The sequence below is a fragment of the Tursiops truncatus genome, chromosome 7, assembly GCF_011762595.2.
Source record: "Tursiops truncatus isolate mTurTru1 chromosome 7, mTurTru1.mat.Y, whole genome shotgun sequence".
In the NCBI taxonomy this organism is placed as follows: domain Eukaryota; kingdom Metazoa; phylum Chordata; class Mammalia; order Artiodactyla; family Delphinidae; genus Tursiops; species Tursiops truncatus.
This window is the reverse complement of record NC_047040.1, coordinates 90555280-90699458: the sequence shown is the minus strand read 5'-3', so window position 1 is coordinate 90699458 and position 144179 is coordinate 90555280. Positions and strand designations below refer to the sequence as shown.

General features: G+C 38.0%; 1 protein-coding gene across 6 annotated transcripts; it reads left to right on the top strand.

Annotated features, from left to right (window-relative positions):
- Positions 1 to 51297: 51297 nt before the first annotated feature.
- Positions 51298 to 113826, top strand: SPOPL (speckle type BTB/POZ protein like). Of its 6 annotated transcripts, none has more exons than XM_073807742.1 (13): positions 51298 to 51499; positions 88093 to 88312; positions 92228 to 92364; positions 92550 to 92671; positions 93059 to 93210; positions 95116 to 95243; positions 96931 to 97026; positions 100400 to 100577; positions 100658 to 100713; positions 102086 to 102208; positions 105453 to 105595; positions 105685 to 105738; positions 109488 to 113826. In XM_073807742.1, the coding sequence occupies exons 3-13, from the start codon at positions 92287 to 92289 to the stop codon at positions 109630 to 109632; spliced, it is 1275 nt and encodes a 424-aa protein (XP_073663843.1). In that variant the 5' UTR covers positions 51298 to 51499; positions 88093 to 88312; positions 92228 to 92286; the 3' UTR covers positions 109633 to 113826. The 6 variants fall into 6 exon arrangements, with proteins under 6 accessions (XP_073663843.1, XP_073663844.1, XP_019781072.1 ...); XM_073807743.1 differs by lacking the exon at positions 88093 to 88312 and adding an exon at positions 78884 to 78975; XM_019925513.3 differs by lacking the exon at positions 88093 to 88312.
- Positions 113827 to 144179: the final 30353 nt, after the last annotated feature.

Genomic DNA, 144179 nt, shown 5'->3' with positions numbered 1-144179 from the left:
CATAGTCAAGGAATTGTTTCATCCTTTTAAAGCACTAACAATGTGCTAAGTGCTAAAAATGACAGAGAATTAAGTGGGATCTTTGCTCATAAGGCTATGAGATGCATTCCTATAGGCTCAAAATCTACCTAACAGGATATGACATGCACACTGGGAGATACTCCAGGGAACAGGCTGTTGACAGAGTGGAAAAGTCAGGCATATGCAATCACAATGTTGAATCCAATCATCGTCATGAGTTCAGGGTAGATATTTATGGATCATCATGGGGATCGGGAGGAACTTGACATTCTGGATGGGTAGTAGGAGACGATTTTCTTGAGGAAGGAGAAGTTATCAAAGACAAAGTCACTTCCAAGTCAAGAATTGGATACTTTACAAGTTGTACAGCTCATCTATTTAACAGGCCCTCACATTTGCTGCATGCAGAAGCTGAGTTTGGTTGCCATGAGACCACAGTAGACATTCTGAGTGCCACACTTGGTAGCAGCACAGCTGTAATCAGGACAGACTGCAATCAGGACCCTTTTCTCTGGCTCCATAGATAGTGACAAAATCCATGTTTTCTTTTTCCAGGGCCCAGTTCAGAAATCAGTGCTGATCAAACAAAGCACACATTCTCTCTGGCACTGAATTTGACTCGGCAGAGTCTGTACAGAGATCCTGGCAAGCAAGAGATTCATTTTTCGAAGCCATGGACAGTCCCTGGAAGCAAATCTAATCCTAGTGCAGTGTTCCAAGAAGAAAAGTGAGAAATTTTTAGAGATGGGCAGAAGGGAAGATATAAGAATAACCATAACAAGATCCTTAGAGGGGAGAGCCGTATTGGATTAAACTTTATATGCCCTATAACAGCTATACAGTGCCTAAGTAAGTGCCTATAAAAAACTACATATGTTAATTAATGGAAGGAAGGAAACCTAGTCAGGACAGGCTAAGCATCTATGATAGTATTCATTTGGTTGGAGAATCAAAACCTTCAGCCTTTAAAATCACCAGGACCGGCTCATTACTCTACGGACATACAACTCTTATTTCTGAATGCCACCCATGTGGCACAGCCACCGAACTGAGGCAGCAATCAGAAGAAGCAGATGGGTGCTCTGTGCTTTACCCAGTCTGATTTGGCCAAGGCCACACAGATAGGTTCTACAAAGGAAGCATTATTGCCATTGTCACTGAAACACAAATCTACTTCTGGAAGACAAATGCCTTATAAATATACCAGTTGAAAAACAAAGTGAATTTAAGCCTATATGAGCAAGAGAAGATTCTTCCTTTTTTAATTTAATTTTTACTTTTTTCAGCTTTATTGAGATATAATTGACAAATAACTTTGTGTAAATTCAAGGTGTGCAATGTGATGATTTGATCTACATATATATTGTGAGAAGATTACCACAGTAAGTTAGATACATCCTTCACATCATATAGTTACCATTCTGTGTGTGTATGTGGTGAGAACATTTAAGACACATTCTTTTAGCAAATGTTAAGTATACAATACAGTATTGTTAACTGCAGTCACCATGCTGTACATTAGATCCCCAGAACTTATTCATCTTGTAATTAATGCCCGCTTCTACTTTTCTCTGACAAACCTTTCAACCTTTAAGGTCCTCAAAACATTCCTGTTTCATATCTTTGTTTCTGGTCCCCTCAATGACTTTAGCTGTTTTCAGCACTTGTACATAGGAACTCCTCTTACATGACATAGTCAACTAACGCAATATCCAGGCCTTACAGATAGGCTGGTTGCTGGAAAGTTAGCTTCTGACATGCCATATAAGTTTTCCAACAGATATCCAGCAGTAATACATAATTACATTATATATTTATTATTATAATACATTATACTATATCATTATCATATAATTATACCTCTGCTGGATGTAGTGTAATCTTATCTCAGTGACTCATAAAGCACTTTAGGATCCTGGTGTGTCTCAGTTATACCTGGGCTCTCAGCAAGCAAAACAACTGTGCCAAAGTGCTGGTGAGCAGAACATTATGTTTAGTAGATTCCTGGTAAGCGCAACTACATCTTTACTCCAGAACTATTTGGTATGTAGATAGTTCTTAGGAACCTAAGCATTTTCTATCTACTTACTTACCAAGATTAGTTCTATTTAGTTTCCTGGATCAAACAAGATCAGGTGTGCTCTATTTAGCATGTTTTAAAATATTTGCTTATGATTATACTCATTTGTGCTCCAAGTGTTTTTCCTTCTTATGTTTTTATCTCAGATTCTCTCCAGGCTCAAATATTTTATTTTCCATGGCAATTTCTTCCCCTGGATGTTTATTTTAAGGCTATGTACAATGAGTCCTTCAAAAAGTTGGCTCACAGACTGGTGCTTACTGGCTACATCCTACACAGCAAAAATAAGCAATATATTTTTCAGCAAATAACCAAAATATTCTTGGAAATAATATAGATTTAAGGTTCTCCTAGCACGATCTGCAGAGTTCTGGGTTTTTACAGATGTGCTTTGCTGGTCACTGTGATATGAAGAGAAAGCTAAACTCACTTCTCTCTGTGCATCTCATATTCCTCACCTTGAGCTGTTCTTTCCTTAACTGTTTTATATATTGGAATTCCGAATAAGGTTGTTTGTAAAATGGATTTCATAGCATAAAAATAGTTTGACAATAAGCAATATTGCCTCACCCACTGACTGACTGTGAATATTTCATTTTGATTGATCTAATTGCCTGTTGACAAAACTACTATTGGGAAGTAGCAGTGATGCTGAGAAGCCCTTTTCTGGTGTAGAAATATTTTTAAATCCTTACCAAGGGTTCACTGCTTAATAAAGCCCATATACTCCCAATGCTTACTGTCCAAAGTATCATTATGCCCACCACTCAACTGAACTTCCACCCTACAATTCTAAAATCTAAGCAAGGATGTGTGTTGTTGCTTTGAATATTTGGATTAGAAATTATTGGAGAAGCACGTTCTCATGCAGTTTGACTCTTCTCCACATAGGAGTAATTACCCCACATTGCAGCTGGACTCAAGGGATTTTGAATGTAGTAACGAATTCCTGTAAACCTTCCAAGAAATACAAAACCATATGTCTCAGGGACTTGGTTGGAGGCTGAAGCTATAGATAAGGATGTGGAAAGGGAATGGTAGTACTTCTAAAGCCAACTGGTTATGAATTAAAATTCATTGCTAATGTAAATGAAGCTAGAATGCATATTTCCCATGCTGTTTAGGGTGGAATTTGTCATAGTAGTAGGAAACTGGATGCTAAACTTTAAAATTTTCTTTCTAATGATTAAAGAACAGAATGTCCATATTCTTAGAATTTTCATACTAGAAGTTCAAATTTATATATGGCTTATATTAACGGGATAGCTATAAAGAGAAACCCTCAGAAGCTTAGGCAAGATCAGAAAAAGGTCAAAATATGAGACTGAAAGTAATGAGAATTAAAACACAATAGATGAAAATAGTCTTCTGGAAAAGTTCCATATTCAAGAGATCTTTTCTTCTTACTGAGGAGATCCAAATCCAGGAAAGAAATAAAACATAAATAAGAAAAGCAGTAACAATCAATTATATCCATTTATTATCTCTAGAAAGGGTGGGACGTGTTTATGGAAGCACAGTATTTCAAACTGAGGCTGGGAAAAGAGGAACCAAAAATAAAAATTCATAACATTCTCTAAGAAGAGATACCATATCTAAGTGACCTGAGGTAAACCCTCATTGAATAAGGATGGTTTAGCAAGCTTTTCTTATAGCCTTTTTTAAAAAAATTTATTTACTTATTTATTTTTATTTTTGGCTGCATTGGGTCTTCATTGCTGCACGCGGGCTTTCTCTAGTTGCGGTGAGCGGGGCCTACTCTTCGTTGCGGTGCAAGGGCTTCTCATTGCAGTGGCTACTCTTGCTGCGGAGCACGGGCTCTAGGGGCACGGGCTTCAGTAGTTGCAGCACATGGGCTCAGTAGTTGTGGCTGGCAGGATCCAGAGCACAGGCTCAGTAGTTGTGGCGCACAGGCTTAGTTGCTCCACAGTATGTGGTATCTTCCTGGACCAGGGCTCGAACCTGTGGTCCCCTGCATTGGCAGGTGGATTCTTAACCACTGTGCCACCAGGGAAGTCCTCTTATAGCCTTTAAGCAACTTTTAGGATCTCAAGAAAGAATAGGGAAAATAGATGTCTATAATCAGCCAACCATAAGTAAAAGAGATTAGTCTAGATATACTGGATGGGCCTGATTCAATCAGTTGAAATGCTTTAATTGCAGATCTGAGGTTTTCTGGAAGAAGAAAAGAATTTCTCCTATGGACTGCAGTTACAGCCTGTGTCTGAGACTTCAGGCCTGCCTTTCCTCACAGCCTGACCTATGGATTTTAGACTTGCCAAACCAGCTCCCACAATCACTTAAGCCAGTTCCTCGAAATAAATCCCTTACTGTATCTTTCCTATTGGTTCTGTTTTTTCTGGTTGAACCCTGACTGACATCCTCCTGCACAACCTTTCTCAGGCAACTAACAGAGAACGTACGTCATCAAAAAGAAAGAATCAATAAAGAAAGAGGAAGACAAGGATCAAGCAAACAGGGAATTCAATTTACAAGAGAGATAAAGGGAATCCCAGGATGATGGTGACTAAACATTCCCAGGGAAACAGCTGTGGACCATGTTGGATAGGATGTCTAACATCCCTAAGGAAAATAGAAAGGGATACACTAGCTGTCTCTTATCTAGAGTTTCACTTCCCTGGTTTCAGTAACCAATGGTCAACTGTGGCCTGAAAATATTAAATGGAAAAATTCCAGAAATAAACAAAGTTTTAAATCACACAGCTTTCTGAGTAGTGTGATGAAATCTCACAACTTCCCTTCCAGGACTCGAATCATCCCACTGTCCAGAGCATCCTGCCCATTAGTCACTTAGTAGCCATTTCAGTTATCACAATGACTGTTATAGTATCACAGTGCTTGTGTTCCAGTCACCCTTATTTTACTTAACGATGGCCCCAAAGCACAAGGGTGGTGATTTGTATATACCAAAAGAGTGCTTCCTTTAAGGGAAAAGGTGAAAGTTCTCAATAAGGAAAGGGGAAAACAATGTATGCTGAGGTTGCTAAGATCTATGGTAAGAACGAATCTTCCATCCATGAAATTGTGAAGAAGGAAAAAGAAATTTCTGTTTGTTTTGCAAACTCCAAAAGTTACAGCCAGTGTGTGACATGTGCTTAGTTAAGACGCAAAAGGCATTAAAGAGAGATACTAAATTCACAAACCTTTTACTACTGTATATTGTTACAATTGTTTTATTTTATTATTAGTTATTGTTGTTAATCTCATTGTGCTTAATTTATAAATTGAGTTTTATCTTAGGTATGTATGTATAGGAAAAAACATAGCATATAGCTGACCCCTTAACAGGAGTTTGAACTGCATGGTCCACTTATATATGAATTTTTTTTCAGTAGTAGATCATACAGTAGTACTACACAATCTGAGGTTGTTTCAATCCACAGGTTCAGAACCTCTGATATAGAGAAACCATGGATACAGAGGAAGTAAAAATATGGAGAAACTTCAGATACGGAGAAACTGTGGATATGGAGGGTAGACTCTAATACTTGGATTTTTTACTGCTTGAGAGTCAGCAGCCCTAACCCCTGTTGTTCAAGGATCAACTGTATATAGGGTTCAGAACTATCCAAAGTTTCAGGCATCCACTGAGGGTCTTGGAATGTATCCCTCTCAGATAAGAGGGGACTACTATACTCATAAATTGAAAATTAGTAATACATATCAGATTAACAGGTTAGTAGCTGAGAAGACAAAAGCCAGATGTATTTTAAAACAATATTGACAGGAGTTCTTAGTGACTAAGACAAAGATGTACATGTTGCCTTGCCTGCCCATTTATTGGTGGAACCACAGAAGTTTGCAATTCACTGAACATAGGAAGCAGGGACACCAGCGAAACTCTCCCAGTGCAGATATGCCATAATTACGTTTTTTGGTTTTCTTTTGCCGTACGCGAGCCTCTCACTGTTGTGGCCTCTCCCGTTGCGGAGCACAGGCTCTGGACGCGCAGGCTCAGCGGCCATGGCTCATGGGCCCAGCCGCTCCGTGGCATGTGGGATTTTCCAGGACTGGGGCACGAACCTGTGTCCCCTGCATCAGCAGGCGGACTCTCAACCACTGTGCCAACAAGGAAGCCCCATAATTATGTTTTGACTGAGATTATTATCAATTTTGTGTTCTGAAGAAAAATGTCTCAGCAATGAATGCTTAAAATGAAATTTTCTGGGGACTTCCCGGGCGATCCAGTGGTTAAGACTCTGTACTCCCAATGCAGGGGGCCCAGGTTTGATCCCTGGTCAGGGAACTAGATCCCACATGCCTCAACTAAAAGATCCCTCATGCTGCAACTAAGACCCAGAGCAGCCAAATAAATAAATAAATATTTTTTAAAATAAATAAAATAAAATGAAGTTTTCTGAATAGGGTTGCAGAAATGATCTGGGAAAGATGCCAGGAAGGAAAAGATTTCTAGGAGGAAAAGGAGAACTAAAAAGTTGTGTTGATAGAAAAATGTTTTTAGTAGACGGGAAGAAACTCAGTACTACTAAGGTCGTGGTGTGGGGAATAAAACTCCAGTGTCAGAGTAACAGCTTTGAAATCTTTCAGCTGCCAGAGACTATAAAATAAAATCACATTATTTAGATATCAGCATCATGTTTTATGCTAAACTGTGTCAAAAGCTAAATTTAAAGCAAATTTAGGCATAAATTGGATTGTTAGGTGAAGGAATGCCTTCTGAAGTTCTGGAGAGTCCAATAACTAACAAGTAATGGGATTATGAGCATTGATTTCTATTAGGCTCAGGTAGATAAGTGAAGTGTCATTCAGGTATGTCATAGATCTGAAGTGGATGGACAGGTTACAAATAGTAAGTACAATGCTCTAGGGTCAATTGAGTAGTGGCTTCAAGGGCATCAAAGGGCTTTAAAAGTTCTTTCTTCTACATCAGCATCTAAGAATTCTAGGGAAAGTTGGAGATACAATGCCTTAATCTTTAGTGAGTTTAGCTTAAAATAATGAAAACAAATGCATTCATATGTACATATAGGGATAAATACCATAGTATAATAAATTAGGCAGACTGACTTCAGCAAGTGGTATTGGGAAAGTTGGACTGGCGTATGTAAATCAATGAAGTTAGAACACACCCTCACACCATACACAAAAATAAACTCAAGATTGCTTAAAGTCTTAAATATAAGACATGAAACCATAAAACTCCTAGAAGAAAACATAGGCAAAACATACTCTGACATAAATTGTATCAATGTTTTCTTAGGTCAGTCTACCAAGGCAATAGAAATAAAAGCAAAAATAAACAAATGGGGCCTAATCAAACTTATAAGGTTTTGCACAGCAAAGGAAACCATAAACAAAACAAAAAGACAACATACAGACTGGGAGAAAATATTTGTAAATAATGTTAACAACAAGGGCTTAATTTCCAAAATATACAAACAGCTCATACAGCTCAGTATCAAGAAAATAAAAAACCCAGTCAAAAAAAGGGCAGAAGACATAAATAGACATTTCTCCAAAGAAGACATACAGATGGCCAATAGGCATATGAAAAGATGCTCAATATTGCTAATTATTAGAGAAATGCAAATCAAAACACTAATGAGGTACCACCTCACCCTGGTCAGAATGGCCAGCATTAAAAATCTGCAGATAATAAATGCTGGAGAGGGTGTGGAGAAAAGGGAACCCTCCTACACTTTTGGTGAGAATGTAAATTGGTGCAGCCACTATGGAAAACACTATGGAGGTTCCTCAAAAAACTAAAAATAGAGTTGCCATATGATCCAGCAATCCCACTCCTGGGCACATATCTGGACAAACCATAATTTGAAAAGATACATGCACCCCTATGTTCATAACAGCACTATTTACCATAGCCAAGACATGGAAATAACCTAAATGTCCATCAACAGATGAATGGATAAAGGAGATGTAGTATATATATTCAATGGAATATTACTCAGCCATAAAAAAGAAAGAAATAATGCCATTTGCAGCAACATGGATGGATCTAGAGATTATCATACTAAGTGAAATAAGTTAGAAAGAGACAGACAAACACCATAAGATATCACCTACATGTGGAATCTGAAGTATGACAGGAATGAACTTATCTACGAAACAGAAACAGACTCACAGACATAGAGGACAGACTTGCGGTTGCCAAGGGGGAGGGGGTTGGGGGAAGGTTAGATTGAGAGTTTGGGAAGAGCAGATGCAAACTATTATATATAGAATGGATAAACAACAAGGTCCTCTTGCATAGCACAGGAAACTATATTCGATATCCTGTAATAAACCATAATGAAAAAGAATGTATGTATATATATACATATATATATATATATATGTATAACTGAATTATTTTGCTGTATACCAGAACCTACACAACACTGTAAATCAACTATACTTCAATCAAAAAAAAATTAGGCAGACTGAGACATGACGCATGCTAGTACCTTAGCAACATGTATAACCAGGAAAGGCAGAGAAGGTGAGACTGTTAAAAACTGGGCATGAGGATACCAATGAGTCTTGAGCACCTAGCTTCTGGAGTAGCCAGGAAATCAAAAGTCCATAAACCAAAGGACATGGCAGCCTCAAGACTGAGTAACTAAGGGCCCCTCTCAGTTGGGCAGAGAACAGCATCAGGAATCCATCTGATGTTGATTATAACTCTCTTCACAGCAAGGCTCTTCCCAGGAGCTAGAGTCCACAGGAAAGAGGCTTGGTGCAAGCCAAATAGGGAGTTGGAGTCATAACCAAGTGAGCTCCAGCTCAGGGAGTATATCCAGTCCAGCAAGGAAAGCAGAGCAAATTCACAATCCGAATTAATATGGTGAGTAAAAGGGGGAAAAAATCCTGCAACAAAATGGGCTCCAATTCAAGAGCTTCCTGCAGTCAATTATAAACCAGGAAGAATAGTTCTAGGTTCTATCTACAGGTGGTGCTAACAAAACTGCTTTAACTTCCTGACCTGGTCATGATCTGCTAGGGAACTGGGGTCAGACTGGTCCAGCATGAGAAGGACAATATTGTCTCCAGCTGGGCAGAACTGGAGACAACAAAAGTAGAAAAAATGAGATTATTAAGGATAACAGGTACATATCTGTAGCTACATAAGATGAAATGACACTTGAGTCTCATTTCAAAGCTGTTATATCTGCTGAGAGTCCAAGGAAACCTTGTCAGTGACGAATCAGTTTTTAATGAATAGAGTTATAGTTCTATGCTGTATATTTCTAAGAACTCTGCTCTGAGCAGGCCAATGAAAAGGAACTTCTGCACATTTACTCAGACAGACACCCGTTCAGAGTGATAATAGGAATTATTGTTTTGATCTCAGTAACAGTTTATGAAGCCAACTAGAGAGTCATGGAAAGAATGATCAAAGCAAAGACAAAAATAACCTATACTTTCTTTTTCCCATAGAGCCTGAAAAATCCTTTTACCCACCTTTCATTATCTTTTGAAATAACTTGTAGGGAAATAAAAGCGGATGTCTGGAGAAGTCATCAAGAAAAGACACAAAGCAAAGAGATTTCAAACAGGTATGTTTTAATGATCTGGCTGAAGGTTTGGGGGTTTTTTGGCCCCTGTTCCATCCCAACTGATCCCAGAGTGTTGGTGGCTGAGTGTTCTAGCAATGAACACTTTTTCAAATCCAAATGTGCTGTCATTTTACTTCTCTTTGGTAAGAGAAGACTTAAGAAAGTGGATGAGGGGCTTCCCTGGTGGCGCAGTGCTTGAGAATCCGTCTGCCGGTGTAGGGGACATGGGTTCGAGCCCTGGTCCGGGAGGATCCCACATGCCACAGAGCAACAAGGCCCGTGTGCCACAACTACTGAGCCTGTGTTCTAGAGCCCGCGAGCCACAACTACTGAAGCCCACATGACTAGAGCCTGTGCTCCGCAACAAGAGAAGCCACCACAGTGAGAAGCCCGTGCACCACAATGAAGAGTAGCCCCTGCTCGCCGCAACTAGAGAAAGCCCATGTGCAGCAACAAAGACCTAACTCAGCCATAAATAAATAAATATATTAAATAAATAAATAAATTACATTAAGGCAAATTAAAAAAAAAGTGGATAAAAGTATGCCTTAGAGTATCAAAAGAGCTTTCTTCTGCAATCCATTCCTTTTAATCCACAGGTAAAGCCAACTGGACCTGGAAAACTTCGAGTAATTCCTTGTCTGTCCTTCTGTTATACTTGCAAGGGAAGCATATGATGTCACTTCTTATGAGAGCTGTCTTGATTCACAGAACATTCATTCATTCATTCATTGGCATTTGTTTTTTTCCTTTCTTTCCCAGAGTCATAGTATTTAACAACAAAATTTAAAAATCTTTTGGTAGTTTGGGTACTTCTTTATTTTTTCTTTTTAAAAGGACAGATAGGGGAACCTTTAAGATGGTGGAGGAGTAAGAGGTGGGGATCACCTTCCTTCCCACAAATACATCAAAAATACATCTACATGTGGAACAACTCCTACAGAACACCTACTGAACGCTGGCAGAAGACCTCAGACTTCCCAAAAGGAATGGAAGCCTGAGAGCAACCTACACACAGAGGTGTGGCCATAACCAAAGCTGAACCCCAGGAGCTGTGTGAACAAAGAAAAGGGAAATTTCTCCACGCAGCCTTAGGAGCAGTGGATTAAATCCCACAATCAACTTGAGGTACCCTGCATCTGAGGAATACCTGAATAGAAAAAGAATCAACTCAAAATTGAGGCAGAGGATTCTGGGAGCAACTGTGGACTGTGGGTTTGCTGTCTGCGACTGACTAGTTTCTGAAATTTATGTTTATCTTAGTATAGTTTTTAGTACTTGTTATCATTGCTGGATTTGTTTATTGGTTTGGTTGCTCTCTTCTTTTTTTATTTTATTATTTGTTTTTACTTTAATAATTACAAAAATTTTAATTTTACTTATTTCATCTTTTTTGGGTTTTATGTTTTTTTAAATTTTATTTTATTTGTTTTTTTATACAGCAGATTCTTATTAGTCATCAATTTTATACACATCACTGTATACATGTCAATCCCAATCGCCCAATTCATCACACCACCACCACCACCACCCCACTGCGGCTTTCCCCCCTTGGTGTCCATACGTTTGTTCTCTACATCTGTGTCTCAATTTCTACCCTGCAAACCAGTTCATCTGCACCATTTTTCTAGGTTCCACATATATGAGTTAATATACGATATTTCTTTTTCTCTTTCTAACTTACTTCAGTCTGTATTACAGTATCTAGATCCATCCACGTCTCAACAATTGACCCAATATCATTCCTTTTTATGGCTGAGTAATATTCTAGGTTCCACATATATGTGTTAATATATGATATTTCTTTTTCTCTTTCGAACTTACTTCACTCTGTATGACAGTCTCTAGATCGATCCACATCTCAACAATTGACCCAATATCATTCCTTTTTATGGCTGAGTAATATTCCATTGTATATATGTACCACATCTTCTTTATCCATTCCTCGGTCGATGGGCATTTAGGTTGCTTCCATAACCGGGCTATTCTAAAGAGTGCTGTAATGAACACTGGGGTGCATGTGTCTCTTTGAATTATGGGTTTCTCTGGGTATAAGCCGAGTAGTGGGATTGCTGGATCATACGGTAATTCTATTTTTTATTTTTTAAGGAACCTCCATACTGTTCTCCATAGTGGCTGTATCAATTTACATTCCCACGAACAGTGCAAGAGGGTTCCCTTTTCTTCACACCCTCTCTAGCATTGGTTGTATGTACATTTTCTAATGATGCCCATTCTAACTGGTGTCAGGTGATACGTCACTGTAGTTTTGATTTGCATTTCTCTAATAATTAGTGATGTTGAGCAGCTTTTCACATGCTTTTTGGCCATTTGTATGTGTTCTCTGGAGAAATATCTATTTAGGCCTTCTGCTCATTTTTTGATTGGGTTGTTTGTTTTTTTAATATTGAGTTGCATGAGCTGTTTCCATATTTTGGAGATTAATCCTTTGTCCATTGATTCGTTTGCAAATATTTTCTCCCATTCTGAGGGTTGTCTTTTCGTCTTGTTTATGGTTTCCTTTGCCGCACAAAAGCTTTGAAGTTTCATTAGGTCTCATTTGCTTTTTTTTTTTTTTGCGGTACGTGGGCCTCTCACTGTTGTGGCCTCTCCCGTTGCGGAGCACAGGATCCGGACGCGCAGGCTCAGCGGCCATGGCTCACGGGCCTAGCCGCTCCGTGGCATGTGGGATTTTCCTGGACCGGGGCACGAACCCGTGTCCCCTGCATCAGCAGGCAGACTCTCAACCACTACACCACCAGGGAAGCCCTCATTTATTTTTGTTTTTATTTCCATTACTCTAGGAGGTGGATCAAAAAAGATCTTGCTGTGACTTATGTCAAAGAGTGTTCTTCCATGTTTTCCTCTAAGAATTTTATAGTGTCCAGTCTTACATTTAGGTCTCTAATCCATCTTGAGTTTATTTTTGTGTATGGTGTTAGGGAGTGTGCTAATTTCATTCCTTTATATGTTGCTGTCCAGTTTTCCCAGCACCACTTATTGAAGAGGCTGCCTTTTCTCCATTGTATATTCTTGCCTCCTTTGTCATAGATTAGTTGACCATAGGTGTGTGCATTTATCTCTGGACTTTCTACCTTGTTCCATTGATCTATGTTTCTGTTTTAGTGCCAGTACAATATCGTCTTGATTACTGTAGCTTTGTAGTATAGTCTGAAGTCAGGGAGTCTGATTCCTCCAGCTCCATTTTTATCCCTCAAGACTGCTTTGGCTATTTGGGGTCTTTTGTATCTTCATAAAACTTTTAAGATTTTTTGTTCTAGTTCCATAAAAAATGCCATTGGTAATTTGACAGTGATTGCATTGAATCTGTAGATTGCTTTGGGTAGTATAGTGATTGGCACAATATTGATTCTTCCAATCCAAGAACATGGTATACTTCTCCATTTGCTGGTATCATCTTTAATTTCATTCATCAGTGTCTTATAGTTTTCTGCATACAGGTCTTATGTCTCCCTAGGTAGGTTTATTCCTAGGTATTTTATTCTCTTTGTTGCAATGGTAAATGGGACTGTTTCCTTAATTTCTCTTTCAGATTTTTCATCATTAGTGTATAGGAATGCCAGAGATTTCTGTGCATTAATTTTGTATCCTGCAACTTTACCAAATTCATTGATGAGCTCCAGTAGTTTTCTGGTGGCATCTTTACAGTTCTCTATATATAGTATCATGTCATCTTCAAACAGTGACAGTTTTACTTCTTCTTTTCCAATTTGTATTCCTTTTATTTCTTTTTCTTCTCCGATTGCTGTGGGTACGACTTCCAAAACTATGTTGAATAATAGCGGTGATGGTGGACATCCTTGTCGTATTCCTGATCTTAGAGAAAATGCTGTCAGTTTTTCACCATTGAGAATGATGTTTGCTGTGGGTTTGGCGTACATGGCCTTTATTATGTTGAGGTAGGTTCCCTCTATGCCCACTTTCTGGAGAGTTTTTATCATAAACGGGTGTTGAATTTTGTCAAAAGCTTTTTCTGCATCTATTGAGATGATCATATGGTTTTTATTTTTCAATTTGTTAATATGGTGTATCATATTGATTGATTTGCATATATTGAAGAATCCTCGCATCGCTAGGTTAAATCCCACTTGATCATGGTGTCTGATCCTTTTAATGTGTTGTTAGATTCTGTTTGCTAGTATTTTGTTGAGGATCTTTGCATCTATATTCATCAGTGATATTGGTCTGTAATTTTCTTTTTTTGTAGTATCTTTGTCTGGTTTTGGTATCAGGGTGGTGGTGGCCACATAGAATGAGTTTGGGAGTGTTCCTTCCTCTGCAATTTTTTGGAAGAGTTTCAGCAGGATGGGTGTTAGCCCTTCTCTAAATGTTTGATAGAATTCACCTGTGAAGCCATCTGGTCCTTGACTTTTACTTGTTGGAAGACTTTTAATCACACTTTCAATTTCATTACTTGTGATTAGTCTGTTCATATATTCTGTTTCTTCCTGGTTCAATCTTTGAAGATTAAACCTTTCTAAGAATTTGCCCATTTCTTCCAGGTTCTCCATTTTATTGGCATAGAGTTGCTTGTTGTAGTCTCTTAGGATGCTTTGTATTTCTGCGGTGTCTGTTGTAACTTCTTTTCCATTTCTAATTTTATTGATTTGAGTCCTCTCCCTCTTTTTCTTGATGAGTCTGCTAATGGTTTACTAATTTTGTTTACCTTCTCAAAGAACCAGCTTTTAGTTTTATTTATCTTTGCTATTGTTTTCTTTGTTTTTATTTCATTTATTTCAGCTCTGATATTGATGATATCTTTCCTTCTGCTAACATTGGGTTTTCTTTGTTCTTCTTTCTCTAGTCCCTTTACGTGTAAGGTTAGATTGTTTATTTGAGATTTTTTTTGTTTCTTGAGGTAGGCTTGTATAGCTATAAACTTCCCTCTTAGAACTGCTTTTGCTGCATCCCATAGGTTTTGGACCATCATGTTTTCATTGTCATTTGTCTCTAGGTAATTTTTATTTCCTCTTTGATTTCTTCAGTGATCTGTTGGTTATTTAGTAATGTAGTGTTTAGCCTCCATGTGTTTGTGTTTTTAATGTTTTTTCCCCTATAATTCATTTTTAATCTCATAGTGTGTGGTCAGAAAACATGCTTTATATGATTTCAATTTTCTAAAATTTACTGAGGCTTGATTTGTGACCCAGGATGTGATCTATCCTAGAGAATGTTGCGTGCACACTTGAGAAGAAATTGTAATCTGCTGTTTTTGGATGGAATATCCTAAATATCAGTAAAAATATCTGGTCTATTGTGTCATTTAAAGCTTGTGTTTCCTTATTTATTTTCATTTTGGATGATCTGTCCATTGGTGTAACTGAGGTGTTAAAGTCCCCCACTATTATTGCGTTTCTGTCGATTTCCTGTTTTATAGCTGTTAGCATTTGCCTTATGTATTGAGGTGCTCCTATGTTGGGTGCATATACATTTATAATTGTTATATCTTCTTCTTGGATTGATCCTTTGATCATTATGTAGTGTCCTTCCTTGTCTCTTGTAACATTCTTTATTGTAAAGTCTATTTTATCTGGTATAAGTATTGCTACTCCAGCTTTCTTTTGGTTTCCATTTGCACGGAATATCTTTTTCCATCCCCTTACTTTCAGTCTGTATGTGTCCCTAGGTCTGAAGTGTGTCTCTTGTTGAAAGCATATATATGGGTCTTGTTTTTCTATCTATTCAGCAAGCCCGGTTCTTTTGGCTGGAGCATTTAATCCATTCACGTTTAAGGTAATTATTGATATGTATGTTCCTATGACCATTTTCTTAATTGTTTTGGGTTTGTTTTTGTAGGTCCTTTTCTTCTCTTGTGTTTCCCACTTACAGAAGTTCCTTTAGCATTTGTTGTACAGCTGGTTTTGTGGTGCTGAATTCTCTTAGCTTTTGCTTGTTTCTAAAGCTTTTGATTTCTCCATCGAATCTGAATGAGATCCTTGCTGGGTAGAGTAATCTTAGTTTTAGTTCTTCCCTTTCATCACTTTAAGTATTTCATGCCACTCCCTTCTGGCTTGTAGAGTTTCTGCTGAGAAGTCAGCTGTTAACCTTATGGGAGTTCCCTTGTATGTTACCTGTCATTTTTTCCTTGCTGCTTTCAATATTTTTTCTTTGTCTTTAATTTTTGCCAGTTTCATTACTATGTGTCTCAGCGTGTTTCTCCTTGGGTTTTTCCTGTATGGGACTCTGTGCTTCCTGGACTTGCGTGGCTATTTCCTTTCCCATGTTAGGGAAGTTTTCGATATAATCTCTTCAAATATTTTCTCTGGTCCTTTCTCTCTCTCTTCTCCTTCTGGGACCCCTATAATGCGAATGTTGTTGCATTTAATGTTGTCACAGCGGTCTGTTAAGCTGTCTTCATTTCTTTTCATTCTTTTGTCTTTATTTGGCTCTGCAGCAGTGAATTCCACCATTCTGTCTTCCAGGTCACCTCTCCATTCTTCTGCCTCAGTTATTCTGCTATTGATTCTTTCAAGTGTAGTTTTCATTTCAGTTATTGTATTGTTCATCTCTGTCTGTTTGTTCTTTAATTCTTCTAAGTCTTTTTTAAACATTTCTTGCATCTTCTCTATCTTTGCCTCCATTCTTTTTCAGAGGTCCTGGATCATCTTCACTATCATTATTCTAATTCTTTTTCTGTAAGATTGCCTACCTCCACTTCATTTAGTTTTTTTTCTGGGGTTTTATCTTGTTCCTTCATCTGGTACATAGCCCTCTGCCTTTTCATCTTGTGTCTCTTTCTGTGAATGTGGTTTTTGTTCCACAGGCAGCAGGGTTGTAGTTCTTCTTGCTTCTGCTGCCTGCCCTCTGGTGGATGAGGCTATCTAAGAGGCTTGTGCAAGTTTCCTGATGCGAGGCACTGGTGCTGGGTAGAGCTGACTGTTGCTGTGGTGGGCAGAGCTCAGCAAAACTTTAATACCTTTGACTGCTGCTGGGTGGGGCTGAGTACCCTCCCTCACTGTTGGTTGTTTGGACTGAGGCAACCCAACACTGGAGCCTACCTGGGCTCTTTGGTGGGACTAATGGCAAACTCTGGGAGAGCTCACGCCAAGGAGTACTTCCCAGAACTTCTGCTTCCAGTGTCCTTGTCCCCACAGTGAGCTGCAGCCACCCCCACCTCTGCAGGAGACCCTCCAACACTAGCAGGTAGGTCTGGTTCAGTCTGCTCTGGGTTCACAGCGCCTTCACCTGGGTCCCGATGCACACACTACTTTGTGTGTGCTCTCCAAGAGTGGAGTCTCTGTTTTTCCCAGTTCTGTCGAAGTCCTGCAATCAAATCCCACTAGCCTTCAAAGTCTGATTCTCTAGGAATTCCTCCTCCCATTGCCGGACCCCCAGGTTGGAAGCCTGATGTAGGGCTCAGAACCTTCACTCCAGTGGGTGGACTTCTGTGACATAAGTGTTCTCCAGTCTGTGAGTCACCAACGCAGCAGTTATGGGATTTGATTTTACTCTGATTGCACTCCTCCTACCGTCTTATTGTGGCTTCTCCTTTGTCTTTGGATGTGGGGTATCTTTTTTGGTGAGTTCCAGTGTCTTCCTGTTGATGACTGTCCAGCAGCTAGTTGTGATTCTGGTGTTCTCGCAAGAGGGAGTGAGCACATGTCCTTCTAATCTGCCATCTTGGTTCTGATCTAGTTATTTTATTTTATTAAATTTTTTTTTCTTTCTATTTTTCTGCCTTTTTTTCTGAGCCGTATGGCTGACAGGGTCTTGGTGCTCCGGCCTGGTGTCAAGCCTGAGCCTCAGAGGTGGGAGAGCCAAGTTCAGGACATTGGACCACCAGTGACCTCCCGGCCCCACATAATATCAATCAGTGAGAGCTGTCCCAGAGACCTCGGTCTCAACAGTAAAACCAGCTCCACCCAACAGTCAGCAAGACCCAGTGTTGGACGTACAATGCCAAACAACTAGCAAGACAGGAACACAACCCCACCCATAAGCAGAGAGGCTACCTAAAATCATACTAAGTTCACAGACACCCCAAAACACACCACTGGACGTAGTGCTGGCCACCAAAAACACAAGATACAGCCACACCCACCAGAACACAGGCACCAGTTCCCTCCACCACAACCCACTGAACCAACCTTACCCACTGGGGCAGACACCAAAAACTATGGGAACTACAAACTGGCAGCCTGGGAAAAGGAGACCCCAAACACAGTAATTTAAGCAAAATGGGAAGACAGAGAAATATGCAGCAGATGAAGGAGCAAGGAAAAAACCCACCAGACCAAACAAATTAAAAGGAAATAGGCAGCCTACCTGAAAAAGAATTCAAAGTAATGAGAGTAAAGATGATCCAAAATCTTGGAAATAGAATGGAGAAAATATAAGAAACGTTAAACAAGGACCTAGAAGAACTAAAGAGGAAACAAATAATGATGAACAACATAGTCAATGAAATTAAAAATTCTCTAGAAGGAATCAACAGCACAACAACTGAGGCAGAAGACCAGCTAGGTGACCTGGAAGACAAATTAGTGGAAATAACTATCACAGAGGAGAATAAAGTAAAAAGAATGAAAACAATTGAGGACAGTCTCAGAGATTTCTGGGACAACATTAACAACACCAACATTCGAATTATAGGGGTTCCAGAAGAAGAGGAGAAAAAGAAAGGGACTTAGAAAATATTTGAAGATATTATAGTTGAAAACTTCCCTAACATAGGAAAGGAAATAGTCAAGTCCAAGAATCACAGAGAGGCCCACACAGGATAAATCCCAGGAGACACACGGCAAGACACATATTAATCAAACTATCAAAAATTAAATACAGAGCCTCCCTGGTGGCTCAGTGGTTGAGAGTCCGCCTGCCGATGCAGGGGACACAGGTTTGTGCCCTGGTCCAGGAAGATCCCACATGCCGCAGAGCGGCTGGGCCAGTGAGGCATGGCTGCTGAGCCTGCGCATACAGAGCCTGTTCTCCGCAACGGGAGAGGCCACAACAGTGAGAGGCCCGCATACCGCAAAAATAAATAAATAAATACATAAATACAAAGAAAAAATATTAAAAGCAGCAAGGGAAAAGCAACAAATATCATACAAGGGAATCCCCATAAGGTTATTAACAGCTGCTCTTTCAGCAGAAACTCTGACAGAAGGGAATGGCACGATGAAAGGGAAAACCCTACAACCAAGATTACTCTACCCAGTGAGGACGACATTCAGATTCGACAGAGAAATTAAAATCTTTACAGACAAGCAAAAGTTAAGAGAATTCAGCACCACCAAACCAGCTTTACAACAAATGCTACAGGAACTTCTCTAGGCAGGAAACACAAGAGAAGGAAAAGACCTACAATAACAAACCCAAAACAATTAAGAAAATGGTAATAGGAACATACATATCAATAATTACCTTAAATGTAAATGGATTAAATGCTCCAAGCAAAAGACATAGACTGGCTGAATGGATAAAAAAACAAGAACCGAATATATGCTGTCTACAAGAGACCCATTTCAGACCTCGGGACACATACAGACTGAAAGTGAGGGGATGGAAAAAGATATTCCATGCAAATGGAAATCAAAAGAAAGCTGGAGTAGCAATTCTCATATCACACAAAATAGACTTTAAAAGAAAGACTATTATAAGACACAAAGATGGACATTACATAATGATTAAGGGATCAATCCAAGAAGAAGATATAACAATTGTAAATATTTATGCACCAACATAGGAGCATCTGAATACATAAGGCAAATGCTAACAGCCATAAAAGGGGAGACTGACAGTAACACAATATTAGTAGGGGACTTTAACACCCCACTTTTACCAATGGACAGATTGTCGAAAATGAAAATAAATAGGCAAACACAAACTTTAAATGATACATTAAACAGGATGCGCTTAATTGATATTTACAGGACATTCCATCCAAAAGCAACAGGATACACTTTCTTCTCAAGTACTCATGGAACATCTCCAGGATAGATCTTATCGTGGGTCACAAATCAAGCCTTGGTAAATTTAAGAAAATTGAAATCATATCAAGTATCTTTTCTGACCACAATGCTATGAGACTAGATATCAGTTACAGGGAAAAAACTAAAAAATGCAAACACCTGGAGGCTAAACACTACTCTACTAAATAACCAAGAGATCACTGAAGAAATCAAATAGGAATTAAAACATACTTAGAAACGAATGACAAAGAAAGCACGATAGCCCAAAATCTATGGGATGTAGCAAAAGCAGTTCTAAGAGGGAAGTTTACAGCAATACAATTGTACCTCAAGACACAAGAAAAATCTCTAATAAACAACATAACTACACCTAAAGCAATTAGAGAAAGAAGAACAAAACAACCCCAAAGTTAGCACAAGGAAAGAAATCATATAGATCAGAACAGAAATAAATGAAAAAGAAATGAAGGAAACAATAGCAAAGATCAATAAAACTAAAAGCTGTTTTTTTGAGAAGATAAACAAAATTGATAAACCACTAGACAGCCTCATCAAGAAAAAAGGGGAGAAGACACAAATCCACAGAATTAGAAATGAATAAGCACAAGTAACAACTGAACCTGCAGAAATACAAAGGATCCTGAAAGATTACTACAAGCAACTATATGCTAACAAAATGAACAACATGGAAGAAATGGACAAATTCTTAGAAAAGCACAACATTCTGACACTGAACCAGGAAGAAATAAAAAATATAAACAGACCAATCACAAGCACTGAAATTGAAACTGTGATTAAAAATCTTCCAACAAACAAAAGCCCAGGACCAGATGGCTTCGCAGGCGAATTCTGTCAAACATTTAGAGAAGAGCTAACACCTATCCTTCTCAAATTCTTCCAAAATATAGCAGAGGGAGGAACACGCCCAAACTCATTCTACGAGGCCATCATCACCCTGATACCAAAACCAGAGGAAGATGTCACAGAAAAAGAAAACTACAGACTAATATCACTGATGAACACAGATGCAAAAATCCTCAACAAAATACTAGCAAACAGCATCCAACCACACATAAAAAGGATCATACACCATGATCAAGTGGGGTTTATCCTAGGAATACAAGGATTCTACAATACATGCAAATCAATCAATGTGATACACCATATTAACAAACTGAAGGATAAAAACCATATGATCATCTCAATAGATGCAGAAAAAGTTTTCGACAAAATTCAACACCAATTTATGATAAAAACTCTCCAAAAAGTAGGCATAGAGGGAACTTACTTCAACATAATAAAGGCCATATATGACAAACCCACAGCCAACATTGTTCTTAGTGGTGCAAATCTGAAACCATTTCCACTAAGATCAGGAACAAGACAAGGTGGCCCACTCTCACCACCATCGTTCAACATAGTTTTGGAAGTTTTATCCACAGCAATCAGAGACGAAGAAGAATAAAAGGAATCCAAATTGGAAAAGAAGAAGTTAAATTGTTACTGTTTGCAGATGACATGACACTATACATAGAGAAACCCAAAGATATTACCAGAAAACTACTGGAGCTCATCAATGATTTGGTAAAGTAGCAGGATACAAAATTAACGCACAGAAATCTCTTGCCTTCCTATATACTAATGATGAAAAATCTGAAGGAGAAATTAAGGAAACACTCCCATTTACCACTGCAACAAAAAGAATAAAATACCTAGGAATAAACCTAACTAACTAGACAAAAGACCTGCCTGTATGCAGAAAACCATGAGACACTGATAAAAGAAATTAAAGACGAAACAAAGAGATGGATATACCATGTTCTTGGATTGGAAGAACCAACATTGTGCAAATGACTATACTACCCAAAGCAATCTACAGATTCAATGCAATCCCTATGAAACATCCAATGGCATTTTTCACGGAACTAGAACAAAAAATGTCACAGTTTGTATGGAAACACAGAAGACCCTGAATAGCCAAAGCAATCTTGAGAAAGAAAAACGGAGCTGGAGGAATCAGGCTCCCGGACTTCAGACTATACTACAAAGCTACAGTAATCAAGATAGTATGGTACTGGCACAAAGACAGAAATATAGATCAATGGAACAGGATAGAAAGCCCAGAGATAAACCCACACACCTATAGTCACCTTATCTTTGATAAAGGAGGCTAGAATATACAGCGGAGAAAAGACAGCCTCTTCAATAAGTGGTGTAGGAAAACTGGACAGCTACATGTAAAAGAATGAAATTAGAACACTCCCTAACACCATATACAAAAATAAACTCAAAATGGATTAAAGACCTAAATGTAAGTCCAGACACTATCAAACTCTTAGAGGAAAACATAGGCAGAACACTCTATGACATAAATCACAGCAAGATCCTTTTTGCCCCACCTCTTAGAGAAATGGAAATAAAAACAAAAATAAACAAATGGGACCTAATGAAACTTCAAAGCTTTTGCACAACAAAGCAAACCATAAACAAGACAACCCTCAGAATGGGAGAAAATATTTGCAAATGAAGCAACTGACAAAGGATTAATCTCCAAAATTTACAAGCAGCTCATGCAGCTCAATATCAAAAAAACAAACAACCCAATCCAAAAATGGGCAGAAGACCTAAATAGACATTTCTCCAAAGAAGATATACAGATTGCCAACAAACACATGAAAGGATGCTCAACATCACTAATCGTTAGAGAAATGCAAATCAAAACTACAGTCAGGTATCACCTCACACCAGTCAGAATGGCCATTATCAAAATATCTACGAACAATAAATGCTGGAGAGGGTGTGGAGAAAAGGGAACCCTCTTGCAGTGTTGGTGGGAATGCAAACTGATTCAGCCACTATGGAGAAGAGTATGGAGGTTCCTTAAAAAACTAAAAATATAACTACCATAAGACCCAGCAATCCCACTACTGGGCATATACCCTGAGAAAACCATAATTCAAAGAGTCATGTACTACAATGTTCATTGCAGCACTATTTACAATAGCCAGGACATGGAAGCAATCTAAGTGTCCATCGACAGATGAATGGATAAAGAAGACGTGGCACATATATACAATGGAATATTACTCAGCCATAAAAAGAAATGAAACCGAGTTATTTGTAGTGAGGTGAATGGACCTAGAGACTGTCATACAGAGTGAAGTAAGTCAGAAAGAGAAAAACAAATACCGTATGCTAACACATATATGTGGTACTTAAAAAAAAAGTTTCTGAAGAACCTGGGGCAGGCAGGAATAAGGACATAGATGTAGAGAATGCACTTGAGGACACGGGGAGGGGGAAGGGTAAGCTGGGACGAAGTGAGAGAGTAGCATTGACATATATACACTACCAAATGTAAAATAGATAGCTAGTGGGAAGCAGCTGCATAGCACAGGGAGATCAGCTCGGTACTTTGTGACCACCTAGAGAGGTGTTATAGGGAGGGAGGGAGGGAGATACAAGAGGGAGGGGATATGGGGATATATGTATACATATAGCTGATTCTCTTTGTTATACAGCAGAATCTAACACAACACTGTAAAGCAATTATACTCCAATAAAGATGTCAAAAAATTTTAAAAAGGACACATAATCGTTTTCTACATAGCTAGGGGTTTTAGATAGGCAGACAGTATTTCGGGATAAATGGAATTCCACCCAAAAGAGTTACATAATTTCTACAAGTTTCAATTCTTAATATGGTGCTAATTCTAAGTTAGCCGATCGTTTTAGGTTCAGAAGAGGGCTGAAGAGATCACCTTGCCTCACCCCCTATGTTCTGACCACCAAGATTTAATTATGTCCTTGTCCTCATTTTATGGAGTGAAGTTCAATGTTATGCTGGGGTTTCACTGCAACTCAGAGAGCATGAGAATCCAGGACAACTGCCTCTTGTGGAGGGCCTTGATCTACCACTACACCATGCTGTTTCTCTCCTAGACCACTGGCTGATTTAAGCTATATTATTATAAACCAGGCCATAGACATTAACTTAGTAACTGAGTCCTGTGAAATTTCCGAGCTAAATTACAACGACTCAAGAGTGTCTTCACAATAAAAATTTCATAATTAAAAGAAATGGTTTTGTAGAATATTGTGGGCAATAAAATATATTTCTTTTTAATAAAGTGGTAAATAATAGGAGGCATTATTGTTAATTATTTTGATTCCCATATGAATGCATATAATTATAGAATTCCTACATATCATAGTGAATGTATTCCTGTCTGAGATATGATTCTAGAGTCAAGAATTGCAATCAGAGAAAGAAACCAAAAAATCGCTATACAGAAAGATGTGGTAGCACATGCTGGTAAAATATGGTAAGAAATTTGCTGTGATCTCATGTGTCCTTTAGTAGATGGATCTAGAAGGGGTTAATAAAAAAGGATACGGGGGGCTTCCCTGGTGGCGCAGTGGTTGAGAGTCCGCCTGCCGATGCAAGGGATGCAGGTACGTGCCCCGGTCCGGGAAGATCCCACATGCCGCGGAGCGGCTGGGCCCATGAGCCATGGCCGCTGAGCCTGCGCGGCCGGAGCCTGTGCTCCACAACGGGAGAGGCCACAACAGTGAGAGGCCCGCGTACCGCAAAAAAATAAATGAATAAAAATAAGGTTACAGGAAACCTAGGATTAGACATTTCCAAATGGGAATGATGAGCTTTACACTCTTCCTCCCTTGCTCCAGAGAATGCCCTCACTCCCCACCAAGCATAGCTCACTCAAAACCCTGGTTTTCCAAGGAAGCAGATTACCATGCAACATGCACGAAAAAGAGGGAAGTGGTATTTCCACAGATAGTCTCAAGAAGCTTGGGTGGTGTCTCAAGCCAGTCTTTGGGAAATCCTCATGTCCAATGAAAAACAGGGATATGGAAAATACAGTTTACTATTAAAAATACATCTTGTTATAAAATGTTATTAAAGTAATTAAAACAGGTATTTCTATGACATGGTTTCAACATATTTTATGAAACTGGACATTTGATTCTTGACATTAACAGTGAGAACGAAGACTTCTATCTGGTAAATTAACACTCCTAACCGCAAGTGCATGTGACCACGTGTATTCTTATTTTTGCTTTAGATAAAATTTTTCGGTTTTTATATTTACCACAAAAATACAGACATTTTAAAAACAAGATCCACAGGGACTTCCCTGGTGGCACAGTGGTTAAGAATCTGCCTGCCAATGCAGGGGACATGGGTTCAATCCCTGGTCTGGGAGGCTCCCATATACCACAGAGCAAGTAAGCCCAAGCGCCACAACTACTGAGCCCACGTGCTGCAACTACTGAAGCCCATGTGCCTAGAGCCCGTGCTCCACAACAAGAGAAGCCACAGCAATAAGAAGCCCTTGCACCACAACGAAGAGTAGCCCTCACTCGCGGCAACTGGAGAAAGCCCACGTGCAGCAGCGAAGACTCAACACAGCAAAAAAGAAAAAAACCAAGATCCACAAATTTCTTTTTCAAGCATTGTGGCTATATTTTTTAACAATCTCGTGTAAATTCTATATGATTGATGAAATTATTATTTTTAAAAGCAATATTCTTATGTATTTTTTATTTATGGGTGAGAGTATTTCTAGGCAGGATGTCTAGATTTACTTGTTTATATATCACTTTATACATTGTTATGTCCCTGAAAGAATGTAGGGGAGAATAAAAACATATAACCCATATGAATCTAACTTTAGATGATTAGATTAATTCAAGGTTATATTGTAGAGTAAACAGTTGATTTGTTAGTATAGGCTAGAGTGTGCTTTGGTTAAAAAACAACACCACCCCAAATCTTAGCAGCTTAATAAAATAAAAAATTTGTTTTCTTGTTTACTATATGTCTGTTGTGAGTCAAGGTAGCTCTTCAGGCAAATATCCTTCATTAGAAGACTCAAGAGATTGAGGCTGCTTTTACCATCTTCTAATGGTGATATCATTTTTACTTTTATCAAAATTATTTGAGTGAGGGCATTCTTTAAGTGCTGTATGATGCTATCAACTGTAATTTTTATTCTAAGCTATAGTATCTTCTATAAATATAATGCTAGCATAGGTTTTTTTTTTTTTATCTATCGTCACAATATTTATACTTGCTATATTGCTTGAAAGGCGTGCTTACGTGATTATCTTTGTAAGGTCACACATACCGTCATCACCTCCCACCCCTGCCAGAAAAACTAAAGCAGTTTACATTATTGTGCCTCCTTTTTTTCTCCCCCTTTAAAACAGTTCAGTCAAGTGACTTATATAAGCATTTAAAACTAGCATTGATTTTGGCCATATCAGTTTAATTGTTTTCCCCAAACAGTATTTGTTTAAAATAAATTTAGAAAATGCCCTAAAATATGAAAGACTTACAAGACTCCGAATGTAAGACAGTATCCTTTTATTCTGAGGCATACTTTTGGGTAAAATATTAAAAGTCTATTAAATTCTTAGCATTATGCTAAGTCCTAAAACAAAGATAATGCACAGAGGCAGGGACGGACCTGAGAACTGGGGGTGTGGGCACGGGTGCATGTGCCATTTTGACTCTGATATGGAGGGTAGGCTCCTCTCAGGGGTGATAAGCATGCTGAAGGCCAAGTGAGGTAGACAGTGAACCATGTGAAGTCTGGGGGAAGATCATTCCTGCCAGAAGGAGTATTAAGCACAAAACACAATAGCCGTAAGGTATGAACAAGCTCCGTTTGTTCCAGAGTCTGAAAGCGAAAGAAGGTCATTCTCTGGACAGAGAGCTGTAGAAGATTAGTTGAGAGAAGTAGGTAAGGTGTGACTCATGCAGAGTCATACTGGCCCTGGAGTGGAGTTTTGATTTAAGTGTGCTAAGAAGTAGCCCTTGGGGTATTTTTAGGATGTAGTATGATCTCGTTCCTATTTGACAAAGGCCACTCTGTCTTGCACAGAGAATTGGATCCAGGAGAGAGAAGTGGAAGCAGAGACTTGGTAGGAGGCCGAGTCTCTAGTCCAGGTGGGAGGTGATGGAGGTTTGGACCAGCAGTGGAGAAGGAGAGAAACAGAATTCCATAGGAAATTCCAAAGACACACAATGAACTGGAGAAATATTTGCACTTCATATCACAAAATGTTGTTTTTCTACAGATCAATAAGAAGACAGATAACCTGAAAGAAAAATGAACAAAGAATATTAACACGCAGTTTGCATGTTAAAAAAAGGAAATTAAAAAAGGCTTCTAAATATATGTTAAGTTGCTCAACCTCACTCCTAATAAGATAAATGAAAATTAAAATTACACTGAAATATTTGTTTAACTAGAAGACTAGCAAAAAGCAGAGTTTAAAAGAACACAGGAGAGACAGAAGATGGCGGAAGAGTAGGACACGGAGATCACCTTCCTCCCCACAGATACATCAGAAATACATCTACACGTGGAACTGCTCCTATAGAACACCCACTGAATGCTGGCATTAAGACCTCAGACCTCCCAAAGGCAAGAAACTCCCCACGTACCCGGGTAGGGCAAAAGAAAAAGCAAAAACAGAGACAAAAGAATAGGGACGGGACCTGCACCAGTGGGAGGGAGCTGTGAAGGAGGAAAGGTGTCCACACACTAGAAGCCCCTTCGCGGGCTGAGACTGCGGGTGGCGGAGGGGGGGAGCTTCGGTGCCACGGAGGAGAGCGCAGCAACAGGGGTGCGGAGGGCAAAACGGAGAGACTCCTGCACAGAGGACCAGTCCCGACCAGCACTCACCAGCCTGAGCGGCTTGTCTGCTCACCTGCCGGGGCGGGTGGGGCTGGGAGCTGAGGCTCCGGCTTCGGAGCTTAGATCCCAGGGAGAGGACTAGGGTTGGCGGAGTGAACACAGCCTGAAGGGGTTAGTGCGCCACGGCTAGCCGGGAGGGAGTCCGGGAAAAGTCTGGAGCTGCCAAAGAGGCAAGAGACGTTTTCTTGCCTCTTTGTTTCCTGATGCTGAGGAGAGGGGATTCAGCGCGCTGCTTAAAGGGGCTCCAGAGACGGGCGCGAGCCGCGGCTATCAGTGCGGATCCCAGAGACGGGCATGAGACGCTAAGGCTGCTGCTGCCGCCACCAAGAAGCCTGTGTGCGAGCACAGGTCACTATCCACACCCACCTCCCGGGAGCCTGTGCAGCCCACCATGGCCAGGGTCCCGGGATACAGGGACAACTTCCCCAGGAGAATGTACGGCGCCCCTCAGGGTGGTTCAACGTCACGCCGGCCTCTGCTGTCGCAGACTCGCCCCGCATCCGTACCCCTCCCTCCCCCCGGCCTGAGTGAGCCAGAGTCCCCAAAGCAGCTGCTCCGTTAACCCCGTCCTGTCTGAGCGGAAAAACAGACGCCCTCAGGCGACCTACATGCAGAGGCGGGGCCCAATCCACAGCTGAGCCCCTGGGAAATGTGAGAATAAAGAAGAGAAAGGGAAATCTCTCCCAGCAGCCTCAGAAGCAGCGGATTAAATCTCCACAATCAACTTGATGTACCCTGCATCTGTGGAATACATGAACAGACAACGAATCATCCCAAATTGAGGAGGTGGACTTTTAGAGAAAGATTTATGATTTTTCCCCCTTTCCGCTTTTTATGAGTGTGTATGTGTACGCTTTTGTGTGAGATTTTGTCTGTATAGCTTTGCTTTCACCATTTGTCCTGGGTTCTGTCTGTCCGCTTTTTTGTGTTTTTTTCTTACTTTTAAAAATTTTTTTCTTAATTATTTTTTATTTTAATAAGTGTTTTATCTTATCTTACTTTATTTTATCCTCTTTCTTTCTTTCTTCCTATTTTTTCTCCCTTTTATTCTGAGCCGTGGGGAGGACAGTCTCTTGGTGCGCCAGCCAGGAGTCAGGAGTCAGGGCTGTGCCACTGAGGTGGGAGAGCCAACCTCAGGACACTGGTCCACAAGAGACCTCCCAGCTCCATGTAATATCAAACGGCGAAAATCTCCCAGAGATCTCCATCTCAACACCAGCACCCAGCTTCACTCAACGACCAGCAAGCTACAGTGCTGGACATCTTATGCCAATCAACTAACAGGACAGGAACACAGCCTCATGCATTAGCAGAGAGGCTGCCTAAAATCATAATAGGGCCACAGACACCCCAAAACACACCAACAGACGTAGAACTGCCCACCAGAAAGACAAGATCCAGCCTCATCCACCAGAACACAGGCACTAGTCCCCTCCACTAGGAAAGCTACACAACCCACTGAACAAAACATAGCCACTGGGGACAGACACCAAAAACAACGGGAACTACAAACCTGCAGCCTACAAAAAGGAGACCCCAAACACAGTAAGATAAGCAAAATGAGAAGACAGAAAAACACACAGCAGGTGGAGGAGCAAGATAAAAACCCACCAGACCTAACAAATGAAGAGGAAATAGGCAGTCTAGCTGAAAAAGAATTCAGAATAATGATAGTGAAGATGATCCAAAATCTTGGAAATAGAATAGACAAAATGGAAGAAACATTTAACAAGGACCTAGAAGAACTAAGATGAAACAAGCAACGATGAACAACACAATAAATGAAATTAAAAATCCTCTAGATGGGATCAATAGCAGAATAACTGAGGCAGAAGAACGGATAAGTGACCTGGAAGATAAAATAGTGGAAATAACTACTGCAGAGCAGAATAAAGAAAAAAGAATGAAAAGAACTGAGGACAGTCTCAGAGACCTCTGGAACAACATTAAATGCACCAACATTCGAATTATAGGGGTTCCAGAAGAAGAAGAGAAAAAGAAAGGGACTGAGAAAATATTTGAAGAGATTATAGTTGAAAACTTCCCTAATATGGGAAAGGAAATAGTTAATCAAGTCCAGGAAGCACAGAAAGTCCCAAACAGGATAAATCCAAGGAGAAACACACCAAGACACATATTAATCAAACTGTCAAAAATTAAATACAAAGAAAACATATTAAGAGCAGCAAGGAAAAAAACAAAAAATAACACACAAGGGAATCCCCATAAGCTTAACAGCTGATCTTTCAGCAGAAACTCTGCAAGCCAGAAGGGACTAGCAGGACATATTTAAAGTGATGAAGGAGAAAAACCTACAACCAAGATTACTCTACCCAGCAAGGATCTCATTCAGATTTGATGGAGACATTAAAACCTTTACAGAAAAGCAAAAGATGAGAGAGTTCAGCACCACCAAACCAGCTTTACAACAAATGCTAAAGGAACTTCTCTAGACAAGAAACACAAGAGAAGGAAAAGACCTACAATAACAAACCCAAAACAATTAAGAATATGGGAGTAGGAACATACATATCGATAATTACCTTAAATGTAAATGGATTAAATGCCCCCACCAAAAGACACAGACTGGCTGAATGGATAAAAAAACAAGACCCGTTTTTCTGCTGTCTACGAGAGACCCACTTCAGACCTAGGGACATATACAGACTGAAAGTGAGGGGGATGGAAAAAGATATTCCATGCAAATGGAAATCAGTAGAAAGCTGGAGTAGCAATTCTCATATCAGACAAAATAGACTTTAAAATAAAGACTATTAGAAGAGACAAAGAAGGAAACTACATAATGATCAAAGGATCAATCCAAGAAGATATAACAATTATAAGTGTTTATGGACCCATAATAGGAGCACCTCACTACATAAGGCAAATACTAACAGCCATAAAAGGGGAAATCAACAGTAACACATTCATAGTAGGGGACTTTAACACCCCACTTTCACCAATGGACAGATCATCCAAAATGAAAATAAATAAGGAAACACAAGCTTTAAATGATACATTAAACAAGATGGACTTAATTGATATTTATCGGACATTCCATCCAAAAACAACAGAATACACATTTTTCTCAAGTGCTCATGGAACATTCTCCAGGATGCATCATATCTTGGGTCACAAATCTAGCCTTGGTACATTTAAGAAAATTGAAATCATATCAAGTATCTTTTCCAACCACAAGGCTATGAGACTAGATATCAATTACAGGAAAAGGTCTGTAAAAAATACAAACACATGGAGGCTAAACAATACACTACTTAATGATGAAGTGATCATTTAAGAAATCAAAGTGGAAATTAAAAAATACCTAGAAAGAAATGACAATGGAGACACAACAACCCAAAACCTATGGGATGCAGCAAAAGCAGTTCTAAGAGGGAAGTTTAGAGCAATACAGTCCTACCTTAAGAAACAGGAAACATCTCAAATAAACAACCTAAACTTGCACCTAAAGCAATTAGAGAAAGAAGAACAAAAAAACCCCAAAGTTAGCAAAAGGAAAGAAATCATAAAGATCAGAACAGAAACAAATGAAAAAGAAATGAAGGAAACGACAGCAAAGATCAGTAAAACTAAAAGCTGGTTCTCTGAGAAGATAAACAAGATTGATAAACCATTAGCTGGACTCATCAAGAAAAAAAGGGAGAAGACTGAAATCAATAGAATTAGAAATGAAAAAGGAGAAGTAACAAATGACACTGCAGAAATATAAAGGATCATGAGAGATTACTACAAGCAACTCTATGCCAATAAAATGGACAACCTGGAAGAAATGGACAAATTCTTAGAAATGCACAACCTGCCGAGACTGAACCAGGAAGAAATAGAAAATATGAACAGACCAATCACAAACACTGAAATTGAAACTGTGATTAAAAATCTTCCAAAAACAAAAAGCCCAGGACCAGATGGCTTCACAGGCGAATTCTATCAAACATTTAGAGAAGAGCTAACACCTATCATTCTCAAACTCTTCCAAAATACAGCAGAGGGAGGAACACTCCCAAACTCATTCTACGAGGCCACCATCACCCTGATACCAAAACTAGACAAAGATGTCACAAAGAAAGACAACTACAGGCCAATATCACTGATGAACATAGATGCAAAAATCCTCAACAAAATACTAGCAAACAGAATCCAACAGCACATTAAAAGGATCATACACAATGACCAAGTGGGGTTTATTCCGGGAATGCAAAGATTCTTTAATATATGCAAATCAATCAACGTGATACACCATATTAACAAATTGAAGGAGAAAAACCATATGATCATCTCAATAGATGCAGAGAAAGCTATTGACAAAATTCAACACCCATTTATGATAAAAACCCTGCAGAAAGTAGGCATAGAGGGAACTTTTCTCAACATAGTAAAGGCCGTATATGACAAACCCACAGCCAACATTGTCCTCAATGGTGAAAAACTGAAACCATTCCCACTAAGATCAGGAACAAGACAAAGTTGCCCACTCTCACCACTGTCGTTCAACATAGTTCTGGAAGTTTTAGCCACAGCAATCAGAGAAGAAAAGAAATAAAAGGAATCCAAATCAGAAAAGAAGAAGTAAAGCTGTCACTGTTTGCAGATGACATGATACTATACGTAGAGAATCCTAAAGATGCTACCAGAAAACTACTAGAGCTAATAAATGAATTTGGTAAAGTAGCAGGATACAAAATTAATGCACAGAAATCTCTGGCATTCCGATACACTAGTGATGAAAAATCTGAAAGTGAAATTAAGAAAACAGTCCCATTTACCATTGCAACAAAAAGAATAAAAATATCTAGGAATAAACCTACCTAAGGAGACAAAAGACCTGTATGTAGAAAATTATAAGACACTGATGAAAGAACTTAAAGATGATACAAATAGATGGAGAGATATACCATGTTCTTGGATTGGAAGAATCAATATTGTGAAAATGACTCTACTACCCAAAGCAATCTACAGATTCAATGCAATCCCTGTCAAACTACCACTGGCATTTTTCACAAAACTAGAACAAAAAATTTCACAATTTGTACGGAAACACAAAAGACCCCGAGTGGCCAAAGCAATCTTGAGAACGAAAAATGGAGCTGGAAGAATCAGGCTCCCTGACTTCAGACTATAGTACAAAGCTACAGTAATCAAGATAGTATGGTACTGGCACAAAAACAGAAATATAGATCAATGGAACAGGATAGAAAGCCCAGAGATAAACCCACACACATATGGTCACCTTATCTTTGATAAAGGAGGCAAGAATATACAGTGGAGAAAAGACAGCCTCTTCAATAAGTGGTGCTGGGAAAAGTGGACAGCTACATATAAAAGTATGAAATTAGAACACTCCCTAATACCATACACAAAAATAAACTCAACATGGATTACAGACCTAAATGTAAGGCCAGACACTATCAAACTCTGATAGGAAAACATAGGCAGAATACTCTATGACATAAATCACAGCAAGATTCTTTTTGACCCATCTCCTAGAGAAATGGAAATAAAAACAAAAATAAACAAATGGGACCTAATGAAACTTCAAAGCTTTTGCACAGCAAAGGAAACCATAAACAAGACCAAAAGACAACCCTCAGAATGGGAGAAAATATTTGCAAATGAAGCAACTGACAAAGGATTAATCTCCAAAGTTTACAAGCAGCTCATGCAGCTCAATAACAAGAAAACAATCAACCCAATCCAAAAATGGGCAGAAGACCTAAATAGATATTTCTCCAAAGAAGATATACAGATTGCCAACAAACACATGAAAGAATGCTCAACATCATTAATCATTAGAGAAATGCAAATAGAAACTACAATGAGGGTTTCCCTGGTGGCTCAGTGGTTGAGAGTCCGCCTGCTGATGCAGGGGACATGGGTTCATGCCCCAGTCTGGGAAGATCCCACATGCCGCGGAGTGGCTAGGCCCGTGAGCCATGGCCACTGAGCCTGCACGTCCGGAGCCTGTGCTCTGCAATGGGAGAGGCCACAACAATGAGAGGCCCGCGTACCGCAAAAAAAAAAAAAAAAAAAAAAAAAAAACTACAATGAGATATCATCTCACACAGGTCAGAATGGCCATCATCAAAAAATCTAGAAACAATAAATGCTGGAGAGGGTGTGGAGAAAAGGGAACACTCTTGCAATGTTGGTGGGAATGTAAATTCATACAGCCACTATGGAGAACAGTACGGAGGTTCCTTAAAAAGTTTTTTAAGGTTCCTTAAAAAACTACAAATAGAAGTACCATACGACCCAGCAATCCCACTACTGGGCATATACCCTGAGAAAACCATAATTCAAAGAGTCATGTACCACAATGTTCATTGCAACTCTATTTACAATAGCCAGGACATGGAAGCAACCTAAGTGTCCATCAACAGATGAATGGATAAAGAAGATGTGGCACATATATACCATGGAATATTACTCAGCCATAAAAAGAAATGAAATTGAGTTATGTGTAGTGAGGTGGATGGACCTAGAGTCTGTCATACAGAGTGAAGTACGTCAGAAAGAGAAAACCAAATACCGTATGCTAACACATATATATGGAATCTAAGAAAAAAAAATGTCATGAAGAACCTACCTAGGGGTAAGACGGGAATAAAGACACAGACCTACTAGAGCATGGACTTGAGGATATGGGGAGGGGGAAGGGTAAGCTGTGACAAAGTGAGAGAGTGGCATGGACATATATATACTACGAAACATAAAACAGATAGCTAGTGGGAAGTAGCCGCATAGGACAGGGAGATCAGCTAGGTGGTTTGTGACCACCTAGAGTGGTGGGATAGGGAGGGTGGGAGGGAGGGATACTCAAGAGGGAAGAGATATGGGAACATATGTATATGTATAACTGATTCACTTTGTTATAAAGCGGAAACTAACACACCATTGTAAAGCAATTATACTCCAATAAAGATGGTAAAAAAAAGAACACAGATTTAGGGACGGTATGAAGAAATAGACACTCTCATACATTTCTGGTACGAATGTAAATTAGCATACTCTGTGTAATAGACAATTTGGAGAGGTGTATTGAAATTACAAACATACTTGTCCTTTGACCCTACAATTCTGCTTATTGTAATTTATCCTCAGATGAACCTTTATTCTACATCCGTGTAACAGATGTTGTCAGTGCTTTGCCCATATCCCTCAGATTTGCGACCTCAGTCAATGACTCTCAGATGCTGGCGTGTATTTACCTCCTCTCTCTCACTCTCGAGACTGAGTAATCGGAAGGGATGTGTTTTGCTCCTTTCTCGGATTTCCCCATTTTTAACTTCCTGTGAGGTTAAGCTCCAGTTACCCACTGAGGTACCTGGCTTAACCGTGCACCACTGGTTGCCTCCTTTTCCCTGGATCACTTTCCCTTCCTTTACTAGTCTTCCTAGTGCCTCTAAACAAACTACTTATAACCAATGTTGCTTTCTGGAGGAACCCAAATAAGAGAATTCTCAACCTCTTCTCTGGTGAGATTCCCAATGCGGGTGCTCCTGGCATTTGGGCAGAGTAAGTCTATGTTGTACAGGCCTGGCCCTACCTTTGAGGACTTTTAGTATCCCTCTTCCCCGGACACTAAACTTCGATAGCACTCCAGCTACTTAATGAAAAACTTAATCCATGAATTTCTACGTTTCCACATGTCCCTGTCTCTTCCCTGGGAACAAAGCTTCTCCACAGCCCTCACAAGGAGTACCAATGTCTTCCCTCATGTTCCTCTTACCACTGGGCCTGGTGGTGGGCTAGGCATCCTCCTTACTGTTTTTTACTGCTTCCAGATCATTTTCTCTTACTCTTCCCCTCCAACTCCAGCTTTGAATCCCATTCCTTCCCACCATAATATGTACTGTTATCCCTCATCACAGGGGTACCCCCTGAAGACTCCTCCTTACTCCTTGAAGATTTTAGCCCCTAGCTCATTGTCATTTTATCCAACACTACTCCTACAATAATTTTTGGTGACTGTAATATTTACCATGGCCTCTCAGTTCCTTGACCTTCTCTCTTCTCTTTTGCAGTGACTGTACCTGCCCTTCAAAAGAGAACCTCCAGAAGTTCCCACTACGACATCTATCTACTTCTCTGCATCTATGCCACATACAGCCTTCCTTTCTGTTACTACAGATGACCTGTCCCTTCCCCTATCTGGACCAACACGTTCTCTAGTATCCGAACTGCATACTTTCTTGCCTACTCAAGGACATGACTCCAGGAAATCACATCTCTCCATCTGCATCACCAATTTTTCCCTTTCCATTGGGTTACTACTTTCAGCATTCAAGTACACTGTAATTCTGCCCATCTTAAAATATTAATACACTCACCTGGGTTTTGTCCTACTTTACTGGCTGCTTCATCATAGCCTTCCTTGCTGGTTCTGCCTTATTCTCCTGACTTCTAACGATGGAAGGGCCCCAAGGTTCAGTTCATGGTCTCTTCTCTATCCATGCTGCCTACATTAGAGATTTCATCCAGTTTCATGGCTTTAAATTCCATATACACATGAACAACTCCAGGATTTACTTCTCCAGCCCTCTCCTCTGAATTCCAAACTCATATATCCAACTCTACTTGATATCTCTATCTAGATACCTGATAAATGGTTTTAAATGGAAATGTTCAAGTCAAATGTCTTATCTCTTCCTACCCAAACATGCTCCTTCCATGGTCTTCTCCAACTTGGGGAATGGCATACCCATCCTTCCAGTTGCTCAGACCATACTGCTGGTATCATTTGATTCTTCTTTTTCTCTCATGATCTACCTCTACTTTAGTAGAATAGAATTCAACCACCACTTACACCTCCATTACCAATGCACTAGTCCAAACTATCACTTTTTAAAAATTGTAATAGTTTTCTGAGTTTCCTATGTTCAGTTTTGCCACCTTCCCCAGGCCAATTTCAAAACAAAAATCAGTGTGACCTTTAAAGACTTGTTAGATCACGTGAGTACTTTGCTCAAACTCCTGCATTTCATTTGGAGTAAAGGTGAAAGTCCTTACAATGGCCCACAACTGCAGAGTGGGGCAGATTCAGCATATATTTGGGGGTTAGAACTATTAAGACCTGCCAATGGGTTAGATGTGGTAAGATTAGGGAAAGAGAGCAATCAAACATGGCAAATGACTCCTTAGTTTTGGGCCTGAGCATTTGGGTAAAATGATTGTGTGTTAACTCTCATAAGAAAGACAAGGGAAGAGTAGTAGAATGGGTCTGATATGTGCATATGGGATGGGGTTACAATGAATAGATAAGAATTGTCATGTACATTTTGGGTTTTAGGGACCTATTAGACATCTAAGTGAAGATTATGCATATGCAGCTGGTTATATAAATTTGATAAAAGAAAACTAGGTGTGATTTCATGGAACAATACAAAGTAAAATGGTATTTTGAAAAGGATGCAGTGGTAAACTATTTTTGATGTTGCTAAGAGTGAATACAATTAGGACACAGGTTGACAATGAATTAGACAAATGCAGGTAATTGATGACCTTGAGAAGATTGTGTCAGTGGAGTTGTGGGATGGATTAAGGAGAGAATGAGAGGAGTTAAATGGAGGAGAGTTTATATAACTGATTTGAGAGTGGGAAGGTAAGTTGGCTCCCTTCTGATTATAATCATTCTTGAAACATATTTATTGTGATATAATTAACCATAAACTTTAAATTGAATTATTCATCTTATTTTTGAGTTGTAAAACTTCTTTATATATTCTGTATACAAGTTCCTTACATGATATATAATTTGCAAATATTTTCTCCCATTATTTTGGTTGTCTTTTCATTTTCTTGATAGTGTCCTTTAATACATGAGTTTTTAATTTTATTTATTTACTTTTTGTGGTACGCGGGCCTCTCACTGTTGTGGCCTCTTCCGTCGCAGAGCACAGGCTCTGGATGCGCAGGCTCAGCGGCCATGGCTCAGGGGCCCAGCCGCTCCGCGGCATGTGGGATCTTCCCGGACCAGGGCACGAACCCATGTCCCCTGCATCGGCAGGCGGACTCTCAACCACTGTGCCACCAGGGAAGTCCATGAGTTTTTAATTTTGAAGTCAAATGTATCTAGATTTTCTTTGGCTGTTTGTGCTTTTGGTGTCATATCTAAAAAATTGTTGCCTAATCCGTGGTCATGAAGATTTACAATCATGTTTTCTTTCAACTGTTTTATAGTTATAGCTCTTACATTTTGTCTTTGATCTATTTTGAGCTAATTTTTGTATATGTTATGTGACTATTATTTTGATACTGCTATGCACACAATTCTTTTATTAATTTCATTCTTAATTTCCTTCTGCCTGAGGAATGGCTTGTAACTTGTCTTATAGGATCTGCTGCTAATGAATTCTTTCAGGTTTTGTATGTCTGAAAATATCTTTACTTCACCATTGTTTTTGAAAGATGTTTTAGTGCGACATACAATTCTAGGCTGACAAGTTTTTTCCTTTCATTACTTTAAAGATGTTGCTCCACTGTGTTTTCACTTGGATTGTTTCCAATAAAAAAAAATCTCATGTCACTCTTACTTTTATTGCTCTGTATGTAACATGTCTTTTATCCTGGATACTTTTAGTTCTTCTTCCTTATCGCCATTTTTTTGACAATTTTGTGATAATAGACCTAGGTGTAATTTTCTTCATGTTTCTTGTGATGGAGTTTCATTGAGCCTCTTGGATTTATGGGCTTATAGTTTTTATCATTTGGAAAATTTGGGGACATATTTTCCCAAACATTTTTTTTTTCCCTACCTTCTTTTCTCCTGTGGAGACTCTAACTGCTCACACCTTAGGCTGCTTAAAGTTGCCCCACAACTCACTGATGCTCTTTAATTTTTTTGGATTCTTTTTTTCTCTCTGTGTTTCATTTTGGATGGTTTCCATTGCTATGCCTTCGAATTCACTAATCTTTATCTCCTGCTGTATGTAATCTGCTGTTAATCCCATCCAGTGTATTTCTCATCTTGGACACTGTACTTTTCATCTCTAGATATATGATTGGGATCTGCTTGTAAAATCTCTGCTTAACTTTCTGAGTATGTATAGTATAGTTACACTAATTGTTTTAATGTTCTTTGCTGCTAATGACATCAACTGTGTCAATTTGGGTCAACTTTGACTTATTGGTTATTCTCTTCATTATGGTTGCATTTTCCTATCTCTTTGCATGCCTGGTAGTCTTTGGTTGCATGCATACTTTGTGGATTTTATTTTGTTGGGTGCTGGATACTTTTGAATTCTCATACATTTTTCTTGTGCTTCGCTCAGGAATGATGGTAAGTTACTTGGAAATAGTTTGATCCCTTCAGTTTTTGCTTTTATGGTTTGACAGCTTGGGAGCAGTTCTCAGTCTAAGGCTAATTATTCCCCACTAATGAAGCAGGACCTTCTTGAATAATCTACCCAGTACCTTATGAATTATGAGTTTTTCCAGCCTGGCTGGTGAGAACTGGCAATGGCATGGGTTCTCTCTATTGCTTCCAGATGATTCTTTCCTGGGCTTCATGTAGTTTCCTCATTGGTACATGTTGATCAGGACTCTGCTGACTATTGGACAGGGGTCCCTCTGCAGACTGCCGATGTTCTCTCTGTGCAGTTCTGTCCTCTTTGTCACTCATCCTATCAACTCTGTCTTGATTTCCCTGGACTCTCACCTCTGTCTCTTCAATTCATGGTCCTAACTGGGCTTCACCTCGGTTCCTGTTCCATATGTCATGGCCTGAAAACTCTCTTAAGTGAATACACCTGGGCAATAGCTGGTCTCATCTCTCATGTTTCCTTTCTTTCAAGAATAACTGTCATTCACTGCCTAATAGCCAGTATCTTGAAAACCACTGTTTCATGTATTGTTTTTGTTTTGTTTTCTTTTTGTTTTGTTTTGGTTGGTACAAGTGGGAAGGTAAATCTAATCCCTGTAATTTAATTCTTGGTCATATACCTTTTCTTAATCAAAGATAGCAGGGAGGAATCTGAAATGGCGCATCATTAACATCTTTCATTCCCCGTTTATGATGAGAATGGGAAATTTGGCTCAGATCATTTCTATACATATTTACAGTTTTTCGTTTCTCAGATCTCAAAAAACATATGAGGCAAACACTGATACTTCAAATGGATTCCTTCTCTAGAAACAAGAGACTTCCACTGGGGAATACTGATTTATAGTGTGGGATGCTAGCCAAAGCTTTGTTCTGGCAGAATTTACAGATCCAAACATGTCCACAGGGGTCTGATAGATGCGAAGTTGCAGGCCAGAAGTCATATGTGATAAACTGGGGAAATGGCAGTGAATGTAGAGGTAGGCCTGGTCCAAAGTCATCTAAATTCAATAGTAGGATAGCAAATAAGAGGACTCTAACTTTCCGAACCAACTTAATGGCACTGTCTACATCCTAAACTCCTACCACCTACCTCAATCATAAGGTTGTTTTTTTCAAAGTACTTTATGAAAAAAACCTTTAAGAGCAATATATAATACTGAAAGCAAACGCAAGTCTGTGTGCCCGAGGCACAGTGAGGCCAAACAATACCAAAACGTAGTAGTATGGAGCAGAGAAAGGTTTATTGCAGGGTCATACAAGGAGACAGGTGGCTCATGCCTTAAAAACCTCAGACTCCCCAAAAGCTTTTAGCAAAGCTCTCTTATAGGAAAGGTGAGGGAGGGACGTAGTTAGTTGCCACAAACTTCTTGGTGTCAGATCCTTTGTTCTTGAGGTTAGGTCACAGTCAGGTCACAATGTTCCTGTAAACCTCCACCAAAACAAATGTTATTCTTTGTTCTGACAAGAAAGGGCAAGGTCCCAAGGCTCAACTTTCGCCCAGGCCCGGCTGAAGTTAGATCTCAGCTGGCGGCGCCCTGAGGGCCAGGTCTGCAGACCCTGCTCAGCCGTCATGGCTGAGCAAGCAAGGCGCCCAGGACCCAACCAGCCCTTAGGCTTTTCATTTAAACTGGAGAGAATCATTTATATAGGATCAAATACATGTTGTAGCAAACACCAATCAGGTGAATTCCCAGCTCAGAACAGCTGCCCTTCTCTGAGAACAGCCCCAATCACACAGGTAGACCTGAAGTAATGCTGCGCCGTGTCCTTGCAACTTAACCCTGACCTCTGGCCACCACCTAGCGGTAGACAACAGATCTAAGGGGGACCAATTTTTAAAACTTGGAGAGACTGAAGGCTGGTTGAAACTGTTACCTTAACGGCAGTGTCCATATACTCCAGTTGCTGAGGTCTCCATGGACCGCGACCCACAGAGACTGCCGCCGCCATTAGGTGGAGGAAGTGGGGACTGGGGAGAGGCTCACTGCTGCCTCAAGGCCTGGGCGCCGCCAGTGGGCCGCCATGGTGAGGGCTCTGGAGTTCTGCGGAACACAGCTCTCAGCTTGTCCCCAGGCCCCCCGGCTCACCCGCCAGCCCGAGGCCACAGGACCTGGAGGGCCTCCAGGGAGAAAGCCACAATCCGCCCCTCACTGCACTCGCTGCCGCGAGCACCACCGCGAGGCTCACTGTCGCCTGAGCGGGACCACTAACCACGGAGCTCCGTGTCTCGCGATAACAGTCTGGCGCTGACGGCCGCGTGCTAACAGCTGCGTGCCCGCTCCACCCCTATTACAGTATTAACCATTTTACTGATATTATTGTTGATGCTGATAAGTCCTTCAAAGAGGGTCCATATGAGCCTGCGCGTCTGGAGCCTGTGCTCCGCAACAGGAGAGGCCACAATAGTGAGGCCCGTGTACCGCAAAAAAAAAAAAAAAAAAAAGAGGGTCCATAGTCCCCCAAAGAAGATTAACCAGGAGAATGCAAAAAATATCATAGATGAGGAAATGAATTTAATTCTCCTGATGCAGTATCCTTTTTTACCAATCTTGGAAACTTTGTGTGTCCACAAAGCTTAGCGGTATATTCGTGTTAAGGATAATACAGCTTTTCTGTCTTCCCAGCAAAAGTAGCCCTATTGCTACAACCCGTTTCTCCTGTTTTACTATCTGCTTTGGTCAATATTTTCTTAAGCTAGTAAGAAAGCTAACTGACACAGTTGAGACGGGAAACTGGTTTTAGAAATCTGTTGACAATATAAGCTAGAAGAGACAGTTTTAGAGACCTGGCATCAATATTTTTAAAATAATAATTTCTGGATTTTTTTTTTTTTTTGGCCACACTGTACAGCTTGTGGGAGGCTCATGGGATCTTAGTTCCCCAACCAGGGATTGAACTCGGGGCCATAGCACTGGAAGTACCAGGTCCTAACCGCTGGACCACCAGGAAACTCCCAATAATTTCTTGATTTTAAATAGCTACAGTTGGGTTTCCAGTGTCCTAGAAATCCAATGACAAAAACAGTATCTCATTAGGAATCAAGAATATGAAAAGTTCTACTGATTATGACCTAGCAGTGATTCTCATAAAATTCTAACTCCTGCTGCTACTCAAGGTAGCCTGTATAAGTATAGATCCAGAATATGAGTCATATTATGACTGAAATATACGGTCCTACTAATATTCGAGTTCCCTTGCCTTAAAGGACATCAAAAGATATCAACATATGATAGTCAGATATAAAGTATTAGTGTGTTTTTTTAATACCTAGTAAAAATAACAAAAGGTATTAATTGTATGAAGAAACCCACTTAATTAGGCAGTCCAATCACATATTCAGCAGGAAGATGAGTCTCTCCAACATAAATACTTTAGTAAGACACATGACTGCTATGATAGTGATCACTGACTTTCACTGCAGGGTTTATGCATCTCTAAGGGTATGTTTCATGACCGAACTGCATTTTAATTTTTATTTTATTTATTTATTTTTGGCCGTGTTGGGTCTTCGTTGCTGTGCATGGGTTTTTCTCTAGTTGCGGGGAGCGGGCTTCTCATTGCGGTGGCTTCTCTTGTTGCAGAGCACGGGCTCCAGGCGTGTGGGCTTCAGTAGTTGTGGCACACGGGCTCTAGAGGGCAGGCTCAGTAGTTGTGGTGCACGGACTTAGTTGCTCCTCGGCATGGGGCATCTTCCCAGGGCTCGAACCCATGTCCCCTGCACTGGCAGGTGGATTCCTAACCACTGCGCCTCCAAGGAAGTCCCTGAACTGTATTTTTAAAAGTCCTTTTCCGATATCTTCTTTGAAAGTCAAACTCTTTTTTTTTTTAACAGCTTAAATTGAAAAGAGGTGACACGTTTCCCAAGTAGGTTTGGTTAGATCAGGGGTTCTCAACCTGGGCTTTTGTTTGTTTGTTTGCTTTTTTGCTCCACCCTTCCTCCTAGGGAAGTTTGGCGATGTTTAGAAATGTTTTGATTATCAAAAATGAGGAGGAAGGTGTTACTGGCATCTAGCAGCTAGAGGCAGGGATTCCACTAAACATTTTACAATGTACAGAGCAGGCTCCTACAACAAAGAATTATCCAGTCCCAAATGTCAATAGAACCATGACTAAGAAATCCCATGTTAGATGAAGGCTGTGTGATGCTATTAAACTTCACTATAAATTCGAATTGAGAACCACCTTTGTGCTAACTTTTAAAATTACGTTTGTTTCATGGACTTCCTTCGTGGTCCAGTGGCTAAGACTCCGCGCTCCCAATGCAAGGGGCATGTGTTTGATCCCTGGCCAGGGGACTAGATCCCACATGCCGCAACTAAGAGTCCACATGATGCAACTAAAGATTCTGCATGGATCAACTAAAGGTCCCACATGCCACAGTGAAGATCTCGCACACGGCAACGAAGATCTCTCGTGCCTCAAAGACCCAACACAGCCAAATAAATAAATACTAAAAAATAAAATAAAATTACACCTGTTTCAAGAAAAGATAGTCTTATTCACTGTTTTTAAATAATAACTTCTTACATTTTATCATTTACAAAATCCTTTCATTAATCTCATTTGCTCTTCATAGCTCTGATGAAGAAGTCATCTTTTCCCCTGTTTTACTACCAAGGGCACTGTTGTGCAGGAAGAGGCTGAGGGATTCAAGCAAGATCACAAAGACTCAAATTCTGGGTGGATAATCTAGCGCCCTTTTTGCTATTCTATAGCTGTGACACTCTTGTTAAGAACACTATATAAAACAGGATTTTAAAAATTTAAAAGCCGGTCTTCCCTGGTGGCGCAGTGGTTGAGAGTCCGCCTGCCGATGTGGGGGACACAGCTTCGTGTCCCGGTCCGGGAAGATCCCACATGCCGCGGAGCGGCTGGGCCCGTGAGCCATGGCCGCTGAGCCTGAGCATCCGGAGCCTGTGCTCTGCAACGTAAGAGGCCACAACAGTGAGAGGCCTGCGTACCGCAAAAAAAAAAAAAATTTAAAAGCAAATTGTTGTGTATCTATGTGCACAGAAGACAGAAGACATATGTCATATGCTTTAAGGATGGAGAATGGGAGAAGGACTGGGCCTGGGTTGGGTATTATCAGAGGTGGGAAGCAAGTATGGAAGGTAAGGAGCTAAAAGAACGATGACATTAGCCAAGCCACATGGAGGAGAACAGATAGATCCCTAAGTTTAAAAAGGCGACTTCTTGGGACTTCCCTGGAGGTAAGACTCTGTGCTTCCACTTCAGGGTTTGATCCCTGGCCAGGGAACAAAGATCTCACAAGGCACACAGCATTGCAGAAAAGAAAAGAAAATGACTACTTCTCTGTGAAAATCATTCCTTCCCCTATAAATAGGATAAGACCCTTATGAAAACATAAAATGGACAAATGTGCTGAGTCCAACCAGAAAAAAAGAAACCACACTCATTACTTCCAACAGAGGATTTGATACATCCATTGTACAGCTGACGGAAAAACTGAGAAGAATTCAGGGATTAACAACCACAGGAAGCCATTACACTTTTAAACAGGCCGGAGGGAGGAGGCAGTATTGTCAGGGCTGCTTTGGTGGTAGGCTTGTGCAGCAGGAGCTGGAGCCTGGGAGAAAACACAGTTGCTGCCGGGGAGGGTGCCTAAGGCATAAAAAGAGGGGGAATACACTGGCTTCTCCGTTCCTCCCTCCCTCCAGGATCCCGACAGTGCCTCCTATGGGCCGAAGCCGGCAGGAAGCCCGCTGACACAGGAGGCTGGGAAACAGCCTGCAGGAGCTGGCTGAGATGTGGAGCAGAGAAGGGAAAGGGCAAGGGATGGCTGGGATGGCAAACGGGTTCAGAACCATAGCATGTCCTGCAGGCTTTGTGCCAAAATAAGGACACCACGACTAATTAACGTAAGGCATCAGGTGAATATTCCAGGAGCTAAATCATGTTTTCCTTCAAGTCAAGGAAAACGTATCTTGAATCTATCCTGGACCAAACAAATAAACAAGTAAAATAAAAATCAAACTCAGAAAAGGAACGTGACAAATGAAGCACAACAGTCTGTATAAATATCCAGACTTTTTATGGTTAAGTGATTACAACTGAGAAAAATAAAAAACAGAACAAAAGAAAGAAAACAGCTCTAACGGGTGTTCAGAAAGGAAGCTGGGCTTTTGTCACACCTGTTTTGCACACAGTAGGCTCCACATTCAAAATAGAAGCAAATTCTTGCTGAGCTCTTGACATGAAAATAAAAACATTCATCACTTTTCCTCTCAAAATTGTAGACTATAGCAGAACACAATTTTTAAAAGGCTAGCCTAATTTTCTTTCTGGGGAAAAAAATATTAAGAAAAGACAACTGAAGAGGCAATAGTATATTGCTGCAGGCTCTCTCTCTTAACTGGTTCACTCTATGCACTGAATATGCATAATTCAATTTTAAGAAGTATATTGAAATTATAGAATCATTAGTATAAAATCCAGAAATCCTAGAAAGTAAAAGCCAAACTACTAATGGCTATTTCAGCTTATTAACAGTTAATACTTAGAAGAGATGTAATCTGGGGTCATTGCTGGGGACATTTTGGTTTCTTTTTTTTTCTTCTTTTTTTAAATATTTATTTATTTATTTGGTTGCACCGGGTCTTAGCCGCGGCAGGCAGGCTCCTTAGTTGTGGCACACGGGCTCCTTAGTTGGGGCATGCATGTGGGATCTAGTTCCCTGACCAGGGATCGAACCCGTGCCCCCTGCACTGGGAGCACAGAGTCCTATCCACTGCGCCACTAGGGAAGTCCCTTGGTTTCTTATATATAAGCTCAATCTGCAAGAATGAGTAACCAGGAAAACTTCCAGAGAAGTGTAGCAGTGATGCCATATGTAACAGAGGCGTACATAGTGCTTCCTTCAGGGAAGGAGACACTCAAAACAGAGAGAAATGTGAGCAGGCACTTAAGGAGAAAAATGTAACGTGTGGTTTCTGATAGCTATTCTGCTTCAGACACAAGTGGGCTTTGCTGGTCAGTCCTAGCAGACAGGGTAAGACTGAAGCATCCAAAATGCAGTACGTGTGGGCGGTAACTGTCTCATACAGCAGGGGGTGGCGGGTGGAGCTCCAGAGAGCTGGATCGAGCTGTAGATTTACAGAGGTCCAGTCTGAGAACATCGTCATATCTACAGGGTCAAGCGAACAAACGCCATATTTGAAAGCTGCAGCCTCAGAGGGCGAAGGGGCTTCAAGACAATACCCAGGGCCCTCAGTGGTGAAAGGAGCGCTGTGAAAGGGAATCTAGGGGCTGGTGATGCTGTGAAATCCAGACTGGCCAGCCGGCATTGGGAATAAGGGGAATGTCACATGTGAGCAGCATGGGTAAAAGGTGAGTGACCAAGGCAGGGATCAAACAGAGAAGCCCAGTTATTAAAAACTGGAGAAGAGAAAGATTTCAGTGATGATGAGGTTGAGTAGAGAAGCCTTGAGAAGGAGCCAGGTGTGGAAGGGCTTACCTCCCTCCTTCCCAGAGCCATTTTTTTAATCCTTTTAAGGCTCAGGTTCTCACTATAGGCAAGTGCCCAGGGCCCATAAGCTTTTCCAGGTTTTATCAAATGGTTTGAGAGCTGGAAAAGAAACGGTTTGGGGCTCTAAAATACAAAGAAAACTGCAAAATGAAATTATTAAATATTTCAAAAGGAAAATTAGATGAATCTCTTTCATTTTGCATAACAAAACATTGTATATTTCATGTGAGACACGGCTGCATTTTTTTCCGTGTTTGACAGAATGTGGGATGAGGCCTCTAAGAGGCCTATATAATCCAGGGGTTATATAGCCCTTGAGTTGGCCCGTCTCCAGCCTGGCATAGTTCAGGCAGAGAAGGTCAAGGGTGCTAAAACTTCGGGAAGGTTAGACAGGCAGGGAGGGGAAGGCAAAAAAACCAAACCACCTAGGCTAGAAATGCAGGGGTGGGGAGGGGGGGAGGAAGGCTTGGGGGGAGGATGTTTGGCACCATTGCAGAGGTTGGGCTTGACAGGCTGCTGGGAGGTGAAGGCGCAGTGTCCCCGGAGATGGCATGGTCTGGTTTCTAATTTTGGAAATGGCCATACCAGGATTTCCAATTTGGCAGCCAGGCTGGCAGCGAAGGGCTCTGAATAGCAGAGAGAACCATCTGGAGGCAGGTGGCCATTCAGTGTTGTGTAGGGGTATGGATGCAGATTTGGCAACAGCTAGACAGCAGGGCTTAGTTTCTAAAGCAGGGAGATGGCAGAAGGGGAGGGAAGAGAGTGGGAGAAATCAGTCCTTCTGAGGCTGCAGAGCAGGGGAAAAGCAGCAAGTCAGGGAACACTGAGGCACGGAGGTTCCAAGGCTCCCGGGTTCACCTAGCGTCTGATTGGCCGCAGGACAGTCCCAGGAACACCGCTGCAGCTCACCCAGTGGGCCCTATAGGGCTTCTAGATTGCTGGTCTGGGAGCAGGGCCCAATTCTACATGCTTCCCCTTGGAGGAGGAGTGCCTAGTCTGAGGGAAACAGAAGCCCTTCCGAGATTCTGCTGGAGGCAAGGCCCCTTAATATTTCCAGAGAAAACGCCATGCAGCTGCCATTTCTTGAGTCAGGGTCAGAAGGAAGTGGAGTGAAGTGACCCCAATTTTCGGGGAGAAGAAGGCCAGAGAGGCAGGGATGCGTGGGCGTTGCAGGGACAGATGTTTAAACAAACTCCTCTAGCCAGAAATTGCCCTGATAGGCATTAGGGTGTGTCTCTCTGGGAGGGGACTGAAGACCCTGACCCGGAGGCATTGTGATGACTGAGCAGAGGTAAAAGAGGAGGAAACAGAGCTGCTACACCTCTAGAGCCATTTGGGGCTGCTGCAGAGGCTGCTGACCCTGGCTGGAGAGCACAGTGGAGAGTTCCAGCCTTTCCTTGGGACTGTCTCCAGGGTCCAGAATCAACCGCAACTTCTTGGGTTACCTGAGAAGCAGAGAAGGGGCAAGGCCAGTGCACCAGCAGAGGAGAGAGAACTTAGCTGGCCAAGCTGAAGAAGGGAGAGGTCATCAGGGACTGCTAGATCATGGCAGCAGCGACCACCTGGATCCTGGCACAGTAAAAATATTTCCAGTAACCGTAAGTGACCTTGGATGAGAGTTCTCAGGGCACATCTGGAGCGATGCTGTAGGGGCTTTGGGTAATCTTGTAGAAGAGAACATTTTGGATGTTTTTCTCCTATTACACTGTGAATAGAGGACTTGCAAGTTGGGTGACCAAGCTTTTTCCAAGACGATATATTGTGTAGGTAGAGGTATCACTATTTCTCATTAACTGGGCATTACTGATCCAGAATCTAGGATTGCTGATGGTTTAAGGGCCTCAAAGTGTTTCAGACTTGGTTAAATTTAGTATTTAATTAAATGTCTAGAAAATGTAACAGTATGCCAACTAGTGAACTGCTGCAACTCAACCCTTACTCTTCACGTGGTGATAGAAGAACAACAAAAGTCCTCCCTCCTACAGCAGACCCGACAGATTATGCAAAGGACCAAAGCATTAAATATATGAATGTGTTTGAAACAAGGGAGCAACTTGAAATATTTGACATAATGTGGCTGAGGACATGAAAATAAGGGTTAAGACTTAAAAGACTTAAAAGACATAAGATCCTGTTCTCAGAGTTCTGGGCAGGTCCTGTTCTCAGTTTTCTGAGAATGGTTTTTGACAGATAAGTACATGAAGTTTACTGGCCCTTTTTTTTTTTTTGCTACAGGCATCACTACACAAGAGTTGTAGGTATAATGCTAGTGTTCTGAAGTTTTTAGATCCTTAAAAAGTGAATAATAATATAATGCAAAAGTACTACAAAAGTAGGAATTCATATGCAAGATGAAAAGCCAGAGATAGAAGAAATGGAGACAAGGGAACAGAAAATGAAATTACATGTAATTTATATGTAATTTACAGGTTATTCAACAAGGGTTTTAGTGTTTTCCTCCAAATAAAAGGCCTAATATTTATAATGAAAAATTAACAAATGAGTTGTTCTTTTCTTTCCACCTAAATTCCAAAAACTAAATGTTAAGTGTCTGATTACAAGTGTTAGCTTGTGGGAAGTAAGACCTGAGTTTGGTTCCCTTGAAGAAAATTTAAGACAGGAAGGGATAATGGTTAGAAAAACATGGGGAAGCCAGCTCACTGAGAGAAGAGCTTGGTGGACCACATTAACAAAGGTAGGGGTATGAGCAAAATGTTCAGGGAAGCTCAGAGAGCACACCACTTAGGATTCATGAAGAATACAGTGTTTGCTAACAAGCACATTATTACCTTTTTTTGCTCTCTAAACTGAAGATAATAATGGATTTGTTCATTGTTTGCCACTGTATGTTTTAGGTTTTGACAGAATTGGAAAATGATAATACAAAACAGGGTAGTGGCATGCAAGGCAGTGGCAAGTCCATTGTGCCATGAAATGGAAGGAGCTGTGATGTTTAATTTAGAAAAGAGGAATAAGATGCTGCAGTCACTAAAATATCAAAGTGGAGTGCTTGGATAGCTCCTCAGACAGAGCCTCATAGGGCTGAGTCAAGAAGATTCAAAATCTGGTCCTCATCTGCATGCATTAAGGTCAGAGAATAAATGGCTCTTCTGATCTTTACTAGCTGCTGACCTATTATCTACAATAAGTAGAACTTCCAAGTCAGCCACATTCATTGAGAAATCTGAATGGTTTCCTACAGAAAACTGAAAATGAGCACCAAAATGAGTATCATAAAGTTTCTTGGCATCTAAGGAGTTGGATGGTCATAATGGCTAATGCCTTAGCAATGCAAATATGAGTGGAAGCACACTATGCTCTACATCAGTGATAGAGCTGTTACTTATTTCTCTATCTACAAAAGTCACTTATGGCTGCAATAAACTAAAATCTATTTTTTCTTTTTCTTTTTCTTTTTTTTTTTGGCCACATGGCAACGGGATCTTAGTTCCCCGACCAGGGATCAAACACGCGTCCCCTGCAGTGTCCTAATCACTGGACTGCCAGGGAATTCCCAACTAAACCTATTTTAATAATCTAGTTTTCCAACAGGTATCCAGCTAGTAGGAAATCAGATCAAGAAAGGGAGTTCTTTAGGGGATTGATAATATAGCACCAAGCTTTAATCCAGGTTTATTGACCATAGAGCCATCTTTTACTTTGCCAAACGATCACATTTTTGTTAGCATTATTTACAAGCCATATTTCCTCTTACTATTTACTATTATCAGTGGATAAAGTCACCAAATACTTCAAGGAAAGAATGATATATCCTAATACTGCAAAGAGATCAAGCCTAGGGGAAAGACTCTGATAATACCTTGACGAGCAGTCTGACATCCTTGTGGTGGAAGTTTATTGAACCACTCCCCAACTAGAACTCAGTCAAGTATCAAGAGTCCCCAAGTACCACTCATTTCTTAACTCCCAATTGGAAATCTACTTGAAGGATTTATTGCAGTTTGATTCCTTGAGCCTATTACATTCATTAGTGCCTAATAATGGTTGATTAGCAAAAGAAAGGGCATGAGTGCTAAGGGGTTGACAGAGCTAAAAGGCCTGGGCAAAAATTACATGTAATTTTCACCCTTTCTGTCACATATCATAAAGTTAACACAGACCCACAATGAGTACAGCAACTAATATTAACTGGTTTTTGTTCATGTTTGGAGAACGAGAAATTCTGCACTAATAATTTCCTCTCCCCACAGGCCCCAACACATCAATGCTCACTTCCACTTATGTTTTTTTAATTCTTGGCCTAAGGCAACTTCGATTATGCGGATCCTATCTCCTTCTTGAAAATCTAGGGGGAGCTGCTTGTATTCCACGCACGTTTTTCTGTGTTAAAACACGTGAATAAGATTGCCAATGTAGTATCGTGGTCACCTTTCTCTGAACTCCGTGAGGCAGTCCCCTCATCTCTTAAGACATCTGCTTAGACATAGCCCTATTTACCACCAACGTCCAGTCTCGGGAGCCTGCTCTTCCGTGCTTCACAAGCATCCTCAGCAGCCGCTCGGCAGACCCCTCCCCTCCTAAGCCTGAGATTTCAGGTTCATCTCCAACCGAAAACCGCTCCACCGTGGCACTTCATCTTGTCTACCACACTGCTGTCTTTATCTTTATCCCTCTTTGGAGACTGTATACTGCTGTTTTGTTTGGGCAGTTCATACGGCTCTTGGCTCGCAACAAGAGCTTGGTACAAGTTGTACCTTGGCTTTCTAGCCTGGTACAGCTCTAAAGAAACCGTGCACAGAAACGGCAGTCGCCTCTCACCCGACGTGGTCAATCAGACCAGCTACGAGGAGCTATTCAGTGGGGTTTTTAGTTAAGGAAAGTTTGACGCTGGGCCGAGGAGGCGAGGGGCGGGGGGAAGGAGGCGTCCTCACCAGGCGAGACTCGCCCCGGGATGCGGAGCCCGCCGGGCTAGTAGCCCAGGGCCCCGCGCAAACAGCGGCGGCTACATTCAACCCCTAGTCTGATCCGATCCGGCCCGGCCCGGAAGTGCCCGGCGCCGGAGGGAGGAAGGGAGGGAGGAAGGGCCTTGCGAGCAGACGCTGCCGCGCGCACGCGCCGTCGCGGGCTGGGGGCTGGAGTCGCAACTCGGAAGCCGGAGCCCAGACGGGCCCGGGGCGGGGGGGCGGGAGCCTGCGCGGGGGCGGGAGCGCCGGAGACGGCCGCCCCTGGCGGCGGGTTTGTTTATCCCGGGGAAGAAGTTTAGGAGCGAGAGATAGGGAAGGAGGGCGGGCCGGGGAGGAGGGATGCGGTTCGGCGGAGGCGGCCGCCACAGGGACTCGCCGCCATCACCTCAGCCGCCTCAGCCGGAGAGGAGCCGCCGCCGGGGCTGCCCGCCGCAGCCCCGCACGTCCGGGTAGGTGCCCCTCCCCCTCCGGGGTCCCGACCGCAGCCTTGGTCGCTGGCTGCCCCCTCTTTCCTGGGACTCACCTGCACTGAAACCCAGCGACCTCCTCCTCTCCCATTTCGGCGCCCCCATCCCTCTCGGTCTGGGACCCCCGCTCCTGAGGCGTGCCTTCCGCCCCCGCCCTTCAGCCCCACCTCCGCCCCCCGGACCTCCCTAACCTCGCGCGTCTCTACTTCCCCTGGGAATTACCCCTCCCCCATTGATCTCCCAGCTTCCGTCTACCAGGATCCCCCCGACTTTCCTCCACAAGCCTTGCGCCTTTTTTCTTTTCCATTCTCCCCCCTTTGTACCTGTAGACCTCCTCGCCCGCACCTTGATACCTTGTCCCTTGGCAGTACTGCCCAAAGCGAGAAACTGCAGGCCACCCCCGCGTTCACGTCCATCCCTCCTTATCCCAAACGTATACGCCTGAAACAGTCCCCACTAGCCCATTTTAGGGTGAATTCTCAGCTCTCCAGCCAGGCCACTCGGTGCCTTCACCCCAGTGGTCATGCCCTCAACCTGCCTACCTCCAGGCACACATTGCCCTCTCATCCGTTCTCTCTCCCCAGGTACATCAAGCTCACTCTGCAGTTCAGGGTCCAAGTCCTGACTTACCCCTTTCTGCTCCCTTCTGCTGCCCTTTCCCCTTACAGTTCTTCTTGCATTGATGCATTTGTGTACTGAATCACAGAAATGGGAGGAGATGGGTGGGATTTCCTCTCTCAAAGCAGTAGATCCAGTAGAAATAGGATTCACCTTCTGCTTAGCCCAACTTTTGGCATCTTTCTCTGTGAATAGTGCCATTCAGCCATACTTTTGAGGCTTCTGATGATTTGTCTGTATTTGAATACTCCTGGGCCTAGGTTGTTTTATTGTAGTACTCATCTTCCCAGTTTTTCCATATAGCTGAACCTCCTGTTTCTTAGACTGGAAACTTAAGTAATAAAAGGTTCATACCTTGGAAAATTACATTTCTCCTGCCATAATGGGAAAGGTGGAATATTTCAAATTATCCTTCTATTATTCTTGAGAGAAATGGTGCCTAGTGGTTAAGAGCTCAGACTCTGTAGCTGAACTGCCAGGATCTAAATCCCTGCCTTTCTGTCTACCAAGGTCTGGCCTTGGGCAAGTTATTTAATCTCAGTATTCTTACAGCTGTAGAATAGGGTTAGTGATGTACTTCATAAGATGGTGGTGACAATTGCATAACTTAATGCAGGTAAAATACAACAGTGCCTGGTAAGAGTTCAATAAATGTTCTTTATCATCATCTCTTAGCTTGACTTGGTTTGGCTATTGGTAGGATAATTTTGAGAGAGGAAGGGGGAATGGAAAACTGTCCTTTTGCTCTTTTTTATTTAACACCTCTTTTGAGGTAGCTATGATTCATATTTTGTTACTCTATAAATTAGTTCCTTCTGGTGTGAAAAGTACAGTTTTAGCTCCCTATTTTCAGGTGAGTTACCAGGCTACATGCAGTCCCATTTTCAGGTACCTGTTTGGAAACTTTTATCTTTGTTTTGGGAATAACTGAAGTTGAATTATGTAGCAGATTTATCATAGGGAAAAATGAGGATTTTTGCCAATGAGAATTTTAGTACTACAATTAAATACTCAAACCTGGTTGGATACTTCACACCTACCTGTCCTTTATGTTGAATTGCTACTCAGGATAGAGCTTTGGCTTCATTCCAAAGACTGGTGGCTTTTCTCTTACTAACATGTTATGTTTTATTCACATGACCATGCCTTGATGTGTCCAAAAGTTTACTCTTTAAAACCCTGACAATTTCTGTCATATTTGCTTACCTCCTGTGCGTTATTATTCTTTTGATACATTTTTTAAACACCTCACAAAAAAAATATCTGAATAGGTACTGTTAACTCAATGTTGTTGTAAGTAGTAAAAGTTTGAAATCACAATTTGCTGTCCCAATTACACATAAAAATGTGTGCATATGGAACTATCAAAGTAAAGTTGTTTGCCTGTGTATAGCTTAAAATATTTTTTGTGTGTCACCAATGGAATGTTCATTAAACTTTGGGTAACACTGCCTTTGCTTATGCTATTCCCTGGCCTAGAATAACCTTTGCTCTTTCCCCTGCATATTCGAGTTCTACTTATCTTTCACCTCTTACTATTTTCATAGTTCTTGCCAACATTGGTTTCTATTCCTTGGCTTTCCTACTGTCTGTATTCTGCATTTGGCTTTGGATAATGCAGACTGCCCCAGTTCAATAAAAATGACTCCCATAGAATCATACTTTTAAAGTTTGTAGAAACTTTGAAGGGGTGGAATAGAATTGATAATTAGTATCTGCTCTGTGCTGAGCACTATTCCTTTGGTTTTGTAAATATTCATTCTTTCCAAAAATATTTAATGAGCACCTACTTCATGCCAGGCATTGGGCATACACAAGAGCAGCCCTTCCCAACTGGGGTTCCAGTAAATATTAAGCCCTAATGTTCTAAAGTATCCAAGGTATGTAATAACTACTCTCCTGTGCACCTAAAATGGTCGTATGTCCCATTCTTGAGAGAGAGAACTGAGGAAATAGTTACTTAACTCAGTTTCTGTAGGGTTTAAGTCTTTGAGAAAAGCTCCACCAGAGAATAATAGCACAGACTGTGCTTTTTTTGTAATTTATATCAGTGTGGCACTGGCAGACAATAAGCAAGTAAGAAGATAAAATTATCTTATAAGAGCACTGATAATGTTAAAAACACTTACAACCACTAATACTTATAAAGCACTATGCCAGCCACTCTTTCAAATGATTTATATATATTACCTTGTTTAACCTCTCAACAATCCATTGAAGAAGGCTTTATTATATCTCCATTTCACAAATGAGGAACCTGAGAATCAGATTACTTCCACAAAATCACACAGCTAAGTAAGCAATGGAGCCAGACAATATGGTTGTAGAGACTGCTACCCTTCGTTGCCTCTCAGACCTTCCAACCTTCCAATTTTTTGTTGGTTACTTTAGACAAGATTCTTCACCTTTCTGAAAAATCGTTTTTTTTTTAAAATCTCAACAATGAGATTCCCCTGTCTTTTAGGTTGTTTAGGGGAGTAAAGAAGATTTAACTTTGTAAAGCACCTTGGTATACAGATGTATCCCAAGTCTTATATATGACTAGATATCGCAGGCATTTGCATTTCGGTGGTCCTGGTCACCATTTTGTTTCCTGACTTAGGTTTATTCACTTAGCAAAAGTTTATTGAACATCTGATCTGTGCCAGGCACTCGCTAAGCTGTGGTGACACACGTTATGGAAAGAGTGTACCTGTATTCATGATGGCAAAACTCTGTTGGGGAATAGAGAAACTAAGCAAATTATTACAAAAATAATAATTACAGTTACGATAACTTCCACAAAAGAAAATTATTGTAAACAACAAAAGCTCACTAATGTATCAGAGAACGTTTGTCTGAAGAAATGACTTTCAGGCCGAAGTCTGAAGGATGAACTGGAGTTACCCAAGCAATGCTGGCGATTTCAGCTTTCTAGGACTGAAAAGTCCTGTGGAGACTGGACCTTAGCACATAAGGCTGGGTGATATGAAATGAGACAGGAGCAGATCACAGTGGTCAATTATTGCTAAGCTCTTTGTACTTAATCCTAAGAGCAGTGGGAAGCCACTGGACAATGTTAAACAGCTGAGTAAGTTACTTAAATTTTTGCTTTAAAAACATCACTTGGCTGCTCTGTGGAGGACAGATTGGAGAGGCAAGTGTAAAAGCAGGGAGACGAGTTAGGCCAGGGCTCCTCAAACTTATCTGTGGTGAAGGACATGTTTTGTTTTGTTTTACGTTCTAGTTTGTGCTGGTACTTTAGTAATAGACAGTAAAATGGATGTTGTGGCAGTGTCTGTCAAATTGCTATAAAAATTTCTAAATGCTGCCTCTCAGTTTCTGTATTTACCTTGTCTCACGCCAATAACAGTAGTTCATGGGTCAGTATTGGTCCACAGCTCACACTTTGAGCAGAATTGAATTCACCTATTATAGTCATTTAGGCAAGAGATGATAGAATCTCGGTCCAGACTGGTGGTGATAGAGATAAAGCAGCTGGATTTGACAAATATTTGGGAAGTAAAGTTTAGGATTTGGTGATGGATTTGATTTGAGGGTCTACGGAGAGGAGAAGGCCGATTTCCAGGGTTAGTGGTTCTTGTGCTTAACCTGGGGGAATATTGGGGGAGGAGCAGTTTTTTGTTAGTTTATGGAAACGGGGGAGTATTGATCATAATTCAGTTGGGAATAATCAGTACATAGCTGATAATGGATGTTTCAGTATGGAAGGTGGGGGATGAGATTGCCTAAGGAGAGAGTATAGAGAGAGAAGATAAAGGGACGTGGTCCCCTATGATTCTTCAACATTTAACGTTGAGGAAAAGAAATGGAGCAAAGGAGACTGAGAAGATATAGCCAGAGGTTGGAGGAAAATTTCCTTAGCGTCACTGAAGTCAAGGCAATAGACCAAAAAAGGAGGGTGTGGCTAATCTGCTATGTTGATTGAAGCTGAGAAATCAATTAAGTTGGGAACTAAAGAGTACACATTGCATTTAGTGACAGGGAGAAAATTTTATGTCTCAGTCGTCAGTCCATCCATAAACTATTAGATGATTTTTGTTTTAATCTGCCAAAGCCACAATTCTAAATTTAGGGTAGAATTTTATCTGTAACATGAACCATGTCTTCCTTCCTGAGCTCAGACCCATGTTTCTATTTATCACCATCTGGGTGTTCTATAAGCATCTCAGACTCTACAACTTGTTCATTCAGAACCTACTCAAATAGAATATGTTTTTTAAGTACTGTATATTAGGCAGTAACTATTAGACTTTTAGGAATGCAATTAGACCTCAGAGTCTAGGGGCAATGGACAATTAAATATTGTTCAGTGTGATTAGTGCTGTCATAGCAGTTTATTCAGGTTGCCTTGTAAGCACAGAAAAGGAACCTTAAGGAAGGCTTTCTCAGGAAAGTAGAGTGTTGGGCAGAGTGTTTCTGAAGGACAAGTGGAGAGATGGAAAGGGCAATGCAATGGTAGAGGAGTTTAATTTGAAAGCATGCAAGTTTGCTGTTTTGCTTAATGTCATCACTACCCATTTAGTCACCAAACATGGAGTTATCTTCAGAGTGTCTTCAAGATTTAAAGATTTTCCAATAGAATTAGAAATGAAAAAGGAGAAGTAACAACTGACACTGCAGAAATACAAAAGATCATGAGAGATTACTACAAGCAACTTAATGCCAATAAAATGGACAACCTGGAAGAAATGGACAAATTCTTAGAAATGCACAACTTGCCAAGACTGAATCAGGAAGAAATAGAAAATATGAACAGACCAATCACAAGCACTGAAATTGAAACTGTGATTAAAAATCTTCCAACAAACAAAAGCCCAGGACCAGATGGCCTTCACAGGCGAATTCTATCAAACATTTAGAGAAGAGCTAACACCTGTCCTTCTCAAACTCTTCCAAAATATAGCAGAGGGAGGAACACTCCCAAACTCATTCTACGAGGCCACCATCACCCTGATACCAAAACCAGACAAGGATGTCACAAAGAAAGAAAACTACAAGCCAATATCACTGATGAACATAGATGCAAAAATCCTCAACAACATACTAGCAAACAGAATACAACAGCACATAAACAGATCATACACCATGATCAAGTGGGGTTTATTCCAGGAACGCAAAGATTCTTCAATATATACAAATCAATCAACGTGATACACCATATTAACAAATTGAAAGAGAAAAACCATATGATCATCTCAATAGATGCAGAGAAAGCTATTGACAAAATTCAACACCCATTTATGATAAAAACCCTGCAGAAAGTAGGCATAGAGGGAACTTTTCTCAACATAATAAAGGCCATATATGACAAACCCACGGCCAACATCGTTCTCAGTGGTGAAAAAGTGAAAGCATTTCCACTAAGATCAGGAACAAGACAAGGTTTCCCACTCTCACCACTCTTAATCAGCATAGTTTTGGAAGTTTTAGCCACAGCAATCAGAGAAAAAAAGGAAATAAAAGGGATCCAAATCAGAAAAGAAGAAGTAAAGCTGTCACTGTTTGCAGATGACATGATACTATACATAGAGAATCCTAAAGATGCTACCAGAAAACTACTAGAGCTAATCAATGAATTTGGTAAAGTAGCAGGATACAAAATTAATGCACAGAAATGTTTGGCATTCCTATACACTAATGATAAAAAATCTGAAAGTGAAATCAAGAAAACACTCCCATTTACCACTGCAACAAAAAGAATAAAATATCTAGGAATAAACCTACCTAAGGAGACAATAGACCTGTATGCAGAAAATTATAAGACACTGATGAAAGAAATTAAAGATGATACAAATAGATGGAGAGATATACCATGTTCTTGGATTGGAAGAATCAACATTGTGAAAATGACTCTACTACCCAAAGCAATCTACAGATTCAATGCAATCTCTATCAAACTACCACTGGCATTTTTCACTGAACTAGAACAAAAAATTTCACAATTTGTATGGAAACACAAAAGACCCCGAATAGCCAAAGCAATCTTGAGAACGAAAAATGGAGCTGGAGGAATCAGGCTCCCTGACTTCAGACTGTACTACAAAGCTACACTAATCAAGACAGTATGGTACTGGCACAAAAACAGAAATATAGATCAATGGAACAGGATAGAAAGCCCAGAGATAAACCCATGCACATATGGTCACCTTATCTTTGATAAAGGAGGCAGGAATGTACAGTGGAGAAAGGACAGCCTCTTCAATAAATGGTGCTAGGAAAACTGGACAGGTACATGTATAAGTATGAGATTAGATCACTCCCTAACACCGTACACAAAAATAAGATCAAAATGGATTAGAGACCTAAATGTAAGGCCAGAAACTATCAAACTCTTAGAGGAAAACGTAGGCAGAACCCTCTATGACATAAATCACAGCAAAACTCTTTTTGACCCACCTCCTAGAGAAATGGAAATAAAAACAAAAATAAACAAATGGGACCTAATGAAACTTCAAAGCTTTTGCACAGCAAAGCAAACCATAAACAAGACCAAAAGACAACCCTCAGAATGGGAGAAAATATTTGCAAATGAAGGAACTGACAAAGGATTAATCTCCAAAATTTATAAGCAGCTCATGCAGCTCAATAACAAAAAAACAAACAACCCAATCCAATAATGGGCCGAAGACCTAAACAGACATTTCTCCAAAGGAGATCTACAGATTGCCAACAAACACATGAAAGAATGCTCAACATCATTAATCATTAGAGAAATGCAAATCAAAACTACAATGAGATATCATCTCACACCAGTCAGAATGGCCATCATCAAAAAATCTAGGAACAATAAATGCTGGAGAGGGTGTGGAGAAAAGGGAACACTCTTGCACTGCTGGTGGGAATGTGAGTTGGTACAGCCACTATGGAGATCAGTATGGAGTTTCCTTAAAAAACTACAAATAGAACTACCATATGACCCAGCAATCCCACTACTGGGCATATACCCTGAGAAAACCATAATTCAAAAAGAGTCATGTACCAAAATGTTCATTGCAGCTCTATTTACAATAGCCCGGAGATGCAAACAACCTAAGTGTCCATCATCGGATGAATGGATAAAGAAGATGTGGCACATATATACAATTGAATATTACTCAGCCATAAAAAGAAACGAAATTGAGCTATTTGTAATGAGGTGGATGGACCTAGAGTCTGTCATACAGAGTGAAGTAAGTCAGAAAGAGAAAGACAAATACTGTATGCTAACACATATATGGAATTTAAGAAAAAAAAATGTCATGAAGAACCTAGGGGTAAGACAGGAATAAAGACACAGACCTACTAGAGAATGGGCTTGAGTATATGCGGAGGGGGAAGTGTAAGCTGTGACAAAGCGAGAGAGTGGCATGGACATATATACACTACCAAACATAAAATAGATAACTAGTGGGAAGCAGCCGCATAGCACAGGGAGATCAGCTCAGTGCTTTGCGATCATCTAGAGGGGTGGGATACAGAGGGTGGGAGGGAGGAAGATGCAAGAGGGAAGAGATATGGGAACATATGTATATGTATAACTGATTCACTTTGTTATAAAGCAGAAACTAACACACCATTGTAAAGCAATTATACTCCAATAAAGATGTAAAAAAAAAAAACAAAAAAGATTTAAAGATTTTGTTTGTTATTGTCAAAGGTGGTGTTTTGTTTTTGTTGGTTAGCTTTATAATTTATTATATCTATACTTATGGAATAATTAAGTAATAGTAGAATGTAAATATTTTGGTTATGCTTTAATGATTTTTTTTTCTGAATGGGAGAAATTTTATACATACAACTTTTTCTCAGATTTAGCAAATTAAAATTAAAGCCTTGGTAAGGATTGCTAAGAATTTACTGCTAAACATCAGTTATATGGTCAATGATGGTGTTTTGGGCTCAGTGGTATAATAACACTCCCCTGATACCTTAAATGCTATTTTAGGTAGTTGTCTAAATGTCCCTAGACTTAAGTCTTACATCATAGTAGAACACAATTCATCTTCAGGAATTACTTTATGAAGAATACTGTAGTTGGCAAAACCTTAATTGACAAGAAAATAGTGTATTAGAAGGGTAAATGATGTTAAAATGGATTTTAAAAACACAGTAAATAAAGGTTCTATAAGACATCTGTTTTAAAAATAACAGGAAGATAGGGTCAATCAAAATTTTTGCTTCTGAAATACCTTCTTGAGTTTTTGTAGAAACATCGTTGTGTTATTCTGATCTGCTAAGGCAGTCTTCCTTATATTTTATATTAAGAAAGTTGTAACTTAAAAATTTTATTTTTATTAGTTCCTACTGGCTTTTACTCTTGTCTTCTCCCTGGTTTTTTTAAAAATCTTAATAAATTCTTGTACGACAACTATATATTTTTCATATATTATGGTTCTTATAGGTATACTTTCCCAGGCCTTTTGTTTATATGCATAAGTAGAATTCTTCTGATATTCTTCAGACTTGCCTACATGTTCTAAAGGACAGAATAATTATTAGCATTAAATTCTGAATTATATAACTCTGTGAAACAGCACTTTACATACATAAAAAATAGCAGTTTTTAAGAAATTTGACCTACAAATATAAAATTGCATTACCTCAGACTTTGGTTGGGGTATGTTGTTTATACACTTTGAAGGGAAAGTAATATAGTAATAAAAATACTTAGGAGTAACAAATACAAAAGAAAGAGGTTTCACTCTGATATTAGGTAATGCAAAGTCTCAAAGGTTGTAGTGTAACTGAAATGTAGTATGAGGCTTTTAAAATCTTATTTGAGATATGTTAAAAGAAGATACTGTGTTTCCTGTTTGGGTATGTTTTCTAAGCAAATTTCAGTTTTTCCTTGTGAAAATGCATTTTAATCCCCTCCCTTTTGCCCCATCAAAATTAAGTGATTTTTAAGGTAAAGCGTGCTCAGGGTGGTTTTTTGTTGTTGTAATTTGGATGCAATTTTTGGTGTTTTAGTGGGAAATTACCCTGAAAGGTAGTTTTCATCCAATAAGACAAAGGCAACCCCCCCCCAAAATATTGAATATTAATTAAGTCATCCTGAAATTACCAAGGCAAGTATTGACACAGGAATATTTAAATGAATTGAATTTTATTTAATTAAAATTTTTTGGTGGTCACTCTTAGTATCAGTTTAAACCTTTGTTAACCAGTTATTTAACATTGTGGTTAAGTTCAATATGTCCAGTTTTGTTAGAAAAGCTCAAGTAGGGCATGGGCACACACCAAGCATATTTAGTTATTTGCATTCAAAGTGTATTTTTTAAAAAGTGAAGATACTTTTTCATGTCAGCATTTTATCAGTGGCATTTGAGAACTGGCTTGAATCAAGTGGTACTTGGGAGGTATCTTGAGTTATGCTTTACTGTTGATAATTTTTATTTTCTCAGGTGTCTCATTTTCACTGTTGTTTTGTCTGCCTGCCTTCTCCCCAGCCAAAGTCCTTTATTTGTTCATCAAATTGTATAATGAAACCAGTTATTTTTCCCTAGTAGAATATAACCAGGTTTAGTTGAACATGGGCCTGAGAAACTGACAACTTACTACAGTGTAAATGGAATATCCTCATAGATCATTTTGGTTTAAAGGGGAAAAATGCCCTTTTTTAAAGCATTTGTACCAGAGTTGTCAAGTACTTTAGATATTTTATCTCATTTACTTCTTATCACTAACCCATTTCGGGTCATACCATAAGTTTTTGAATCGTACTTGCCTGCAATTACCAGATGCACCACTGCTTTATGTACGCCACAGAGAGACAGCACTGTCAGTTAAAATTGTAAAATGCCATCAATTTTAGATATGTTAAAATATGAAAAAAATATGGGTATCCTAGAATTTATTAACCGTGCCATTAGTGCTGCTTCATTTTATGGTTATCACGCAAGGTCTTCAAAATAGCTAACCTCCCAGCGTCAGGTGAAGTCAGGATAAATTTAGTTTTGCTTAACTTCAGAGATCTCTGGGCAGTATAGCACAGAGGTTAATAGAGTGCATCCAGTCTGCTTTTTAGTAGCTTTGTGACTTTAGGTAAGTTACTTAGCATCTCTGCCTCAGTGTTCTCATCTGTAAAATGGAAAGGATAACTACTTCCCTTGTAAGAGTTGTTACAAGAACCAAATGAGTTATATTTACATTTAGAATAGTGCTTTCCACATAAGTTGCTTTGTGTAAATGTCGGTTAATTAAAACAGTGATGCTATTTCTGATCTAAGATAAATAAGTAGACAGTGTTCTTAAAAGGAAGGGAAAAAGGGAACCATTAGAACCTTATCTAATGGTTCATTGGTGTTTTGTGCACACGATGGAGATTAAAGTATCTTATTAATTTGTCTTTTAAGTCTAATGTAAGATTGCAGTCTTGATGATTTCGATATCTAAATTCATAAAAATAATACCACTGTATAAAGGTTCAACTGAAATTCGCTTTCCTTTCATTTCTGTTATGACATATTTAGTCAGAATATTGATGTGCTATGATAGATGACTTAAAAATAACCTGTTATATACTTATGATTCCTGTCAAACTCATAGGAAATTCATTAAGAAATATTTTTAAAGGATTTCAGTATTAAAGAACCATGTTTAAATTTTAGTTAAGACATCTGACTTCTTCATTTTGAAGTATATGGAGGAAAAGTAATACTGAGGCAGTTTTTATTTATTTTAATGGTTTTAATATGTACCTGATTCTGTTGCTTCATTTGAGATTTAAAATCTTGTCATTTACCCTGATATAAAAATAAGGTCTTCCTTTGAACTTCTTGATATTTCCCTTTTTCCCACTTTTGCCTTGTTTTTATTTTATTCTTTTTGTTTTGAGCTCATATCATTTATTTACTCCATTAATTGACCAACTGTTAAATGCTGGGTTCTGTGTTTACAGTGATGAATTGGAAATAGCCCTTGACCTGTTAGAGTCACTATTTGGGATTTTTTAATACTGTTTAGTCATTGAGTGCTTAGGCACAGTGCTGAAGACTTCATATATCTGCTCTTTTTGTTTCACTCCTCATAACTACCTTTCTAGGGTGTTCATTACTTTAAAAATATTTCCACTAAATAAATGGCAGAGAAGAGTGAACTCTTGGTAGATGGAAGGGTGGTGAAGATAATGTGGAGAGGGAGAGCTTTGGTGTTAAAATTCTTTTCAGATTAGTGTTTTCTCTCCTAAAAAGGATATGACTCTTGCATTCTGTTACCCTAATATAGCCGCCTTTGTTTTAATATAAAAATGTATTAGATTAGCATGAGGGAAGATTTTTAAAAGTGTTCTGTCCCAATTTTAGGGTGGAGGGAACATGACACTGGGAATAGGATTGTATTATAAACATTTAGGTTGCTCATTTATTGAATATTTATTTGCTTTTTTATTTTACATAAACTTTTATGGAGTATAACATACATTCAGAGACAAGCATGTAACATCGTACAGCATCAACACCCTTGTTTATGGCTTCTTACATCAGTTTTTATGTGATCCATCCATGTAGTGTGTAGTGGTAGCTTCTTCATTCTCATTCTATTGTATTCCATCCCATTGTGTGACTATGTATATGTACCGTAATTTATCCATTTTATTGTTGATGAACATATAGGTTGTTTCCAGTTTTGAGTCACAATGAATAGTGCCCCTTATAGAATATTCTTTTATCAATACATATCTTTTGCTGCACATCTGCACATCTTGCTGTAGTAGAACTTTTTGGACCGTGTGTGCTTTTGTTCAGTTTTAGTATACATTACCCAGTGTTTTCCAAAGTGTCTTTTCAGTAGTGAATGAGAGTTTTATTTGTCCCACATACTCTGCAACGTTTGCTTGATATTGTTTCATTTATTTAGCTATTCTGGTGGGTGTAAAGTGGTATGGCTAGTTTTTCAAAATATACACGATTCCTTTCTTCACTCATACCCACGTACCCCTCCCATGTGCACACCAAGGGAAAGTGGAATAGAGACGTGTATATTTTCATAAAACCCATCAAATGATTCTGGTTGCCTTGTCAGTTGATAAGATGCAGAATATAAAACAAATGTAAGTATAATTTAAGGAAAATGAGACTGTCATGAAAATTACAACTTCACTGTATAGTTTACTGACTTTCTTACAAATGGTGCATTTCTGCCTAACTATTGCTAAACATGGGACAGGTTTTAAGATTTTGCAAGCTGGTGAAAAGTTTTGTAGGCCCTTTTATTGAGTGAGTCTGCAACATTTCCCCAAAGCTCTAATTATGCAATACTGGAATGCTCTTGCTCTTATTTGATTATCTACCCAGATTGTAGGTTATGTTCATTCATTATTTTGTGAGGTTTTGCTACCCCTTAAATAAGGGAAGTGCTGTCTACCCAGCAGAGTTGACTCAGTTTTCAGAACTTGAAAGTTGAGCAAATTTTACCAAATGCTCACAGCATGCTACGTATTGTTGTAGACTTAATTTCTTGTTATTTATGGAGTTTTTCTTGTGTCACAGAAGGCAGTGTTGCTACTAATTTTTTTTTTAAATTATCCAATTGTGTAGTGAATACCAAGGATGTGAAAAATACTTTTGCCTGTGTATCTTTTTCAGGGTTAGGATTGTGGTTAGTCTCTTCTCATTCCCCAGTCAAGTAGATCATGTTAGAATCATATGTAGGGATGCACCATTCCTGTACCTTTTGTGAATCATAATTAGTTGTTGATTTCTTCTGTTAAGTCACACATACAGACTCATAACTGCAGATAAGCTCATAGTTTTCCCTTTTTAACGTTGTCTTATGCCTTTTTAGAGCTAATATTTTAATATCTGACTTTATTTCTTACTGCTGCAAAGTACTGTTCGTGGGTAGCACAGCTGTTTGATAAATACTTGTGCTCTACATATTCATAAGTAGTTACTGATTATTGCTAGTCATAAGAATCTTGGAATTATTAGCTCATCATCGGAAGAACTGAGATGGCATTCATGTACTTAAAGTGTTCTCTTGAGGTATAAGAACAACTCAGTTTATTTTTTTGCAAAGCATTTCCTTGAGAGGCAGGACTGGTAGGTGGATGGCAATAGCCTCCTTTGATTTAGTCTAGCTTGACCATTTGTTACATTATTTCAGAAAAGACTGGATTAAAATCCAGGGTGTCCTAACACAATGCTTTTCATGGATCATTTTGCTTCATTTCTTTCTCTTTCAACTTCTCTCTTTCTTTCCTTTTTTTTCCTCTTTTCTTCCCCTGTAAACTAAGTAACTATATGAAATGTTTTTCTTTAAGAAAGTGTGATTCCTTAAGGAGGAGTAAGCCATTTTAATGGTTGTAGACATGCAGGGTGTAATGATAGAGACATATAGATCCCTACAACCCTGTATCCTAAGGCATGCTGTTTTGCCCATTTCTTTCCCCTAGATTTTATGATTTAGAGTTCCCCAAAGTGGTAGTTCCTCTTACCTTTTTCAAGGATGGTGGTTTTTCCTGCTTTTGTCTAGGATAGTACTAGTTTATGTCTTTTGTCCCAGCATCTTGTCCAATTTAACATTTGTAATGATTGTTTAATTTTTACTGAAATACTATTATTAATAGTTGCATTAAAATAAGCCTTAGTGGGTTTGGTAGAATTTTTATTTCCAGCTGCTGCCATGGTCTAGTCTAGTGATAGGTGAGAGACATGTGTAATAATGAGTTCTGCCTTTAACAGGTGGTAAAATCTGAAAGGAATCTTAAGTACACCTCTCTTTCCCTAACCCATCTCCGATACAGTGTAACCAGTGACAGTATCAAGGTGAGGATCTCCATGATTAGAAGTGGGCTGGGACATAAGTGATTAGGGGGTAACTAACTCCTCTTGGTCTCAGGTGACGGTAAGAGATTTGATGCCTCCGCCTTCATTGACTGCTTTGGGTACCAGCCTGTTCCACGTTCATGCAGCTTGCAAGATTCATGAAGTCACAAGGATAGCAATAAGTGGTGTCAGTGAGAAATTGTAGGTTATGTAAGCTGAAATAGTGGTTGAGCAGTTCTGCCATAGAATGAGTGAGCAGCACTGTTTAGTAAAGCTTTGTGTAATGATAGAAATGTTCTATGATTCCCACTTTCCATTATGGTAGCCATTCACCACTGTGTATGTTGAGCACTGAAAATGAGTCTAGTACAACTAAGGAGCTGAATTTCTAGTTTAATTATTTCATCATTTGGTAAGACTTTTATTTTGCAACAAATCCTCTTGAAATCAATTAGTTAAAAACAGAAGTACATATTTAATGAAAGTCTACACTTCAGAAGCTGTTCTGCTCTTTTTAAAGATTTTCTACACCATTGCTCAGCAACCCAAATAACAGCGTACAGTGGGTGGTTAGACTGATACAGAATGGAGGGTTTACAGAATTGTTGTGATAAAAGAACAAAGGAGTGAAATGTTAAGCGTGCTTACTAGAGCGTTTTTGAAGTGATCCACTGTGGGTTTTGAGTTTGATAAGGAAGGAAGGGAAGCCATAAGGGGGTAATGACTTAAGAAGAGTGGTATGGACTCAGTGAAGTGTTGGTAATAAGAGCTGTTGGGGGATTAAATTGATGACAGAATAGGAATAAGTTCTGTTATTAAAATGATATATTCAAGTTTATTTCCATGGTTGATCAAGCTATCCTAGGTAGTAAGTTCCAAGTCAGAATCTCTGAAAAAGATTGCTAAAATTTTAAGTGGGTGAGATCATTCAGGAAGGTAAAAGAACTTTGATGCTGGTAGGGAAGAAGTCCACTGAAGTGCAGTCATCCAGGGTGGTGGCAGGAATAGTAAAGAAGACAATGGAGACAGTGGTTGAAGTCCTCCATAAAGGAGTCTAACTCAGAGAGGTGAGTAGGTGATTGCAAGAGAGAAGAATGTAAGAGAATTTTGTAAGAATGGACTCATGCAGTTGCCATACAGTTTTGTTAGGTTGCAAAAGTAGTCTGGAAGCAACAGTGGTGAGTCAGCAGAACTCTTTAACTACCTCCAACTCCTTTTACTATGGGGTTCGCCAAAAAGTTCATTTGGTTTTTTCCATAAGATGACTCTAGTGATGCTTAGGTGTCTTTAACTTCATTCGAAACAAATTTTGTAGATTGTATTGTGACAGCTGTCATATCAGCGTGCATTAAAAAAAACTTATCAAATTGGTGAATTTTTGTGTAGCCATTTTAATATTGAAGGTGGAAGAAAAACAACATTTTCAGCATAGTATGCTTTATTATTTCAAGAAAGGTAAAAACACAACTGAAACGGAAAAAAAAGATTTGTGCAGTGTATGGAAAAGGTGCCATGACTGATCAAACGTGTCAGAAGTGGTTTGCGAAGTTCCATGCTGGAGATTTCTTGCAGACGATACTCCGTGGTTGGGTAGACCAGTTGAAGTTGATAACGATCAAATTGAGACATTAATTGAGAACAATCAACATTATACCATGGGAGGTAGCTGACATACTCAAAATGTCCAAATCAAGCATTGAAAATTATTGGCACCAACTTGGATATGTGAATTGCTTTAATGTTTGGGTTCCACATAAGTGAAAAAAAACCTTCTTGGCCATATTTCCGCATTCAGTTCTTTATTTAAACGTAACAAAAATGTTCCGTTTTTAAAACAAATTGTGACAGGCAATGAAAAGTGGATACTGTACAATAATGTGGAACGGTGGTGGGGCAAGTGAAATGAACCACCACCAACCACACCAAAGGCCGGTCTTTATCCAAAGAAGATGATGTTGTGTATATGGGGGGATTGGAAGGGAGTCCTCTATTATGAGCTCCTTCCAGAAAACTAAATGATTAATTCCAACAAGTTCTGTTATTAACATAATATATTCAAGTTTATTTTCGTAGTTGGTCAAGCTATCCTAGGTAGTAAGTTCCACTGAATCCCAATTAGACCAACTGAAAGCATCACTCAACGAAAAGTGTCCGGAATTAGTCAACAGAAAACACATAATCTTCCATCAGGGTAACACAAGACCGCACGTTTCTTTGATGACCAGGCAAAAACTGGTTCAACTTCACTGGGAAGTTCTGATCATCCACCGTATTCACCAGACATTGCACCTTCGGATTTCCATTTATTTCGGTCTTTACAAAATTCTCTTAATGGAAAAAATCTCAATTCCCTGGAAGACTGCAAAAGGCACCTGGAACAGTTCTTTGCTCAAAAAGATAAAAAGTTTTGCGAATATGGAATTATGAAGTTGCCTGAAAAATGGCAGAAAGTAGTGGAACAAAATGGTGAATACGTTAAGTTCAGTAAAGTTCTTAGTGAAAATGAAAAATGTGTCTTTTATTTTTACTTAAAAACCAAAGGAATTTTTTGGCCAACCCAATAGATCCTTCACAGGTGTAAGAAAAGGATATGATTTTAGCAGTTCTATTTGATCTGCTTTAGTTAGGTATTTGCCTCTCTGACCTTATCTTTGTTTCTCCAGTGCCTGACCGATTTAGGTTCTTAATAAATGTTTGCTCAGTAAATGCTAGATGAATGTGAAGTTGTTCCAGTGTCCTGGAATTCTAGAACAAAGAACATTGCTTAGACACTTTTAAATTGAAAACTAGTAACAGGAATTGTTACTTTGTTTTGTTTTGTTTTTGGCAGCACCGGGTGGTTTGCGGGATCTTAGTTCCCTGATCAGGGATCCGAACCCAGGCCCTTGGCAGTGAAAGCGCGGAGTCTTAATCACTAGACCCCCAGGGAATTCTCACTTGTTTGACTATAATTAAATGAGAAGGAAGAGAAATATGAAGGCAAAAGACTGTATTATGACTTGTTAAAAAAAAAAAAAAACTAAGGAGGCAAAAGCTTTAATCAAATGTTTACTCATATTTTTCTAAAATAAAAGAGATGAGGGGAAGAGTAGGAGAAGGGAGAGGGAGAGAATGTAGGTTTTATTTTGGAGGAATGTTTTAGGACTCAAATAAATCTGAAAAATGCCTAGGGTTAATGTTAAGTGGATCCAGAACTGGCAACTAACTGTGCAGAAACTAAGTACTTTATAGACCTTATCTCCTGTAACACTCACTATATTCTTTCTGTATGAGAAATTATTCCCTTTCTGAAGTTGAGAAATCTAAGGGCCAAAAAGGGAAAGTAACTTGTTCAAGGGTTATAAAACCTAAAAAAACTTTTTTTTTAAACTTGCATTGTTTCATATACACATCTTTTCTTACGTGTACATTTCAGTGAGTTTTGACAGATACGTTCACCTGTGTAACAACAGCCCAGTCAAGAGACAGATCAATTCCATTACTCCAGGAAGTTCTCTAGAAGGTTACACAATTCCTGAGAGACACTTTGGATGTCAGTCTATCTTTTTACAACTATACCTCCACATTACTTGCATTAAAAGGGAGACGGAAGTTGTTAGAGATAAGCAGTATGAGAGCAGCAGCGTGAGAGCAGTGTTCATAGCTCATGTAAATAGCTCATGGAGAGCCAAGTGATAAAGGTTGAAAAAGTAAAAACAAAACCTCAACAACATACTTAGGCAAATTTAACTCTGTTCTTCTTCATAGTTCATGAGATTATTACTGTTTTGTAAACTAGTTCTACTTTTTAGTTTCATATTAATACTCATACACATTAAACTAATTTATTGAGTGCTTTCTGTGTACCAGACACTATACTAGGTGTCTTCTATACATTCCCATTCAGTACACCAGTGATTTGAGATAATTACCATTTATTATTCCCATTTTACAAATGAAATTGAGGCCCAGAGAGCTTACACAGCTTCAGGATCTGCACCTAACTCTAAATTCAGAAACCAAATTCTCAACCCTGATGGTGTTCCATGGATAATTCTGTAATACTAAATTATATCTGGTACTTTGTTTTTCAGGAGGCAATAAATTATGTACTGTCTAGTAAATATGTAATACCTTTCTAGTAGTTGACTTCAAATCTAGTCAATATGTCTTTGCTTAGTATCTGCCATCGTATACACTAGGCAGTGGTTACGTAAAGGTGAAAATATAATCTCAAGGAGTTCAGCATATTTGATGGATTGAAAAAAACGATAGTATTTTCAGTTAAAAATCCTGGATTCAGGGACTTCCCTGGTGGTCCCATGGTTAAGACTCCGTGCTTCCAATGTAGGGGGCGCAGGTTCAATCCCTGGTCAAGGCACTTAAGATGCCACGCGCTGTGGGGCATGGCCAAAAAGTGGAAAAAAAAAAAAATCCTGGATTCAATTTCTGAATTTTTTTGTCTTTTTTTTTTTTTTAAACTCTATGACCTTAGATCATATTGCTTCTGTTTCAGTTTCCCTTTCTGTAAAATAGAAGTAACTACTTCACAGGGTTGTTTAGAGGATCAAATGAGATAATATGTATAGGAGTAAAATTCTAAAGTGTGAAGTAAGATCTTACAGATTATTGTACTAATAATTACAATAAATTTGATTAATTCTATATAAGAGGCATTGGTTATGAAAGTGCTTGGGTAGCTAAGGAGTAATCCATTTTACTGAAGAAAATGGTATGGGAGTAAACAAACGGTTGGTTAGTAAACATTTTACAGAAGAAGTGGCAATCAAGATCAACAGATTAAAACACTGTTGGTGCTTAAAGAAGGAATAAGGTTAAGTTATCTATTGTTTGTTGATTGAGACAACTTACTCCTCTTGTGTTTGATAAAGAGTGTGTTGTTATAATTTATAAATTAGATCTTGAATAAAGATTCTACCTGAAGGGACCCCTGAGATCAGTTCAAATAATGCCATCCTTCCTTGTCTCCACAGGGCTTAGCTCAGCGTAGAACCTCCCAAGATACTCAAACAGGTCAGTGAATAAGAGAGAGAGAGAGACTATAAAGGAAGAAATGAATGAGTAAAAAAACCCCAAAGGAATGGGGAGTGGGGTGGGGTCTTGCAGCTTGGCCATAGTGAGTAGTCTCCTGACTGCTAGTCTTGCCCTGTTTTGGTTCACCACAGTTTATATATCACTATAATTTAAAATCTTACCTCATGAAGTTTAATGACCATAGTCATAAACTGCCATGCTGAGTATTTAAATAAGGCTGATTTTTTTTTAACTCCCAATACTGTCTTTATAAGATTTCTGGAAATAGCCTCCTTTTACTTATATTTTTTCCTTCACCCTCCTCTGGAAATAGCCTCCTTTTAAAAAGTGAAATATTTGCTTCATACATTTTAAGGGGATATGACTATTAATATAGATGCAGATAGGCTTATAATTTTCTTATTGTGCCTTGTATATGTTATTACACAAGTAATATGAAAACAATTGAACTTGTAGCAACTAGCATGACATATAAATCTAGTTTTGTTTTTTGTTTTTTTTTTGGCGGTACGCGGGCCTCTCACTGTTGTGTCCTCTCCCGTTGCGGAGCACAGGCTCCGGACGTGCAGGCTCAGCGGCCATGGCTCACGGGCCCAGCTGCTCCGCGGCATGTGGGATCTTCCCGGACCCGGGCACAAACCCATGTCCCCTCCATCGGCAGGCGGACTCTCAACCACTGCGTCACCAGGGAAGCCCCTAGTTGTTTTTAAATGACAATTTTTTTTTTAAAATGGTTGCCAAAGAGCCAGACTGTCCTTAATATGTAATGCTACAGGAAACGCAGTCAGGTTCTGAAGTGATCTGTAGTCGATTTTTTTTTCCCCAAGTTCATTGCACTGTGAGGAAATCATGTAGTGATATTGAGTACATTTTAGTCTACAGTGTATGAGTCTTACTGTATAAGCTTATGTTAGAACTGGATAGGATTTAGTGATTCTCGCCCTGAATGCTTTGTTTAGCCAACAGCTCAGTGATGTGCAAAAGGGCATGTGTTCTGAAACCAAAAACGGCCAGGGTTAGAATCCAGGTCTCCCAACACATGGACCCCAGGGCTTTTTTCCATTTTTACCTTTGTTAAGGAAAATGACATTGCATCTATGTCAAGAAATGTTAAATAACTTTTAGTTTTAATCTTTTTTTAAAAAAAATACATTAAAGCGACAGAAACGGAGTGATTTTTGGGGGTTACAGTGTGTGTACACGGGAGTTGACTTTTAGTTTTTTGGTTTTTTTTAAGGGAGAACCTTGGCATTGAATGACAAGGCAGCAGTAAGCAGAGGCTTTAAATCCCTGCTTCTGTACAAACCTTCACCAACATGTATTAATGGCTTTTAGGATTTATCAAATAGAGAAAGAGTTCGTCTTAAAATGTCTGTATTTTCCTTTACTAATAAAGTTTCCATATATATGTTATTAGAACTACCTCCTTACTATCGGTGTTAGAGGGTGTTGTAGATTTCAAAACAGATTCCATAACACTGGAATAAGACCCTGAAACAAAGAAGTTGAAAACTAGCCCAAGAGATCTACCTCTCAGGATAATACTCAGGTAAAATGGAAGACTTAGTCATAAGTAGAGGACAGATGGATAGCTGCAGCAGGGATGGTGAGATTTTTGTATTATTGGTAATAATAGCTTTCTGGTCTAATCCTCACACTAGAAATGTGATTCTCAGTGTGAGATCCCTAGAAGAGCAGCATCAGCACCCTCTGAGACTTGTTAGAAATGCAAATTCTGGGGCCTAACCCAGACCCCCTGAATCATTAATCCTAGGGTTGGGGCTCAGTATTCTGGTTTCACAAGGCTTCCAGGTGATTCTAATGCACAGTTAAATTTGAGAATCACTGCCCTAGAAAAATATAAACCTGTGAGTCTACCATTTGTAATCACTTAGAGGCTGGCAGTACTTGGTTGGACCATATCAAATTACCCATAGTCTCCTGCTTTTGATTTACCAAAATTTCAAATTACCAAGTTTTAAAGAAAAGTCACCTTTTATTTTGGGCAGAGAGTTCAAACTGTAAAACTGCTATTTCACTTAGGCCTCTCAATAACCAAAGTAGGAAAAATTAAGGGCCCCAGTAAGAGACTATAAGGTAAATGGAAGTACTTGCGCAACGTGTGTGTGTGTGTGTGTGTGTGCGCGCGCTGACGCGCACGCCCTGGGTGATTTCATCATAAGCCGTGACTCCTGTGTGCCCGTCCACTCCCCTGCAGCTCTTTTAGCTTTCCTCTTCTATAGGAGTATATATAGTCAGGAAGCAGGAATGGTCTTCCCACCCCCAGCCATTTTTTTTCTTGAGGGTTCAGAATATTTCCGTTGCTATATCCTTCATCAGCTCCTGTTCCTGCCCCCTAAGATTTTTACTAGAACCTGTGTCTAGATGTGCTGCCACTGAGTTGAATCACTCTCCTGAGAGTCACAGCTGTTTCTGTTTCAAAGAGGAGCCTTTCTCTCCGTGTTATATGCATTTTAGTGAACTTTAGTAAACTTGAGATAAACTGGTTTTAAGTGATTGGAACTACAAGATGGCTTTTCTCCATTATTTTCCTCAGACCATTTAATTAGTCCCTTCCCTCTTTTTAAAAAATAAACACTGAGCATTGTGCTAGGCTTTGCATTGCAGAAATGAATAAAACAGAAAAACCTTCAAGAAGATCATAGTTTAGGTAAAAACACAGCTGTTCTGTGCACGTAAAACTCAGTAGTAAAAGGCAGTAAATGAACGGAGGGTGATGGAGGTGGTAGGTGTATTTAATGGGAGCTGACTATGGCAATCAGTAACCAATTTCAGTTTTCTAAATGGGCATACTGTGTTATGTACTGCTTTCCCTCCTGCTTATAATGCTTCTTAAAAATAGAATTCGTAATTATATTGCGATTCATATTACATAAGAGTCAAAAGAATAGGAGGTCACCTTCCCACCCCCAGTTCCACTTCCCACTGTAAATTGTGCCTGCTTTTAGTTCTAGACAGTATTGCCTACCTCTGTGAATGATAGTCTTGTTTCTCTCCTCACTCCGTCAATCTCCCAATTATTATTCGTTGTTAAGGCTACATCATCAATGTGTTTGCATTTTAATTTCTTTTTTGCTTTATTTGCAGACCAATTCTAAAAATTTTAAACCTGGAAATATTTATAATGTGATTATATAAATACTTACTATAGAACAAAGTAGGGTGGCCTCACAGAAAATGAAATGTAATCCTATGTACATAAAAACTTTACCAGTGGAAAATTTTCTAAGTGTCAAATTATAGTGAATTCTCCTAGTTCTTTTTTAGTTTCCTTCTCTACTGAGACCTGTTCAATTCTGTTGTTTTTTCAAGCCCATGGTTTCTTTCTTTAGGGTTCGTTTTCATTTGGTTAGAGCTGTGGTCTTCAAAACGAAGCATCCACATAAACGGGTTACACAAGATAATTTTGGGGGGTGTCAGAATATATTAAAAATTAAATTATTTAATTTTTATCTGATTATTTTAAATTTTAATTTTGATATGCTTTATAATATATATAAATATATTACTATAATAATACATTAATTTATAAATAGACATGCATGCTTAGAGCAGATGATTTTTAATCATAAAGGCACGTTATACAAAAAAGTTTGGAGTTCATTGGGTTCATTGAGTAATTTTCAATATAGAATGACAGACTTTTCAAGTATTTGCTGTCTGAAAATGTCCTTTCTTCAGCTTGCATTCCTGAAGAATTTTGAGTATGAAATTCTAAATTCAAAATTTTTCTTAAAAACCTTAAAAGCATTTCTCCTTGTATCTTAACAGCATTTAGATTTCAGTGTGACTGGTTCCTTTGTAGATAACATGAGAAGTTTTAAGATTTTCTCTTATTTGGTGGAACTTTGAAATTTTTGCCAGGATGTGTCTAGGTATAGATCTTTTTTCAGTAGGCATTCTTGGTACTTGGTGAGGCCTGACTGGGAACTTGTGTCTTCCTTCAGATCGTGGAAATAGTCTTCTGGTTTTTTCTCTTGATGTATCTCTGTTATTTCTGTCTTAATCCCCTTCAGGAGCATTTAATGGCTCTCCTGTTGGAATACTGGATCTCTTCTGTCTGACCTCCATGTCCCTAACTTCTCTTATTTCCTATATTCTTTGTGTATTTAGTTTGTGTCTTCAAAAGTAGTCTTTATCTTTTATTCTCCATTAATTATAAACATTTTATTGTTTATCTTACCCATTGGAATTATCATTTAAATATATATATATTTTTTAATATTTATTATTTTGGGCTGCGTCAGGTCTTAGTTGCGGCACACGGGCTCTTTGTTGCAGTGTGCAGGCTTTTCTCTAGTTGTGGAGTGCAGGCTTCTCTCTGGTTGTGGCACGCGGCTCCACAGTGTGTGGGCTCAGTAGTTGCGATGCTTGGGCTCTCTAGTTGTGACACGTCGGCTTAGTTGCCCCCCAGCATGTGGGATCTTAGTTCCCTGACCAGGGATTGAACCAGCGTCCCCTGCGTTGGAAGGCGGATTCTTAACCACTGGACCACCAGGGAAGTCCCCCATTTATATTTTTACTTAACAAGAATTCTTGTTTTCTAACCACTTGTTCAAAGCAGCTTATTCCTGTTTTATTTAAGTGTACCATTCTGTCCCCTAAATTGTCTCCATTTCTACCAGGGTTATTTTGTTTTATTTTGTTTTATTTTACAGTTTTGGACCTTTTTCCAATTGTCTGTTGTGATTTTCTCCTTTAAGTTTCTCTGCTGATTTGTTCCTATCTAATTGATTTCTCTGCTAATTTGTTCCCATTTATCTGCCTTAAATTTCTCAAAATTTCTGATCCACCAATATCAACCTTTTGTATTTTCCAGCCCAGTTATGACTACATTCTTTTGCAAAAATTTGTTTTCATCTCATTGGTATGTTGAGAAATAAAAAAGACAGATAAATGTGCTCACTTGACTGCCTTGAACTGTTTACTGCTTTCAAAGTTCCATCTTGGGTACAATATCTGATCCAGACATCTAGAAATTAGAAAGTTGATGGAAGGCCATATAATCTGTCACATGAGTTTGGAAGAGAGTATGAAACCTCTTTGTTTGTTTGTTTTGTTTTTTGTTGTTTTTTTCTGTTACTAACATGCTAGAAAGGTTGTCTTTAAGAATTATAAGCTTAGGCTGAATCCAGGCAGGCAGGCAGACATTGCCAAATTTTAGCATTATAATTCTGGGTAGATTATGTAGCCTTTTTGCACTCTAGTTTACTCCCCTATAACATTGGCAGAAGCAGTGATTACTCTCCTCGTAGAGTTATTTTGGGAATCAAATTAGACAAATACTTAGGCCTGGCATATAGAAAGCCTTTACAAAATATTTATTCTTGATATTGTTAGATTGCTTCTATTCAGGAAAAAGTTACACATTTTAGATAACTCTTTCCTTATAGAACAGATAAGTTTCTCTCAAGTTGGCTATGAAGTTGATTATTATAAAATAAATTTTCACAATGATTCTTTGTGTAGTACTGAAGATGCATTTGCAGAGAAAACTTCCTCAATTCCATGAGTTGAAAACCTTGGATGAAGTCTGTTGGTGACTTGCTGGAATCAGTAGCAAATATACTTTGCAGTAACTGCTAGAGATTTTTGTTCCCTCTTAGTAAGCACCTACTGGAATAGTAATAGGGTTCTTTGCATGATTGGACTCATAGGAAGCTAATAAATAACACTCATCTCATTGTATCATTTTTCTGTGTGTGTACTTCTGTAAAGTTATAATAAATATGTATATTTTTATGGTCTTCTTGAATGTGATGATAATTCCACTTCCTCTCCTACCCCCAAACTGTTAAATTGTCCAGAAACGCAGCTTCTTATTGTCTCTTACATGAATCACCTTTATCATTGACTTAAGTCTGTTTTCTAAACTACAAACCTTGATATCCATAATTCCTCAAAACCTTGTCACTTATACCTCTGCTCTTCTGACTTCATTCTCATTGCTGTATAATATTTCACTATATGAATGTACCATAGTTTACCCATTCTATTACTTAGGAATAATTGGGTAGTTTTCAGTTTTTGACAATCACAAGAGCTTTACTGCTTTGTTTTTATATTTATATGTAGAGCCCATCAATGAGCAATCTTGTACACATATTTTGAAGAACATATGAATGTATGCTTCTGGCTGTATACCCAGGAGTGGAATTGATGGGTTTCAAGGTATTCAATTGTTTGGCTTTAATAGATATTGCAAACAGTTTTCCAAAGTGGCTAGAGTAATTTATACTTTTACCATCAGTGTAATTTTAGAGATTCATTTCTCCCTCTCTGGCAACATGTATTATCTTTTTTAATTTTAATTTTAGCCATCCTGTTGTGTGAGTAGTGGTTATCACACTGTTGTCTTAATATATTTGTCTGATGACTAATGAAATTGAACACCTTTTCATATGTTGACTGACCTTTTGGATATCTTTTTTTTTTCTCACTTTCTATGAAGTATTTAAGTCTTTGGCCAATTTTTCTGTTCAATTCCCTGCACTTTTTATAATAATTTGTAGGAATTCTCTGTATACTCTGGATATAAGCCCTGTATCAGATCCCTGTATTGCAAATATCTTTTTCTACCCTGTGTCCTGCTTAAGAAATATTTGCCTACCCCAGAGTTGTAAAGATATTCTCCCATTCCCCACTCCCTCCAAGTTTTATTGCTTTACTTTCATATTTATATCTGAACTAAATCTGGAATTGATCATTGTATATGACATGAGGTAAGAGTCAAGATTTTATTTTTCTCTATGACCGTCCATTTGACCCAGGACCATAAAGACCATCATTTCTGTACTGCATTTCGTTATTTGTCATAAATATGCTAAATATGTGTACATCTGTTTCCGGATTCTGTTTTCTTCCATTGATCAGTTTCTCCAATTTTTTCACCAGTACCACTCTGTCTTAATTTCAGTAGCTATATTTTAAGTCTTGAAATTTTATACTTATTTTTTATACTTAAGTCTTGATGTCATACACTTGACGTACTTATAGTCCTTTAGCTTTGTTGTTCTTCAAGAATGCTTTTGCATATCCATATAAATTTTAGAATTCATCTGACAATTTCCACAAAAAGCAAAATTGGGATTTTGATAGTGATTGTACTGAATTTTTGTCAATCTGGGGAGAATTCTTTATAAGATTTATTTTACATTTCATGAACCGTGGCATATTTCTTTTTACTTTACTTTTCTCTCAGTACCATTTTGTAGTTTTCAGTATAGAGTTTGTGAGCATCTTTCATTAGATTTACTTCTAGGAAAAGTGGATTTTTTAATTATATTATAAATGGTATCTTTAAATTTTTCTATTTTCTAATTGTTGCTAACATATAGAAATACAATAGATTTTTATATGTTATACAGCAACTTGTACAAAATTCCTTGTTAATTCTGTTACTTTGTACACAATCATGTGCGTTATCTGGGAATGATGATGATTTTCTTTTTTCTTTTCCAATTCTTATGCCTTTATTCTTTTCCTGCTTTAAGGTACTGCCTGGGACTTCAAGTGCAGTGTTGTGTGAAAGTGCTGATAGTGGTCTTTCTTGTCTCATCTCACCTGGAACTCTTACTGTAGGGGTGTGGGTATGTGTTTTAAGACACTTTTTGTAAAATTAAAGAAGTTCTTTTTTTTTTAGAAGTTCTCTTTTATTCACAGTTTTTTAAAGAGTTTTTATCCCAAATGGGTATTAAATTTTATCAGATGCTTTTTCTGCATCTGTCAGGGTGATCTGTTTTCCCCCTTTTTTGGTTAATAGAAAAAACTAATAGATTCTGATGTTAATCACCCTTGCATTACTCAAATAAAACTTCATTGGTCATGAAATATACTTTTCATGCAGTCCTAGGTTTGACTTGCTATTAGTTTGCTTAGGATTTTTATATGTATGTTCACGAGACAGACTTTCCTATATTTTTCCTTCTTGTAATGTGCTTGACAGGTTTTGGTATAAAAGTTACACTGGTTTCATCAGACAAGCTGTGAAGTTTGTTTTCCATTTTGTGGAAGAGCTTGTGCAGTGAAGCCATTCCTGTAAGTTTTCCTTGTGAGAGGGTTTTTAATAATTAACGTTTAATAAAAATAGGACTTTATAATTTTCTCTTTCATATTGTATGTCAGTTTTGGAAAGTGATTTTTTCAGGTAATTTTCTCATTTTACTTAAATTATCAATTAAGTTGGTGTAACGTTTTCATGATAGCCTCATTATCCTTCAGAGCATCATTTTAGGTGTTGTAAATTTGTGTCCTCTCTCATTTCCCTTGATTAGTCTAAAGCTATCGATTTTATTATTTTTTTCAAAAATAATACAAAGCATTTGGCTTTGCATTTTTTTCTGTTGTCTGTCGTACACTTTTTTTCCTAGTCATTGCTTTCTGCTCATACTTTTATTACTCTCCTTTCTTTGGGTTTGACATACTCTTTTCTAGCTTCCTTAGATAGAAGCTTGTCATTGATTTTCAGCCTTCTTTATCTGATATATGCATGAAAGGTATAAATTTCCTAAGCATTGATATAACTACATCTTACAAGTTTGGAAATTTCTTATCTTTAATATTCAGTTCAAAATGTTTTCTAATTCTCATTGTGATTTCTTTTTTCACCCATAGATTTAGAAAGCTATTATTTAATTTTTGGAGATTAGGTATTTTCTAGTTATCTTTTTGCTTATTGATTTTTAACTTAATCCCACTGTGATTAAGGTTTATACTTTGATTGATTTCATTGACCAGTATTTGTTTGTAAGGCTTTCTTTATCTTGCAGTAATATGGTCAGTTTTGGCCAATGATTCCTGTGCCATTGAAAATAATTTGCATTCTTTTGCTGTTGGGTGCCATATCTCTCCCCTCAACTCCTGCCTCTCTCCCTCCCTCTGGCCCCTCATATATATATATGAATATGTGTATGTATATTTACCTATATATGTCATTACAATTGTTCTTTCACTTACTGAGAGAAGTGAATTAAAGTCTCCCAGTGTGATTTTTGGAATCATCCTATTGCATACAGACACATTTAGTATTATGTTTTTATGATTGACCTTTTTTCTCCTTTTATTCTTTTCCTTTTTATGTCTCTGAATACTTCTTGCTTTAAAATTTCTTTTAAATTTTAAATTTAGCTAATGTAGCTGTACCTGCTTTGTTTTGGATAGGATTTGTCAGTTATATATTTATTCTCATTATTTTTAACCTAAACCTTTCTTTACCCTTATACAGTCACAACGTTTATTGCATTTTGCTTTATTGTGCTTCACAGATAATGTGTCTTTACAAATTGAAGGTTGTGGCAACCCTGTGTTGTCAGATGATGGTCAGCATTTTTAGCGAGAAAATATTTTTCAATTAATGTATGTACATTTTTTTAGACATAATACTACTGCACACTTAGTAAACTATAGTATAGTGTAAACATAACTTGTATATGCACTGGCTTAGTAGTTGTAGCTCATGGGCTTAGTTGCTCTGCGGCATGTGGGATCTTCCCGGACCAGGGCTCGAACCCATGTCCCCTGCATTGACAGGTGGATTCTTTACCACTGTGCAACCAGGGAAGTCCCCATATGCTTAATTTAAAGAGATTTAAGAAGCTTATGATACATGTATTGTTATTATTTTATCTTTATTCTTCCTGATAAGTCTTAACAAAACTGTTGAACGTTATATATTATTATATATTAAGTTACATACTAACTTATTTCATTATGTAATTATAGTTGATATATATAAAATTGCCTTGACCTCAGACAGTATTTTCAGTTATAACTTCATGAAGCAGTTCTATAACTTTTAGGATAAATATGGTAGTATTTCACAGTTGCAGCATGATTTACATTTTGTTAGTTGAAGAATTAATACACAAAAATGTTATGATCAACATCACATTTGGTTAAGAAAGCTCCTAGAAGACTTGTGCTGATTACAGATGATGGTACAAAAGAGGTACCTCGTAAATACACGAGTCACATTTTATAACTGGATAGAATTTCGATAATATTCTTCAGACAGTATGGCTTTAAAAAAAAAAAAACCTGAACTTTGCTGGATAATTCATATATGCCATTAGTCTGGAAGCTTGATAGCTAACACACTAGGAATACTACACAGCTATTGAAAATGTCTCTCTTGGGAGTTATTAAAAATAATCTCGTTAGTACTTTATTCTCTAATAGTAGCTAATTTAGTCTCAACAGTTACAGAAGAGACTTTATAATTCCATTATTTTTAATGACAAAAGAAATATGTGTATATATGTAGATATGGACATGTATGTGCATATATTTTTTAAATGAGGTAAAATTCATATAACATAAAACTCACCATTTTAACAGTTGTTTTTTTTTTAATATTTATTTATTTGGTTGCACCAGGTCTTAGCTGTGGCTCGCGGGGTCCTTAGTTGCAGCAAGTGGGCTCCTTAGGTGTGGCTTGCCAACTCCTTAGTTGCAGCACACAGGCTCTTTAGTTGCAGCATGTGAACTCTTAGTTGTAGCCTGCATGTGGGATCTAGTTCCCTGACCAGAGATCGAACCCGGGTCCCCTGCATTGGGAGTGCGGAGTCTTATCCACTGTGCCACCAGGGAAGTCCTAAAATATTTATTTATTTATTTATGGCTGTGCTGGGTCTTATTTGTGGCACGCAGGATCTTCATTGCAGCATGTGGGCTCTTAGTTGCAGCATGCAGACTTCTTAGTTGTGGCATGCACGTGGGATCTAGTTCCCCGACTAGGGATTGAACTCAGGTCCCCTGCTTTGGGAATGCGGATTCTTACCCACTGGACCACCAGGGAATTCCCTTAACAGTTTTGAAGTATACAGTTCATTGGTGTTTATAGTACATTCACAGTATTGTGTAACCAGCACCACTATCTAGTTCCAGAACATTTTTATTACTCCAGAAGGAAACCCCATACCCACTGAGCAGTCACTCCCCATGTCTCACCCTCCCTCTAGCACCTGGCAACCACTAATCTGCTTTCTGTCCATATGTCATATCATATTCTGGATATTTCATGTGGCCTTTTGTGTTTGGCTTTTTTCATTTAGCATGATATTTTGAGGTTCATCCATGTTATAGCACATACTTCATTACTTTGTCTGGCTATGTGATATTCCATTGCATGGATATACATTTTTTTTTTTTGCGCTACGTGGGCCTCTCACTGTTGTGGCCTCTCCCGCTGCGGAGCGCAGGCTCAGCGGCCATGGCCCACGGGCCCAGCCGCTCCGCGGCATGTGGGATCCTCCCAGACCGGGGCATGAACCCATGTCCCCTGCATCGGCAGGCAGACTCCCAACCACTGCGCCACCAGGGAAGCCCCACGTGGTTATACATTTTGTTTATCAGTTCATCAGTTGATGATTTGGATTATTAGCCAATAAACTTTTGGCTATTGTGAATAGTGCTGCTGTGAACATCGATGTACAAGTTTTTGTTCGAACACCTGTCTTCAGTTATTTTGGATGTATAATTAGGAATGGAATTACTTTTTGAGGAACTGCCAAATATACCACAGCAGCTGAAATGAACCATTTTGTTTCCACCAGCAATATGCAAGGTTTCTAATTCCTCCACATTCTCACCAATGCTGGTAACTTTCCATTTTTTAATTGTAGCATAACCATACTAGTGACTATTTTTTCCTTGTCTTTGGCTTTCATCATTTTTACTGTGATGTGTGTATGGATCTCTTTGCGTGTATCCTACATGGAGTTAGTTGAGCTCCCTAAATGTGTATATATTGTTGTTTTTCAATAAATTTGGGAAGTTTTCAACGTTTCTTAGAATATTTTTTTCTTCTGCTCCATTTTGTCTTTTTTTTCCCATTATATGTATGTCAGTGTACTTAATAGGGTCCCACACTTCTCTTAGGCTCTGTTTATTTTTCTTCATTCTTTCATCTGTGGATTGCATAATCTCTTGATCTCTCAGCGGGTTCAGTAATTCTTCTACCTTCATATCTGCTGTATATGAACATGGCCCCTTATGTCATTCTTCCATTTCAATTATTGTACTTTTCAAGTCCAGAGTTTCCTTTAAAAAATTAATAATAATTTTTACCTCTACATTGATATGCTCTATTTTTTGTGACATTGTCAACATACTTTACTTATTTAATCACGGTTTCCTTTAGTTCTTCACATGTGTATACAACATCTCCTACATAGACAGTTTCTATTACCTACTTTTTCCCCATTATATGGGTCATGCTTTCTTGTTTCTTTGCATGTTTTTTGCAAAGAAAATCTGCATAATTTTATGTTTGAAACTGGACATTTTATATAATGTTATAAATTCTTGGAGTTGGTTTCTCCCTTCCAGTGCATATTATTGTTACCTGCTTGTTTATTTGTTCAGTGACTTGCAGGATTATTTTAGTGGAGTTTGTTTTCCTCTCCTTACATCCACCCCACTCCCCCACCACACCCCCCAACACGTACACACACACACACACACACACACACACACACGTGCGCGAACACACACAGCCTCTGATGTTACTTCTCTAGGGTTATAGCCCTACGTTTTCCAATGGTTAACACTGGGGTGACAATGATATTGGCAGAGTTCTTGACTGTCTCTTTCCCTGACAACTTAGAACTGTTATGGTCCACTAATCTAAGGCTAATTGCACTATAATTTTAGCAATGGCCTGAGGCATTAATTGCTTCACGTACTAATCAAATTTGAGTTCACTAATCAAATTTGAGTTCCTTTGGAGGAAAGGTTTCCTAAATCAGTGCTTGAGATATGTTCTGACCCCAGGAAGGCTCCTCCTAGTTGTTTCCATTGCTCCCTAGCAAACAAACCAGCCTACAGTTTAGCTTTTATGTCCCAAGATTCCTCTAATCTCCTCTCAATTGCCTTTCACCAGGACCGCTCCTGTTTTTCAGAGCACCCTTGCTCATTCCCTTGCAAATGAATTACTATTTCTCTAGGAAAAGATTTGAAGCTCTCAGTTTTATGGCCTCGTTGCCCCACAGGCAGTATCTCCAGGTCAGGTCTTTGGAGTCTGGAGTGAGTACAGTGATGTATTTCTCTCCCAGTGATATCTCTGCTCTAGGAGCTAAGCACTTGGTGGAATGGGGGTAGAGGAGGGGAATGGCACCCTCGGGTCTTCCTGGCTTGGTCCTCCCAGTATGGGACTCCCACCTTACAGGCTGCAACAGTAGCAGTCAGTGCTACAACAGCACCACACCCAAGGTAGATCCTACATTCCCCCCCCCCCGCCCCCCAACCCCCGCCATCTCTTGGCCACATTCACTTGGGAACTTAGCTTCAGCAATAGAATGGGAAGTGTTGACATCCTGCTCTTCCCAGTAAGATGGATACCTGAGCCCCAGGGGGTAAGAGGGAGCGCAATCAGAGAAGATACTTTTTCAGTATTTTAAAATTTGTCAGAGACTTGTTTTGTGGCATAGCATACAGTCTAAGTGGAGAATATTCCATGTGCACTTGAAAAGAATGTGTATTTGTATTCTGTTGTCGACATGTGAATGTCTGTTAGGTTTAGTTGTTTTATGATGTTGTTCAAGTCCTCAGGTTCTTTATTGATCATCTTCCTGGGTGTTCTATGTATTATTGAAAGTTGCGTATTGATATTTCCAACTATTATTGAGCAATTGACTGTTTCCAATTTCAATAGTTCTTTCTTGATATAGTTTGGAGCTCTGTTTGCATATATGTTTATAGTTGTTATGTCTTCGTCATGGTCACCTTTTTATCAATATGTACTGTACTGCTTTGTCTCCTGTGATAACTTTTGACTAAAGTCCATTTGTCTTATTACGATAGCTACCCAGCTCTCTTTTGGTTCTTCACATGGAATATCTTTTTTCATCTTTTTACTTTCAACTTATTTTTGATTTCCATAAATACACGGAGCCAAAAACATACTTTTCTAGTTCTGTAGAAATTGGCTTTTTCTTTTGAGCACTCCTTCAAAGCTTCACCATTTACAGCTCTGCCTTAGTCTTCACTTTCTGCTTGTGTGACACCTAAAGGTCAGCCAGAGTTGATAGCTTAGGGTTGTCTCACATTTTTTCCAAGGATATGTTTGGACTCAGTTATGCACATGACCTTCTAACTTCCCCTGTGTGTGAGAGCTTTTAAAAGCCCTTTTCTCCCAAGTATCTTTCTCAGTTTCTTTCTCCTCAGGCTTTCCTATCTGGCTGATGATTGCCCCAACACTTACCCCTGTTCCAGACAGGTACAGTAATACATTTGCTTTTAAATGGTTTTGACAAACGCTGTCACCCAGAATGCTGCTTCTACCCTGCAGAAGCTCCAAGACAGGTGAGACAAAGGCAAGCCCTTAAGCTGATCCTTCAGGAAGGTTACCAGCCTGCACAAAGCACACCCCACTTTGCCATTTTCAGTGAGGTCTATATGCATATACTTTACTACATCTGTAAATTTCTATCTATATAGTTTAGGGATTCACAGATACACAAGAATGTGAAGAAATTCTTTGCTATGCTAGAACTTTAAGATACAGATAACTTCTGATAGGAAGAAGAGGTTTGGTGGTAGGAAGATGGTTGTTTGACATACGGTTCTTTATATATATTCTGGATATTTGACATTCTTTATGGTGAATTTATGTAGCTGAGTGTGTGTCTGTTACATATACCTAATAGAACAGGGGTCCTCGACCCCCGGGCCGTGGACCAGTACCGGTCCATGGCCTGTTAGGAACTGGGCCACACAGCAGGAGGTGAGCAGCAGGCAAGCGAGCAAAGCTTCATCTGCCGCTCCCCATCGCTCACATTAACGCCTGGGCCATGTCACCACCCCCCACCCCCGTCCGTGGGAAAATTGTCTTCCATGAAAGCAGTCTCTGGTGCCAAAAAGCTTGGGGACTGCTATAATAGAACATTAAGTCTGGCACTCAAACATTTTTTTTTTTAAGTAGAAAATTACATATGTGTTTATTCTAATAAGTCTTGCTTTTTAAAATAAAGCTATAAAACATCACACTTAAAATTTTTAAAAGAAACAGATTTAGAATATGGATGAAACCTTTATTTGTTAATTTGTGTAGATTGTCTACAGTTATTCTCTAGATTTTATATTAGTTGGGCTCTTTCTGCAAGAACAAGAATAGGAAGTCCTGAAGGTCTTGAATGTAGCTGATGGTCTACTATCTTTTTTTTTTTTTTTTTAACGTTTGAAGAGAAGAAAAAGAAAATAGAATACTGGCAATAACACTGAAATGGACATTAGGAGATCTTTGTCTTTGTCCTTCTTCTGATATTTATCCAGCAATGTAAACGTGGGCAGTTTATTTTTCTAGTCTAGTCCATTTCTCTCATCTTGGTCCTCAACTGTAAAGTAAGAGTTGGACCAGACAGGTTAAGGGCTGTTTCAGCTCTATTATATCAGGAGCAGCAGCATTATTCTATGGAAAGAGTGTAGACTTTGGAGCCAGGCAAATTTGTGTTCAGCCACTTTCTGGTTAATAAAGTCTAAAGTAAGCTTTCTAACTTGTCTAGTCATTTTCTCATGGTTAAGGTGGGGTTATTAACATCCATCTCATAGAGTTGTGGAGGAATAAACAAGGTACATAATGTCTTGTAAGTATGCACAAATGCAGTCTGCTCACCAGTATTCTTCATACCCCCATTACATAACTACATCATTTGAAATAGTTGGAAAAAAGACAAAAATCTTTGTAACCTTTTACTTGGTTCATATATATATATATATGGGGATTATGTTGTGAGTTACACTTGAGCAAGGTAAAAACTCTTGTAGAGGCATTAAAGAACTTTTGTTTTTTACTCTAGATTCTTTAAACTTACATTTTATTTATTTTATTAGTATTAAATTAGCATCTTCTTATAGAAAGTTAAGTATTAAAGATTATGATTAAAGTTTTCTTTGACTTACCATCTTCTTTGACCTAATGTCTCTCAATGTCTACTACTTGAAAAGTCTCCCTCTCTCTCTCTCTCTCTCTCTCTCTCTCTCTCTCTCTCTCTCTCACACACACACACACACAAACACACTTTCTGTGGGCTAATGTAAGCATGCAAATAACTGATTTTCTACTTCTTTTAAAACTAATGACTTGTATCTCTGTTAATTAAAATATAACATACTTAGAAAATATAAACAAATAAAAATAAGCAAAAATCTCACCACCCAGAGGTAGCCTCTGTTAATACTTAGATATATATCTTAGCAGCATTATCAGTGCCAAAGTTCAACTCAGTGTGTCTATGTGCCAGTCTGTTTTTCTTTATGCACCCATACTTGTAATAACTCTACAAGCATACTTCGTTTTATTGTGCTTTACTTTTTTGCGCTTCACAGATGCTGCACTTTTTACAAATTGAGGGTTTATGGCAACCCTGCATCAAACAAGTCTATTAGTGCCATTTTTTCAACAGCATTTACTAATGTCATGTCTCTGTGTCACATTTTGGTAATTCTTAAAATATTTCCAACCTTTTCATTTGTTATGGTGATCTGATCAGTGATATTTGATGTTACTATTGCAAAAAGATTATGATTCTCTGTAAGCTCAGGTGATGGTTACATTTTTAAGCAATAAAGTATCTTTTAATTAAGGTCTGTACATTTTTTAGGCGTAATGCTATTGAACATTTAATAGACTACAGCATGGTGTCAACATAACTTTTATATGCATTGGGAAACCAAAAATTTCATGTGACTCACTTTGTGATAGTCGCTTTACTGTGGTGGTCTGGAACCGAACCCTCAGTATCTTGAGCTATGCCTGTATGTGCTATTTAAAGTGAGGTCCTTTAAGGCATACTCTGTTTAATGTTTTACTTTAAACATATGTTGAATACTTTACCTGTCATTAAGAAAATTAAGTACATTCTTAATGGTTGCATAGTTCTGTGTATATAAATATATCACAAAAACATACTACACTTATACTTAGTTATCTTTTCCCACAGTTGTGATATTTGTCCCAAGATGAATTTCTAGGATGAATCTGAGAAAAAAATTTCTTTTGATACTAATTGTAAGATTGTCCTACAGAAAAGATTTGCCAGTAGAGTAATATCTGCTTCTCTGCAGTTTTCCTGGCTATAGGAATTGACAGTTTAAAATAATCTTTGAAAATAAATACTATAGGTGAAAAATGGTATGGATTCTTTTTTTTTTTTCCAGGACGCGCGCCTCTCACTGCTGTGGCCTCTCCCGTTGCAGAGCACAGGCTCCAGACATGCAGGCTCAGCGGCCATGGCTCACGGGCCCAGCCGCTCCGTGGCATGTGGGATCTTCCCGGACCGGGACACGAACCCACGTCCCCTGCATCGGCAGGCAGACTTTCAACCACGGCGCCACCACGGAAGCCCCATGGATTCTTTTATAACAGATTATAAACGAGGTTAAACTCCACTCTCCCCTTTTTAGCTATTCTCCTGCAAATTGCTTCTTCATCTCACTAACTTTTTCTGAATCTTTTTGAAATCATTCTTAGTTGACAGAAACCATATAATTAGTGTTATTTGATGTCCATGAGAAGCATCAGCATTTTTATACTTGTAAAATAGTAGTTTATTTATTAGCATCATTTCCTTTCCCTTTTGCCAGAAATTTCACCATTAAAAAAATGAGGAAGGGGCTTCCCTGGTGGCGCAGTGGTTGAGAGTCCGCCTGCCGATGCAGGGGACGCGGGTTCGTGCCCTGGTCCGGGAAGATCCCACATGCCGCGGAGCAGCTGGGCCCGTGAGCCATGGCCGCTGAGCCTGCGCGTCCGGAGCCTGTGCTCCGCAATGGGAGAGGCCACAACAGTGAGAGGCCCGCGTACCGCAAAAAAAAATGAGGGAGGTTATTAAAACAACTTTACAATTTATATACATTCCCACAAGAAATGTATGAGAATGCCTATCCTTAAACTCTCACCACTTTTTTTGGATTATCACTAGTGTCCTGGGTTAAAAAACTGCTTCTTAACTTAGTTTCAATTTATACTACTCTAATTATGAGTAAAGTTCTTTTTCTATGAATTATTTGTATTCTTTACTTTTTCTTTCTGATTTTTAGGAATTCTTTATATATTAGGGAAATTATCCTTTTGTGTGCTATATGCATTGCAAATACTTTTCTTGGTTTGTTGTTTTCAAGGTTGGTTATTGTGGTTTATTTTATTAGCTTGCTTCAGAATCAGTGGCAAAAGTATTGACTAGGACAGGCTCTTTCACATATTCCTAATGGGTAAGTTGATAATCGTTGCCCTTTCGGTACATTTATTAATTGTGAATTTGCTTAAGAGAAATATCCAACTCGTGTTTCTGCTCCTATTTCCACCTTCAACCCAGTAGAAAACAGTGGTAATTTTACTAGTCTGGGGCTAGCCAGGAAGACCAGCAGCTTTGCTGCCAGATCAGGTGGACTTGATTCGGGGCTTGATTTGGGGCCAAGGAGGGAGTGGGAGGAACTTGGCTTTGTCAGCTAAAAGTAGCAAACTTGGTTTGAAAGAAAGGGGACAGCCTGCAGCTTTGCTAACCAGGCAAAAAAAGTTAAGAATAAAAAGCCAGGGGCTTCCCTGGTGGCGCAGTGGTTGAGAGTCCGCCTGCTAATGCAGGGGGACACGGGTTCGTGCCCCGATCCGGGAGGATCCCACATGCCGCGGAGCGGCTGGGCCCGTGAGCCATGGCCGCTGAGCCTGCGCGCCCGGAGCCTGTGCTCCACAACGGGAGAGGCCACAACAGTGAGAGGCCGGCGTACCGCAAAAAAAATAAAAATAAAAAAATAAAAAGCCAAACAGATATCAGCAGCTATACAATATGGTGGAGATGGATACTGCAGTTAAGTCCTAGCAGGTTACTAAAAAGAAAACAACCACCCATAGAAAAACAAATGAGAATCCAGAGTTGCTACAGTGTATTGACTAACAAGTCTAGCTTTCAGCCAAATATTATGAGATATGCAAAGAAACAGGAAACTGTAATACATATTCAGGGGAAAGAGCAGAAGCCACACATAAAACTACATGTTGTACAATTCTGTTTACATGGAATTTCTAGATAAGGTGAAACTATGGAAAGCATGAGTGGTTCCCTAAATTTGGGGGTGGGAAGGACCTTTTGGGATGCTGGAAGTACTCTAATACTGTATTGATGAGTGGACAACTGTATAAATTCACTAAAAATCATTGATCTGTACATTTAAAATGAGTGAATTTCATGATATGTAAATTATACCTCAGTAAAGCTGTTAAATATGGAGGGGGAACCAACATCTTTGATGGTGCTCTGGATCTCCCTGTTGTGACTACCTGTTTGCTGTTCTGTTTTCAAACGTAAATAACCATTTGTGGTTATAAAAGTAACTGAAGATGACAGCTGGAGGTACTTACAAGCAGTACCTCATTTTTATGTAGAAGTGAATAATTCTTGTTAAAGTGACAGTGTACAATGCTCTTAAATTGTGTATTCACTTTTCTTTGAGGCACTCTTCCTTCCTTCAACCATTTATCTCCTCTAGCTTACTTAAGTAAGGGACATCCACTTTTCTTCACCTCTCCTTTAATGCTGATTGTGACTTTTAAGTGCTCCTCATAGAGTGTTCCCAATGTTATCATCCTGACTTTCTTGCCTGGCTACTTTGCTGATTGCCTAGTTGTGTCATGCTGCAAGTACATGATGTGACAGGAACTCTTGTATGTGAGGAACCTACATAAATACATTTGGGTGAGTATATTAGTATAGATGCCATTATTGAAAGGGAGAATTACTCAAACAATCCAATCATAAAGGAGTAGAAACATGATATAGTGCAGAATCTTTGTGCTACAGCCCTTTCCCCCTTAGACCTCTGTAGTAATTAATCCTGTTTTCTATATATATTTAACAATGAGGAGAAAAATGGGGCCATCTTGATTTTTGTTCCTTTAATCAAACATGATACTTGTGATTTTTTTTTAACCTTGGTGGTGGTTTCTTATTTTTATTGTTTATTTCTAGTACAGATTTTGAATGTGCGTCTTCATTTGTAGTTTGGCATTTTTTTATACCTTTTATATCTTTTTTGATTTTTGGTTTTGGTTTTTTTGGGGGGTTTTTTTGCGGTACGTGGGCCTCTCACTGTTGTGGCCTCTCCCGCTGCAGAGCACAGGCTCTGGACGCGCAGGCTCAGCGGCCATGGCTCACAGGCCTAGACACTCCGCGGCATGTGAGATCTTCCCGGACCGGGGCACGAACCCGTGTCCCCTGCATCAGCAGGCAGACTCTCAACCAGTGCGCCACCAGGGAAGCCCTCTTTTTGTTTTTATGTATCTTTCAGGTAGCTTTCTTCAGTCTTTGTTTTCTTATTTCATACTATTGTTTCATTGGTTGTAGACACAGAGCAGATATTTTCTTCTACATTTTGAATGAAGTCCTTCCTTTTTTTTCCCTTAGTAGTTTCTTTTTATAGGACTCATGTGCTTTTCTTCACTCATTAATTATTCTTAAATGAAAACAGTGTTCTCCAGACTTGATTCCTTGTACTGGAATGTAATCTCAACACCGCCGCCTATACCCCTGCAAAGTGCAATACTTACATAGCTCTTCTGGATTTTGCCTCTTTTCTTTTATAGACTTTGCCAAGTTGCAAAGCACCATCTAGTCACTAATGTCCTGGCCAGGTTATGATGATTAATTATGTGTCCAAATAGATGTAGTTCAAGAACAGCCAATTGGGAGGAAATTTTATGAGACGGTACATATTATCTGGTAGGGAACACTCTGATAGGGACAAAGTCTTATCTGAGAACCTGTGTGTCTGAGATAGAGGTAGATTTCTGTGGAATATAATTCTTCAGCATTGCCTGTTGTGTCTCATTCTGTGTTTTTAGTTGGTCAGAACTTGGGGGTCTGAGAGACGAGTAATATTTGTAGTTTCCAGGGCTGTTCTAACTTCGTAGCCCTTTTGATTTTCATAAATATGTCAACGGAAAGGTGAAGGAAGGTGAATCAAATATTGTTACAAGTTTCCACGTTATTTTTTGATTTTATGTTTTTGATCTTACTATTAAGCTATATGTTATTTTTTGATTTGTGAGAGTTTTAGAAAGCATGCCTTTGTATAATAAAATCTGTAAGTATTAACTTCATTCAGATTTCAAGTATTATATGGCATAAAGTTCTATGGTTTTATTTCTAAAAAATTAATTTTCATCAATTTAAATGAAATCCTCATGTTTCCTCATAATGTAATTTGAGAAAGTAATTGTTTTATGACTGTTTAAATACTTCTTTCCTCTTGATTCAATTAGTTAAACTTTTTGATTAGTAAATTAAACTTCTTTTCTTTGTAGTAAAGCACTCAACTGTGTGGGATATTGCATAAATCTTAGAAGACTACAATAAAGTGGCAATGTCTCGGGAACCCACCCCACCTCTCTCTGGAGATATGTCTACTGGTCCTATAGCAGAAAGCTGGTGTTACACACAGGTACATGCTATTAAAAATGCCTTCCTTTATGTCACTTACAAGTTGTGTAGTATTTTGAGAATATTGTGAAGCACTTTGGCATTGTTACCAGAAGTGTTAGAAGAGTGGGTCAAAGAATGTTTAACATGTGACGGGTCAAGAGTGTAAAAGTCATCATTGTAAAAGTGCTTTTCTGAATGTTTTAGGTTAAAGTTGTAAAATTTTCCTACATGTGGACCATTAATAACTTCAGTTTTTGTCGAGAGGAAATGGGTGAAGTGTTAAAAAGTTCAACATTTTCATCGAGCCCCAGTGACAAAATGAAATGGTAAGATGTTTGTTTGTTTTGGGTATTTGTTTTTGATATGATCATCGGCTACTTTAAAATTTTGTTGTTACTGTTTCTGAATGGATATTTGTCTAATTTTATATTAGATTTATAATAAGTTCCTAATAGTATAGAGAATTGTAAAGAACTGTGAGGATATTGACAGGAGTGCTGTTCTATTATTAAGATTTAACATAAAAAAAAAGAAATAAGATAAACTTACTTTGTAAAAAAATATATATATATTAGTGGATAATTGAAGACACTTCTAAATTAAAACCAGTTCTCTTAAAAAAAAAAAAAGATTTAACAAATGATTTCAGTATCCTCTCTCTTGAATGTTTAAAGTATTATTTTCCTCCTTGTGAGCCTATTGTTTTATTTTAGGTGCCTGAGGGTAAATCCAAAGGGATTAGATGATGAAAGTAAAGACTACTTGTCCTTATATTTGCTTTTAGTCAGCTGTCCAAAAAGTGAAGTTCGAGCAAAATTCAAATTTTCCCTTCTGAACGCTAAAAGGGAAGAAACAAAAGCAATGGGTAAGTGATTTCCAAACTGACTTGAAGAAGTCTCTGTGTAACTATGTACTGTGACTTCCACACTTTTACTTAGAAAAACTTAGGATTTTTTTTCCCTAAAACCTAAAATCTGCTTAACCCAAAACATTCATTTTGGCTGTTAATTTTAAATACCAGTGTACAGTTACAGTTGTTTTACTAAGTCTTAGACTTCCTAAGACATGTAAAATTAGTTTTAAATCATATTAAAATTTAAATTTTTTATGCCCTAAAATGACATTCACTTTTCACTTGTAAAAACAGCTACTGTCAGGGCAAGATGCCTGGTTCAATGCCTGGCATATGTAATAGGTGTTCAGGAAACATTTCTTTTTCTTCCTTGCCATTTTTGCCAGATAATAAAATCTGAAGAACAATGTGAAAGGAGTTTGAATGTCCTGATATTTTGTCACTAGAATTTTTTTGAGCAGTGGGCTGAACACTGACTGAAAGGAAATCAGTTTTTCTTAGTCTCAGGACCTGTTAAATTCAATTCAAGCTTCTGAATTATAGCCAGCTGAAACCATGTAGCCTGGCACTTCATAACAGAAGATCATTGTAGGAAATGTACAGTGTGCATAGTAGGAAAATATGAACTGCTGCATTAAATTTGAAGTGATTTCTGGAAGTGAATAACAAAAATCAAGTACTAACCTCACTACAAAAAACCCTCCAAATACACACTTTAATAATATATTTTGTTGCTAAGGTAATACATAGTTTCACATGTGTTTTCACATTGTCTGACATTTAAGACAGGCGAGTGTCTTAGTTCAGGCTGCTATAACAAAGTAACATAGACTGGGTGGCGTATAAACAACAGACGTTTATTTCTCACAAATCTGGAGACTTTGAATCCAAGATCAGGGTGCCAGCATAGTCAGATTCTAGTCCGACTGTTTTACTTATAGACTGCCAGTGTTTCACTGTGTCTTCACATGATGGAAAGGGCTAGGAAGCACTAATCCTTACATTCATGAGGGTATCTACGCTCATGACCTCATCTAATCCCACTCACTGACCTCTTAATACCATCACTTTGGGGATAGGGTTTCAACATGAAACTTTTGAGGGGATACAAACATTCAGTCCTTAACATGGAGTATCTCAGTTAAATTTATTACTGGTTTTCTACCTTCAGCTTGTATAACAGATAATGAATACTTTCTGTAAAGGACCTTGTTTATTTCATAGTATACAGCTGTTAATCAGTATGTTAGGCATTTGAAACATTTACTTCAGACATTTATTAAATCTTTTACTAATCATACTAAGACCGTCTTCTGGACTTTTATGAAAATTGTTTTTAGAGGTAATGGGACTATGTCTGAAGACCTAGAAATGATAGGGGACTTTATTTAGCTTTTTTACCAGTTAATGGATTTTTCTCTAGTTAATGCAACTTAAATCAGTGGGATGCTTATCCCAGGAAAGCTTACAGGATGCCCTGGTGATATAGAGCATCCATTTTTAAAGGGAGAAACAAGAAATGAGAGGTATGTTTCTAAGTTGGTTCTGATATTAGATGATGAATAGTATGCCTATGCCAATGTATTTTAATCCTACTTCATTGTTAAAGGGCTTAGATTGTTTGAAAGATCTCTTCCTTCTCCTTGACATTTGATCTGGCTTTTCTTCTACTTAGATATCTAGGAATCTGAAAGTGAGCTCATTGATAATGGCCAGAAATTTTGGTAGGCTGTGAAATGATCTGGTTCTACCTAATGTAACTCTTTTGACATTTTACCTATGAACACACATATCTGTAATTTTTATGATGGATGTATTGGCCCAGTCCTATTTTTCACATTCATTTAACTGTGTTATCATTAACAGAATGTTTCTTGGATACTTGTTTATTTAAACTTTTATTCTGTTTTCCACCAGAAAGCCAAAGAGCATATCGATTTGTACAAGGGAAAGACTGGGGTTTTAAAAAATTCATTCGAAGGGATTTTTTGCTTGATGAAGCTAATGGTCTTTTACCAGATGACAAGCTTACATTATTTTGTGAGGTGGGTACATTTTTTATTCAAGGAACTCACTGTTTGGCTATATTTAGTGATGAAGCAAAAATATACACTAAGTAACTGGTGTAATTGGTAATATTTTATATGCAAATATTTAACCATGTAAAAGCTGACTGGATTTTCTTAGAAATCAATGTAGTAGCCCAGTCTGAAAAAATTCTGTCATGTCTTTAAGCTATAAATTGTATATACAGTTATACTACCACATACTAAATACTTCTTCCTCATAGGAAGACTATGGATGTATATAGCTTCATATCAAGATTTCTGAATATCTTCTTCATTCTGAATAATTCTAAATAGATGGTCAGTATTTTCTGTCATATTCAGATTGATGATATTAAACATTATTACTAGTGTATCAGTTTGAATCCATACTTGAACGGAAGTGAAAGTGCCTGAAAAAAGGCTGGGAAGCTTTTTGTTCATTCAAGCAGTTAGATTCATTTATTCAAATAGATGTTAGCATTATAAGCAAAAGCATCTCAAAATTTTTAAGATATACCTATGTCTGTTGACAGACTTATAAGATATAATTATATGCATGAAATGTCATCTTTTGAAACTTACCAGCATTGCCCCTTCTAATAATTTACACTTATGATTTGTCGTAATTTGAGGTTTGAACTTGGTTCTGTCATTGTTATTACGTAGCTTTATCTATATGAATTGTTGAGATGATCAGGTAACCTCAGCATTAAATATATTTCAGTAGGTTATTGTAGACAGATGAGTGTCTTGGAAGCACAATAACTTCCTTAACTGCTACTAAGGTAGCTTTACTCTTTTTATAGAAAATGTGTAAAATTTCTTGGCAAGATTTACAAACTAATTGAAATATGGCCCCAGAGACTACATAGTGCAAATATAGTGCATCTTATTTTCACTTAGACAAGTTAAATGAACTGTATGATGAATTTGTTATGAATACAATTATTTGGTTGATAAAGCACATACCGCAAGTGTCTTGAGCAGAGCTTATCATTAAATAATTTGATAAAAATACATACTAAAGCATTTGTTGCCAATAGATAAGATGCTCTAAGTAGTATTTTAAATAATTGTAGGTTATGTTATTTAAGCATTCTTTTTTTATTTATTTATTTAAGCATTCTTAACGTAGAATCTTTTCCTAATTTTAGCAGTTATCTTAAATTTCAGCATGTTAATTTTTTTTAATCACATGATCTTAGAATTTAAAGGATCTTAAAGGTTGTGTAATCCAGTTAAGAAAAAAAACTACTGCAGCTAAAAGTCTTTTTGTGAATAAACATTTTAAGAAAATATTTCTTTTTTTAGAATTGAAATATTGTTTACTAAGTATATTTCCCTAAGTATATTTTATTGGAACCTAGACAACCAAAAAGTTCAGAATGAAGGCTGAAATTAAGATCTTTTTCTGATACAAGTTTTTGAAGTATACTTTTTATTCACATGCTAAATTATACAAGCTAGTGACCTCCTAAAAATCGAACCCACCATGACATGTATTTTAAGTTGACATTGATCAAATTCAGTTTTGGATGCTGTAATACATACCTTTACTGATGTAGACTTTTATACCCTGGGCACTGTATTTAACATAGGTGGGCAAAAAGTGCTTTGAACAAACATTCCTTGTGCCCTTTCCCTCTTTATTCCGTACCTCTCACTGATGCCCTTCCTTCTACAGCATCTCCAGCACTGCTTGCAGAAGAGGAGGAAGCATTGCACTGGCCTACCTAAAGAACTGCCTCCTCCCCTCCCCTGCAAGTGGTGCTGTAGACAGGTAAGGCAGTCTGGTGCTACTCTTTGGTGCAAGATGTAAATAATCTTGCAAGTTCCATACTATGAATCAAATAGCCAGAGGTAGAAATTTCTGGCAGTGTAAACAGTTCTGCCCCTTCTCTCCCAAAGTGATGCAGAAAACAGGAATTGAGGAATAAGTAGGAAAAATAGAAAATTGGTTAAATTGCTTTACCTTTTGGAATCCAGCAGATTTTAAATAATCTTATGGTTCAAAGACCCATGCTATTCTATGGTATACAGAAGACTATATATACAGGTAGAATATATGTAATGAATTGTTCATAAAATTAAATTAATTCATTTAGAAGGACTTTTTTTCCCCTCCTATTTTTCTGTTGCTAAGTTAACCTTTCTGTTTTAAAATACTTTTGATAGTGGATGGAAGTTGGGTTTTATTCTCTAAAAATGACAAAATGGAAAACTGACAACCTGATTTCTATCATCTGCATTCTAAAAAAGGATACCTGTCTATGAAAGCCAGAAAGTCTAAGACCCAGTATTCTAGAAGATGATATGAAATTGGACTACTAAAAGTTTATCACTTTGGAGCCAGTGTAGGGGATGGTTAGGTAGTTGATTAGAGTGGCAGAATTTGTAGTACTATGCACCTTTGGATATTCCTAGCTAGCCTTCAGAATTAGTTTAGAGAATTGAGAGTTTTAAAAATAGGAACCAGTAGTCCCAGATTTCCAGGGAAGTCACAGCTGATTAGAGCCTGCACATGTTCATCTTTAGTCTAAATTATATTCTCAGAGTTGATCCAAAAGCAAATTTGAAAAGGAGCTGTCAAATGAGTTTGAGGTTTTACGTTGTCAGTTTTGAGTATTGTGCATTTGCTGTTTTATTTTGAAAGAACAACAGTTTAACCTCAGGAAAGAATCTCAGCCTTTCTTCTGAATTTTTTACTCTAGCTTCCATTCAGTAAGAATGTTCATTACCTATATTTGAATATGTACTAGAAAAAATGAAAATTTTACCAATTTCTTAATTATAGGTATCAAAGAAAATAATCATCAGAATTCATTGCATATCAGTTTTAATTAGATCATTAATTTCTGCTCTATAAGTAGTCCCTTGAATACTCTTCAGAATATGAAATTTTAATTATGTCTTACTTAAAATTTGTGGTTGCTGTGATAATAGTATGTAGATGTGTATGCCAATAATATAAATTCTTCTGAATTGTGATTATATATACAAAGTACAAATATATCATCATCAGTATCTGTGCCCGATAATAATGGCTTTATTTTTTGATCCTTTTTTCCTTCTATCACCTGATTTTTGTAAAATTTTTACATTAAATATATTGTTTTGAATTAAGATAATTAGATAATAAGTAGAATTTAAGAAATCTTTTCCTAAATTTAAATAATATGGTCACATTTTCATGACTCCACTGCATACTTTATGCAAGTAATTGAACTGTTCAGTTTAATCCAGTTTCTGCTCTCTAGAAATTTCAAGAGCAGTGCTGATGTGAACAAGCAAACACTGTCTTTGTGATCCTAACTAAACCCTGAATATTAATACCAACATTTTTGATTTATGTATTGTTAAGTTATAATGTATGGTGTAACAGAGCAATAAGGTAAGGATTAGTGAAGCTTTTTTTTTTCTGTTTTGTAGTTTGTAAAATTTTAGAAACAATTTGAATAATTAAAAACTTAATAGAAGAATCTTTATTCATGAACTTATTTATGTGCACAATGTCTTGGCTCCTATATTTAGAAGAACATCTCAGAAGATTGTTGTGATAAATCCCTTCAGAACCATAATTGCATTAACGTACTACTAATTTCTTTAAAAATCCAAAGAAATACTGTCTAGTACAAAGAATGCTATAAAAAGGGATGTAGGTCTAGTCTTCCTCTGATACTGACTAGCAGTGGATTTAGGACACTTTAGTTACCTTCTCTGGATCTCACTTTTTCAAATTTTTTTTTAAAAATGAGGTGATTGGATTAGATGATTTCTATAATGTGCGATTCCAAAAGGTTAATAAAAGCGGACAAACAAAATGGTTAATAAAAATATCCTCAGAAAATGAAGTTTTCTTTAGAAGCCATCTATTCATTCATATGAGATAGATGTTATTACATCTGGATGAGTGAGGACTAATGAGATTTAATATTCTTCAAACATTTTATATTGGACCATTACACTTTCTTAGCATGTTAGTAGTTTGGTCCAATTTATCCATTTCCAATTTACAATTTCTACATAGTTTACTGTATTTGTCCTTACTTATACTTACTTTTAATTAACAAAAGCCTTATGAAATATGTTTTTAAATGAAAAGTCATCTATCGCTGCATAACAAACAACCATAAAACTTAGTAACTTGAAATAGTAGATAACTAATATAGCACTTTTTGTGAAAGATGGTTCATTTACTCTTGACACATTTGATTTACTAGTTGAGGTAGTATTTTCTTCAATTTATTAAATGTAATATGAAATTCCTAGTAATAGTATATTCCTTTTCCTAAAAAATTAGTGTGCCAAACTTAGTCAGTAGTGTTTTAAGACTTCATTCAGTATGTAGTCATCTGAGAGATAATTTAATCCATATATATTGGACTCCATATAAAAGCAATGTTGCAGTCATACCAAGTTTTATTTATTGATTATTTTACAGGTAAATAAAAGGTCTGCAAATCGAATTAAATTATATTTATATTGTTCTTACTGTTGATTTTTTTAAATAAAAGATTTCATTGAACATTAATAACTACATTGGTTTTGTGAGAATTCTCATACTTTAAAATTTAAATCAATATTACTAGATATTTAAATCAATTTGTTTAGAGTTGAAACATATAGGGACAACACTTAAAATACTTCCCAAATTGCATATTGTAGTCTGTAGTTTTAAAAAACATTTTAAAATACTCTAAAAAGTCATAAGAGTGATGCTGTGTTTATTGAATGTATAATAAACTTTAAATGTTGATAGGTCTGTAGTGTGAGGAAATAAAAATTAAAGAAATTTCTTACTCCTCACAAAAATACCTTCTCCTTGTTTGAATTTGGAATCATATTATGACCTTTTTCTTGTTGAGAAATACTTTTTGTGATTAATAGCCGAGCATTCCAAGGAATCATTAAGCCATTTATTTACATAAAATGTCACTTTAAAATGATCTAGTTTGTTTCAATTGTTTTCTACATTATTTCTCTCCTTTAAGTTGTGTCCTTAAATTCAGTTCCCAAGTATTACTATTTTTGATCAGGAGTACATTGAATTTTCTACGTGATTTTAATGATAAGAAGTTTAAGTTTAGACTTAGTAGCTTATTATTGATATTAATTTATAAAAGTGTTTTTTCTTGCTGTCCCTTTTTTATTAGGTGAGTGTGGTCCAAGATTCAGTAAATATATCAGGACATACTAATACAAATACTTTAAAGGTGCCTGAATGTCGACTAGCAGATGATTTAGGTACTCTCTGGGAAAACACAAGATTTACAGATTGCAGTTTTTTCGTGAGAGGACAAGAATTTAAAGCTCATAAATCTGTACTTGCAGGTACTTTCTACTTTTGGGTAATATAGTACCTTTCTTTCATAAATTTGTACATTAAATAATGATGTTTAATCTTGTTACAGCTCGATCCCCAGTTTTTAATGCAATGTTTGAACATGAAATGGAAGAAAGCAAAAAGGTAAACATGGTTTAAAGGGCTAATATTTGTACAAATGTAGAATAGTGGAATGTATATTTTAAAAGTAAAGGTGCATTTTCTTATTATGATTTTAGAAAGAAATAGAAGGATGGGGGGAAATATGTTCTATCATAGAAAAATAGATGTAGCTTACTGTGGGTGAATATTCCACATAACAGCTATTTCAGCACCCTTCTGGTAGCAAAATAAGTGGGTAGTTGTTATCCAAAAGGATAGCTGTCCAAAAGGACTGTACTGGTCCATAACTATTTGAGAGTTCTCCAGTTAAGATGTATATTCCTTCTTTCTAGACTTTGAGTTGATTTTGGAACTTGTTTTCTAGAACAAAGACAATTCCTACATTCTTTTTGCCACTATAATAAGAGGATATTTATTAGATTTAATAAAGGACATAAATTATGTCATTATTAGTATGCATGAATTGTAATCAAGATACAACCTATTTGGTTTTCTCAGATATTTCTCTTTCACCTGTCATCTTGAAATGTAGTCAGATTAAAGACCAGAGGTTGATTTTTGCGGGTTGCATTACACGTGAGCCTTATTGCTCCAACTAGGCAACTCCTGAGTTTATTTATATGTCTCAGCTTTATTCTCCCTGCAGAACTAGAAGCTGCAACGAAGTAGCTTCTTTCTTTCCTTTGATTATTGGTCTGGGCAGGTAGTATGATCAGTCTTCTGATCAATGATGTCAAATGTTATTGTCATCAAAGGGTCAGAAAAGTTTGGTATTGTTTAGTGTTAACTATTTAGCTTCATTGATCTCAGGAGAGAGACCAAATACAAAGATACAGGAGCAAAAAAGCAACTGGTCCTCTTTGGACTTGAGTATGTCTCAAGTAAAGAGGTGAGGTGCCCGTAGATAATATTACATGCCGTTTTTGTAGGAGACTTCTGAGGTAGTGGGCTCTGGTATGTTCTCAAATACCTGACCTTACCTTTGCTTAAAGCTGGGACTAGAACCAGTGGTTATTGAGTCTTAGGCATTGTATTACCACCTAATTCTTTTCAGCAACAAAAAAAGTTAATAACCATCTTCTTCTAAGATAGAGGTCAGAAACTGAATTCAGATGTATTTAGTTTGGCCTTACAGGTTTTTTTGTTTCTGTTTGAACTCTTTTTAACTGAGAAGTTGGGGTTTATGTTCCTCCATGGTAGTGCTTGACTTGGTGTACTTCTCTTAGACCTGCCTGCCTCACTTTGCCTACTTACTTAGCCTACTGAAGATTTACTTACCTCAATTTTAAAATACACTTTGGGGCTTTTAAGTTGCTGTCAGTTTTGCTTTGGTTCATTTGTGTATGTGTGTGTTCTTGAAATATAACTTTTTTGTTGTTGTTTTCAATACCAGAATCGAGTGGAAATAAATGATGTAGACCCTGAGGTTTTTAAAGAAATGATGAGATTCATTTACACAGGGAAAGCGCCAAATCTTGACAAAATGGCTGACAACTTGTTGGCAGCTGCAGACAAAGTAAGTAATTCGGTCTTAAAGAGCTGAAAAATGTCCTCAAGCTTGATGTATCTAGAAAACTATCATCAAATGAGAACCCCCAATAACTTGAAATATTGAACCAATTTATACCGTTTGTGGATGGCTCTTGAGAGTATTATGAAATAACACACAGTGGGATAATATAGAAATGAAATTTTTTTAAATCAATAAGACATAAAAGTATCTTGAGCCAATTTACAGAAATGGCAGATTAACTGTAGACTCAATAGTTTTGAGTGTATCATTACCCTGTTTTATGAGAACACACACACAATAGCATATATAGTCTATTGCAATTTTGAGATATTCTTAGTGTTAAGATACAGTGCATGACCTTTGTCTAAAAAAAGGAAAAAAATATTGGGTATTTTTTTCTAACTCAATCTTGTATTCATAGATTTCTTTTCTAATATAAGAGTATAGAGAAAAAAACAATGTTAATTTTATAATGTTCTTTTATAATGGTGATTTCCTGAAGGTAGGGAAACTACAAAAATTTCAGGAAATCTCAAAGCCAGTAGTTCTCAATCCTCAAAGCACTAAAGCACTTTGGGAGCTTTCTCCAAAAGTATTAATGTCCATGCCACTTCTGTCTGTGTGTGTATGTAAGTGTGTGTGTGTATGTGTGTATGTATATGTATATATAGTGATAATTATACTCATTTTGAAAAATGGTACCATTGGGAGAAACTGGGCCAAGTGTATATTACTATCTCAATAAAGATTTAAATGTAAAAATGCCATTATAATAGAGTCAAAAATTTGAATTACGTAGACATAAATCTGACAAAATATGTTCAAGACCTGTATGCTGAAAATTATACTGCTAATAGAAATTAAGGTAGACCTCAATAAATGGAGAGAAAAAACTTGTTCATGGACTAGAAATCTTAACATTGTTAAAATGTCAATTCTCCTTTGATTAGTAAAACCAACATGTCACTATCAAAATCCTAGCATGCTTTTTGCAGGGGAAAAATTGACATGCAAGTGCAAGGACCTAGAATAGTCAGATAACTTTGAAAAAGAAGATCAAAGTGGAGGACTCATAAAGGTTCAGTATTTAAGACAGCATTGTATTGGTGACAAGAGAGACAAATAACTCATTGAAGCAGAATATAGAGTACAGAAATAGACTCACATGTATGACTACTTAATTTTTTATAAAAGTGCAAAGATAGTTTAGTGGAGAAAGGATAGTCTTTTCAATAAATGGTGCTATAGGAGTTGGATAGCCTATGTCCAAACAGATGTACTGTGGTTGAACTCATTTGAAAAAACTTTGTATGCGAACTTCACATCATATACAAAAAGTAACGCAAAATAGATTATAAACCTAAAAATCTTAAACTTCTAAAAGAAAACATAGGAGAAAGTCTTCGTGATCTTACATTAGGCAAAGACTTCTTAGCTATGACACCAAAAACATAATACGTAAAAGGAAAAATGATAAATTGGACTTCAATGAAATTTAAAACTTCTTTTCTTCAAAAGACATAGGAAAATAAAGACTAGCCGCAGACTGGGAGAACATATTTGCAAAGCATATATTTGATGAACAACTTTGGGGTTTGTTTCTGTTTTTTGTTTTGTTTTATTTTTTAGCAAATTGTATATTTATTTATTTATTTATTTTTGGCTGTGTTGGGTCTTCGTTTCTATGCAAGGGCTTTCTCTAGTTGCAGTGAGTGGGGGCCACTCTTCATCGCGGTGCGCGGGCCTCTCACTGTTGCGGCCTCTCTTGTTGCGGAGCACAAGCTCCAGACACGCAGGCTCAGTAGTGTGGCTCACGGGCCTAGTTGCTCCACGGAATGTGGGACCTTCCCAGACCAGGGCTCAAACCCGTGTCCCCTGCATTGGCAGGCAGATTCTCAACCACTGCACCACCAGGGAAGCCCCTGTTTTTTGTTTTGATGATGAACAACTTTTGTCCAGAATATAAATGATTAAGGACTTTTGTATTCAGACTGTATAAAGACCTCTCAAAACTCAATTATAAGTAAACAAAGTTATTTCTAAAAATAAAAATATTTGAACAGACACTTCCTAAAATAGTGTCATTCAAGTATATCAAAAGATGCTCAACCACATTAGGGTAGTGTAAATTAAAACCACTGTGAGATACTTCTGTAACTATATTATAATAACTAAAATTACAAAGACCATACGAAGTATGGTCAAGGATATGGAAAAATTAGGACTCTCATATACTGCTAATGGGAATGTAAAATGATACAACCACTTTGAAAGACCATGTGGCAATTTTTTTAAAGTTTTACACATACCATATTATTCAGCGAGTTTACTTATAGGTTTCTGCTCAGGAGAAGAGAAAGCATATGCCCATACAGTGACTTGTATATGAATGTTTATAGCAGCTTTATTTGTAATGGCTAAAAACTGGAAACACCCAAATGTTTGTCAGTAGATCAGTGGAATACTATTGATCAATAAAAAGCATAGAACTATTGATACATAGACAACAGCATGCGTGAATCTCAAAATAATTATAATGCGTGGAAGCCAGACAAAAACAAATGTAAATTGTATGATTCCATTTATAGAAGACTTCAGAAAATGCAGACTGTAGCAGTAGAAAACACATCAGAGGTATTGCCTGGGGTGGGGTGAGGAAGAAGGGTTACAGAGAGATAGAAGGAAACTTTGGGGAGTAATGAATATGTCCACTCTCTTGATTTAATGATGGTTATATGGCTGTATAAACTTATCAAAGTATATACTTTAAATATGTGCTATTTATTTTATGTCAATTTTACCTCAATAAATTGCCAAGGATGTTCTGATAACATACACTAAGTTTTTAATGGTTATGAATATGATTTGTTTAGCCTTATAATTTATTTTTCAGAATTAAGTAGTGACAACATGCAGTGTACTGACTGGTGTTTAAAATAGTAGAAAAGAGAAATATACTCATTAAGAGTATTGAGTAGTAAGGGGTTTTTAAAGAATAAAACCTTATTTAAAAAATATCCTGTATCTTGCACTTATGCAAATAGAAATTTCTTAAGAAAAATTAGTCTTTCTCTTGAATGCATTAATTCATACTTTCTTTATATTTAAAGTAATTTAAAGACTTTTAAAGTACCCTCAGTTCAATGTGTAATGGGCTTAAACTTCATTTTCTAAGTTACAAATATCGTGTATTTAAAAACTTGCTAGTTTGAGTAAATGTTTAATGTTATGTTTTCCTTTTGGATAGTATGCACTGGAACGGCTGAAGGTCATGTGTGAAGAAGCTTTGTGTAGTAACCTCTCAGTAGAAAATGTTGCTGATACCCTTGTCCTTGCAGATTTGCACAGTGCGGAACAGTTGAAAGCACAAGCCATAGACTTTATTAATAGGTAAGCTATGCTTGTATTTCAGTGGACATGACACCTTCAACAATTCTTCACCGACCTTTTTCTTAAGTGTGTTTAAATCTTCAATGCAGGTGCAGTGTACTTCGACAGCTTGGGTGTAAAGATGGGAAAAACTGGAACAGCAAGTAAGATGACATCAGTTTCTGACTTAAAGTTGATCTGCATACATGAAATTAAGTGTTTGCATAGCCTTTTGTTCATCTCCAATAAGTATGAATCCAGATATTAGTTATATGAAGCAAACTGCCAGTTTAAAAAATAATAATTTGACTACTTAGTGGATTCTTGAGGCTATGTTCTGTTGTAGATCAGCTTCTAATGTGAATTGGGATGGACGCTCTAATGTCTTAAGCACGTATGTTCATGTAGTATATAGCTGAGTCCAGGTATTTCAGTGGCTGGAGATCCTGCCCTTGCCCCTTCAGAAAGCATTTCTAAAAATGTGGGAAATATTTATTTTATCCTATGAGGAAATGTACCCTCCATATTTGCCTAGAAACTCTTGACATTTGAATGCTAACCCACTGCTTCTTAAGGTAGCCAGATAACTTGCATCACATGTTATATTAGGCTAACTGCCTACCATTCCAGAAATAGTAGCAATTTGATCTTTCCTTTCCCTGGTAGATTATAATGAGCAGGGTAGTTGTGACATCTTTCTAAGCCTGGATCTTCGGAATATGATGTAACTATTAGAATTTATTATTCCCTTTTTTTTTCTTCTTCTCTCATTTTATTTATTTATTTATGGCTGAGTTGGGTCTTTGTTGCTATTGCTGTGCACGGGCTTTCTCAAGTTGCAGCGAGCGGGAGCTACTCTTCGTTGCGGTGCGCGGGCTTCTCATTGCGGTGGCCTCTCTTGTTGAGGAGCACGGGCTCTAGGTGCGCAGGCTTCAGTAGTTGTGGCTCGTGGTCTCTAGAGCGCAGGCTCAGTAGTTGTGGCACACAGGCTTAGTTGCTCCGCGGCATGTGGGATCTTCCCGGACAAGGGCTCGAACCCGTGTCTCCTGCATTGGCAGGCGGATTCTTAACCACTGTGCCACCAGGGAAGCCCTTCACTCATTTTTAGAGTAACATTTTTACTCTTTGCAATTATTCAGTATCAGGAGTCAGGAGGTTGAAGAATTTGCATATGCTTTTGGTTAGTTTTTGCCTGTAAACCCTTAAACTACATTTTTGCAATTTATCAAAAGTTGATACAACTTTTGATAAATTGCATTAGAGACAAGAAAATGAATATTTGATTTATGGCCCCTCGCTTTCGTCTGTTTTGATAGAATTTGAAGTTGGTTAACTGAATTCTTAACAGTTTGTGAATTCTGTTTTATGAAAGTAAAAATTAGTGGCTACTTTTAAGATATTGATTATTCTATATATTGGTCAGTGTGTGATAATACGTTATCATGGTATGTGATCCTAGAAAAAAATCAAATGACTGTTTTGTGATTCTTTGTACTTTGCCACTTTCAAGCTCTAGTTTTATTCTGTTAAGAAAATATTTTGCCTTGTATAGCTTTTTCAATGTCAAAAAATATAAGCTTATTTTATATCCCGTGTAGAAGCTGTATTGTACATAGAGACCTTCAATAGCTATTTGTTGAATTAAATAAATGAAAATGTCAGGTAAATTAAGAAGTATCTGTGTGATTCTAAACGAGTTGAAATTATAAACATGACGACACACTGGTAATTGGATGTTAGGCAAATTTTTTTTTAAATTGTTATTAGCTGCTATTTAGTGAAGCAAACATTTGTGTAGCATCTATTGTGTCTCAAGCACCATGCTGGGGTCCTGCATATAAAAACAATTATGGGGAAAAATCCTGTCCTTGAGAAATTGATCTAATGACAGGAACACATCCATGAATATATCATTTTATTATAATATGGTAAGTAATGTGTTAAAGAAGGTTATGTGCAGGGCACTTGACTAAGGCTGGAGGTTTAGGGATGAAGATGACTGAGGCTTGTCTTAAAACAGGAATAGGAATTAGCAAACTAGGAAGGAAATAAGCATTGCAGACAGCATAGCTTGAATCAAAGTATAGACGCGTGAAGCAGTAGTTGATCAATCGTTTGATAGATATTTATGTTTATTATCCAGTAAATTCCCAGGGCACTGTGCTTACTTAGTACAAAGAATATAATGGTGAACATGACAGATGTTTTCCCTGCCTTCATGGAGTTCATGTTTTAGCAGGAGATGTATAAGAATTAAACAAGTAGTTGAAGTTAAGTGTAATAATAGGTAATGTAGAGCATACCCATCTGAGCATATAGCAAAGGGACTGAACCTAATCTAGGGGTCAGAGAAAGCCCTTTTGAAGAATTGTTGTATAAATAAAGACCTGATGAAGAAGAGCAAAGAGGTGGGAAAGTATATCCCGAAAAAGACATTCAGGTGTGCAAAGTTTTGGTGATAAGAAAGAACAGTATGGAGGGTGGGGCATGAGAAGCTGGAGGAAGAGAGCAAAGATCAGATCACAGAAGGCCTTTTAGACATTATTCGAACAGGAATGGGCATACAGTAAATGGTTTTAACCTAGAGTAGGCTGTGATCAGGTGTGTGTTTTTAGCAATGTCTCCACATGCATGGTTGTGGGGAGGTTGAGTTGGTGGTGGTAGTTGAGGAGCAAGGTTATATATAGGTAGGCCAGTTGGAAAGTTATTGGAGTGTTTCAGGCAAAAGATGAGGGCAAAATTAGACTTGACTGGCGACAGTGTGGCCAGAGGGAAATAAAAGGATATAATATTTTGAATGGACAATCTATAATACTTGGATATTATTTGGATGGAGGGTAGTTACAAAGGAGAGAAGACAGGAGACAAGGAGGGATAACTAGATTTTTTGCTTGGGTAATTGTGTTTACTCAGAGCATGTTGTACATCAGGTACAGTAAACAGTTCAGTATTATTATACAGAGTGCCAGAGCATGGAAGTGGGAGGTAGAAGGCTAGGGGGAAGAACTAGGAAACTTTCTCTTTCTAAAGAACTTGGGTACCGGCAATGGAGAAGAGTAGAAGAGGATGTGTTCATGTTAGTGTTTATGTTACTAAGGCAGCATGGAAGCTGGTTTGAGAGGAGCAAGATAGGAGAGTAGAAGACAAATTAGGAGACTCCCATAATAATTCAAATGTGAGATGATGTGGGCCTTAACTAGGGATTCAGGATACCTTTGGGAATTAAAATAGGGCTTTGATGACTGATTGGAAAGGATGGCATCTAGGGTGACTTCCAGGTTCCTGACTTGAATCACTGGGTGATGGTGGAAGCATTCGCTGATGGGAAATGAGAGAGGAAGAATTTGGGCCTTGGGAGAAACGTGTTGAGTTCCCTTCCGACAGTCCCAAATTTATGGGTCTCCAGGCACATCCAAGTAAAGAGAACAAGTGGTTGGGAACAACCTTTGTGGGGAGGCCTAGGACTTAGCAAATCATTATTTATCATCACTGAATATGATAGTTAAAATTGTGAATAGTGGATAAGATAAGATAAGTAAAGAATGTTAAGGGAGAAGAGTCGAGGGCAAAACTTAGAACTCTAAAGAAAACCTGCATGTAAGAGCCAGGGAAAAGAGCTCTTGAAAGAGCGGGTATAGAAATGGTAACAGTGGGAGTAGAACTATGCAGACAAGTGTCACACACTTCCAAGAGTAGAATTTCCAGAAAAATTGAATAGTTTCATTTACAAAAGAAAATACCAGTAAGGTAAAGATGATATTTTAATGAATTCAAATGGTTAGAATACATAGAGAGGCAAACAGAATGTTCCAGACATTTTGAAATCTGTAAATTAAAAAAAAAAAAATTGACAGTGCAACAGTGCATTTTGAAAAGTATTCTTTAGTAAACATCTCTTAATTTTATTTTTCAGCCAAGCAGCAGACATAATGGAAACATCTGGGTGGAAGTCCATGATTCAGTCTCACCCACATTTGGTAGCAGAAGCCTTCCGAGCACTAGCATCTGCACAGTGTCCACAGTTTGGTATTCCACGAAAACGGCTAAAACAGTCTTGAAATCTTCCATGAACTGTAGAAAAATGGAACTGACTTTTACTCCTCCAGGTCCAGAAGGATTCTAATACACAAACCATAAGCAAGAGTTGTTTCTGTTGTCTTGTCCACAGAACAGAAGCTGAGAAAGCATATTGCTTGAATTTCAGGTGGATAATTTATGGTTTATTCTTCAGCTTTAAATTAGACTGATTATACTCTAATTCACTTCAAGGCCTTAAATTATCTTCAGTGACTTCTCTTGTTCATATATATACTTTAATTTTTTTATTGTGCCTTGTCATTGTGACCAAGGCTATGCAGGATTGCACTAGCTCCATAATGCAGTAATATTGATAACTGAAGATAATAAGTTTCAAAAGGATCTTCCATTAGTTTGAGAAAGGCAAATGAATATTATAGGGTTTGTCCTATGCTATCTCAAAGTTTAAAACTAGGCTTTCCTTAAAAAAGCACTTCTATTGGAGATTACTGGTAACGTCTCCAGTCTAAGTTCTATAAATACAGGAGAACCTGCTTACCTTCAAGGTAAGTTATGGCAATACACTGCTTCAATTCTAATTTATTTTTCATTTCAGGGGGCAAATATGCAATGAGTTGGCCCAAATTTTTAATGAAATTTGTAGTGTTTTTATGTTATCTGTCCAACAAACTAAGAGAAGCATAACAAACCTTTGCTTGTGTTTCTTTGTGAGTTTATCCAAGTTTACAGTGATTGAGAACTGATTGAGGTTAAGATTTCAATAAGAAGAAAGCATGTTTTGTGCTGAATTAATTTTTTTTAATTTATAGTGACCTACATTTATATGAAGAATTCTGTACATGTTAAAAGTAAGGATGACCAAATGTAAATTTAATGAGTGGGCCAATTAAGAAGATATATATGCACTTTTAATGTGTAACTTTTTTATACTGAATGGTACTTTTTTTTTTTTTTTTTGCTTTTGAGAGAATTGATAAGGTATAATTAATTGTCTTAACTTTTGAAAGAATTTTTAAGACAGATGGAGCCAACTGGGATGTTTGTGATAATAGATAAGGAAGATATTCTCGATTATAGTTAAATTGGTTTGACTTCCAGATATTCATTATTGAATTCACGCCTGTTTATCACGCTTTGGAGAAGGCACCTGACAGTAAATGAATCCTGGACAGCCTACTCTCCTTCTAAAAGCAATGAACTGCTATTATTTGCAGACTAAAGGAGAGAACCCTTAGAAATATGTCAGGCTACACTCTGAAACCTTTTTTCCTCCCTAGCTTTCTCCTTTCTCTCTCAGTTACTGTACCAACATTGTGGATGATAGTGAAATTCTGCATAATGTGAACAGGATAAACTATTCATAAACTGCTTTTCACGGGCCAGTTCTTTATTATAAATGAATTTTAGCTTTAAACACATACACATCTTCAGTTTTTGATAGCTCTGTTTACAACAGAAGTCTGTTCTGGTGCATTGTCCTGGTGAAGCAGGAGCAATCGGTGTCAAGTCACTGCATCTGATTTCCTGTGACAGTGGCAGTATGCTTCTTAGGCAAGATTTACATTTGACCACAAGGGAAAAATTTTTTTCACTGGAAAAAAAAATGCATATACCTATATATTTACATATATAACTTTATTCTCCAGATTAAAATTTGTATAATTCGTTTATTTAGTTTTTGAATTTAGGACAAAAAGAAAAAGATGAAGCGTGAAGTTTTAAAATAGATTTTATTTTTGTTATCTGTCAGTTAGGTATTTACTGAAGCAATCCTAATATACCAAGAGTGATTCATATTTACATTGAACAAACACTGTCAGATAATCATTTGTTATCCACATCAAACTGGAGTTCAAAAAGATCATATTTTCAGATATCTTCATTTCTTGCTGTGTAGCTTGAGTCTTTGTTGTGTTAACCTAAATTTGAAATTGGAAGACTCCCTTCGGATAGAAGAAAGATTCTTACATATGAATGGATTCCATCCTATGTAAGAGTATTATAGGGAGCAGAAATTCACTTCCTTAACTTCACCATAAGATTGAGCCCTTTAAATTTAAAATGTGCAATTTAAAAAAGAAACCACACACACATACATATACACTTTAAGAATTTGAGATTTTGCCAGGGTCTTAGAAGAAAACAAAAGTTCATCCCTCAGGCCCTAGAATTTTGTTGTCATATATTAAAAAAATACTGGTGTATTCATTTATGTCAGATGCACACAGGCGCATTCTGAATTAATTCACTGCTTGGGTCTACATTTCTAACCATAGTGACTTCAGTGATAACACCTATTATAATGAACATTTCAGCTTACCCTTACTTACATACTTACTTTAGTGTTTGTTGCAAATCTGAAGGGTTTTATTATAAAGTTTTTTTTTTTTAGTTTGGTAGCACATTTTGTACCAAAAACGTCCAACACTGTGCTGTAAGAATATCCACATTTGTAGAAATGTCCACTTTTCAGATAATATAATTCCTACCATTATACTAACAGAATCATATGGTAGTTGATTTATTTTTTTTATTTATTATGTATATTTTTGGTATTGTGGGTTCTTGAGACAATGATACAAAACTGTTAATGTATTCTGACGTGAGTGCTGTAATAGCTTTTTTTTTTTTTTTCATTTTTAAACTACAGACATTGTTTTCGGTAGGCACAGATTTTGTCCTGAGCAGTGTTGACTTTTGAACTAAAGCCTGCTCCTGTTTCCCTTTTGTCACCTAAACAGAGCTTTTTCTTAGAAAAGTAGTAACTGGTCTTAAATGTTCCATATTATAAAAGTAACTATTGGAGAACTGTTCTTTAGATTGAGATACAGAAACACTGTATTTGTGCCTTTTTCATTTTTTAATATTAATGTGTATCGGTATTTGGAGCACAAATATGAAGGTGCCATAACATTATGGCCTGCCATTGTTACCTCCTTGAATACTCATGTGTCATTGTCTTGAAATAGTAATTGGAGATTCTTGCATGTATTCCGTGGTCATTTGGGCATGTGTGTGTGCGTGCGTGCACGCGTGTGTGTGTACATGTACTTGTATTTGCTTGGACTTGTGTGTGGTATGTTCAAAAGAGTGAATTTCTGAAAATAGAACTCAGTTAAATGTTGAAAGTTTAGGTTAGTTGAAGTGTATTCCATTTAAATGTGCTTTGAGGGGACAATTGAGAGGAAATTATAATTCTCAAAAATGTGACCAATTTACTGCATGATGAAATGTGAAAACAGTGCCTTTTAAGGACATCAATTTTAAAATTAAGTTTTAAAATATTAACAAAGATCTCTTAAAAAGTTGTCATGAACATTATTGGTTTATTTTTAAACGAGACCTAAGTTAGAGCTTAAATGCCAAAAGTATAGTTATTAATTTATTTACCCATTTGTTTTGTGCATAAATTTAAAACCTAAGCAGAATTGTTTATAAAATTGTGGATCATAGATGCTACCCAGTGTTACTAAAATAGAACACTAGGGACTTCAGTAAGTTGTTTTGTTAAAATCCAACTCAAGCTTTTCTCAAAGCCAAGTCTCCTTGAAGAGGTGAATTGTTCTGAGTTGGATGTTCATGCTCTTTGATGGATAAAATGAAAATATTCAATGTCTTCTTGCAAAACAACGTGGGTGGTTGGGTTTTAGTGTTTTTCAGATTATAAAGACAGCACTTTCAACACGCATAAGAGTATTTTGCAAACCTCTTTTATACAGATTATGAGCTCTAGTTTATTTAAGTGTTAAATGGAATGATGTAAATTTTAGGTCCAGTTGAACGAATATTGAGTGCCTACCATGCGAGACTTCTTCACTAGGAATGAAATCACCACACTGTGTCTTCTGTTTGCAGTATGTGGACTTCACGTTTGAAAAAGAATTCTTATATTTAAATCTTTTTCTGTTGTTAAGGGTTTATCCTTGTATACTGTAACCCAGTTAATTTTTGCATTCAGTTTTTTAGAATGAAGATATGACTTAAGTGAGTCCCGTTTTTGAAAATAAAATTCTGCTGAAATTATTTAAAAATCAGTTCTGGGGCAAATTGATGTTCAAGATTCAAATGTATAAAGACATTTTGAACTTTTCAGCCTCATTTTTAATCAGCTGATGTCAATGATGAGATACATACTTTTTGTATCTTGTTGCTGAAAATATTTTTTGCATTTCAGCACATTGAGTTAAAATAAAGTTGATACTACTTATTCAGAATTAATTGGTTTATTTTGTGTTTATTTGAAAACTATGAATAGTTCTTTATCCGATTACTGTGATGCTTTACAAAAAGAGCCATGTATTTGATATGGTAACTTTTAGAATTATGCTTAGTAATTGTCTTTTCTACATAAGAAAACTAGTGTTTTTTTGGAACCTACTAAAAACTTATTCCTTGACTCTGAGATGTTACATATATATGTACTTTAACATATGCATACCATCAATATTGCGTGACTTATGCTAATGCTATGTAATTTAGGTCACCTTTCCCTGGTCCTCCTACCCCTTCTTAATTTCAGCTAATTATTTGCTGCTCTCAAAAAGAGCAAATTTGGGGCAGTGTATTCCTACACCAGCTTAGTAACAGCAACATAATTAGTGCTTAAAAATTACGGCCAAAGTCACAGAAATGCACAGTGAAAAACCTTCCATATTCTCAACACACACATACACATGTCCACACACACTGAATTACCCTTAAAAGAATAAAAGAAGGGTTGAAACACTTAAAAAATATTACCTATACAACTATAGTAAGATAGGACAAGTGGTCATATTCTAAACTCTAAATGAACTGTATATAACCTTTTCCCTTACTCTGCAGCAGCCAGCACCCTTCATACTTTGTTTTAGAAAATTGGAATGTTGTGTTTCCTCTGTTCTGTCACCTCAGAATCATTTGTTTCTAAGAGAAGGCCAAGACTGGCATTTGCTTTTTGATCACTGTTTTTAAATAGAAGACATTGATAGAGATGTTTACATGATTGCTACCTTCTTATTTTTTGTACCAGGGAGGTTTGCATGCAGATGTCTGCAATGATTAGTGGCAAAAAAGTTTGTCATTCCCGTTAGGAGTGCTTCCTTTCCACCTCTCCCTCATCTCTTGCCCTCCACCCTTAATTCCTTTGTAAAGGATTCAAGTGTAGTCCTGCTTCAGTCTGTGACATCAGAGCCAAACAGTTCCTATGGTATCTAATCTTACCCTTTTGTCCAAATTCAAACCAGGCCTTTCGTCCAAATTCAAACCAGGATAAGTGCAAAGAAAGAAAAATTGTGAGGTTTAGGAATAACATTTGCAGCACGCACACACACAAAGGCAACCAGTGTCCTGAGGACTCTGATATAACTGCCACAGCAGAAGGTTTTTAGAATGTATACTTTATAAATGCCCCCCAAATGTGCAGGTCATTATGAAAATTGGGCAAAAATGAGGAAAAGTGAAAGTGGCATGCAGTTGAAAAAGAGTAGTGAAGTTAGATGCATTAAACTTGATAAACCTTCCTGAGGAAGTGATGCTCATCTCAAATTGAGTGGGAGTTAGGCAGTTTAGTGGTGGTATCATCCAACCGATTGTGTGTTGGCAAGGTTCATATGGAACATTTATGGGAGTAAAAACAGGTGTGGCTATATCCCATTGTATAAAGGGAAGAGAAATCTCATGTTGTAAACCAGTTAGCAAAGATCACGATTGTTTAAAGATCTTATTAGAAGAGTCGAACTTATAACTATGAGTGTTGAGTATGTCATCAACAATCTGTCAATCTTCAGGTGGGTTGGAGGGGGCTAGAGGAGAGAGGGTAAGGAGACCCTCTTAAGAGGTGAGCAATACTAGTGCTTTGTGCTAGGCTAGGAGACCTGGGATGGAGAGATTGGAGAGGAAATTCTGAGAGGACTTGGAAATTCATATGGTAGAAGGAAGATGGCGGAGTCAAGAGTGACTCCCAAGTTTGATATTTGAGCAACTGGGTGGAGGATGGTACTGATACATTCACTGATACAGTAATCACAAGAGTAGCAGCAGTTTGTGGAGAAAAAAAAAAAAAAAGGTTATTTTGATTTGGAGCCTGTTGATCTTAAGGTTCTTATAGGGCATTCTGGTTGGATATGTGAATCATAAACATGAGGGGGATCTCAGTTATAAAGTCAGGAATCCTTAGTATTCTACAGATGGTAACCAGTGTATGCGGGCTGAGGTGAGAAGGCAGCACAGGGCAGAGACAGGGACGAGGAGAGAGAGAGCAGCTTGCAAAAGAAGATGCATGATCACAAAGTCAGAACCAGAAGACTGTCCATCCTAGCAGTTGGAGAAGAGAATGCTTCAAGAAAAGGAATGGTTAACAGTGTCAGGTGCTACCGAGCAGTCAAATAGGCAACTAAAATATAAATTCCATTTGTGAGGGAGCAAATGAAAGGAGTCTTTGGAGTGGGGAAAGCAGTAGGATTAGAGTAAGGAAATGTATGCTCTGAGTAGAGACCGTGGGGTGTCCAGCGAAGATGGCAAGGCAGAAACCGTAGCTGTAAGATGGGGTTTAGGTTCAGTTTCTTACTTTGATTTGTTTTCCTTTATGGTGGGAGAAATGTCAGTATATTAGGATGTCATAATAAGGAGTCAGAAAAATAGAATACAAAAGGGATTACTGATGTCCTAGTCTGAAGAGAAGAGGAGTGCAATGAGATGCCAGACAGACTGCCCCTAACGCATGTGAAGGGGAAATGCAAAGGATGTCGAGTCAGATTTAATACTTTTCTTTTTTTTGGCCTGAAAGTTGGTATACTCATTTTATGTCTTTTATTCCTTGTGAAGTCATCTATTCAGAGTAAAGGGGGTGGATGATGGGTTTAGATCAGGGGTCAGCAAACTTACTTTGTAAAGGACTAGGTAGTAACCGTTTTACCCACTCGGCTATGCCATTGTAATGTGAAAGCAGCCATAGACAATATGTAAGCTCACGAGGTGGCTGTTTCCATTAGAACTGTTCACAAAAGCTGGCAGTAGGCAGGATTTAACTTTGGTGCCATAGTTTGCTGATTTCAGAGATTTGAGAAGAGCAGAGGAGTTTTGGAATAGCAGACGTGAAGAAAAAACATGATGGCCCAGTTGCAATTGGAGGCCATGACTTTACAGAGGATGAGTTAAGGAGACTCGGTGTTTGCATAATTGGTGCAAAAAAATAATAATAATGATAATTGGAATAGAATCAGTGATTAAAGATACTAATCATTTTTCTTAAAAAAAATTAAGAGTTTTAGAAATAAGAAAATTCATAGTGCTCCAGGTGGAATTCATGAACAGATGTCCAAACCTAGACATACTGGGTGACTTGTAAATTGGAAAGATAAGTAGTGTGAGTATCCAAGCAATAAAAAAAAAAATTAAAGTCATGTTTCTCTGGCAATACTTTTAAGTGAAAAAAAATTTGACCCCAAAACTCTTAGCTGTTTAGCGATTCATTTCTAAAGTTAACACAAATTATATAGAGGTAGTATATTAACATAGTACCCAAAGCATAGGGAACATTGATCAAAAGTAATCCAAGCATAGGAAGCTGAGGCTTAAAAGGACTGGCAATAAGTATTAAACTGTTAGAGGGAAGACTGACTAATTGTAACGTTGTAAACTTGAATGCAACCCCTCTCCCCAACCTTCCACACTCCCACCTGCTTGCCCCTCCTCCCACCTCAGGATCACACTCAGAGATAGCTGTCGTCCTCCCGGAAGAAGGTCCTCCTTCCCTTCCCTCACTGATGAACCCTGGCTGGTTCACAACTGTAAAATGTAAAATGTGAAAGTGTTCATCTATTGTAAGTAAAAAGGAAATTAGACAAGACGAAGGGGGGAACTGGCATTGGAAATCAAAAGTGCAAAAATTCTTCCTCTTCCATAAAATGAGAATTTAAAATGTTTTCTCACTGATTTTAAACTTTGAATTATAAACATTTAAGCATTTTTTAAAAAATAAGAGGCTCTAACTATCCACTGGTAGAGTTTAAAATAGACTATATAGCCTCCAAAGCACAAAATACTGTGTGTGTGGCAAAGTCAGGGGAAAGAATCAACTAGGATACCAAAAAGGGAGAAGGCAAAGATAATATTACAGAGATGTAGCAGAACTAGTATGACAAACATGTGTTCTATCAGAAAAACCTTTTCAGTAATGATCTCTTTTGTGGGTATGTAATAGACATGCCCTGTTCTGATGGAATTTAATAAAATCAGTAACAAAATATAAGCCTGTGAAAGGGGAATAGAGGGTATTGTGTAGCACATCTCAAGAGTAAATTACTGCTAGCCAGGCATAGAGGAGAGTGTTTATATAAGGGAATAAGTATGGAGGCTCAGGGGTCAGAGGAGTTGGTGATTTTACTGAAATTCAGTAGAGCTGAAAAGTAGTGCTTTTTGTTGATGTGTAGTACCTCTGTGCGTGCAGGTCTTTTTTTTTTTTTTTTTTTTTTTTTTTTTTTTTTTTTTTTTTTGATGAGGGTAAGAATGAATCCAAGTGAGAGAACTCTGAATATGTGAGTACATAGGACTAAGTCAGGAAAGGCCTTTTAAGCTCTTAATTACCCAAATTCACAATCACGGGAAAAATGGAAACAATTATAAAATAATTACCTCCAGAAAAGTCTTGGAACTAGGTTGACTTTCTTCAAACTTTCTAGGAACTGATAATTCCCATGATATGTGCATTGAAGAAAATACTGAAAAATAAATTTAAGCAATACTTTTAATCAAACTAGTATGAAACCAGATAACCTTAGAAAATTGCCAAAAAATAAATGAAATATATGTAAGACACTAATACATTGTCCTAGAGGTAGCAGTAGCCTAGTAAATGCTGGTTCCTAATCCCTTTCCCCATTTTCCTAAGAGAATACCCAAAAAGGAAGGCTTACAGACCCATCTCTATTATAAATATGAGTGATAGAATCCTAAATAAAATCCTAATAGCTAGAATTTAGTAATAAAAAGAAAAACCAAGTCACCTAAGGTTGGCCTAGGACTCTGAGGATGGTTCAGTATTACGGTAACAGTTTTGTACCACATCAAAAGGTAAAGTAAAAGCCATGATCATCTAGTGGAATTCAGCAAAATTGCACATTTATTTCTTTCACAAGATATCCTTACAAACCTAGTATGGGAGATAATTCAACACCATTGAGACTACCACCCTCACACCATTAGCCAAAAACATCATGATGACGACCCATTAGAGTCAGCCAAAACACAGGTAGTTTGATAATATGTTTATTTAAAATTATTCTAGAAATTTTAGTGAAATATATATGAAATAAATAAGCAATATAAGTATGGGAAAGGAAGCCTATATTTGAAAGTTATATACAGTTGTTTTCCTAGAAGACCCAAATTCATAGTACACTGGCTAGGAAAATGTAGAGATAATCTGCAAGATAATATATCCTGGCAGAAACCATTTATGAGAAATAAGATCCCAATTACAGTAGCAGCAAATAAAATGGAAAAGGCCTAGGAATGACCTTAGGTTGAAATGTAACAGCACTACAATGGGCAAAATGAACCTATCCTATTATATGAGAAAGGGAAAGAAATGAATTGTGAAGTTAATTAAAAAAAAAACCTGTTGGTTTTTTTATCTTGTTTAGATAAACCATACTATTATATACCAATATTTAATAAAAATACACTTGAGGGAAATATAAGGATATAATAAGAGCATTTGTCTTTGGATTATGTACTGGGAATCATTTGTTCCAATGGACTGCATTTTCCAAAATTTCCATAAAACAAATATATGTTTATATTACTAATGAGAAAAAAGATTAAACATTAAAAAATGTACATTCTGGGAAAGTCAATAAATTGATTTTTTTTTTTAAGCTATCCAGAATGGTAAATTTGGTAACACTGAGAACAGAAGTTACTGATACAGCTTCTGCTTGGGGAAGATAATTATGGTCATGTAAGCTGTTTTGCTAGTTTGTACTTAACTCTTAGGCAGACCATCATTAGATAATCATATGGAAATAAAGTGGCATGCAATTGCTAGAATAATGTAAATTCTTATTTTCAAAACATAACATTTTCCATGAAATGAGGATTGGGTTTTTTTTTTCCATAAAATGAATGATAATTAAATGCTGTTTGGTTTTTGTTTGTTTTAATGAGAACTGGTAACACTCAAACTTAGGAGAATCTAGCACATTGGAGTCTTGATCTGATGCATTCATCTCGGACCTTTCAGGTTTGAGGCTGAATGGAGGAGTATTTCCTCAATTATACAGTTGAGCCCTTATTCTATACAAGTTGCAGTGATGGTAAAGCAAAACAAAACAAATTCAAAGACAGACCCCTTACTCTCATGCACCTTCTCACAGATTAGTAGAGGAACAGTCATGGATCAATAATGATCCGTCCTTATAAACAGTTGTTTTAATGGAAAATTTAGCGGTAAATATTCAGAGTGTGTTCTAAAATTGTATAGTTTTAGGGCTTAATTTAAATACTGTGACTATGGCATGGTCCCTCCACCAACTAAGCTGACTGGCATCGTATTTTGAAGCATACAAAAAAAGAGTGTACACTGTATATCAGTAAATGGTGGCAATTTTCTAAATTAAAATATGTAAAGCCTATATAAATATATGTGGGCAAGTTGTTTTACAAGATAAGCAAGAAGCAAACAGGGAGCTCAGTCCTCGTGTTTCTACCACACATTTATATTACCACTTCACCATGCTCAGCATCATAGAAGGACCATTTAAGAGCAGGCCTTTAAAAACAATCTATAAATCTGTAAGTTTAAAATTAGTTTAAAACAAAAGTTGTTTAAATATCCATAAAAAAATTAATGATCGGTCTTGCTATATGAATATAAAAAACAAATTTTGACTTAATTTTCTCTGTTGTTAGTCCATTTCCTACTTCATCGATGTCCCCACTTTATTACTTCTTCATCGTTTCTTGGTTTCTTAAGATGGAAGCTCAGATTGTTAATTTTTACATATTTCTTCTTTTCTAATCATGTAAACTACTGATTTTTCTCTAAGCACTGCCTTAATTACATCTTACAATTTTTTGTATGTTGTATGTTCATTATCACCAGTTCAAAATATTTTCTAATATCCCTTGTGATTTATTCTTTGGTCCATGGGCTTACTTCCTATATTTGGGAGGATTTTTCTAGGTATTATATTTTTACTGATTTCTAATTTAAATCTATAGTGGTCAGAGAATAGACCCCATATATTTTCAATAAGTTGATATTTATTGATACTTGTTTCATGGCACAGAATATGATCTATCTTGAAACTTCTGTATGCACTTGAAAAGAATGTATTTTCTGCAATTGTTGAGTACTGTATGCTATATATGACAGTAAGGTCAAGCTGATTGATAGTGCTGTTCACATCTATATGTTCACTAGTTTTTGTCTACTTTTTTCTAGTAATTACTGAACAATGAGTATTAAAATCTTCAAATTTATCAGTGAATTGGTCTGCTTCTCCCTTATCTGTTAATTTTTTGTATATTTTGTTGTTGTTGTGTTTTTGCGGTACGCGGGCCTCTCACTGTTGTGGCCTCTCCCATTGCGGAGCACAGGCTCCAGATGCGCAGACTCAGCAGCCATGGTTCAGGGGCCCAGCCACTCCGCGGCATGTGGGATCTTCCCCGACCAGGGCACGAACCCGTGTCCCCTGCATCGTCAGGCGGACTCTCAACCACTGCGCCACCAGGGAAGCCCAATAGTCTTTATTTTAAAGTCTATTTTGTCTGATATGAGAATTGCTACTCCAGCTTTCTTTTGGTTTCCATTTGCATTAAATATCTTTTACCATCCCCTCACTTTCAGTCTGTATGTGTGTCTAGGTCTGAAGTGGGTCTCTTGTAAACAGCAAATATATGGGTCTTGTTTTTGTATCCATTCAGCCAATCTGTGTCTTTTGGTGGGAGCATTTAGTCCATTTACATTTAAGGTAATTATCGATATGTATGTTCCTATTCCCATTTTCTTAATTGTTTTGGGTTCGTTATTGTAGGTCTTTTCCTTCTCTTGTGTTTCTTGCCTAGAGAAGTTCCTTTAGCAGTTGTTGTAGAGCTGGTTTGGTGGTGCTGAACTCTCTCAGCTTTTGCTTGTCTGTAAAGGTTTTAATTTCTCCATCAAATCTGAATGAGATCCTTGCTGGGTAGAGTAATCTTGGTTGCAGGTTTTTCTCCTTCAACACTTTCAATATGTCCTGCCACTCCCTTCTGGCTTGCAGAGTTTCTGCTGAAAGATCAGCTGTTAACCTTATGGGGATTCCCTTGTGTGTTATTTGTTGTGTTTCCCTTGCTGCTTTTAATATGTTTTCTTTGGATTTAATTGTTGACAGTTTGATTAATATGTGTCTTGCCGTATTTCTCCTTGGATTTATCCTGTATGGGAGTCTCTGTGCTTCCTGGACTTGATTAACTATTTCCTTTCCCATATTAGGGAAGTTTTCAACTATAATCTCTTCAAATATTTTCTCAGTCCCTTTCTTTTTCTCTTCTTCTTCTGGAACCCCTATAATTCGAATGTTGGTGCGTTTGATGTTGTCCCAGAGGTCTCTGAGACTGTCCTCAGTTCTTTTCATTCTTTTTTCTTTATTCTGCTCTGCAGTAGTTATTTCCAGTACTTTATCTTCCAGGTCACTTATCCATTCTTCTGCCTCAGTTATTTTGCTATTGATCCCATCTAGAGTATTTTTAATTTCACATATTGTGTTGTTCATCGTTGTTTATTTCATCTTTAGTTCTTCTAGGTCCTTGTTAAATGTTTCTTGCATTTTGTCTATTCTATTTCCAGGATTTTGGATCATCTTTACTATCATTATTCTGAATTCTTTTTCAGGTAGACTGCCTATTTCCTCTTCATTTGTTAGGTCTGGTGGGTTTTTATCTTGCTCCTTCATCTGCTGTGTGTTTTTCTGTCTTCTCATTTTGCTTATCTTACTGTGTTTGGGGTCTCCTTTTTGCAGGCTGCAGGTTCGTAGTTCCCATTGTTTTTGGTGTCTGTCCCCAGTGGCTAAGGTTGGTTCAGTGGGTTGTGTAGGCTTCCTGGTGGAGGGGACTAGTGCCTGTGTTCTGGTGGATGAGGCTGGATCTTGTCTTTCTGGTGGGCAGGTCCACGTCTGGTGGAGTTTTTTGAGGTGTCTGTGGACTTGTTATGATTTTAGGCAGCCTCTCTGCTAATGGGTGGGGTTATGTTCCTGTCTTGCTAGTTGTTTGGCATAGGATGTCCAGCACTGTAGCTTGCTGGTCGTTGAGTGAAGCTGGGTGCTGGTGTTGAGATGGAGATCTCTGGGAGATTTTCGCCATTTGATATTATGTGGAGCTGGGACGTCTCTTGTGGACCAGTGTCCTGAAGTTGGCTCTCCCTCCTCAGAGGCACAGCACTGACTCCTGGCTGCTGCACCAAGAGCCTTTCATCCACACAGCTCAGAATAAAAGGGAGAAAAAGTAGAAAGAAAGAATTAGTAGAAGTAGAAAGAGAGAAAGAAAGAAAGAAAGGAGGGCGGGAGGGGGGAAGGAAGGAAAAAAAGAAAGTAGATAAAGTAAAATAAAATAAAGTAAGATAAAATACAATACAGTTATTAAAATAAAAAAAGTAATTATTAAGAGAAAAGAAATTTTAAAAAAACAACAAAAAAAACAGACGGATAGAACCATAGGACAAATGGTGGAAGCAAAGCTATACAGGCAAAATCTCACACAGAAGCATACACATACACACTCTCAAAAACAGGAAAAGGGGAAAAAATCATAAATCTTGCTCTCAAAGTCCACCTCCTCAATTTGGGATGATTCGTTGTCTATTCAGGTATTCCACAGATGCAGGTACAGCAAGTTGATTGTGGAGCTTTAATCCACTGTCTGAGGCTGCTGGGAGAGATTTCCCTTTCTCTTCTTTGTTCTCACAGCTCCCAGGCGCTCAGCTTTGGATTTGGCCCCGCCTCTGCGTGTAGGTCGCTGTAGGGCGTCTGTTCTTCGCTCAGACAGGACAGGGTTAAAGGAGCCGCTGATTCGGGGGCTCTGGCTCACTCAGGCCGGGGGGAGGGAGGGGCACGGAGTGCGGGGCGAGCCTGTGGCGGCAGAAGCCAGCGTGACGTTGCACCGGCCTGAGGCGCACCGTGAGTTCTCCCGGAGGAGTTGACCCTGGATCCCGGGACCCTGGCAGTGGCGGGCTGCACAGGCTCCCCGGAAGGGGAGGTGTGGATAGTGACCTGTGCTCGCACACAGGCTTCTTGGTGGCGGCAGCAGCAGCCTTAGCATCTCATGCCTGTCTCTGGGGTCCACGCTTTTAGCCACGGCTCACGCCCCTCTCTGGAGCTCCTTTAAGCAGCGCTCTTAATCCCCTCTACTCGCGCACCGGGAAACAAAAGAGGGAAGAAAAAGTCTCTTGCCTCTTCGGCAGCTCCAGACTTTTCCCCGGACTCCCTCCCGGCTAGCCGTGACGCACTAATCCCCTGCAGGCTGTGTTCACGCCGCCAACCCCAGTCCTCTCCCAGCGCTCTGACCAAAGCCCAAGCCTCAGCTCCCAGCCCCGCCCGCCCCGGCGGGTGAGCAGAGAAGCCTCTCAGGCCGGTGAGTGCCGGTCGGCCCTGATACTCTGTGCGGGAATCTCACTGCTTTGCTCTCCGCACCCCTGTTGCTGCGCTGTCCTCCGCGGCTCGGAAGCTTTCCCCCGCCGCCACCCTCAGTCTCCGCCCGCGAAGGGGCTTCCTAGTGTGTGGTAACCTTTCCTCCTTCACGGCTCCCTCCCACTGGTGCAGGTCCCGTCCCTATCCTTTTGTCTCTGTTTATTCTTTTTTCTTTTGCCCTACCCAGGTACGTGGGGGATTTCTTGCCTTTTGGGAGGTCTGAGGTCTTCTGCCTGCATTCAGTAGGTGTTCTGTAGGAGTTGTTCCACGTGTAGATGTATTTCTGGTGTAGATGTATTTCTGGTGTATCTGTGGGGAGGAAGGTGATCTCTGCATCTTACTCTTTCGCCATCGTCCCGGAAGCCTCTCCCTCCGGTTGCTTTTATTTTTTTTTTTTTTTTTTTTTTTTTTTTCCTCCGGTTGCTTTTAAAATTCATTCTTTGTTTTCGGTTTCCAGCAGTTTGCTGTAAAGTGTCTAGGTATGTTTTTCTCTGAATTGCTTCTCTTTGGGTTTCTTGAGCTTCTTGATATATAGGTTGGTGTTGTTCATCAATTTTGAAAAATTCTCAGTCATTATTTCTTTAGATATTTCTCCTTTCCCATTCTCTCTCTCCTCTTTCTGTGACTCCAATTGTGTATGTTAGATCATTTAATATTGCCTCACATATTTCAGATGCTCTGTTTTGGTTTTCTTGTTTTTTCATTCTGTATCCTACTTGTTTTTGAGTTTGTGTACTATCTGTTGACCCATTTTCAAGTGCACAGATTCTTAAGTGGAATCTACTCTGGTACTAATCTCACCTAATGATGTAATTTTCACTTAGAGACTTTCCATTTGATTCAATGTTTTAGTGTCTCTTCTGAAGTTTCTTATTCTTTTCATGTATATTGTTTAGCTTTCCATTTCCTTTAGCATTTTTAGTATAGTTTCAAGTCCCTCTCTGTTAATTCCAACTTCTGGGCTATAGCTGGATCTGCTTTTATTGACTATTTCTTTTCTTGATGATGAATCACATTTTCTTCTTAATTTTGCTGGTAATGTTTGATTTTATGCCACATGTGAAAAAAAAGCAATAAAAACTAAAGTAAATAATATGTACTTCCCAAAAAGTGCATGCTATTTTTTGTCACACCACTAAAGTGAGGCTGAGTCAATATCTGTAGTGATTCTGTTCTGGGTTTTGTCACAACTTTGTATTAATGCATTTTACCACTGGCTTCATATACTTTGAAACAAAATGAAGATTTTCCCTTCTGAGCACTGGCAATATTCCAGATGTATTTTGTGTTTTATAGCCAAGCTGCCAGCTGAGAAGTGTCATTTGCTCTTCAGTCTTGTTCCAGGCTTTCAGTTCCCTGGGAGATCTCTTTCTGCCTTGGAGAGGTATCTCCAACTTCACCCCCATACCTTGGAAGATGAGAGCCTGCAATACCTAGTGTGGGGAAAGGGGAGAAAGGCTCTCTACATTTTAGCTTGGCCCTCAATATTTCCCTGGTAAAAGTCCTGAGTACCTTGAATTGATTTCCCTCATTCCCTTTGCCCATCCAATTCAGTGGGTGGTTGCCTTATATTTGGGAGAGGCTCCTCTGGCATAGGAGTGTCTTTCCTGCCCTACTCTGCCCTCAGTTGTGGTGTACTGTGCCTAGTCCTCTGTAAAGCACTCTGTAGAGTCCCATAGGAAAGATTTGGCAGGTTAGTGCCTGACTTCCTCTGTGACTGTGGCTTTTCAGAATTTCAGAATTATAATTTGTCATGCCAGTCCACAGACAGCCATTAAGTGGTTTAAATTTTTTTTTGGTTAGTTTCACCTTACATCTGTGGTAGGTTCTGCTTTACCCTGCTGTCTCACCAGAGATGAGAATAGCCATGGATTTCTTCCACCTTATAAAGAACTAGTCACTTTCTGGAGTTCTCTTAAGGTTTTTGTTTTTTTTGTTTTGTTTTGTTTTGTTTCTTTGTTTTTTGCATCCTCAGTTCTCTGATGGGTTTAGAAAAATTAAGCCTTGTCTGGTTTATTTTTGTTGTTAGGGTGAAAGTGATAACCTCTTGCAACCATTTAATACTAACTGGAAGTAGAAATCCTGGTATTTTTAAAAATTTATTTTCCATTATTTGTTTCTAAGGTATAAATATGCAATTTTTATATTTTCTTGTATGGCCTTCTACATTTACTTATTAACTCTACTAGGGGTTTTTGTATATTATTGTTTTGTTTTTTATATATTCCTTCTGATTTTCTACATAAATTTTTATCCTCTGGAACAAAAGAAAGTTTTACTTCTTCCTTCTTATTCTTTATACTTTCTGTTTTGTTTTGTTTTGAGGAGGGGGCTTATTTCATTATCTAGTACCTCCAGTGCAATGTTGAATAGAAGTGATGAGAATGAACATCATTCCCAGGTTGCTGAAGTAAGCATGAAAAGTTTACTACTTTTCCATTAAGTATGGTGTTACCTGCAGTTTATCACAGATGCCTTTAACAGACTGAGAAAGCTTCCTTCTAACCCAGCTTTGCAAGTTTTCTCATGAATAGGTGTTAAATTTAGTCAAATACACTTTTTTTAATCTATGGAGATGGTTACATATTTTTCTCTTTTATTGTTTTAATGTGGTGAATTACATTGAGTAATTAAAAAATTTTAAAACAATCTTGAATTTCTGGAATAAGCCCAAATTGGCTGTGAGTTACTCTTTTTCTATATTACTGATTAAATTTGCTAATATATGTTTAAGGAATTTTTGTGTATATGTTTGTGAAGGATTTTGGTCTGTGTGTGTGTGTGTGTGTGTGTGTGTGTGCTTTCGTTTTTTCTTGTAGTAGCTGTATTAGGTTTTGGTATTACAATTATTCTTGATAAATTATTCTAAAATGGGTTGGGTAATGTTTCTTTGTCCTCTATTTTCTGAAAGAGATTGTATAATACGGCATTATTGCCTTCTTAAATGTTCAAAATAACTCACCAGTGAAGTTATCTAGACCAGAAATTTTCTCTATACGGATTTTCTTTTTTTGCAATTTATTTAATAATGTAAAGCTGTTCAGATTTTGTACTTCTCATGTACATTTTGGTAAGTCATGTTTTTCCACTTATGACCATCTTATATATGTTGTCAAACTTAATTGGCATGAATTAAGTTGCTCATACTATTTCCCTTTTTTATCCTTTTGATGTTTGTGGATCTGTAGTGATACCTATTTTTCATTCCTAATATTGGTATTTTTTTTCCTTTATTTTCTTGATTGGGCTTCATAGGAGTTTATCAGCTTTAATTAATCTTTTTTAAAGGTCAGATTTTTTTTAATCTTTTGAATTTTCTTTTTTTATTGTTGGTTATTTCTATTTTATTGATTTCCAACTTGTCTACTTATTTCCTTCTTTTTATTTTATTTATTTATTTATTTTTGCGGTACGTGGGCCTCTTGCTGTTGTGGCCTGTGAGCCTGCACAGGCTCCGGACGTGCAGGCTCAGCGGCCATGGCTCATGGGCCCAGCCACTCTGCGGCATGTGGGATCTTCCCAGACCGGGGCACGAACCCGCGTCCCCTGCATCGGCAGGCGGACTCTCCACCACTGCAGCACCAGGGAAGCCCCTCCTTCTTTTTAGTTGCTCTAAGTTACATTTCCTCATCTTTTTCTAGTTTTTTATTTTTTTATTTTATATATTTTTTATTATAGTTGATTTACAATATTATATTAGTTTCAGGTGTACAACATAGTGATTCAATGTCTTTATAGATTATACTCCATTTAAAGTTATTACAAAACAATGGCTATATTTGCCTGTGCTGTAAAATATATCCCTGTTGCCTATTTATTTTATACATAGTAGTTTGTGTCTCCTAATCCCATGCCCCTATTTTGACCCTCCCTTTTTCTAGTTTTTTAAGATAGAATCTTAGATCATGGATTTTACACCTTTCTTCTTTCCTATCATAAGCATTTAAAGCCATAACGTTTCCTCTAAAAAAATCTTGAAAGTGATCTTAAAAATTGCTTTTTTTTTTTTTTTTTTTTTTGGGGTACGCGGGCCTCTCACTGTTGTGGCCTCTCCCGTTGCGGAGCACAGGCTCCGGACGTGCAGGCTCATCGGCCATGGCTCTCGGGCCCAGCCACTCCACGGCATGTGGGATCCTCCTGGACCGGGGCACAAACCCGTGTCCTCTGCATCGGCAGGCGGACTCTCAACCACTGAGCCACCAGGGAAGCCCAAAAATTGCTTTTTGTTATGTTTCTTTATTGTTCCATTTGACCATTTTCTAATTTCCCTGTGATATTTTTCTTTGACCAATGAGTTATTTAGAAGTGTTTTATCTTGATTTCCAAATAGTTAGGAATTTTTCTAGATATCTTATTTTTTAAATTTAATTCAGTTCTGTTGTGGCCAGATGATACGCTCTGGCCTTTGATATTTATTGATACTTGTGTTATCACTCAGCATGTAATCTGTCTTGGTAAATGTTTCACCTGCATGGGAAAGAATATGTATTCTTCAGTTGTGTAGCAGTCTATATAAATGTCTGTTAGATCAAACTGGTTGAAAATGCTATTCAAATGTTCTATACCTTTACTAGTTTTTTGCATTCTTTTTTATCAATAGGTAAAGATCCTGAGAGAGGGGTGTTCATCTCAATCTCGCCAACTATAATTGTATATTTGTTTATTTCTCCTTTCAGTCCTGTTGATGTTTACTTACTGTATTTGAAGTTTCTTTTTATTAGATACACACACACTTAGGATTTTTATGTTTTTCTAATGATAATCTTTTTATCATAATAAAAGTCCTCTTTATCTCTGATAATACTTTGTCTTGAACTCTACTTTAGTAATCTTAATATAGCTACACCAGTTTTTTAAAGCTTATATTAACATGGTACATATATTTCCCCCCATCACTTTCATCCTATTTGTGTTTTTATATCTAAAGTGAGTCTTTTATAGACAATATATAGTTTTGTCTTATTTTTAATTTAGTCTAATAAGTTCTGCCTTTTAATTGGTGTTTGTCAATTTAAAAAAATTACATAAATTACATTATGTAATTACTGATATGTTGGAATTTACATCTACTATCTTCGTATTTCTTTTCTGTATTTTTCTTCCTTTTTGTTGTTGTTGTTGTTCCTCTGTTGCTCCTTTCCTGCTCTTCTTGTGTGTTTTTTAATGTCTTTAATCCTATTTCATTTCCTCTGTTTACTTTTTAAGCTATACGTTTTTGCATTTTTAGTAGTGTTAGACTTATAATGTATATCCTTAACTTATCACAGTCTACTTATACTTAATGTTGCATCATTTCATGTAAGTTATAAAAAAGTACAACTATTTAATTTCATTTATTGCCTCCTCCATCTCTTGTACCATTCTTGTCATGTGCTTTACTTCTACATACAGTTATCATGTTATAGTTATCGCTCTAAACAGCCAATATCTCATAAAGAAATTAAAAGAAAGAAAATATTTTCTATTTACCCACATATTTAGTATTTCAGTGTTCTTTACTTATTCATGTAGATCTGAATTTTCATCTGTTGTTTTTGCACTTATTTAGAGAATTCTGGAGAGAGTTTGTGAATTAAGTTAATGACTGATAACTAGAAAACTAAGCACATATACAGACAAAAACATTTGTTAACTCCAGGGAACTAAAATAGTCCTACAGAGAGGAAATGCAGTCAGGTCATACTATTGGGCTCAACTGGGAACAGTGTTTTTTTTTTTTTTTTTTTTGCGGTACTCGGGCCTCTCACTGTTGTGGCCTCTCCCGTTGCGGAGCACAGGCCCCGGACGCGCAGGCTCAGAGGCCATGGCTCACGGGCCTAGCCGCTCCGCGGCATGTGGGATCTTCCCGGACCGGGGCACGAACCCATGTCCCCTGCATCGGCAGGCGGACTCTCAACCACTGCGCCACCAGGGAAGCTCGGAACAGTGTTTTTATACTAGCACAATAATGTAAACACTGAGTATTGCCGTAACCACAAACTGGGATTCTATGCTCTTAATCTATCTTAGTGGGAAATCGATAGATAATGTCAAAGTAAAAATAAAAAATTAAATAAATAAGAAATAATAGAGGAATTTCCTGGCAGTCCAGTGGTCAGAGCTCTGTGCTTCCACTGCAGGGGGCATGGGTTCGATCCCTGGTTGGGGAACTAAGATCCCACTTGCTGTGACGTGGCCAAAAAAAAAAGAAAAAGAAAGAAACAGTAAATAGCCATAACAGCAAGTTTGGAGTTTGGAAAGAGGAAAGAGTTGAGAGTTGGCTGAGTTTGCCTCTGGGAAAAGCAGGAGTGGCAGTAAAGTAGGGGCTGCTCTCTCTCATAACAGGTTTAGTTTTACTGTTTGTCTTTTTGTATTATGTACCTGTACTACTCTGATAACAAAAACAATCCTTAAGCTAATGGGAATATCCCAGTGAGAGGGAAGATACGAGTATGTAAGAAACAGGCTAATGGACTATGTAGGATTTCTGAATACACACATTGGGATGATGTTCATTAACATAAGTGGCTTTAAATAGAAGAAAAGACAATTGTTCTGGTCTGTTAACAAGAGGGGAGGAAATAGGATTAAAGCAGATGATGGTAAATCTATGTGTTTGGCTAACTGAAGGGCATCCTGGTTCTATTTGCTATAAAAACTTGGCAGGAGAGTAAAATGGAAGTATGAAGTGTCAGCTGGGGGCTTCCCTGGTGGTGCAGTGGTTGAGAGTCCGCCTGCCGATGCAGGGGACATGGGTTCGTGCCCCGGTCCGGGAAGATCCCACATGCCGTGGAGCGGCTGGGCCCGTGAGCCATGGCCGCTGAGCCTGCGCGTCCGGAGCCTGTGCTCCGCAACGGGAGAGGCTGCAAGAGTGAGAGGCCCGCGTAATGCAAAAAAAAAAAAAAAGCTTCTTTGAAGTCTCAGCTGCTTTTCCCTGAGGCCTAGCAGTGATGAAGACGAGGGGATTTTGTTAGTCATTTAAAAATTTTCCATTAATTTTGGGGGTGTATTTTTGTTGTCATGTTCATCCTTATAGCCTGATACTTTACTTCTTAGTTTATTTTATATGTATTTCCTTTCATAATTTTTCATCCACTTGTTCTCAGGTTTACTCCCCTGAAAGACATTTGTAGTCCTTTGAAGACATGTTCTTTTTCTGTTCTTTGAATATGCAAAATAAGCTTTATTTATGAATATTTGAGGGCTGTTAGCATCTGAAGAAAAATTATAAATGTCCATGTCATCCCTGTAATTTCTTAACTACTATGCTTTGGAAAGTATATTGTCAAGAGGCTAGGGAAGCTGAAAATCGAATGGGGGTATAGCCCAAAGTCTCCTGTGTGTAACTTCCTGTCTTAAAGAGCCAGATAGATGTGCTCTGGACCTAGAGAAGAGATTTAGTAAACCTGATAATAGGGACTGGAGAAAGCTGCATAGACATTGAAGGGACACTCAATCTAAGCTGAATGGTTAGAACTTGGGTCCACCAACCAGCTGTGGTTTCCTGCCCTCAGTACACACAGATTTAACTAAGCCGCTGGGAGTCAGTATCACTGCAATGGAATCCTCCACGGCTTACCAGCTGTATGTTCTTGGGCAAATGACTTAAACGCTGAGCTTAATGCTCCATTTTTAAAAATGTTAACGGCTTTGGTACCTTATAGGAATGTTGTGAGGATTGAATGACAAGAGTGGATGTGAATGCAACTGTCACACTGACATACATACAGGCACATACTTGGCTACAGGAGAAAGAAGCTCTCATCACCACTGCAGGATCAATCAGTAGCTAAACTGAACACTAACTCTTCTAAATTTGAGGAAACTTACTTTTTAGAGGATCAAGAGTTTTCACGTTTCAATGAGGCAATTGGCAATTAGTTTAAGATTCTGATGTGGGAAGTGGGAAAACAAAATGGAGAAAGATGAGAGTAATCTGGAAAGTTAGGAAAAGTGAAAGATGGGGGTTGGAGACCGAAAGAAGAGCATGAGAGCAATTGCAGAACAAAGATGCCGAGGTCTTAACTGGGATTGATGGCCATGAGCATGAACGTAGGGGAAGACCCAACATTTCCAAACTGTGCTTATGTGGCCAGTGTATGAATGTGAGTTTCCCATGAAATGAATAAAGCTTCTGCTTCAGAGCCCCTCACATGGGCTCCTTCCAAGGCTCTGGGACAGATTCTGGTAATGTGATTGCATATTCTTGTGTTTTCATAAAATTTGCAAAATAAGATGTTTGGACTGCAATTGGCTAAGGCTGTTGCCTCTTTTCACTTCAACTTTCTCTCTGACACTCTTCCTCTTGTACTGGGTGGTGTGGTATTGTATTGGAGTGGCCCTAGGCATTTTGAGGCTACGACCAGGGAAAGATTGAGTTTGGGAACACATTTAGTTTGAGTTTTGTGGGATCTATGGAGGTGGATCACAGCATCCACGTACAGTTAATTATTGCTAGCTGTTCTGGTGAAGGAATGACTTCCAGGAATAATCCTTCTGCCTACCATGCCAACTTCCTGAAACAATGTAAAAAAAGGTTCAGGACCAGATGTTATATCATGATATAAACGTGTCCTACTGCACCTGGCATTATGTATATGGGTAATAAAGGAGAAACAGTATTTGAAATGTATAGAGCCATGTGGTCTGTGGAAAAGTCTTCCAACCCTCAGATGTACAAATTTGCAAGAGGTGAATTCAGTTCTCATTAATACCTAGGAAAGATGGAAGTTGTGTCCTGTGAGAATATAGTACCTTATAATGCACCATCTATAATTTTCAAAGCACATTTCTTATTTCTTCATGGAATTTGTGTAAAATTTATCAAAATTTCTATGTGTGTAGGGCACAAAACCGGTAGCAGTATTATAGACGCAGTACAACTGAGTGTCAAGTCATGTTTTATGCATCCCAACATACAGCATCTCATTACCAACAGCAAGTTGTGAAGCTGAACTCTTTTTAAAAAACTATCAGTATTATAACACAGATTTCATCCGCCATGTTTCAGGCTGATTTATGTTTCTGTTACTTCTTTAGAGATAATATATTACAAAATTGTCAATATGAAGAAGTGTTCAAAGGTTATGCAAATTTTAGGGAAAAAGAAGTATAGTGTATGTCAGACCATTAATTAATAGAAACATTGTTATATTGATTTTGTGATTCTGTATTTATCAGCTTTTAAAAGTGTGTAATTTATTGTGATTTCTTTTCTTATTCCAAATAAATATTCACTTTTCTAACAAATTTTGCAATAATTTAGGTTTTTTTTCTTAAAGAGCACCCCCAAAAGTGGTATACACCAGCCTCACAAAACCTGACACCACCCTGGACAAGTTTGATAGTACAGGATAGAACAGTTTTTCTAGAAAAGGACATGAGTTCACTCTTGACACCACTGAGAGTTTCCAGTTAATCACTAAACTCAAATGAGTGATTCCACAGACTGGACTATTCTCAGAAATTGACTTTTCTTTTAGTACCTTGCTACGGACTCTTAATTCTCCATAATGGATCAGCTGCATCCTAGAGCAGATGTTGGCCAAAACCTTCGGGTACCCTTGTGCTTAACGACTTTGTCTTTCGAATTAGCATGAGACCTCTCAAGCTTTCTTGTTTTCCTCCCAACAAAGTGGGGCATCCAGGACACAGGACCTTGAGATACCAAAAGAGAAGTTGGGATGTTCTCTTTGTTGGTACTGTAAGTAAAGAATTTATCCTAATTTCTCTCTTCCTTTTTTTTTCAATGGAGTGCAAACCTAGGAAATCCTCTTTATGTTTTAGACCCAAAATTGGGCTTGCCTTGTTTCTGAGTTAAAACCAGGCGCTCTTTGTTGCAGTGATTACAAATGAAATATTGATATGGAGGATATTCACAATGTAATTCAAATGCAAACCGCTGTTAAGAATTTGTTCAACTCATTCTGTGTTACTAACCTTCAAATGTCTCTGTAAACTTCTGTAGACCTTGTCATTAATTACACATTGAAAATTGAAAGTAGGAAGCAAACGGTTTCCACTGTGATCTTTTTTTCTCATAGAATTGTAAAGAGCAAGACAGCCCAATAGACTGATTTACAGTAGGATCAGTTCTCACTTAAGGGACAGTTGTCATCCTACCTTGTGTAGTTTCCTGTAATCTTCTCCTTTGTTCACAGTTTTGCAGTTATAATCTCTGATATCCTAGGAGCAAATCCCTTGGCATTTCCCTAGGGGAAAAATGACTTCCAATACCATAGATAGTATAGAAAAAGGAGATGGAGAGGATCAGATCAATTTAGGGAATATCTGCTTATTTTATTTTATTTATTTATTTTGGCTGCCTCGGGTCTTAGTTGTGGCATGCGGGATCTTTCTTGTGGCACGTGGGATGTTCGCTGTGGTGCACGGGCTCCTCTCTAGTTGTGGTGCGGGCTCCTCTCTAGTTGTGGTGCAGGCTTCTCTCTAGTTGTGGCTCACGGGCTGCAGAGCACAGGGGCTCAGTAGTTGTGGTGCGAGGGCTCCAGAGCACATGGGCTCTGGAGTTGCGGCACTTAGGCTCTCTAGTTGTGGTGCAGGGGCTCAGTAGCTGCGGCACACGGGCTTAGTTACCCCACGGCATGTGGGATCTTAGTTCCCCGACCAGGGATCTAACCAGTGTCCGCTGCATTGCAAGACCAATTCTTAACCACTGGACCACCAGGGAAGTCCCAAGATCTGCTTATTTTAGACTTGACTTTTATCTTTATCAAGGCTGAACCAATGGATTTTTTAAATAAGACCTACGCTTTGATTTCTTAACTCTTAAAAAGCATGATGAACCAACTTCCTGAGCTAGAAGCCATAGTAACGAAAAGCCAGCAGAGCAAACAGATGAAGCTGAGCGTTTTGTTAATCCGTAAATTCAGCGTTCCTCCCGTGGTCATATTCCTTCCTCCTGGATCAGACATCTGCTTATTTGTGTTTTCCAGTTGGGCAGCATTTCATCCCTTCCCTTCCTCTCCAAAATGTTTCTTCTTTTTTCTTTTTTTTTTTTTTTTTTTTTTGGGTACACAGGCCTCTCACTGTTGTGACAGCACAGGCTCTGGACGCACAGGCTCAGCGGCCATGGCTCACAGGCCCAGCCGCTCCACGGCATGTGGGATCCTCCCGGACCGGGGCACAAACCCATGTCCCCTGCATCAGCAGGCGGACTCTCAACCACTGTGCCACCAGGGAGGCCCTCCAAAATATTTCTTGATTTTCAGGTTTGTGGAAAGACCTTTAAGTGATAGCTATATTTATTCCTTTTGTAGCTCTTGGTGTAATTAAATGTATCTCTCTCATCTACATTTAAGTTTAGTGATTTCCTATCTTCTTGGTCAATGTTTGTACCTCTTAGGGTTTTGAGTTTGTTTTGTGAAAAGGAAGCTGAGAATTTCTTCCCCAAATTGTCTCAAGTGAAGCGACCTTCTGCTTAGAGTCTTCAGACCTATATTTTTTTAGCTGACTCTCTCCTACTCCTTTTCTCTCCATTCCTCCATCCTTTCCTCTCCCTGGCCCCTTCCCCTTGATTTCATTGTCATTCAGGGAAGACTGGGAGAGTGAGAAATTGCTCACTGGCTCTCATCCTCTCTGCTGGGACGTGAAGGGACTTAGTCACCTTGTCCAGGTGACTACGGACGACATCAGGCAGAAGACAGCTTCTGCCTAGAGACCACTTGGATCTTATACTGAATTGTAACCAATGGTGAAATCAGAACAATACTCCAATACACAGTGAGTGATGGTCAGCTTAGAGAGGGAAATATTTCTCAGAATTGTGAAAAGATTTATCTCTCTGCTTCTAGGAGAGCTAGCACCCCCATCCTGCATAAGAGGTCATTTTGAGAAAATACTCATGGTACAGAAAACCTTGAAAAACCTGGATTAGATCATATGTCTCTCCAGCCCCCGAACCTGAGGTCCAACCTGCATTTTTATTTGGGTTTAATTCACATTCCGTACTTTTTTTTTTCTGGCCATGCTACGCGTCTTGTGGGATCTTAGTTCCCTGACCAGGGATTGAACCAGGGCCCTCGGCAGTGCCAAGTCCTAACCACTGGACCACCAGGGAATTCCTCACCCAGGTTTCTCCTTAATAGCTTATCTGATACATCTTCCTGTTTTTCCTGCAACCACTGTAACATCTTCAGGGCTCCAAATGACAGCAAAAATGTTGTGTTTATTGACTCTTTGATTACAGTATACTCAGTGATCTCCAGTACCTCTTAGGTGACTATGTGAACTCAAGGCTTAATTTATTAGGGTATATCCCACCACTATTTAGGTCTTCCATTTTCCCTAGACAGGAAGGATCACCAGTTTTACCAGCTACAATTATTTTTATACTATACCTTTTACAAAAAAAACCTCACTTTTCAAAATCATACACAAAAATTAAGAAGAAAAAAAGCAAGAGAAAACCTGACAACCATTAAATGTCAAAACATTTTTGAGATTCCAGTTGGTCAAGGCACAAAGAAAAAGCTGGTGAATTAACATTATCCCATAGAGGACAACATAATCGTTCCTCAGATGACATCTTTCTGAATTTTGACTTCATGCAATTGATAAGATTACAACTTTCCAATAATATTAGCACCTCCCATGTTCTTCTGTACTCTCACATATATTCAAAATCTGTAACATGGCAACAGTAACTATTAGAAATTGCCATTTTTGTAGGTCAAAATAGTTAAATATTACCAATTTCTTATGAGATAAACCCATACCTTGCGGGGTTAATATTAGTAATAGAGGGAAAAATGGCCCTCACTTCTACCTCCATCCAAACTGAATGCTCCTTTTAATGATTTTTGTGTCTCCTTCAAGAATATCTTTATATCAATATAAGCAAATAAAAATATGTATTTTTTTCTATTCTTGCAAAAAAAAGTATACCATATTCACTATAGGCCTTGCTTTTTTAAAAAAATATATTTTAAGTGTCAGTAGCTTCAAATCCCCCTTGCCCCTCCTTTTTTAAAACAAGTATGTAAGTATCTTACTGTAAGAATGTAACATGACTTGTCTTATCAGCCCCGATTGATGGATTTTTCAGGTTGATGATATTTTTAAGATCACTATTGATATGACCAGGCAAAGCTTTTGCTATTATAAACAATGTTACAGTGGATAACACTGCCATGTGTCCTATGTGTGCAGATATATGGTTAAGACACATTCTCAGAAATGAAGTTCCTGAGTCAAATGGTAAACGTATTTGCACGTATGATAGTTCACTGCCAGGTTACCTCCACAGGGGCAATTTGTGCTCCTGCCAATGAGTGAAAGTGCTATTTGCCTACAGCTTCACCAGCATGATACATTGTTAAATGGCTGGAATTTTTGCCATGAGGAAAGTCATATTTTAGTATAGTCTTATTTTGTATTTCTACATATACATGAATAAATCTTAGAATGTTTTTCATTTAAGGAACATTTTTTCCTATAGAGAGCCCATTTAGCCTATTTATCTCTTTTTCCCTTTGATGTTGTCGATCTTAATCTCATCATTTGTATAGACGCTCTTTATATATTAGGAAAATTAGCACTATACTTCCAATATAAATTGTAAATAAATACTTTTCCCAGTTGATCACTTATATTTTGACTTTGCCTGTATTTTTTTGAATTTTTGAATTTTATTTTATTGATTTTTTTAAATAGCAGGTTCTTATTAGTTATCCATTTTATGCATATTAGTGTATATGTCAATCCCAATCTCCCAATTGCTTATATTTTTGTGTTTCACTGAGTAGAAGTTTTTATTTTTATGGCGATGAATGTACCCATTTATCCATCTTTTCTTTAATAGATTCTAGATTTTGAATCAGGTAGAAAGGACACTGCAAGTTTGCAAAGGATTTTCCTGAAGTTTTCCTCTAGTAACTTTATATGTTTTTTTTAACATTGAATTATTTGATTCATATGGAATTTATCATAAAATGTAAGATTTAAACCAACTTTTTTTTTTAGGCGATTATCTAGTTTTTCCAGCATCACCTATTGAAAAACTCATCTTGTCTTCACACATTATTTTCTTGTTTATTTTTCCATATAAACTTTAGAATCACCTTTTAAAGTTTTTTTAAAAGTATCCTGTTGGCACTTTTGAGATTATATTACATTTCTATATTAATGTAGTTGAGAACTGACATCTTGTTATTTTTTCCCCCTGGAAATTATATCTTTTTTAGTTGCAATTAAAATGGGATTTTTTTCTTCTACTACATTTTGTAACTTGATTCTGGTATATATGAAATCCAGTGATTTGTGTACATTAATTTTCTACTCTGCTACCTTATTGAATTTTCTTACTGCGTGCATGAAGTAGTTTTCAAGTCAATTTTATTTTGCAAATATATAATTTTTTATATATTTATAAAATATATAAAATATATTTTATATACAAAATATATTATATACAAAATATATATATATAAAATATATATATACAAAATATATATATAATATATAATATATATATACAAAATATATATATACAAAATATATATATATAAAATATATTTTATATACAAAATATTTTATATACAAAAATATACAAAATATATAAAAATATATTTTGCAAATATATATCATCTGCAAATAATGATAGTTTTATCTTCTCATTTTATACAAGCAATATATGAATCTATTATCACTGAATAAAAATTTAAACAATACAGAAACATTTTGAATCACAAACAAGAATCCTTCCTAACTTGCCCCACCAACCATCTTTCCCAAATATAACCATTGTTCATCTAAAGCTCTTTCTGTATATTTCCATAGGTCTGTATGTAAAGTTATACATAGTTTTTTCTATTTTCATATTTGGAATAGACTTTATGTACTATTATTTTGTATAGTTGTCTTCAAGAAAATATTTTTGAAACAATTGCAAAATTAGAAGTTGCGAGTACAGAACAAAGAATTTATTCTCCTGAATCATTTTGAGGAAGTTACTGACCTGATAATCCGTAACTCTCAATACTTTTGTGTGAATTTCCTACATCAGGGATGTTATCCAAATAGAACCATTGAAATCAGGTGATCAACATCAGTACATTAAACCTGTCTAAACTGATACTGCATTCTCATTTTGCCAGTTGTTGCAGTCATGTTCTTTATGACAAAAGGATCCCGTTCAGCTTTGCATGTTGCATTTAATTGTAATAATGGCTCTTGAGTCTCCTTCAGTCTTTCCTTGAGTTCCATGACCTTTGCAGTTTTGAAGATTCTTGGCCAGTTATTTTGTATAATGTCCCTCAATTTGAGTTGGTTTGGATTTTTTTTTTTTCTCATGATTAAATTCTGGTTACTTGCAGGAATACACTCGGAGGAATATCACAGAAGTAAATCTGTGTTCTTCTCATTGTAGCATATCTGGTGGCACATGACTCCCATTTGTCCCATTATATTCACCTTGATTATTAAGTTTCTGTCAGCCGGGCTTTTCCACTAGAATGTAACTTTTTAATCTTTTTGAAATTAATAAGCCTTTTGTGAGGAGTTACTTTGAAACCATGTAAGTAAGTATCCCAAGCTTCATGAAACTTTTTTACTTATTTGGTTATGTATTTATTTATATCTGTATGAACATCATTTTCTATTTATTCAATGTGTTACAGTCCTTTACTATCATTATTTCTTTTAATGGTCAAATTGTCCCTGATTTGGCCAATGAAGGCTTCATCAAGCTGAGTTCTGTGTCCTTTCGTCATGTCTCGACATTCTTTAAGCACTTCCTTGCTTCCTGAAATAGCAAGATGTTTCAGACATATACTTCTGCCTCAGCCCTAGAACCAGGTTTTTTTCAAGTAACCCCAGTTGCTTTTAGTGAGGAATGGTATGTAGAAGCCAGGATATGAGCACTTGGCATGCTTATTGCTACTGGAGTATCCCTGTTCTCAGATCCTTTTAAGGGCTAGAGCAAGGGAATATATGTACATGTACATGTTCATGTACATGTATATGTGTACATATATCATATGCATATATATTTATGTCCTTTTTCCTATGTTTATTATATGTCCATCTGTGTATTTTGAAAACCACAAGGTCACATTGATACTTCTAAATCCAGTAGTAAACGACAGGATTCATTTTAGTGTTCTCCCTTTCATAGTTGTAGACCCTTTTCCAGCTAATGATAAACCTATCTCCCATTATCTTTAATATACTTAGTTATGTGATCGGTTTTCTTGAGTGTACTCGACCTCCTGTCTCCGCCCCCCAAGTTCACATGGGCATTCTCCTCACCCGGTTTGAACCCTGACATCCCACTCTGGGCCACTACAGCTCCCCCTTTCTCTGGTGTGGGCACCTACCTTGTTCCCTTCCACTTAATGACTTCAGAATTGAACTGTTCAGGAAGGGGTAGAGGAACAGGAAGTACAGATACCCTAGACAAAAAATTTAATTGTAAAATAAGCCAAACATCAACTTTGAAATCAAAATCAATTGTATTTCAATTTGCTTTTTATTTTATGTAATGCATGTATTGAACATCTTTCATTGTGAATGTACATATATCTACTTCATCCTTTTTAAATTGCCTTGATGAATTCTATAATATGGCTCTACTGCATCTTGTCAGTAAAGGAATGGTAAAATATACTTTGATTTCTTGAACTTTTCTATGTTATAAACAATGGATGTCATGTACATATTGCCTCTTCGTGTATTTTCCGTGTAGAAAATGGAAAGTGGAATTTCTGGATTAATGGGTATTATTGGCACTTTATTTTAGTCAGTAGTTTTGCTGCAGGACTCCTAGTCCCCAGAGCTCCTAGCCTAACAAAGAAAAACTTGAACTGGGCTCTTTTATTTTATCTATTTGCCTCAAAAATATCTAATACTAAAGGCAGACTGTGATGAGTAAAATGCTTAACGTCCCTACTCTTGAGGTTATAGTCCAGCCGAGAGGAAGCTCTAGCTACATACACAGCCAAATCCAATAAAACTTTATAAGATTATTTTAATGTTTAAAACTCTATGACTTCATGGAGGAAATGAGATATATGAAAGTAGTTTGAAGATAAATAAAACACAGACAAGTGAGATGATGCAGTATCTGTCTTTCTGTGTCTGGCTAATTTCACTTAGCATAATGTCCCCCAGTTTTATCTATGTTGTCCCAAATGGCAGGATTTCCTTCTTTGTGGTGGTTAAATAATATCCCATTGTGTGTGTGTGTGTGTGTGTGTGTGTGTGTATCACATTTTCTTTATCCATTCATCCGTTGATGAATGGGTTGGGTTGATTCCATATCTTGCCTATTGTGAATAATGCTTCAGTGAAGATAGTACAGATATCTCTTCAAGATCTGATTTCATTTCCTTTGGATATATATCCAGAAGTGGGATTGCTGTATCATAGGTTAGTTCTATTTTTAATATTTTGAGGAACCTCCATACTGTTTTCCATAGTGGCTGCACCAATTTACATTCCTACCAACAGTGACAAGGGTTCTCTTTTCTCCACACCCTTGAGAGTCTAAAAAACTCGAACTCATAGAAGCAGACAATAGAATGGTTGTTGACAGGGGCTTGGGGTGGGGGAAATTAGGAGATGTTGGTTAAAGGGTACAAACTTTTCACTAAAAGATGAATAAGTTCTGGGGATCTAATGTATAAAATGTTGATTATAGTTAATAATACTGTCTTGAACACTTGAAATTTGCTAAGAGGGTAAATCTTAAGTATTCCTACCACACAGAAAATGTTTCATATCTGAATGTAGGCAGTGCTTTAAGCATTTTGTTGACTATTCCAGTTGCTCATGCCTCAGCAAAGTTTCTCAAGATTAAAATTCATACAAACTACCTAAGAACAATAACCACTCAAGGAATTTAGTCTAATTTGTCAATACTGTCAATAAAATACAAACTATGTGAAAAGCTTGATAACAACAACATAATTAGTACATTTTCTGAAATTAAGGCAATAAAAAGAAATTCTATGGAATAAATATGATAATTTATGAATTATATATGTTTTTATTTTATTGCTCATCCTAATATCACCAACCCTTCTACAGAACACCCAGGCACATCACCTTTGATATGTTGCCGATTTTCAATTAAATCAAAACCGTAGCTTTCCAATTTCTTTGTAAAGTTTGTAGTAATGAAGGTGTGTTTGTCAAAAGAGGAGACTATAACTTATTTGACAATTTGTAGCATGAAGTATGACTTTAAATAATTAGACACATGCCATGTGGGTCACTTTGCCATCTTATCCTGAGCCCAGCAAATGTTAAGGGTGGGCTGGTCTATTGTGATTATATTACTGACCCCTATATATGCATTGGGTGAGTAATCATGAGTGTTATAGGTCTTAGCACAGGGGAAGAAAGGGGCTGATGAGAGTGAAGAGGGAAGGAGGGGAACCCAGACTACTGCACTGCTTGTTTTTCTGTACAAGCATCATGGTGTTACAAGTCCCTCTGGGCCTGACTTATGATAGTCTTTCTATCAGAAATATCTTCTTGGGACTTCCCTGGTGGTGCAGTGGGTAAGATTCCACACTCCCAGTGCAGGGGCCCTGGGTTCAATCCCTGGTCAGGGAACTAGATCCCACATGCATGCTGCAACTAAGAGTTCACATGCCACAACTAAGGAGCCCACCAGCCGCAACTAAGACCCTGGGCAACCAAGTAAATAAATAAATATTTTTTAAAAAGAAAGAAATATCTTCTCCTCTGTGTTCACTTAGATGCTTCCTATTTGTTCTTCATGTGCCAGTGTTGTGGTTGAATTGTGTCTTCCAAAAAAGAAATGTTGAGGTCTGGAATGAGTGAATGTGACTTTACTTGGAAATAAGGTCATTGTGGATGTACTCAAGGGAAGATGAGGTCTATTGAGTTAGAGTGGGCCCTAATCTGGTGACTGGTGTCCTTATTAGAAGGCCATGAGTGACACGTGAGGAGTGCCACATGACGGTGGAGGCATAGATTGGAGTGATGCGGACAGAAGCCAGGGGATACCAGCAAGCACCAGAAGCTGGAAGAGGCCAGAAAGGATTCTTCCCTACAAGCTTCAGAGGGAGCACGGTCCTGAGAACATCTTGATTTCAGACTTCTAGCCCCCCAAAATGTAAGACAACAGATTTCTGTTGTTTTAAGCCACCCAGCTCGCAGTACTTTGTCATGGCCGCCCTAGGAAACTGATACGAGCATCGTGGTGTTTCAAGCCCGTGGGCCTGACTCATGAGAATCTTTCTACCAGAAACACGCTCTCCTCTATATCCACGTGGACACTTCCTATCCATCCTGCACATTCCACTCACTGCTTCCAAGTGGACTTTGTTGACTGTCTAGAAGAGGACTGGCTTCATGCGGGCCAAGGGAGAGCTGAAAGTAGAATGCAGCCCGCTAGAGGATGCTGCTGCTTCTTCTACCTCGCATTGGCTCGTCGTTTCCTCCTGTAATTAGGAAGAACCATGTGCAGTCTCGCAGCAGCAGCAAGTTCTCCTGATCTGTTCCTGGGATCAAACAGTCTGACAAATCAGACTGGCATAGCCCGGGTTCATTCCTTCCAACTGTCTCCTTTTGGAAGGTGGCAACCTTGGCCAGCATCTGCTCACGGTCTAGGAAGGACAGATATCTTGATGCTTGTTCATCTGGAGGACAGAACAGGCTTTTGGCGCTGCCGTGATTGGTTCTACCAGATGCAACGGCTCAGCTTCTCTGGGCCCTGGAGTCTGAAGTCTCCAGGGCCACCTACCTGGCATTGATGTCAAGAGCAGCACTTTCAAAAGGACCCTGGTGTCAGCAGCTACTTGTGTGGGTAACACTAGGTGTAATCATCCCCTTAGGCCCTCGAATTAAGAGTTGATTAGGCCAATTGTATCCAGATCATGTTTCCCCTATGAACAATGGCAACTAGGGAGCACATTAAAAACAAAAAAAAAATCTAGTCTAAAATGGGAGAAAAAGATACT

Coding starts and splice junctions, on each gene's coding strand:
- SPOPL (XM_019925513.3), top strand. CDS start 92,287: ATGTCTCGGGAACCCACCCCACCTCTCTCTGGAGATATGTCTACTGGT. Junction 97,027..100,399: donor GCAAGTGGTGCTGTAGACAG/GTAAGGCAGTCT, acceptor CTTTTTTATTAG/GTGAGTGTGGTCCAAGATTC. Junction 105,739..109,487: donor GGGAAAAACTGGAACAGCAA/GTAAGATGACAT, acceptor TTTATTTTTCAG/CCAAGCAGCAGACATAATGG.